We start from the raw sequence: 144,179 nt of genomic DNA, 5'->3' as shown, positions 1-144,179 counted from the left end.
TGTAGTTGTAGCATAATCTTCACTGACATGACAAGACTGATACAAAGAAAAAATTAATACATGTAAAAATGTGTGAATAGCACTTGAGATACAGTAAGCACTCAAAAACTAGTAGCTATTGTGTTAGGGATGAATCTACTGATGATCAGAGAAGAGGAGAGAAAGAACTTAGGTCTTCTGTGTACTCTGATAATGTTCTTACAATGAGCAGTGTGGATACTTTTCCAATCATAAACGACTTTGTGGCTATGGATCAATAGCATTCTGTCAGTTGCTTGAAACTTCACTGTAAATACAAAGAGATTTACTGCTTTCAGGTGAAACAGTAATTCAAAGAAATGGATTGCTGAATACTTTGTGGGTACTTCTTGACACATATCAGAATAACCTCTGTCATGGGAAAAGTACCCACTTTTACCTAAATAAACGTCTCAGGTTCTGAGGATTTTCAGCAAACAATATAAAGTGCCTTTCAAAATTGGGCTGAGAAGAATAGGTGTGGATTTAAGCATCTTTGATTAATACAGTTGGGAAAATATATAAATACATCTAACTTTTCCTATAGAGAAGTAGATTTCAGAATATTTGTCAAGTGCATTTGTCCATTGAAAGACTGTTCTAGGTTTATGAGACAATTTTAAGGACAAAGAACATTATAATATTACTTTTATTTTTTTTTTGCATCTTATTTATTTATTTTGAGAGAGAGAGAGAGAGAGCGAGCGAGAGAGAGAGAGAGCGCATATGAGTAGGGGAGGGGCAGGGAGAGAGAGGGAGAAAGAGAATCCCAAGCAAGCTCTGCATCACCAGCATGGAGCCCAATGCAGGGCTCGAACTCACAAACCACAAGATCATGACCTGAGGCAAAATCAAGAGTCAGATGCTTAACCCCCTAAGCCACCCAGGTGCCCCTGTATGGCATTACTTTTAAATTTTTTACTTGAGTGGTGAGAAAACTTGTAGCTCTTAAAGTTTAATATATATCAACTATAGCTGGTCCTTAACTTATAATGATTTGACTTTATGATCCTGTTAAAGTGATACATATTCAGTAGACACCACACTTTGAATTTTGAATTTGGATCTTTACCTGGGCTAGTTATATGCAGAACAATCATCTCTCATGATTCCAGGCAGTGGCAGCGAGGTGAGGCTCTCAGTCCGCCACGGGATCACCAGGATCAACCAGTGATGGATACACTGACCACCATTCTGTACCCATACAGCCGTCTCATTTTTCACTTTCAACACTTCATTATAAAATAGGCTTTGTGTGAGATGATTTTGCCTAACTGTAAGCTAATGTAAGTGTTCTCAGCACATCGAAGGCAGGCTAGGCTAAGCTATGGTGTTTGGTCGGGTAGGTGTATTAAATGCATTTTTGACTTACAATATTTTCAACTTATGATGGGTTTATGGGGATATAACTCCATCATAAGCCGAGAAAGATCTGTAGTGGAAAATATCGAAGAAAATTTCACATCATTGTTGAATCACTCTCCTAGGGCTGTTGTAACACATTACCACAAACTGGGTGGTTGAAAACAACAGAAATGTTTTTTAAGTTTATTTATTTATTTTGAGAGAGACAGAAACAACATGAATGGGAAAGGGACAGAGAAAGAGGGAGACAGAGAATCTCAAGTAGGCTCCACACTGTCAGTACAGAGCCAGACGTGGGATTTGAAATCACAAACCATGAGATCATGACCTGAGCCTAAATCAAGAGTCGATCACTTAATTAATTGAGCCCCCAGGTGCCCTACCAATTTTCTTGAATTTTAACATTTGCTGGGACAACCACAGCAGCAAATATTTTGTTACCAACTTTGTTATTATAGTATGTGACTAAACTCTTAGGAAATGGCATTTTATACTTGTAAACATTCTGTTGAACCATCCTTTGGGGTATCAGGTACATCCAAACCAGATTCTAGATAATCAAGAATGAGAACATCAGACAGTCAGCCTGGAAGTCTAAGATCAGGGTGCCAACACGGCTGGATTCTTGGTGAGGGTGCTTTTCCTATTTTACAGATGACTGCCTTCTTGCCCTAGCCTCACATGGAGAAAGAGAGAGAGAGCTTTAATCTCTTTATGTTCTTAGAAAGGCAATAATCCCATAAAGAGACCCCACTCTCATGAACTCATTAAACCTGATAAAACTTCCCAAAGGCCAACTTACATATGCCATCGTATGCCATCGTATTGGAGGTTAGGATTTCAACACATGGATTTTGGAGAGACACAAATCTTTAGTCCATAGCAAGTGACAAGCAATTATCCTTAAAATGTCTGGGGGTGCCTGGGTTGCTCAGTCGGTTAAGCATCTGACTCTTGATCTTGGCTCAGGTTGTGATCTCATGGTTCGTAGTTTCGAGACCCATCTAGGACTCTGCACTGACAGCATGGAGCCTTCTTGAAATTCTCTCCCCCTCTGTCTCTGCCATTACCCCTCTCGTCCTCTCTCTTTCTCTCAAAAATAAATAAATAAGCTCAAAAAATTTAGAGTATCTGATTAAAGAGAATGTATTTTACCACAGATCACTTAGAGTATGGTGTTAGCATCAAAGATATTTAAGGTTCATTCTTGAACAATTCAATATCAGCATCCACTTTGCATCATTTCTTGAGTAACAATACAAACGTAGACTGATTTTTTTTTTCAATTTCTCTGGAGAGATTAATGAGTCATAAGGAATTGTCAGATTAATAACAACTGTATTCTTAACATTATGAGAATTAAAATATTCAAAATTTGTTTTTCTATCACAAGAGGGTATGCTTAATAATTATCAAAATGGAAAATTGAAATGGTACTCTTTAGTTCATAAAAATGTAATATTATTCAAGGGATAAAACTTTAATAAGTGTATTTCTCAGTGTAGTACATGAAAATTTGAAAAAAAATTCTCTTTTCCATAATGAGGGGGATTTGATTTAGCCCATGTCAGTAGTTTTTGAGGCTAGTAGCTATGTAATGTAAAATAATTACAGAAGATAACTGAGAGGGTAACTATTATAATTTTTCAAATGAATTTGGTAATTGAATAAGGGTTAAATGTCTAGTTCTTAACAATTATCTTAAAATAGGTAATAACGATGGAGTTCTTCATAATTCTTCACAAACACCCAGCCAACCTTTGCCAATTTATTTAATTTGCTTAGTGGAATTTAGATGACCTTCATAAAATATCCTATAGACTTACCTAGTCATGTTTAAATAAGAAGCTTAATCAGTTGTATTACAAAGGAAAATGAGTTTCCTTGTACAGAATTTCCCTAGATTAGAAGAGGTAAATAGAGGGGCGCCTGGGTGGCGCAGTCGATTAAGCGTCCGACTTCAGCCAGGTCACGATCTCGCGGTCCGGGAGTTCGAGCCCCGCGTCGGGCTCTGGGCTGACAGCTCAGAGCCTGGAGCCTGTTTCTGATTCTGTGTCTCCCTCTCTCTCTGCCCCTCCCCCGTTCATGCTCTGTCTCTCTCTGTCCCAAAAATAAATAAACGTTGAAAAAAAAAATAAGAGGTAAATAGATATTATAAAATGTGCAGAGAACTATTAAAACTCCTTATTCGGGGCGCCTGGGTGGCACAGTCGGTTAAGCGTCCGACTTCAGCCAGGTCACGATCTCACGGTCCGTGAGTTCGAGCCCCGCATCAGGCTCTGGGCTGACGGCTCAGAGCCTGGAGCCTGCTTCCGATTCTGTGTCTCCCTCTCTCTCTGCCCCTCCCCCGTTCATGCTCTGTCTCTCTCTGTCCCAAAAATAAATAAATGTTGAAAAAAAAAATTTAAAACTCCTTATTCATATAGGGCATATTTTCTGCTACTTTGATTCATTTTGAGAAAGAAAGCTATAAATCATTAGATACATAATAAATCACAGAATTTTTGCTTTAGATGATTCTGAAGTTTTAAAGTTACTTAACAAAAAATATCATGCATGTAAATGTGTATATATGTACATAAATATAAACAACATATATAGTGCATATATGTAATGTTAATATATACATTTATGCATACATGTAAAAATCTACGAAATCAAAATAAATTCATTAGTTGTTGCTTTGCAGTTTTTCATGAAGGAATAGATGAAAGACGAGAAGACTGGAAATGTCATTAGAGTCTGTCTCAAACATCTTTCATCTCTAAAACATAAACCATGCTTAGTCATCAAGGACAGAGAACTTCATCAAGGATAGAGAAGTGTAATTATGCTACATTTCCAGGTATTTTAGGATTAACAACATGGTGAGAGTGCCTTCGTGTGATATTCACACATGAAAGGTGAAAAATATCAGGTTGAGTTATTACAATTATAGCAACAGTCTGTCATTGCCTCATAAAATATAACCCAACATCTTACGCTTAAATAAGATTAGTTAAGAATTTGTTTGTGCATGGAACATAAAATTGGCTAAGGTTCTGCTTTAGTTCATAGAATATTAGGTAGTCCAATTCAAACTTTTCACTAAGAAGAACTACAAATTTTGACAAAATAAACAAGGCCTCTTATTGGTGGCTTAAGAGAGAACAAATACTAGGAAAAATTCTAGCACTCAAAGCTGATTGTGCTGAAAGGTCATTTTCTGACAGAAGAACTGCCACAAAAATTGCCTTGTTAGGCTTTGGAAAACCATATCCAAGATAAGGGCACAGCTAAAGGAAGAAATTATGACAAACTATCACTAACTTAAACATTTGTCCCTAAAGACTATACACTAAGATAAAGATGAATGAAAAGTTAAATAGGGGTGCCTGTATGGCTCAGTTGGTTAAGTATCTGTCTCTTGGTTTCCCCTCAGGTTATGATCTCACTGTTCGTAGGTTTGAACCCCACATCAGGCTCTGTGCTGCCAGTGCAGAGCCTGCTTGGGATTCTGTTTCTTTCTGGCCCTCCCCTGATTGCGCGTGCGCGCTCTCTCTCTCTCTCTCTCTCTCTCTCTCTCTCTCTCAAAAATAAATAAATACACATTAAAAAATTTTAAATAGCTCTAAAGTGCAGACCTATTGCCCTGTGATGGATCACCTGAGTGATTTGGATAACTTCAACAATTTTTCAAGTGGAAAAATGTAGTTCTAGACTAATGAACATCCCAGATAACCTCTGGAGGAAGAATTCTTTTCCTTCATAGGTTTAAGTATGTCATTCTATCTTCAAGTAAAGAAAGGTAAATTGGAAAGTGCAATAAACTGTTTCTCTAACATTATTTCTGATGTCTGGAAGCCTGAAGGGGGTAAAAAGGTGAAACCATGTAGGGACATGTGTTACTGTGATTTATATTTTAGGCCTTTGTGAGTCAAGATCTTCTTTTGGTAAGAAATTGCTTTTGCTGCCATGTAGGCAGAACATTGTCAAGGGCCTGAAATTCTGTAAAAATATTCAGGTGATACTGGTTGTTGGCCCAAGTATCCAGTGCTAAGATGACTGCTTGAAGTTTGGCCAAGTGTGTTGACCCTTTGGTCCTGTCCTTTATCGGGGATGTCCTAGTTAAGGGATGGAAAACAGCAACTCTTCACTGAGTTTGTCATGTGTGACAGTGGTGATACCACGTGTAAAGTGTATGAACTTCCATTTCTTTTTAGTCAGTTGATCTCAGATTCTCCCTAGGTGGTCAGGGGTTCTGGGAGAGGGATGAGGTCCTCCAGCCCTGTGGCATATGTAAGACCCTGAGAATAGGTGTGGCCATCCCTTCCTACATATGGGATATGCCAGAGAGCCTAGGTTTGGTCCATCCTCTAACAAAGAGTCTTTAGTGGTTATGCAAGAGCTTGTGAGCTTTTGAGGTGTTGCTTCCATGACCCAAGGTATAATGAACATGTGTGTATGTAAGACACAGGTCCCAGGGCCTGTGAAAACCTCTGTTCCCTGGAGTACCTGGTTTGTGGCAAGCAATTATTGTTCTGATGCCATAAAGATAGGGACAAGAGAGGCAATGTCTTGCAGTACAAGTCTGTAGACAATGTGAGGCCATCATGGTGATCCAGACACTCCAGGAGGTATGAGGACGCTGCTAGAGTTTCTACAGTGAAAAGTCTTGGGGAACACTAATATTTGTGCCTATTGTATTGCAATTTGGACAGATTCTAGAGACTTTTGTTGAAAGGCACTAGTTAGCTGAAGTACAACCTTTAATGGGGAACCTCTGTTGCATCCAGAACCCCCCAAAAGCCTACAAGATGTTGGGATTATTTTAATACCATTGGTGTCGAGAAGGTTGATGGTTGTTTCTTGACAGTATCAGAATGAAGCAGCTCTTGGTTTATCAAATAATTTTCAGAAATTTCACTGAGGTAATAAGTCCTTGAACTATATGAGTGATGACCCTTCCCCTTTTTTGTGAGCTTTTTTCTATTTGTATATCTCAGATAATTATACCAAATGAAACTCTTGAGATGAGGACATCAATACAATGCTATATCTGAGCCCTTGGAGAAAATTGGATGCTATTAAGATCTTGTCTGCAAAGATTATATGTACTTTCAAGGCAGTTAAGATAACCCATGAGTAGCCAAATAAATGTCTCTTTGGAGGTGAAGGCAAATTACAGCTGAGAGGCGGTTGAAATGGCACTGAATAGAATATATTAGTCAAATCTGTAACAGGAAGATATTTGCTTGTGGCTGATTGGATAGTCAGTAATTTCAATAATATTTGGTATAGGGCCCCAGTGGATGGAGCCATAGCATTAAAGCTATGGTAATTGACTGAGATGGCATTCATTTTTTTCCAAGTTTGAAAACAAGCAAAATTGTAATGTTAAATGGAGAAGCAGTGGAGGATAATCACCACTTCTCCAAATAGTTCTTATATAATGGGTTTCAATATTTGAAAGTCCTGTTTTAATTTACATAGTCCATGTTAACTATTTAACAGAGTGGGAGGCACAAGCAAATTGTCAATTTGCAAGTGCCAAAGATTTAATTTAATTTTAATTTATTACACACTGTGTCAAGAGCATCCATGCCCACTATGAGGTATTTTAAGGCAATGGGTGCTATAATCATGAGGAATTTAAGCAATGCAATAATTTCTGTAGTTAAAGTGAAGTATACTTGTTTGTCCTATATTTCATGTTTAAGAACTTCCCTAAGATTATAGGACAAACATTTTCTTTCAATTTAGTGGGATCCCCAAGATATAACTATAATTTGAACTAGCATTAAGGCTAAGGAGTTTTGTCAATTGATGTGTCGGCGTATGAAGTTAATTCAAATCTTTTGTTATAGATGTACAAAATCCTTTCATCTTTTTGTTGTATAAATTCTTGTAGTAAATCATGGGTATCCAGTTGGGTCAAATTTCGGACATCTGTTTTAGTGATTTGTTTACTCCTCCTGTCTCCAAGCTTCACTTTCCTTCCTTTTCTCCCTGGTTACTTGATGCACATTGGTGTGGAGGGTTCTCTTTCTGGGTCCTGTTTCTAGGAGGTTCTGCCTTTCAAAGAGCCTCAGAACAGTATGGCTACAGTTATAGGCCTCACTCATCACAGTGCTTACTTTACAGGGAATAAAGACGTGAGCCATAGAGGCTGTACCACAGAGATGCCATAGGTGTGTTTTCCTATAATCCTGAGACTCAGATCTTGTTTTGACAAAGCAATAAGCAGAAGCAGCAGCACAAGCATTTTACAAGACTGCTTTTCAAATGGTTACTGCTCTTCTTCCACATGTGTGACCAGCCAGCGGTCTATCACATAGGCTATAAGTCTTTCCCCTGACCCTAGTGTCCATTATGACCATACTGGACTCAAGACACCTGATTCATTCCATTATATTTCATTGTTCCGTTATATTCCTCAGCTGAAATATAAGACCTGGGCCACTTTTAGGAGGCTCTAATTCTCTACTCCTGTTTCTAAGGGCTAATTATTGAAACTTCTGACTTAGGTCATTTAAATCTGCAACAGAGGCTTGGTAGAACTTATGAAATGTGCATAAGGCAGTAGGGCTCAAGGTGCAAGTTACCCAGAAAACAGCAGCTCAGTGTGCATGTTCAGCAGCAGACAGCAGATCTGGTTAGCAAGTCAAAGCGACGGAAGAAAGACCCCTGTCGTGGTCATCATCTACACATCCTGCTCACAGTATCAGTCTTTTAGATCATCCTGAACACACAGTACAGCCCCTCCGCCCAACGTTTGTTTCAGATATCAAGGTTGATGATGCCACAAACACACATCAAGTGAATATGAAAGGTGTTATTTACATAATGAGGCTTTCAAAGGACTACGAGACAGTCCTCTCAAGTTGATCTGAAAATGGCTTGATATAAATAAATAAATAAATAAATAAATAAATAAATAAAAGTAGACTGGCTTGGGATTTTTATGGATGTAATGGGATGGGGTAGGGGTGAAGGTGTCCACACATGGACAGGGTCTTGCATGGTGTAAACTCTCATCAGCACCAAACGAGGAAGCATCTGAGACTTCTCATCAGCTTTCCCTGTTGTGGGCAGACAGGGAAGAGGTGGAGGTGAGGTGTGAAATCTGTCGGCAGTTCCAACGTAACCAATGGGGTCAGATCTGGTATGGCACGAGCTCTGTGTCTGCCCAGCAAGTGGGGCCCCCAGGGAGCTGCCAGAGTGGTCAGGGAGTGACAATATTCTGAGGACAGGGCTTTGAAGGAGCTCCAGACCAGCTTTCAAGCTGCCCCTAGGGTGCTGGTTTTTCCAGCTGCTGTGTTTGAGGTGCTGCTGGAGGGGGGACCTCCAGCATGGATGGAAATAAGGGAAACGAACACCACAAACCAGACTGTTCTTACCATTAGTCGATTGTTTTTCTCAGATAAATACTCCTTGGGTGTTTGCAAGTTTGGGGTCATTTCCAGATGCCTGAAAATGTTGATTTTGAAGTTTTTGTCTGGGTTTAACTTTGTTTTTGTGGAAAGGTGGATTTTTGGAGCTTCTTATTTAGCCATTTCAGATTTGTTTTTCTCTTAATCCTTTCTTAACACAGTTGGATGAAAGCATGATTCTTGCTTTAATCTTCTGAACTTTGAAACATTAAGGGTCGGGTTTGATGCAAATTTATGAGACCAAGAATGTTTAGAAATCTTAGAAGACAATAATACATACTATTAGATCCTTCATAAGATATTATCTTTGCTTTTTAAAGATATTTTTTGATGTTTATTTATTTCTGAGAGAGACAGAGTGTGAGCAGGGGAGAGGCAGAGAGAGAGACACAGAATCCGAAGTAGGCTCCAGGCTCTGATCTGTCAGCACAGAGTGGGATGCAGGACCGAACTCACAGACCATGAGATCATGACCTGAGCCAAAGTCAGAAGCTTAACTGACTGAGCCACCCAGGTGCCCCAATTTTTTAAGCTTATTTATTTTTAGAGACACAGAGATAGCACAAGCAGGGTTGGAGCAGAGATTGGGGGGGGGGGGGAGACAATCCCAAGCAGGCTATGCATTGCCAGCACAGAATCCTTTGTGGGTCTCGAATTCACCAACTGCAAGATCATGACCTGAGCTGAAACCAGGAGTCAGATGCTTAACCGACTGAGCCACCCAGGCACACTATTATCTTAGCTTTTTTAAAGTCTGAGGTATTAAAATTAAAATAAGCAATTTAAGATTATTAATGACACCCCAGAAATTAATTGTTACTTTTTCCCCACTGAATATCCATCATTTACCAATAATAAATTCCCCTACTCTTCAGTATTATTTGTGCCTGAGGATGTACTACAAAGACAAAATAAGAACATACACTATTTTATTTATATATGCACATCAGATAGTAGGTTTCCAACAAAAATTCAGCATCATTTTTTTTTTCAGAAAAGCTGTATGTGAAATGAATTGACTTCATTTGGAATTGTTTTATTTTTCTTTTCCCTACAGGTATTTATATTAAATGCATTTTCATTTATTTCTTCTAGTAGAAATAGAAATTCAATACAAATGCAGAAAAATACATGATCTGGTATGCTATTTGACACTTCTGAACTTGTTAAATATTCCTGTTAATACATAGAAAATGATGTATTAGCATTATTAGCATTTTGATCTTCTTTCTTCTAAGCCTTTAGCTTTTATCCACCGGCAAAAAGTACTACTGAGAAAAAATATGCTCCTCTACATATGTTAATACCTTTTTATTTGGAGCCTGGACTTTTTTATAACCAATCCCCAAACTGTTTATATCAGTTCCCATGTGCTCAAAATCAGTGGCTTCCTGACCCTTGATTCTGCATCTTTGTGGGTGTTTATTAACCCTCCCATGAACCTTGACTTCTTAACTTTCAGCTCAAAGTTATGACTGAACTGGCATTTGCCTAGAGTGCCTGACAGATTATTTGTAAAATGAGGTAGATAAAAGGAGGAGGGATTCTACAAAAATCCTCTCGCAGAGATCCAAGTTGTCTCCTCTTCTAGAATCCTCACCATGCACATAAAATGGCAATCATGACATGGACAGATGAGCTTGTTAATACACTTGAATCTTTCTCTGGGCAAGGGCAATGATAGTCTCTTGAACAGTTAGTTTGGGGAACATTATCCCTGAGTAATTTTTCGAAAACACTGAAAGAATTGTTGCAGGCATGATTGAGCAAGTTAAGGACTGTGGTCACCTGGGATCAGAGACACACTGTATTTCATGATGTCAGAGGAGTGTCATTGCCAGTAGAGGGATGTGAGTGATATCTGGAAACACTGGGTTGTGCTACGTTTACTCAGTGTTGCCTTAGTAAACACTAATGTTTACAGTCAAAACTACTATTTTTTTTTTCTTACTGGGCACATTTTTAAAGGAAGGTAAAGAAGAAAATAGTCATTTATTTTCTCTGATTTTTAAATTAATTTTCAACATTAACAAGTTATTTAATAATTAGTATGCAATATCTTGGTTGACATTTGTAAAGCAAAACTCTGAGCCGAACATCTTTTTCCAAATAATTTCCTTAATGGAATATAGGCTAAATTTGTTTAAACCCTCTGATTGATCACATAGGAGAGTTCAATAAATAGTTTTAATTGAATATCATTAGCATACTTGGCACAGACTTGAGCTCTCTTAGAATCATAGCAAATTGGGGCACCTGGGTGGTGCAGTCGGTTAAGCCTCTGACTTTTGATTTCAGCTCAGGTCATGATCTCCTGGTTCAAGAGAGAGCCCCACATTGGGCTCTGCACTGACAACAGGGAGTCAGCTTGGGATTCTGTCTCCCTCTCTCTCTGCCCCTCCCCACCTTGCTCTGTATCAAAATAAATAAAAATAAAGTTAAAAAAGAGAATCACAGCTAATATTTCAGGGAAGGTTAATAGAAATTCATTAACCAAACTTCCTATTTTTTCAGAATATAAAACTTTTCATGACATAGAGCTTTTCCAAAACACTATTAAGGAAGGTGGGAGCTGGGATTCAAGTTTTTGTCTGCTAATATAAGGCTGAATTCTTGTTCTCAGTTCTTTCCAGATGCATGTTTTTGCTACATTGGTTCCATATTAGTAAATGAGATTCTTTAACTTGTTTTGACATAGTTTATGTGCATTAGGATACATTTGTATATATTGTTGGTGATTTTCTTCACTATCAATTTTTAGTTTTTCTTTTTGCTTCTATATATTTAAGTATTCTTTCCTGTTGCTACTCATTTTATAGCAAAGTATGTGGTCCTAGAAAATGGTTTTGGCAACAAGTATTCATAAATTAAGTTTTACTTCAAATGAAATGCACCTATGAGATCTTGATTATGATGTGTATAGAAAATGAACAGTCCATGAATTATATTTGTCCTTCCTGAGCCCCTAAAAGTTAAAACACTTTTAATAAAATCAAATGATATTTTTCCACTCCTTCACAAGACACAATCTCACTTGGAACTTCTCTACGTGGAAGAACTTTGGGGGAGAGGAGTGGAAAAATTCTCCATAGCAGATGCTGTTGGTGATCTGCCTGTGACTTGAGAGTTTTGCTCGATAAATGCACCTCTGGTTTCCTACTGTGGTTTCTCTGACCGTCAAGCATAATGTGCAAAAAGGACAGAGTTTCTGCAGAAATGAAGCCTGCTGCAGTGAATCCTTAACAACAGGAAAAAGGGTTGGTGAATAAATACACCAGCTTCCTGTTCCCTCCGGAGGCAACTCAGGAACAGACTCCACATAGTGTCCCAGCCATCTCAAGTCACATTGAGTCCCAGTTGCCTACCTTGGTGATTTGATTTTTAACATGCCCTGTCTTGTCTTTCTTCCTTCTGTCTCTCCTACTTCCCTATCAATTCTTCCTAAAATCACACCCAAATAAAGCAGTCTGTGGAAGTTCTACAAAAACATTCTCACAATAGTCTGACTTATATTCTTAGTATGTAAAGATATTTCTATTAGAACTCTTGAATATAAGGGGGCGCCTAGGTGGCGCAGTTGGTTAAGCGTCGGACTTCAGCCAGGTCACGATCTCACGGTCCGGGAGTTCGAGCCCCGCGTCGGGCTCTGGGCTGATGGCTCAGAGCCTGGAGCCTGTTTCCGATTCTGTGTCTCCCTCTCTCTCTGCCCCTCCCCCGCTCATGCTCTGTCTCTCTCTGTCCCAAAAATAAATAAAAGTTGAAAAAAAAATTAAAAAAAAAAAAGAACTCTTGAATATAAGGGCAAACCAGTCAGACGTTTTCCCTACCTAAGTCATGAGTCAATGATTAAAATAAGATGGTAGCAATCAGGAGATGAAAACTAAAATACATTGTTATTATTGGTACAGATGATATAAGAGAACATAGGTTATATTTGAGTGCAAGGAAGTTTCTTAAACTCCAAACCCAGTATTATAGAATGTGTTCACCCCATCTCAGGCATATGTTGGCCACCATAGCTAATCTGCCCTCTCCACCCCCAGCTCGCTCCTTTGCCTCTTCCACTCTGAGGGTTAGGAACTCCTGCAGGCCAATTGGAAGCAGGGACTATCCCATGAGGAAGAGAAAGGGACTGAATTGACCATGTCCAGTTTATTCTTCCTCAATTTACCAGCGCAAATTCACCCTTCCCCTTTATGGGCAGGGATGAGTGAAGAGAAGGAGTGAGGCCTCTAGTGTTATTAGGGGAGTTTCTGCTGTACGGAAGGAAAAAATAAATCATGAGTAGAATGGAATCGTTCCTCTGCCCTCCAAAATTGCCCAATCGAGTCTCACAGTGGGTCCTTCTGTAATCATATAGACTCAGGCCAAGGGAATATATTGTCTCAGCTTTTGATTTCCTTTTGCTTTTTAGGTGCAAACAATTACAAATACTTTGCTTTATCAAAGCTGTAATGAACAAACGCTGGCATTTGGTTGTTTGAAAGTTGCTTTTATTTTGCTCGTTTGTTCCTATTTGTTGTCAACTTTTAACTAATTGTGTTGTTGCAAAAAACACAACCATGATGTTAGAAGAGATGCTCATTTCTATCATATAAGTTCTTCTATGCTTTTTTCTTTTTTTTATAAATGACTGGTGACTTCTACATTTCCGATGGAAATTGTATTCATGCTAAAAAATTTACATTAAAGTAGGACCAGAAACATAAAAAAGGCAAAGATAAAAACAGCTATTATTAGCACAGTGTAATTCTGTAATAAAGCAAAAATGCACATGTGGGCATGTGGGATGCAGTTGGAAAATAAAATTCTGAGTGTTACTTTATGACTGAGTCAATGAAAGCACTTTGATGTCTTTATAATTGGTGTAGTCATTTTGTGTATGTGCAAAAGATAAATTAATGAATTATATTCGTCATCTCAAAAATTCAAAATGAAGTCCATCCTACGCCTAACAATGCCTATGTCTGTCTCTATCTCTATATCTCCATGCATGTGTGTATGTGCATTTAGATCCACATCTTTATCCTTGTTGTGATTGTGAATTTATTCAAGAAGACCAACTGATTATAATATAAAATTTCAACACTACCATATGCACCTAAATGAAAAATAAATCTGCAGAAGTTGATAAGCATTTATGTAATTTGATTTGGGAACCAGTCTGCTTCAGTTTTGATACTTGAAAACCCGTTTGATTGTTGAATGATATTGGGTGATTTACTCTATCATTTTGTGCCTTGATTTATTCACCTGAAGGTAAGGACAATAGTAGCTGATTCATATGATTATTGCAAAGAAAAAACTAATTCAGTTTATAAAGTACCTACAGAACGGTTTAATATACATTACATCTTCAACATGTGTTGTCATAATTAACAACTGAAATTCTGAAGCTCTGTGTGTGTGTGTGCGTGTGCGTGTGTGTGATGTGTACAATAATTTATTTAACTTGGGGCTCATTAATAAGGATTCCAAAGATGCTTATAGACAAAATAATGGATGATAAATAATGATATCTCTCCTTTCATGGCTTAAAAAGTAAGACATAGTTCACTGAGAAGCTGTTTTGAAAAATTTCACTTATTCTGATAAAGCTAGAAAAATTCCGAGTCATTAGCAAGTTATTTTACAAAGAACCGACATTTTCAAAATTATTAAAATAGGATTTTAGATGACTGTGTACTCAAGCTATTATTTTTCTCTTACACTTCAGAACTTCATAGAATAAAGTAGTGAAGTAGGTTGGCAAATGGCATAAGTATAAAAGCAGGTAGTGAAGGATAAGAAGGATTAAGTGATGAGTTTTAAATCTGAGTGCTCAGTGAAATAAATCATACAGAGAAAGACAGATACCATATGTTTTCACTCTTATGTGGATCCTGAGAAGGTTAACAGAAACCATGGAGAAGGGGAAGGAAAAAAAAAGTTAGAGAGGGAGGGAGCCAAACCATAAGAGACTCAAAAACTGAGAATAAACTGAGGGTTGATGGGGGGTGGGAGGGAGGGGAAAGTGGGTGATGGGCATTGAGGAGGGCACCTGCTGGGATGAGCACCGGGTGTTGTATGGAAACCAATTTGACAATAAATTTCATAATAAATAAAACAAACAAACAAACAAACAAATCCGAGTGCTCAGGAACCTTTGCTACTGAACTTGGTCATCCTGACAGAATAGCTTTGAGCTATGAGAAAATACCATTTGTAAAATTAATCCTCATTCTAGAGCAAATTTATTCATTTGTTATATCACAAATATTAGAATTTACCATTATCTTTTAATTTATATAACAAACATAGCTTTATTAATTGATATCTTCAACATAGCATGTTGTTTTAACAGAGAATATATATGTGTGCAGCAACTGTGGGAAAAATAATTAGAACCTTTACAGATACCTCTTACATGTCTGTGAATTATGAATTTTCTAAATTATTTTATTTACAAAAACTTTTTCTTAAGTGTGTATCAGAGAACAATAGGCTTAATGTAGAGTCTAAAGGGAAATAAAACATCAGATTTGATATCTCTGAAGTATTCAGTGTTACTCTGTGGTTTCCATAGAGATCATTCTTATCTACTTTAGTTGAAAGCTCTAAGTAAGAAAAAGTAGGAAGTACAATGTCTTAAAGATTAATCAGGAAAAATATTTCTTGTGGTACTATGGTTATGGGAAATCAGAAATGGAATATGAAGTTGATGGGCCAGTCAAAATCTTAGAACCTAATGGCTAAAACAATCCTTGTCTTTAGAACAAGCAATAATGTAGTTCACTCTGTTTCTCTCTTCTGGCTTTCATCTGCTTTGTTTCTCTCAGACTCTGTCTGTCTGTCTGTCTCTCTCTCTCTCTCTCTCACACACACACACACACACACTTTCTCTCTCTTTCCCAAATATTTTTTAACGTACTAAATTTAACTTCTTGTCAAGCCATACAAGAAACTGAAGTAACTTACATGAATGGAAATGCTGTCCAATGATAATTGATTTTTAAAAATTTTATACCTTATTTTTTGTAATATCACTAAAGTCCAAGGCTAATCTTTTCTTATTAGATAAAATAAGACTTTTTTCCAGCCTACAATTTATTTAGTAAAGAGTTAGTTTCAGGGGGCACCTGGGTGGCTCAGCCAGTTAAGGGGCTGACTCTTGATTTCTTGATTTCGGCGCAGGTCATGATCTCAGGGTTGTAAGACCTAGCCCTGTGATGGGCTCTACACCAGGAGTAGAGCCTGCTTGCTCTCTCTCCTTCTCCCTTTGCCCCTCCCACATTTGCACTCTCTCTTTCTCTTTCTTTCTCTCAAATAAAATAGTTTCAGCTCTTCTTTTAAAGAGAAATAAATAATTTGCTATAAATAATATAGTTTATCATAATTTTCATCCATGGAGCGTTTACACACTTCTGAATCCCAGTGCCTAATATATATTTTCAGAAATCATATTTAAAATTAAAGAACTATAAAATATATTCAAGAATGTATACATACTCGTTCAATAACGTTACATGTAATAACTGTGAAAATTGATCTGTAAGATCGGATTGCAGTAACAAAAAAAGCCGACACTGATTTTTGGTGAACTAGATGAAGAGAATTCATAAAAGTGTCCTGATGGCCAATGTTTTTCACCAGATACTATTTTTCAAAGATGTGTGTGAATATGCCTTGATTGCACAGTTCCTCTGGGACAAGGAGTTGAGTATTAAAAAGATCTTGTCAACACTGTTATGCTTTCCTTATATTCGTGTATGCTCTTTTCCAAGCATGTTTATTTTACTTTAGTTTTCTGAATGAGAGAATAACATTTGTATTTTTTCATTAGAATTATAAATTAACATCTTAATTAATTAGCATAATGCATCTTTCTCATTCTCCCTGCCAATGCACATCACCTGCTGTGGACCCCACAACTGATTAAATAACAAATCTCACCCAATTAGTTTGCTTACCTAATTTTCTTTAATTAGCTACAATGTTGTCTTTGGTCCAACTAAGATCACTTTGTCTTAGAATCTGCAAAGCTGAATACGAGCTCATTTATAAATGTCTTTAGTCAGATCACCAAGGCCATTTACACTTTACTGTGCTGTGTTAGAAAATTGTAAAAAGTAAAGAATGTCCTCAATGTTTCAAAAAAAAAGTTATTATATGCCCATGCTCCTAAAAAACATTGGAAACAAGTGTTTTACCATTCCTACCATTGTCTATACATTAGCATGCAAAAACAAAACAAAACAAAACAAAACAACAAACAAAAAAACCACCTCATCACTTGAGAGATCAATGATAGTGTTAATTAATTTTTCTCATAAAGATAAAAGGAAAGAAATGATGGAATAATGGAAGATCTCTGTAGAACCAGCCTTGAACTGTGTGTGTATGTGTGTGCATGTTTGTGTATGAAACATAAAATATCCTATTTACATGCTTATCGATGTATTTATATAAAAACATAAATATATATTCATATACTAATATATAACATTCATATCTATATACAAATTTTATATTTATTACATGTAATCAAACCCATAATTTAACCACTGATAACCACATTAACACACAGGAACCCACATGCACATGATTTCAGTAAAAGAGTAGAAAACAGTAATGCTTCATGGGATGGTTTCACACTGTGTCTAAAGTGTCTAACCTGGAATCAGGTTTTCCACAACTCCTTTCTCTGTATAGGTCTGAGTTAGAGTTGATCTATGAGACATTACCATAAGGTTTGGAACTTTCTGGTGGAGCAGGAGACCACAGTGGCCCCAGATTGACCAGTGGGCACAAGGCAGTAGCTCCCACTTGCTTCCCCTTGTGGAACTTTTGGGGCATCCAGACCATCCAGAAGGCTCCAACTTGTCTGCAAATACAACTTGTCTGCTTTAAGGGGGTTGATGAGTGAGTCCCCCTTGACCTTTAGCTCCCCTTTCCAGACGTCCTCTTCCTGTCTCCTCTCACGAGGGTGTATGATCCACTTCCTGCAATCCCTTATTTGAAGTGTGCGTGATCTAACACCTGAAACCTCTTATGCAGTAATATTCGTAGTAGTTCTGCTTCCCTGATGCATAGAATTTCAGGAAACAATGCTGAAAACTGACATCCAGTAGCTCCTTAATGAAATCTCTTCTTTTGCTTACCAAAGACCCTGCTCTTGTAACATAAAATCTGAAGGAACACACCAGAAGACTCATTCTTTTTTATGCCAAGTAGTAATTCTATGTTCTAGATTTTAAAAATCAATCCAAATTCACAGCAAGAATTACCAAATAATGACCATAATGACGTGATAGTGGAAACCACGGTCTTCATATGAAGAGGCAATACCAAGTCTCATTTATTTTTGTTACTAATTAGTATGCATTGAATAGTCTCTCTGTAATTGCTATGATATTGGATGCTCACAGCAAAGCTAATGGAGAAAACTGCTCACTTCTGGAAAAGTGTGTTTGTAAACCTGTAAGTAATTACTTTGTAAGACAAAAGCAATAGAACTCATGTGTACTTGAATAAATTTCTAGAAAATTATGATAAATAACAGTTAAAAATTAAGAATGATTGAAAGAAGGAAGACTTTTTTTTGCCTCTTTTCTATGTGGTTTATTATTTCCTAAAAGACACCCTCACTTTAATCTGTGTTAATGTGATAATTCAGTAGATGGTTCCTGCCACATCATCACAAGGGTTTTAATTGGTAGGATAATATTTTCCTGCCCCCATAAGTTGATAATAGGTGACATTCTCACTTTTATTAAAAATACAAAAATATAAGCGTTAATCGGTAGTCATAAACAGTTACTTCTCTATTGTTGGCTACAGAAAATGGTAAGCTCAACATCTAATGTGGCCATAATAACCTTGAAAACAATTTTGTGTGTTTGTTTGTGTGTGTGACAGGGGCAGAGGGGGGCAGTTCTCTGCTGGTTATTTTTCTGTGATGGGTTTTGTTTTTAATCCCTTCCATCCTTCAGAGAAATAATGATATCCTTGCAGGTTGATCAAAGATTTTCTTTACTGAAAGACTTTTGTGGGGAAAATGAAGCCAATGTTACTTGAGTCTCACTTGGAGAGACTCTAATTCCAGGTGTGGTCTTACAGTGAGAGGAATAAATAATGTGTAGAAGTAGATTAAGCTTTGCTACAAACTTTAGGTTCATTCTGACATCTTTTTTCTATAGATGGAAATCTTTTTTCTATAGAACAGGATCTGAACACAAGGAGATTAAAACTACCATAAGGCATTTTTGGCAGGTGGTATATCATATATGAAATACATCTCATTTTCAAAACAATAAGAAAAAGAGCTATTTAGTCATCACCTATGAAAGACTGAGAACTGGAAGATGAAGCATCACTTTTATTGAGGACAGTGGTCCCTGGGAGAGCAAGACCATCATACCTGGGAAATTGTTGTAAATGTAAATTTGTGGTCCCGCTCCAGACCTACTGAATCCCATCCTTAGGTGACAGGGCCCATTTTTCTGAACCACAGCTCAACAGGAAGAGATATGAATGAGCCTTAAAATATTTATAGAGTATGTATATATCTGTGTGTGTCTGGGATTAATGTTAGATATTAACTGATTTTTTTCTTTCAAATAATGGTCATCTATTGAGGCATTGAAACTACATTGCAGTCTGCCTGAATCAATTTGTCCAAATGGCACTAGAAAAGAGAGATGGTAAATAAACCTTTGGCTTTTAAACTCAAATGCCTCAGTTCAGTATGTGAGGGAAAAAATACAGCTTATAGATATAGATATAGATATAGATATAGATATAGATATAGATATAGATATAATATATAAATATATATATTATCTGTATAGATATATCTATAGATAGATAAAATATATATATATATATAATACAGATTATATATATAATACAGATTATATGTATATATAAATACGGATTATATATATAAAACACAGATTATATATATAAAATACAGATTATATATATATATATAAAACAGATATATATATATATACGTATACATATATATATTTATATATATATATATATATATATATATATATATATATAAATGTGAGAAAGTAGGATCTTCTTGGCTGTTTGCTTTGAATCTCCTCCCAGTCTCACATCCAATATGAAATAAATGAATCTTTCCAATATGGGGAGGAGGAGAAAGCCAGAAGGCAGAGTATACTGGGTGGGTTCCCCTCATAGACACTCCTAAGGAAAGCATGGAGAAATTACTTCTGAAATATCATAAGATATCATGTTTCTCTCATGAATGTAGGAAATACAGGGCATATTATATTAGAACTGGAATTGAAATTATAAGCATTCTAAATACAAAAAGGAAAAATATTGAACTTTCAATACATTTGAGAAAGTCATGGTGCATTGATTGCACTGGAGAGGTTTTCCCCCAAAATGAAGCATTGTTTTCCCTCACAAGCCAAATTGTTTTATTATATGGCACCAGGGTAGGCCATATAACGGTCTCCAAAGATATCTGTGTCCTAATGCCTGGAGCCTGTGAGTGTCACCTCATTTGGCCAAGAGGATTTTGCAAGTGTGGTTAAATTAAGGATCTTAAAATTTGGAGATTATTTTAGATTATCAGATAGACCTTAAATGTAAGCACAAGTGTACTTAGAAGAAGGAAGCTAAGGAAGATTTCACACAGAAAAAGCAGGCAATCTGATGGTTTAAGCAAGGTGCTACATTGTGGTCTTGGAAGAGGTGAGAGTCCACGAGCTAAGGAAAGCAGGGAATGCCACTCTAGAAAATGGAAAAATTGAGGGAAAGGATTGTCCCCCAGAATCCTCAGAAAGCATAGCCCTGTAGACATATTGACTCTGGCCTAGTCAATCCTATTGCACACTATTGGGTTCCATAAGTGCCAAAAGAGAATAAAACTGCCTTGTTTGAAGTCATCAAAGTTGTTACAGTGACAATTGGAAACTATTATGGACATCCAGCAGGTCTGTCCCATGTAAGCACATGAAGCAGTTAAATCTCTGTTGTGCAATTTTTGAAATTTTTCTTCCCAGTCTGATTTCATTTTTTTAATTCTTTAAGTTTATTTATTTATTGTGAAGGAGAGAGAGAGACAGGAGGGGCAGAGAGACAGAGGGAGGGAGAAAATCCTAAGTAGGCTCCATGCTATCAGCCTAGAGCTGGATGTGGGGCTTGAACTCACAAACCATGAGATCATGACCTGAGCTGAAATCAAGAGTTGGAAGCTCAATGGAATGAGCCACCCAGGTGCCCCTTTCCAGTCCGATTTCTTAATTAAAAAAAAAATTATAATAAACATGTTATTGTTTGCTTTAAAATACACTAAGGTATTATCTTTAGCAAGGAATGTTTATCAGCGAATACACATGGAATTCAGGATTTGCAGAACACTGGAGCTGGATGGTTAGTCTCTGGTCCACATTGGAAGTGAGACTGCTGCGGCCGGAGAATCTCTTAACTAAGTAGCTTCTTCACCTCTTGGGTTCCTTGCTAATCATTTGTCTCTCTGTCTCTTCATGACAGATTATTTTTCTCAGTTTCCCCATGTCCAAAGGCTTCTCATAGTAAAGTCATTTAAAGAAAGCTAAACTTCTAATACAATGGCTGTCCTCCAATGGGCACACAATGAAGCTATAAGGCCAGGTAGGAGATGTGCCTAGAACTCTCATGGTGTCATTACATGTTCTATTTGTCAAAGAAATCACAGGACCCTTTGAGAATTGAGGGTTGGAGAAATAGACTCCACCTTTGATGCAGGAGTGACAAGGTTATGTTGCAGAAGACTGTGTAAAATGGATGACACAGTGTGGTCATTGTTAAAACACACAATTTTCTTTTTTTTTTTTAATATATGAAATTTATTGTCAAATTGGTTTCCATACAACACCCAGTGCTCATTCCAAAAGGTGTCCTCCTCAATACCCATCACCCACCCTCTCCTCCCTCCCACCCCCCATCAACCCTCAGTTTGTTCTCAGTTTTTAAGAGTCTCTTATGCTTTGGCTCTCTCCCACTCTAACCTCTTTTTTTTTTTTTCCTTCCCCTCCCCCATGGGTTCCTGTTAAGTTTCTCAGGATCCACATAAGAGTGAAACCATATGGTATCTGTCTTTCTCTGTATGGCTTATTTCACTTAGCATCACACTCTCCAGTTCCATCCACGTTGCTATGAAAGGCCATATTTCATTTTTTCTCATTGCCACGTAATATTCCATTGTGTATATAAACCACAATTTCTTTATCCATTCATCAGTTGATGGACATTTAGGCTCTTTCCATAATTTGGCTATTGTTGAGAGTGCTGCTATGAACATTGGGGTACAAGTGCCCCTATGCATCAGTACTCCTGTATCCCTTGGATAAATTCCTAGCAGTGCTATTGCTGGGTCATAGGGTAGGTCTATTTTTAATTTTCTGAGGAACCTCCACACTGCTTTCCAGAGCGGCTGCACCAATTTGCATTCCCACCAACAGTGCAAGAGGGTTCCCGTTATTCCACATCCTCACCAGCATCTATAGTCTCCTGATTTGTTCATTTTGGCCACTCTGACTGGCGTGAGGTGATACCTGAGTGTGGTTTTGATTTGTATTTCCCTGGTAAGGAGCGACGCTGAACATCTTTTCATGTGCCTGTTGGCCATCCGGATGTCTTCTTTAGAGAAGTGTCTATTCATGTTTTCTGCCCATTTCTTCACTGGGTTATTTGTTTTTCGGGTGTGGAGTTTGGTGAGCTCTTTATAGATTTTGGATACTAGCCCTTTGTCCGATATGTCATTTGCGAATATCTTTTCCCATTCCGTTGGTTGCCTTTTAGTTTTGTTGGTTGTTTCCTTTGCTGTGCAGAAGCTTTTTATCTTCATCAGGTCCCAGTAATTCACTTTTGCTTTTAATTCCCTTGCCTTTGGGGATGTGTCGAGTAAGAGATTGCTACGGCTGAGGTCAGAGAGGTCTTTTCCTGCTTTCTCCTCTAAGGTTTTGATGGTTTCCTGTCTCACATTTAGGTCCTTTATCCATTTTGAGTTTATTTTTGTGAATGGTGTGAGAAAGTGGTCTAGTTTCAACCTTCTGCATGTAGCTGTCCAGTTCTCCCAGCACCATTTGTTAAAGAGGCTGTCTTTTTTCCATTGGATGTTCTTTCCTGCTTTGTCAAAGATGAGTTGGCCATACGTTTGTGGGTCTAGTTCTGGGGTTTCTATTCTATTCCATTGGTCTGTGTGTCTGTTTTGGTGCCAATACCATGCTGTCTTGATGATGACAGCTTTGTAGTAGAGGCTAAAGTCTGGGATTGTGATGCCTCCTGCTTTGGTCTTCTTCAAAATTCCTTTGGCTATTCGGGGCCTTTTGTGGTTCCATATGAATTTTAGGATTGCTTGTTCTAGTTTCGAAGAATGCTGGTGCAATTTTGATTGGGATTACATTGAATGTGTAGATAGCTTTGGGTAGTATTGACATTTTGACAATATTTATTCTTCCAATCCATGAGCAGGGAATGTCTTTCCATTTCTTTAAATCTTCTTCAATTACCTTCATCAGTTTATATAGTTTTCAGCATACAGATCCTTTACATCTTTGGTTAGATTTATTCCTAGGTATTATATGCTTCTTGGTGCAATTGTGAATGGGATCAGTTTCTTTATTTGTCTTTCTGTTGCTTCATTGTTAGTGTATAAGAATGCAACTGATTTCTGTACATTAATTTTGTATCCTGCAACTTTGCTGAATTCCTGTATCAGTTCTAGCAGACTTTTGGTGGAGTCTATCGGATTTTCCATGTATAATATCATGTCATCTGCAAAAAGCGAAAGCTTGACTTCATCTTTGCCAATTTTGATGCCTTTGATTTCCTTTTGTTGTCTGATTGCTGATGCTAGAACTTCCAGCACTATGTTAAACAGCAGCGGTGAGAGTGGGCATCCCTGTCGTGTTCCTGATCTCAGGGAAAAAGCTCTCAGTTTTTCCCCGTTGAGGATGATGTTAGCTGTGGGCTTTTCATAAATGGCTTTTATGATCTTTAAGTATGTTCCTTCTATCCCGACTTTCTCAAGGGTTTTTATTAAGAAAGGGTGCTGGATTTTGTCAAAGGCCTTTTCTGCATCGATTGACAGGATCATATGTTTCTTCTCTTTTTTTTTGTTAATGTGATGTATCACGTTGATTGATTTGCGAATGTTGAACCAGCCCTGCATCCCAGGAATGAATCCCACTTGATCATGGTGAATAATTCTTTTTATATGCCGTTGAATTCGATTTGCTAGTATCTTATTAAGAATTTTTGCATCCATATTCATCAGGGATATTGGCCTGTAGTTCTCTTTTTTTACTGGGTCTCTGTCTGGTTTAGGAATCAAAGTAATACTGGATTCATAGAATGAGTCTGGAAGTTTCCCTTCCCTTTCTATTTCTTGGAATAGCTTGAGAAGGATAGGTATTATCTCTGATTTAAACGTCTGGTAGAACTCCCCTGGGAAGCCATCTGGTCCTGGACTCTTATTTGTTGGGAGATTTTTGATAACCAATTCAATTTCTTCTCTGGTTATGGGTCTGTTCAAGCTTTCTATTTCCTCCTGATTGAATTTTGGAAGAGTGTGGGTGTTCAGGAATTTGTCCATTTCTTCCAGGTTTTCCAATTTGTTGGCATATAATTTTTCATAGTATTCCCTGATAATTGCTTGTATTTTTGAGGGATTGGTTGTCATAATTCCATTTTCATTCATGATTTTATCTATTTGGGTCATCTCCCTTTTCTTTTTGAGAAGCCTGGCTAGAGGTTTGCCAATTTTGTTTATTTTTTCAAAAAACCAACTCTTGGCTTCGTTGGTCTGCTCTACAGTTTTTTTAGATTCTATATTGTGTATTTCTGCTCTGATCTTTATTATTTCTCTTCTTCTGCTGGGTTTAGGCTGCCTTTGCTGTTCTGCTTCTAGTTCCTTTAGGTGTGCTGTTAGATTTTGTATTTGGGATTTTTCTTGTTTCTTGAGATAGGCCTGGATTGCAATGTATTTTCCTCTCAGGACAGCCTTCGCTGCATCCCAAAGCGTTTGGATTGTTGTATTTTCATTTTCGTTTGTTTCCATATATTTTTTAATTTCTTCTCTAATTGCCTGGTTGACCCACTCATTCGTTAGTAGGGTGTTCTTTAACTTCCATGCTTTTGGAGGTTTTCCAGACTTTTTTCTGTGGTTGATTTCAAGCTTCATAGCATTGTGGTCTGAAAGTATGCATGGTATAATTTCAATTCTTGTAAACTTATGAAGGACTGTTTTGTGACCCAGTATATGATCTATCTTGGAGAATGTTCCATGTGCACTCGAGAAGAAAGTATATTCTGTTGCTTTGGGATGCAGAGTTCTAAATATATCTGTCAAGCCCATCTGATCCAATGTCTCCTTCAGGGCCCTTGTTTCTTTATTGACCGTGTGTCTAGATGATCTCTCCATTTCTGTAAGTGGGGTGTTAAAGTCTTCTGCAATTACCACATTCTTCTCAATAAGGTTGCTTATGTTTATGAGTAATTGTTTTATATATTTGGGGTCTCCGGTATTTGGCGCATAGACATTTATAATTGTTAGCTCTTCCTGATGGATAGACCCTGTAACTATTATATAATGCCCTTCTTCATCTCTTGTTACAGCCTTTAGTTTAAAGTCTAGTTTGTCTGATATAAGTATGGCTACTCCAGCTTTCTTTTGGCTTCCAGTAGCATGATAAATAGTTCTCCATCCCCTCACTCTCAATCTAAAGGTGTCCTCAGGTCTAAAATGAGTCTCTTGCAGACAGCAAATAGATGGGTCTTGTTTTTTTATCCATTCTGATACCCTATGTCTTTTGGTTGGCGCATTTAATCCATTTATATTCAGTGTTATTATAGAAAGATACGGGTTTAGAGTCATTGTGATGTCTGTATGTTTTATGCTTGTAGTGATGTCTCTGGTACTTTGTCTCACAGGGTCCCCCTTAGGATCTCTTGTAGGGCTGGTTTAGTGGTGACAAATTCCTTCAGTTTTTGTTTGTTTGGGAAGACCTTTATCTCTCCTTCTATTCTAAATGACAGACTTGCTGGATAAAGGATTCTCGGCTGCATATTTTTTCTGTCTAGCACCCTGAAAATCTCGTGCCAATTCTTTCTGGCCTGCCAAGTTTCAAAAGAGAGATCAGTCACGAGTCTTATAGGTCTCCCTTTATATGTGAGGGCACGTTTACCCCTTGCTGCTTTCAGAATTTTCTCTTTATCCTTGTATTTTGCCAGTTTCACTATGATATGTCGTGCAGAAGATCGATTCAAGTTACGTCTGAAGGGAGTTCTCTGTGCCTCTTGGATTTCAATGCCTTTTTCCTTCCCCAGTTCAGGGAAGTTCTCAGCTATGATTTCTTCAAGTACCCCTTCAGCACCTTTCCCTCTCTCTTCCTCCTCTGGGATACCAATTATGCGTATATTATTTCTTTTTAGTGTATCACTTACTTCTCTAATTTTCCCCTCATACTCCTGGATTTTTTTATCTCTCTTTTTCTCAGCTTCCTCTTTTTCCATAACTTTATCTTCTAGTTCACCTCTTCTCTCCTCTGCCTCTTCAATCCGAGCCGTGGTGGTTTCCATTTTGTTTTGCATTTCGTTTAAAGCGTTTTTCAGCTCCTCATGATTGTTCCTTAGTCCCTTGATCTCTGTAGCAAGAGATTCTCTGCTGTCCTGTATACTGTTTTCAAGCCCAGCGATTAATTTTATGACTATTATTCTAAATTCACTTTCTGTTATATTATTTAAATCCTTTTTGATCAGCTCATTAGCTGTTGTTATTTCCTGGAGATTCTTCTGAGGGGAGTTCTTCCGCTTGGTCATTTTGGATAGTCCCTGGCGTGGTGAGGACCTGCAGGGCACTTCCCCTGTGCTGTGGTGTATAACTGGAGTTGGTGGGCAGGGCCGCAGTCAGACCTGATGTCTGCCCCCAGCCCACCGCTGGGGCCACAGTCAGACTGGTGTGTGCCATCTCTTCCCCACTCCTAGGGGCGGGATTCACTGTGGGGTGGTGTGGCTCGTCTGGGCTACTTGCACCCTGCCAGGCTTGTGATGCTGGGGATCTGGCGTATTAGCTGGGGTGGGATAGGCAAGGTGCACGGGGGCAGGAGGGGCAGGCTTAGATCGCTTCTCCTTAGGTGATCCACTTCAGGAGGGGCCCTGTGGCAGCGGGAGGGAGTCAGATCCATTGCCGGAGGTTTGGCTCCGCAGAAGCACAGAGTTGGGTGTTTGCACGGAGCGAGCAAGTTCCCTGGCAGGAACCGGTTCTCTTTGGGATTTTGGCTGAGGGATGGGTGGGGGAGATGGCGCTGGTGAGCGCCTTTGTTCCCCACCAAACTGAGCTCTGTCGTCCGGGGGCTCAGCAGCTCTCCCTCCCTTTGTCCTCCAGCCTTCCTGCTTTCGGAGCAGAGCTGTTAACTTATGACCTCCCAGACGCTAAGTCGCGCTTGCTGTCGGAACACAGTCCGTCAGGCCCCTCCGCTTTTGCAAGCCAGACTCGGGGGCTCTGCTTGGCCGGCGAGCCGCCCCTCCGCCCCGGCTCCCTCCCGCCAATCTGTGGAGCGCGCACCGCCTCGCCGCCCTTCCTACCCTCTTCCGTGGGCCTCTCGTCTGCGCTTGGCTCCGGCGACTCTGTTCTGCTAATCCTCTGGCAGTTTTCTGGGTTATTTAGTCAGGTGTAGGTGGAATCTAAGTGATCAGCAGGACGCGCGGTGAACCCAGCATCCTCTTACGCCACCATCTTCCGAAGAGACCCAAAACACACAATTTTCTAAAACAGGAGACTTTTAAAAAACAAGGATCTGGAAATATTTTTCTAGGACAGCCAAGGGAATGATAGCAGTAAGTGTGCCTGTGAGGTAGAATTGTTTCATTAGTCTTTATTTATAGCCTGAAGAGAACATTTCTATGATTATACTTTTCTATTTGATGGGCCCCGCTAAGCAAACTTTTTGTGTAGTTAACTAGAATTTTAACATGCTTGATAAAAGGGAACAGTTATTCTAATTACTACAAAAGGATAGTGTTAAGATGTAAAATAATAAAATAGTATGTTGGTTAATGCAGATATACATTTGTATCTCCATATGTGATGAGATTTTTTTTTTCAACGTTTATTTATTTTTGGGACAGAGAGAGACAGAGCATGAACGGGGGAGGGGCAGAGAGAGAGGGAGACACAGAATCGGAAACAGGCTCCAGGCTCTGAGCCATCAGCCCAGAGCCTGACATGGGGCTCGAACTCACGGACCGCGAGATCGTGACCTGGCTGAAGTCGGACGCTTAACCAACTGCACCACCCAGGCGCCCCATGATGAGATTTTTGATGTGCTAGTTACTATTGAATGAAAGATGGTATAGTTCATTGTGCACCTTCCGGAAACAGTCTATCAGGTGAGGTGGTTCAGAGTTACTTAGTTACAGCCAGACTTTAGCAAGAGGCATTAAAGTGCAAACAGATCATTAGGATATTGTCAATGAGTAGCCATCACCTGGACAAGGGTGTGAGAAAGGGCTTCTAGAAGAAAGTGCATTTGAGAACTTTCGGGACATCTAGAATTTCAAAAGAGTAACAGTGTTGAAGTGTCCCTCAGGAGGAGAAAACAAGAGCAAACGCACAGTTAGCGGGGAGTCTGGGCTCCTCTCTCTTGTTTCTGAACTAATCTCCTTTCTTTCTTACCTTTCCTCGTATTTTTTCAGTTTTAGTCGGGCGCCTTGATTTTTCTCCCTTCTCAGCCATGTACCCAAGGCTCTTCCCCCATGTATCCACATATTTTGGTTTCTCCTATTTTCAAGTCATGGTACAGTAGCTATTTTCCTATTGAGGCCTTCCCTGAATTCCTTATTTTAAAGTACAACCACTCCCCAACCCTTCCCCAACCCTGACATTAACTATCCTCTTTTCTACTCACTTTTTTTTTTTTTTGCAATGCACTTTATCACCAGATAATGTAACTTTCCTTAGTCATTTGTTTATTTTATCTTTTCTTCAACTTAAATATAAAATTCATGGGGCGCCTGGGTCGCTCAGTTGGTTAAGCATCCGACTTCAGCTCAGGTCATGATCTCACCATTCATGGGTTTTAGCCCCGCGTCAGGCTCTGTGCTGACAGCTTGGAGCTTGGAGCCTGGTTCAGATTCTGTGTCTCCCTCTCTCTGCTCCTTCCCTGCTCACTTTCTGTCTCTGTCTCTCAAAAATGAATAACTGTTTAAGAAAAATTTAAATATAAGATTCATGAGAAAGGGAATTTTGACTGACCGGTGGACTATATTTTTTAAATTTATTTATTTATTTTGAGAGGGGAGAGGAGCAGAGAGAGAAGGAAAGAGAATCCCAAGCAGGCTCCACACCCTTAGCATGGAGCCTGACACAGGCCTCAAACTCACAAACTGTGAGATCATAATCTAAACTGAAATCAAGAGTTGGACACTTAACCACATGAACCACCCAGATGCCCCAGACTAGTTGACTCTTATGTCTACTCAGTTTAAATATATTTGCCGCGTAGTAAGCCTTCATTAAACAATAACTGAATTACCAAAGGATAAACTGTGATCTAAAACCAGTGAATAGAATAGTTTTATATATAATATAAATAAAATATATTATAAAATAATATTGTATTATGTAACCATTTTATATATATATATATATATACACACACTTTATACAAATGCTTATGTATAGATATATACTTTATATATACATAACATATATATATATTTACTTTATATAGAGAGCTACATAAATTTGTATATATTTGGATATATAAATATATATATATATCACTATATATGTTAAGAGGGTTACTTGTAAGAGAAATATAATATTACATCAGATATGAAGTAAGGAAATTCAAAGGGGCTTGTTTTTAACTATGAGTAACCGGAAACTCATAATTGTGATGAAGGACATATATCTTCTTTCATGTAAAAATCATGCTCCTCACCTGCTATCTTGACAGTTTCACAACCCCCGGTGCGTTCTGTTTTATTTTTCTTCTATAGGTCTGCATTCTTAAGTCACCAAATGTGGTGCCTCAAGTTCCCATAATAACATAAACACTTCAGCCAACAGAAAAAAGGAAAGGTAAGAAATGTGTATCGTCTCTGCCTAAAGAAACTTCCTAGAAGTTCTCCATACCACTTCTGCTATTACTTCCCTGGTCGGGATGTATTCCCTTTCACATACTTACAGTAGAATGATGGAAACTATCTATATTCCTGTTAAAAATCAATATTTATATTGTTATGGAAGAGGGAAGAACAAATTTTCTTGAGAAATAGTCCCTGTCATACAAAGAGAGAGGAAGAAGTAACATTTATTGAGCATCATTGTCTAACCATTGTGAAAAGAACTCTGTAAATGGCCAGGCTCTATAGAGAACAGATAAATGGTCTTCACTTGATATATAATTAGTGCTTATTAAGTATTTATAAAATTCACCACTGCAATGTGATCCCACATCTTTTTAACACTGAACACCATGCTTTTTCTATTACATAATTGACTATAGGCAATCAGAGTGGGACAAGATCTCACAAGGCCAACAGATTGAAACCCTTTCCATGTTTCAAATAAAAAAAAAACCTATTCTGACACAATGTAATACCACTTCGTAATGAGAAAGAATGAAATATGGCCTTTTGTAGCAACGTGGATGGAACTGGAGGGTCTTATGCTAAGTGAAATAAGTCATACAGAGAAAGACAGATACCATATATTTTCATGTGGATCCTGAGAAACTTAACAGAGACCATGGGGGAGGGGAAGGGGAAAAAAAAGTTAGGGAGGGAGGCAAACCATGAGAGACTCTTAAAAACTGAGAACAAACTGAGGGTTGATGGGGGATGGGAGGGAGAGGAAAGTGAAAGTGAGTGATGGGAATTGAGGAGGGCACCTGTTGGGATGAGCACTGGGTGTTGTATGGAAACCAATTTGACAATAAATTTCATACTAAAAAATACATAAATAAAAAGATAATTAAGGATAACATTTGGTCATTGAAATAATATAGGCTAAAAAACCCTTGATACTAATTCATCAAAAGTGTTCAACAAATGTATATTAACATGATGAAGCCAAATTGAAGAAAATAAAATTTAAAGTAACAATAGAAATGTGAAAGTGTGACCAATTCATGAAAATAATTATGATGGAATAAGCATTTATCACTCCTTAAAGTTACAGAAATTCTAACATGGATATGTCCACAAGATGATGGAGTTTTAGAAGGATTTCAACCACTGTTTGCAGGAATTCTTCAAAATGTGGGCTTGACTTTCTAGTCAGTAGGTAAAATAATTAAACTGAGAAGTAGTGAGAATAAGAACCTTCAGGTGGGTAGTAGAAATAGCAAAGACAGATTTACCTGAAAGATACTTTTGAAATGGAACTCAAAGTATTTTTTTATTGACTCAGATTAGATGGAGATGTAAACCAAAAAGTTAAATTAAATAATAAAACTGGGCCAATGGAAAGAGCTCTAAGACTTTAAGAAAATAGGGAAGTCAGAAGGAGAAACTAATTTAGTACATATGATAATGTGCTTAGTTTAGGTCAGGCTGAATTCAAGGGACTGGAAGAACATTGAAGAATTTTACTTATTGGTTTTGTTCTGGGTTATAGACTTGAGGGTCATTTAATTGCATCTTTAAAGGAGAGTAAATTACCATCGTCGGCTGATTATGATAGAGTAGTAGGTAAGTAGACAGATATCTTTATATACATTTTTCTACTAAAACTAGTTTTGTTCATCTTTGTGCTTAGAGTTATAGTTCAAAAAAAAGTTATTATGTGAATGAATAAAAGTAGCTGCTTTAAGCAAAGAAATTTTGCTAGATATTGTCTCACACAGCGCTTCACAAGCTGGCTGTACATTAAACACTTGGGAAATACTTTCAAAAACTGCTATGAACCAACCCCATCCCAGATGGAGTCCATGATTGTGGGGGTGAGATGCACCATATAGAACTTGAAAATCTAACTCAAAAATCTCTATTTAAGATGAGGCCATCTTTAAAATTTTTTTTTTTTTTTTTCAACGTTTATTTATTTTTGGGACAGAGAGAGACAGAGCATGAACGGGGGAGGGGCAGAGAGAGAGGGAGACACAGAATCGGAAGCAGGCTCCAGGCTCTGAGCCATCAGCCCAGAGCCCGACGCGGGGCTCGAACTCACGGACCGCGAGATCGTGACCTGGCTGAAGTCGGACGCCTAACCGACTGCGCCACCCAGGCGCCCCTAGATGAGGCCATCTTTAAAACAATGTAACAATTTAGGAATATTTTCAGCTTTAGAACATGATGGTGAAGGGTGCTAAAAACCTGTATTTTGTTGCTTTGCAAGAAGACTGAAAATGTTTGGAAAACACGATTAGGTAAAAATCTTGTACTTACAAAACTTATTTTTCATGATGTTTATATTGAGACTAAGCTACAGGTTTAATATTTTTAATGATAAAGGCTTGGGACTTAGAAAACACATTAATGTATTGCATTTTGCCGAGTTGGGCTTTCTTATAAGAAAAGAGGATTATTTATTCAAACATACTTTCCTAATACATATAAAATGACCACCAAGGATCTCTATTAAGGCACAACTTGCTAATTAAATTAGCAACTAGTTTTGAGAATTGAAGCCTAGAAATATTTGCTAATTGCTTTACTTTTTTTTTATGTTATTCCTTGCAAACAGATAAACTCTTATTTAGGATTTTATTTTTACACCTTATTTCAATTCTAATTTTTTATACAATTGAGGCATTTGATATGTTTGGTATATTTGCTATCACTTATTCAGGCTTCTAATTATTATTGTTTTTGTTTTTTAGAAAGAAGGTTTAGAGTTGTAAAATACGAAACTTGATTCAGTACTCAAATAACTTCTTTTTCTGTAATTACATTATTTGGGGAATTGGATGACTCTCTCTGTGTTCACATAAATTGTCAGAAACTGTTGTGACACATTTTATAGACTTCTGTTGGCTTTCTTGTGCTTACTTGGGAATCAGATACATCTGGCAACTCATTTAAGTTGGTGAAGTTTATTAATTACTTCCCATTATTTCTGTTATGATGTATGATGGCTTTCACACTTGTGAGACTTCAAAAATACCTAAAACTGACATTTTCACTTTCCTCATTTAAAGACGATGACAAAGAGTTCTCCCGAGGAAACAACCAACCACCTGTGTTCCATTAGCTGCTTCTGGTCACCCCAAATTTCCCGATTAGACAGTTGAAATGGGTTCCTATCTCCTTTGCTACTCACTGATACTAATGCCTTTCAAGTTATTTGAATCCATTTGATAAGAATACAGTTTATTTTATAATTAACATTTTACAAAAGAAAAGACCACTTTGCACTGCATTTCTATTGATATTTATACAGAATTATACAGAATCAATGTAGTGACTAATATATCGATGTTAATAACAATGGAAATTTCCAAGAACAAAAAAAAAGGTCTTCAGATGCATATATTTATAGTTAATGTGTTTTTGAAAATAAGAGTCTTGTAAGGCAATGTCTTCATTAAGTTTGAATATTATAGTTCAAATTACTTGACTCTGTACACATGAAAGAGAATTCTCATACAGAAAAAATATGGATACATTTCCAAGAATTATTTTGAAGATCACAGACAGAAGGGGAAAGTTGGAAAACTGCAACTTACTATTCTGTCTCAAGAACCTAAAATATTATTTTTGTTAGATTGATGCCTTTTTGATATGATTATAATGGCCACAGAAAACCCAAGTGTAACAAATTTGAATTAAAATGATATTCTTGAGCCCAACACACATTTTAGTTTGTTTCATTATTACATGACAAATTATTTTCAGGGTAGAGAAAAATTTACTTAACAAAGTTGGGTAGACAGGCCCCAAATTCTTGAGGAAAAAACCAAACACGTTTTCAAACAAACAAAACAAACAAACAAACAAACAAACAAACAAAAACTTAAGGGCAAGTGTCTCTTAAAAATATATGAAAACTCCATGTAACAATGATGTCCATAAAATAAACCTCATCAAGACTTTGACAGTGCGCAAATAAAAAATTCAAATGTGTTTACTCATTTTACAAATGTACAAATTCACCAAATTCACAAGTTTAACACTTTTGTTTTTGAACCGTGAGATCATGAATTGAGCCCATGTTAGATGCTCAACTGACTGAACCACCCAGGCACACCCACACGTTTAACTTGTTAAATTCCCTAGTATATTCTCCTTTTTGAGACAGCTTAGTAGACTGCTTAGTTGGATGTAGTAATAGTCACTTTGTGCTTGTTGGGCATGTTTGTGCTTGTGGATGGGTGAATGTGGGTTATACCAGGAAGGATGTATTGTGAATGAATATCTTCCCATAAATCAAATATAGAAAACTAAAACTTTCTTCATTTTCATGAGCAATTTGAATTTAATGGTTGGCTGTTAGATCCAGTCAATTATTTCACCACTCAATATAATGACAGCTAAATTTTATTTTTCTTAAAAAGTGGAATCATGTCCTGATCATATTGTTAAACTTTATTTGTGCCTGAACTAAGTTTCTATTGGCTGAAGTTTATTTTAATAATCTACTTTATATATTTTTATCTAAATATGTAATCTTTATCTGAAAAAGTCACCTAAAAAAATCTTATAGCTCCTTTCTTTTCTCTACATGATCAATTTTCTTTTTCAGAATAGATGCAATAAGTTTATGCTCCCAAGTACTGAAGTTCAAATAAGCAGATTGGACAAAAGCAAATGTTTCTTTTTTTCTTTTTTTTTTAAGTTTATTTATTTTGAGAGAGAGAGAGCAAGCTATGCTATGAGTGTTTTACTACAATTAAAAAAAACTCTTTAAGTGGCTTATAGCATAGTCACAGGGTAGAAAATGTGGTTATATGAGATGTTTGCCCTTTGCTCGAATATTAGAAATATCTTCACATAAGGGTGAATTTGATCTCAGGAAAACTTGACATGCATACCGTAGAATTAGGCGCCAACCATAAACAATAGAATTGATGTTCTACTTCATGTTAAATAATGAATATGAAAAGCTAGCTAGAGCAGTTTATTGTGGTATAATACTTTATGGGTCCATCTTCAGGGTACAAGTACATCCCGTGAGCTCACTAACATTGTTAATGCTGGGATATTTTGGTTTTGTTTGTTTACTGTTATTTTCTTATGCTTTGTTTCCTTATGTGTCAGTATCACTCTTTGATTTTAATTTTTGTTTGTCTGATGACTAATAAAATTGAGCATCTTCTCATATGTGTTCTATTTTTGTATCCTCTTTAGTGAAATCGAAATTCTATGCTTCTATGTTTGGAATAAACAAAAAATAGAAAATAAATAAACAGGAGTAATTTTTCTTGATCTTTTCAAAGAACTAAATTTGGCAAATGGTGTCATAGACTCTAAGTCTAAAGTTCTCTTTTGACCAGCAAAAGAGGGGATGCAGAATTAAAATGAGAGATGGCTAATGTCCTGGGAAAAAGACAAGAGCCCCAAATAAGGGTCCTTGCCCCGTATTTATTCAGATCAGAAGGCTCACAGATGTGATGGGCATGTACAAAGAGAAAAAGAAACTAGGAACATTAACTTGTGGATGTGAGGGGGGAAAGGAGATTTTGAAGATATACAGTGTTTGGGGTTTGGGTCAATATAAAACAAAATCCAGGCGCCGGGCAGATGGATAGATGGTTGTTAACAGCAGACAGGAGGCAACATGCCTGTTTATCTTTGCCAGCCTAAGGCATGAGACAGGTAGGGGGAATAACCTCAGTGTTAATAAGGCACCTTTTCTTTTGTTAACCATCTCTGCTCTATGCTGCTTTGCCTGCAGTGCAGTGGTTCAACGTCCATTTCACCTATTTAACTAACCTGGCCCTATTCTCTTATGAAATAGCTTTCTGCTATACTACTAAATTTGGGCTGCTTTCACCCTGAATATCTAATCTTGTTATTCCTATGTATTGGGAACCTCTGCGCCATTTCTATTTCAGGCCTTTGTCTCTCTCTCTCTATTTTTGGGGGCTCACCACCCTCTCCCTATTTTGGGGTGCCTTTGCACCTCCCTATTCCTGGCAGCTTTGTGCCTCCCTATTCTCGGGGTGTTTTTGCACCCCCCTATTCTTGGAGTGCAAATCTGGGTTACCTAAACTCAGGTGTGAGCGTTTTGTTGACTTTGTATTTCTTTGTGCCTTGTTAACCCATTGGTGTAAGCCCGGGGGATTCCTAAGCTTATCCCCCACAAAATGGAACAAATCTTCCTTTAAAAACAGTATGTGTGTGTCATTCTCCAGTGCAATGATCTCTTCTTCTCCCTTAACCCCCTCCCTCTATCCCATTTTCATATTATTCGTATACTTCACTGACTTATATTAGTCCATTCTATCAAAACTGTGGGTAGTGGTTTAAATCTGTAACTGTTTTTATTGCTCTACTTCTTTTAGTTCTGTCAATTTTTCTTTACATGTGCTGGAGTTGTGATTTCAGGTACATAGAGTTTTAGTATTTTTATATTCTTCCTGATGAATTGACTCTTTTCTCATTATGTATCCTCTTTACAAAATTTACAGCACTATATCACACCTTAAAGTTTTCTTACTATATATTCTTTATCCATCCCAACATTGTATTTTTTTTTACCTTTTTGCATTCATGCACATACAGGCATATGTCCTTTTATTGCACTTCCTAGATATTGTATTTTCTTACAGGTTAAAGGTTTGTGGCAAGGCTGCTCTGAACAAGTCTATCAGCACCATTTTTCCAATAGCATTTGCTTACTTCATTTTTAAAATTTTAAAGAGAAAAGAAAAGAGTTTCATTTAAGCCCAAGTTAGGAAAGCTGCCCAGGATTCACAATCTTTAGAAGGAGAAGCGTTCTCTGGAGAAAAAAAAAAAAAAACATTGGTGAAGGGCTATATATGTTTTTTTACCTAGGGAGTTACAAAATCCTCATGATGAAGGACTTTCCAGAAAGTTACAGACCTTTTCTTATGTTTTCAGTATGTGCGAGGCTGTATGACTTTAATGTTATAGTAACCAGTGAGAGTTTTTGTTTTTCTTATTTTACATTTGGAATGCTCATTTTTGGTTATTAATATTATTATTGTTGTTATTTTAACAAAGCATATGTACAACGTGTGCTTGGAGCCCTTGCTCTGAGGTTCTGGAGAGTCATTTTCACCTTGGTAAATATTAAAGTACAGCTTCCCTGGGAGCAGGGACCAAAAGCAAAAGTTGAAAATTTTCTTTATCAGAGCTTAATCAATAAATGTTGTGTCTGTGTTCTGATTGAAGACGTGGTGGAAATAGCAAAAGAACTAGAAGTGGACCCTGAAGATGTGACAGAATTACTGCCATCCCATAATCAAACTTGAATAGATGAGGAGTTGATTCTTCTGGACCAGCAAAGAGTGGTTTCTTGAGATGGAATCTACTCCAGGTGAAGATGCTCTGGAGAATGTTGAAATGACAACAAAGGATTTAGAATATTACATAAACTTAGTTGATAAAGTAGAGGCAGAGCTTGAGAGCATGGACTCCACTTTTGAAAGAAGTTCTACTGTAGGTAAAATGCTATCAAACAGCATCACAGGCTACAGAGAAATTGTTCATGAAAGGAAGAGTCAATCAGTGTGGCAAACTTCATTGTTGTCTTATTAAGAAGCCACCCTAACCTTCAGCAACCATCACCCTCATCAGTCAGCAACCATCAATATCGAGGCAAGACTTTCTACCAGCATAAAAGGCAATAATTTGCTGAGAACTCAAATGACAGCATTATTAGAAAAACAATATTTTTTCAATTAAGGTATGTACATTTTTTTTAGCCATAATGCTATTGCATATTTAATGGACCATACCACAGTATAAATATAATTTTATATGCACCAGGAAACTAAAAATTTATTTGATTCACTTTAGTGAGATATTCACTTTATTGCAGTGATCTGGCAATATCTCTGAGGCTGTGCCTATAAATTAATTGTTTTCTCCTCTATAGGTTATTAAGGAGTCATTACTTTGTTATACATTCAGTGACGTCCTAGAGATTAAAGTGTGTATATATATGTTACAGTCCCATAACAAAACTTTTACATTTATTATTTCCCCCAAAAATACTAGGACCTAGAATTATCTAATTCCATTTACCTCCTTCCATCTTTTATATCATTATTATCAAGCATGTCAATACTGTATATTTTTAAAAACCAAATGTTGTTAACAACCAATATTCATTCATACATCACGAGATTCTTACCATCTCTTTTGCTTTCTATCACTTCTGACAATTTTGTGGTCATCACTTGTATCATTTCTTTTTCCATGAAGGCTTCCTGTTGGAAAATTAATAAGATATCTTACATTCATAAGATTAAAAATCAGTAAAATGACAACTTAAAATGTTAGTGTGCACACAGATTCAGAAGAAATGCTTTTACACAATCTGTTTTTTTCTTTTTACTTTTAAGTTTATTTATTTTGAGAGAGGCAGAGACAACATGAGTAGGGGAGGGGCAGGGAGAGAGGGAAAGAGACAGAATCCCAAGCAGTCTCTGTACTGCCAGGACAGAGTAGGATGCGGGACTCAAACTCATGAAACCATGAGATCATGACCTGAGACCAAACCGAGAGTTGGACACTTAACCGATTGAGCCACCCAGGGGACCCTACACAGTCTGTTTTAATTTAAATTATTACAACCATTTTGGAAAAGCATTTGAGAGGATACAAAGTTCAAAACATGTGCTCTTAACTAGGCCTGTTTTCATCTGGTCCATTTCTCACCCTCTTTCTGCTCTGTTACAGGAGTTGTGCCGCCTGCAAGCTGAGTGTCTAATGTCCCAATGTCAGTTGCCTTCTTGCTGAGTTCTACCAATGGAATTTGATGGTGGCGGAGTGGGGGGGAGTGGGGGAGGAAAGGGCAAAAATCAAAATAGGTTTCTCTCTCTCACCACTTTTCCTGCTTCTGCAAGGAGAATCCAGAGCCAAAGATCTTGCAGCAACCCATCCCTCCAGTGTCATTCTTGCCTCAGGGTAGCGAGGGTAGTAGACATTTCCTGCTAGAGCAAATCAGCTGGCTTCACTGCCTCCTGGGGCTTCTCACCCAAATAACCTATTTTCTGCTATGTACCCTCCATGGTTTAAGTGCTCCAAATTGTTTCCATTTTCTGTTTTAGACTCTTGAACAAAGCAATCTCTATATTATCATCTTGCACATAGACGTCAAAAAACAAATGCAAAAAGGTTCAGAGTAGCATTATTTCTACCAGCTCCACACTCACACGGGAAACCACGTAAATGCCTATCAGCATTAGCATAGGAAAAACAAATTATCATTTATACATAAAATGGATTTCATCAGTAAAAAATAAGTGGCCTGCAATTAACACAGCCACACGGGTGATTCTCAGGAGCATGAGGTGGGGATTCGAGCAGGTCAAAATTCTCATGCGGTGTAATTCCATTTATATTAAATTGTAAAAGAAGCAAAACTCTGGATGGAAGTTGGAGGTAAAGAAATACAAAAAAAAAATAAATAAATGAATAAAATTTTGGTTACACCTATGTGGGGAAGAGAAGATGATTGAACCAGAAAGTAGTCGTATATTCTTCTAAAGATAGTTGTAATATAATTATTCTAAATGTTGTGGGCGTCTAGGTGTTTTTTAAAATTTTTTCTTTATGCGCCATGATGTGGTTTTGGAGGGGTGGTGGGGGTCCAGAGCTGACAGCCAAGAAAGTATTCTTGAAATGTCTTTGGTGCAAAAAGGTGATTTTATTCAAGCACAAGGGACAGGACCCTTGGGCAGGAAGAGCTGCCCCAGGATTGTGAGAAGAGACTGATTATATACTTGGAGTTGGGGAGGTAAAGGCATGGGAAAGTTTCCAAAGGGATTTTTATATGCTAACGAAGACTCTCAGGATCCTGGAGGCCTAGCTATTGTCAAGATAAGTTTGTTTTTCCCTCTGGTAAAGCATTAGCATTAAGACAGTAGTAAGTTCCTGGAGGAATGTTCCACTCTGTCTGCCTCAACTATTTGTCAGTGGGCTGCAGGCTGTAAGGAAATCTTTTTTTTAAGCTTATTTATTTTGTGAGAGACAGAGAAAGGGTGAGCAGGGGGAAAGGCAGAGAGAGAGAGAGAGAGAGAGAGAGGGAGAGAGAAAGAGTCCCAAGCAGGCTCTAAAGTGCCAGCACAGAGGCCTATGCGGAACTCAAACTCATGAAGCCACAAGATCATGACCTGAACAGAAATCAAGAATTGGACATTTAACCCACTGAGCCACCCTGACACCCCAAGGGAATTTAATTTTATCTGCTCTTTCCTTCTCCTTTTGTTTCCCACATCATGCTATACAAAATTTAAAATTTTTTATCTTTCCAATATGTAATTAAATATATATAAAAGATCTTTTATTGTGAGGAGTTTATAGTTTAGAAAATATGCCATCAATTTCTTTCTACTGCCTATTTCTTTTTCTTGAAAACTTGTGCTGTAATTTAGCACTGTTTTTGTACACCTCTAGGGAAAACCTAATATATTTTACATGAAAAGTAAATATTAAAGTACTCTTCACATAGTAAACGCAATATATGTGTGTGAATGTGTGTGTATGCCTGTGTGTATCTATGTATGTATATATATATACATATGTGTGTATAAATATAACTATACATACATATTTATACTGTGGCATGTATTAAATTATACAAGCTTGGTTTTGCATTATACCTATCCTGCAATGAATTGATTAAAATTTCCAATGTGTCAGTAACTATATTTTCAATGGTAATTGGTTTTATGGAGGACATCCTTTATCAAGTAATAATTTGATGATAGTCTTTAATTCTTACAAACATTTAACTTTCATCTCTATATTTGTTAAAAGAGGGGGATAGTATTTGACTAATAAAATAAAAATAAATAATAGCTTTTCTGTCATTACTCAGAATGACATTATTAAAAATAACTTGTGAGAAATCTTTATTTAGGGGTCATTTATCAACCCATTCATTCATGTGGCAAATAGATAAAGCTTTACTGGATAACTTGATGAGGCAGTATCATGTTAGCAATTTTTTAAAAAAAGAAAAAATCATCTAATGGCATTGAATATACTTTTGCTGTCTCATTACTAGAGGTCTATACTTCAGAAAAGCTCGTTAGCTTGTGAAAAATAATAATTCCACAAGTTATGTACTCTTTTTCCTCCTTTTATTGATTTTTTTCATTTAAATTTACTGCCTATTCATTGATTTTTCAGACTTACATAATCAGTGATATGATATCATAGCCCAAAATTCTTGTTATTGCTAAAGGAAATGCTATTTACTTTTCATTAGCCATTCATGTTTCCTTTATTATTTTCTAGAATTATTTACTATAAACAGTACAACTCAATCATCTTTCCTCAAGAAAAATAATTTGTATTTTTTAGTTCATATCCTCTAATTTTAAAGGCCAAAAGCAGCTGGAGATTACACACAGATACACAGAAACATACACACACACACACACACACACACACACACACACATACACACACACACACCCCTATGGCTGTGAAAATAGAGTAGAATTGTTTTCCAAAAATTTTTTAATTTTATTTATTTTTGAGAGAGAGAGCAGGGGACGGAGAGAAAGAGAGAGGGAGAGATAGAATCCCTCCTCAGTGCAGAGTCCGATGTGGGGCTTGAATCTACGAAACTGTGAGATCATGAGTTGAGTAGAAACTAAGAGACGCTTAACCAACTGAACCACCCTGATGCCCCTAAATACTTTTGTTAAGTTTAGATATAGCATAATTAGAAACCATGAATGTCTCCATGTGAGAAATTGTTCTTGTTCTCACAAGATTCTTTTTTTTTAAGTTGATTTTTCAGTCATCAACCAGGGTTAAATCAAAGTATTTCTGAAACTTATATGCCTATATATTCTTTTCAGTTATAGACAGGTAGTTTTTCATCTGACACTTTTTTGGATTATATATTTTACATAGTTAAGTACATGATAAAAATAGTCATTTCTTTCAAAGAATTATTTTTATATAATATGTCATCCAGATAGCAATCAACACAGTTTTATTTTCGAGAGTTAAACTGCTTTTTTTTTTTTAACTTAAGATTCTAATCTGAACTCCTGAAATACTGCTGGCTTACTTACCTAGTTATGTTTCTTCTTTGCCAGATTTCAGACTTCCTCAGTTAAATGTACCCTAAAACTGTCTATTTCATATGTAAGCCACTGAGAACATGTGGTTGTCGAATGTTTGAAATGTAGCAAGTCTGGATGGAGATGGGTTTATACATAATATACACTGAATTCGAGGACTTATTACCAAAAAGGAATGTAAAATATCTCATTAAAATGTTATATTGAGGGGTGCCTGGGTGGCTCAGTTGGTTGAGCTTCCAAGGTGGGCTCAGGTCATAATCTTGTGGATTGTGAGTTTGAGCCCCACATCGGGATCTGTGCTGACAGCTCGGAGCCTGGAACCTGCTTCACATTCTGTGTCTCTGTCTCTCTGCCCTTCCCTCTCTCACACTCGGTCTCTGTCTCTCAAAAATGAATAAACGTTAAAAAAATTTTTTTAAATGTTATATTGATTATATGTTGATATGATAATACTTTAGACACATTAGGTTAAATAAAATATACTATTATTAAATTTATTTTTACTTTTCAAAAATGTGTCTACTAGAAAACTGAAAGATATGTATATGGCTTACATTATATTTTGTTTGGATAGCACACTTTTTTTTTTTTTTTTGAGTAATACCTATGCCCACATGGGGCTTGAACTCAACCTTGAGATTAAGGGTCACATGCTCTACTGACTGAGCCCGAGCCAGCCAGGGGCCCCTGGGCAATACTTTTCTTGAAGATAAAAGTCACTTCTTCTTAGTCACTGTTAATTTCTTAATTTTATTTCAGTATGTGACATTGGATATGTAATTGTCCATATCCTTACACACTATTTTTCCAAAATATTGATAAAGGACTTTGTCAAAAAATAGAAAATAACTTTGACTAATAATGTGAGCGTAAGCACCATAGAAACCCAGGTTATTTGTTCTTGTTCCTGTCACAATCATCTGAACAGTTCAATTTCTTTTTAAAATGCTGCTTCCTCTGAAGACCCTTCTTGCAACTCTATTCAATATTTCTAGGATCCTCCAACCTTACTCCAGTCTAGCTCTAAACCATAACACTATCATATTTTATCCACAATATTCTTTTTTAATTTTTTTTATTTTTTTAATGTTTTATTTATTCTCAAGAGAGAGAGACAGAGACAGAGACAGAGCATGAGTGGGGGAGGGGCAGAGCGAGAAAGGGACACAGAATCCCAAGGACTCCAGGCTCTGAGCTGTCAGTGCAGAAACTGAGCGGGGCTTGAATTCGCAATCCATGGGATCATGACTCGAGCCAAAGTCAGAAGCTCAACCGACTGAGCCACCCAGGCGTCCCTATCCATAACATTCTTTAATGTCCCTTATTAAATCAACAACTGAAATATTTATATACAAGTTATTCATCAATATTGTAATTACCAAACAACTTGCTAATTACAACTACTTACCTACTTTATTTACTGGCTTACATCTCCCTGAGAAATCAGCTCTAGGAAAGGATAATCCTTATCTGTCTGTCTTTCCTTACCTGTAACTCTTAGAATAATACCTTGCTAAATATTTTTCAAACGAACACATAATCTTTTTGGTAGGTTGAAGATATTAAATATTTCTGTTATATAAAATTTTGCAAAGATCTTTTAAGATCCAGGCACATTGGATTTTACTCTTCATTTTACTTATTTCAAGAGTTTTTATGGCTGTGACATAGCACTTGGTCACCTTCTGTGTTATCTCTTAACAGTATTCTTCTATCCTTGGTAACTACTTCTGATTAAGGACAGATTATTTCTTTCTTCTTCTCTTACTGAAAAAAGAAATAAATGGAGATTGACCAAAAAGCAGGATTTGTCAAGGCAATCAATGCCACAAGACTCTCTAAAGAATTATATTTAGTTAATTCATATTGCATGAGGCAGATAGACAAGGTCTATCTAGAGTTTTTATTAAAAGATTGTTTATCAAAGCAGGAAAGCAAAATTTGCACAAAAATTTTCACTGTGAAGTCAATAGTATTGCAAGGGCAAAAGTCATTTTGCATCTAGATAATTAATATATGAAAATAATTTACATAGATTGTGAAAAATATTAAAATGTGTACCTCACTCAAATTATTTGTCGGCAAATTAATATATTATAGGGGGATCTACCATGATATCAGATTGCTGTCCTTGTTCTGTTGTATATACTTGGAATCTAATAAAAAATTAGCTTTATATGATTAGAAAAAATAATTTATTTTCATATATTCAAAATGGTAGGTAAGTCTTAGCCATTTTTATTTTTTATTTATTTTTTATTTTTTTAAGCTTTAAATACAGTGAGTTAACATAGTGTTATATTAGTTCCAGGTGGACAATACAGTAATTTAAGACTTTTTAAAATTTGGTTCCACATATTTAACCTGAAATATTTTAGTTATCTTTTTTTTTTTTTTTAATGTAGGGATCTGGAATCAGCATTTAAAAATGGATGGGGCACCTGGGTGGCTCAGTCGGTTAAGCGTCTGACTTTGGCTCAGAGCATGATCTCATGGTTTGCGAGTTTGAGCCCTGCGTCAGGCTCTGTGCGGACAGCTCAGAGCCTGGAGCCTGCTTCAGATTCTGTGTTTCCCTCTCTCTCTGCCCCTCCCCCGCTCACACTCTGTCTTTCTGGCTCTCTCTCTCACAAATAAATAAACATTAAAAAAATTAAAAAAAAAATAAAAATGGCAATAACATTAAATTCTGAGCAAGATTAAAGTAAAATTGGTTAGGCAAAGGTATCTATCACCTGTTTTTTAGCATCACACTATTTATGCCTTTTTAAGTATAATTTTACCTGACTTTATTTTAGAAAAGAAATGACACTTTCAAATATGGTAGTATTATTTCCATTCATAATAAACAATTTTCACCAGTTGATGTGGGAACAGATGACCTTTAATCATACTTCAATATTGAACAGATTGTTTATCACATGGTATATTTATAAGAATATTTACTAAAATCTAATTTGTTAGTGCATCAATAAATCAATATTTTATATTTTTACATGTGGTATAATGCCTCCATCTTTTTTTTTTATTTCAGGGTTTCCTTTACTCTTCTGGACATATAACTTGCCCTAAAAGTATTGGAATAATTTTTATTCATGATTGCAAGTGCTAGCTCACTATAAATAATACCAATGAGCTGCCCACATTTGATCAATATAAGTTCTTGATGAAACATCAAAAAATGTTTAAAATTATGTCTAGCATATTTCATCTTATCAGAATTTTTTAAAGTAAATTACTTAAATGTCAAACTGCTTTTGCCAGAAATTATATTATTTGCTTAAATATCACCTCAATCCTTCTGGATGACAATAGAGTTATGACAAAATAAGGAATCTTTTTTCCCTGAAATTCAGTGAATCAAGGATTCTTCCCTTCTATCTCCCATCTGTAACGTGAAATGTGGAGAGAGAGGACATTACAAAACCACTAAGGAAAGAAGCCACTATGCAATCAGAAGTATGAGAACAATATCTAGTGCTCAGGATAGCAGATCAGAATGATGTAAGGAGCCCTGACCTATTGCCGATGTCATGAAAATACTTTACCAGCTTTGTAAAGCTACCTCTTCTCCTGTGAAAAAAAAAATAATAAAATCAACCCTTGTTTGGTTAAACTAATGTATTTAGAGTCATGGTAGTTACTGCCAAATATAATCTTGAGGGCAAGTGATCATGACATTAAATGAATGTATGTTAATATATATAATGCAAAAAAAAAGTTTTTTTTTCTGAAGGATATCTTATCCTGATGACACTGAAACTTTATTCTATAAAATTTACCCACTTTCTAATCTCTCTCTGACTCCTCAGATAAATTTCTTTTGAATGTATACATACATATTCACAAACACGGGCTACAGAACACATAGAAGGAGCTGGGGGTATGGGTCTCCTGAAGTTGGGTCTAGAACCGAATTGAGGTGGCTAAGAACTTGACTCCTGCAGGGTGACTGGACCGAAAGACTGAGTACCAAGAGTGAGAGGGCCCAGAGGCTGGCTTATTTCTTCAAACTGAGCACTGTGGTAAGAGTCATACAAATATACGAGAAGAGGTTAACAGAGACCATACCAAGTGTATCAGTCTACTGCATCTATATAGTGTGAAGGGGAGTGACAACTGGCTTCAGGAAAATAAATTTCCCTAAGAATAAGCTGGGTCTCACCCAATCTTTTTTTTTTTTTAAGTTTACTTATTTATTTTGAGAAAGAGAGAACAAGGGAGAGAGAGACAGAGAGAGAGACAGAGAAGGAGAGAGAGAGAATCCCAAGCAAGATCCTCACTGTCAACACAGAGCCCAATGTGGGGTTCAAACTCAGGGGCCATGAGATTAGAACCTGAGTTTAACTCACTGAGCCCCCAGGTGCCCCTCACTCAACCTTTGTATCTTCATGCTACTGCACATGTGGTGTGGGGGTGAAACGGGGAGCTGTGGAGGAGGCAAACTACTTACCATAGTGGGTTTCTTTGAAAATTGTCACTGAGTGAGTGGCTGTCTTTGGCAGGGCTCCACCTTTCTGTCTTGGGGACAGGATGGGCTTCAAGACATATATCTGACCCCGCTCCAGGCTTGCACCCTTCTGATTTCTTTCTTGGAAATTAGTTGTAATATCCACCTCTCCTCCAGAAGTAATCTTTTCCTGAGCCGCAGAGTGCCTGTACTGCCTGTGTCCAGCCTCATTTGCAACTGGCTGAGAAGTTGTAATTCTGAGATTTAGTTAATTAGCACACTTGGCCAAAACCCCACCTTGCAACCAGGGCTCCGTCAGCAATAAAACTGTAAGTTTGACTTCAAAATTCTTCATATTTGTGTGATTTCTTAAATGTGATAAGAAGGGAAGGAGAACATTGGAACAGACCTCCATCTCTTAGACCATATCTAGGTTGGCAAAATAATTCAGACATTAATAATCTGCACTCGTTGCCTTTGTGATGGTAAACTTCTGGCATTTGTATTTTCTGAATTTTTCTTCTGTTTCTTTCACTCTATAGTCATGAAACTCTTACTCCTTGTAACTTCATACTTAATATATCCACCAGGTCTCTCAATATCTTCCTTGCATATTTCAGCCCATTATTTCTCTATGTTGTATTCTAAGTGGATTTAACAGCAATGGATTATAATACACTAATTCTTTCTGGATCTCTACTCTAGGATTCATCCATGTAAAGAGTTGTTTGTTTTTATGGCTGCAGATTTGCTATTAGGATATATGCTTGGTCATAGTTCATATTCACTCATTGGTTCCATTTACTTGTTATTGTTTTATGGCTTTCAAAAATGGGTGAAATATTTTACATTTTCTATTATTTTAATTTTATTGGGCGGACGTTATCTATAGTATTTTAATTTGATGACTCTCTTTTTATTTTTATTTTTTTTTAACGTTTATTTATTTTGAGACAGAAAGAGACAGAGCATGAACGGGGGAGGGTCAGAGAGAGAGGGAGACACAGAATCTGAAACAGGCTCCAGGCTCTGAGCAGTCAGCCCAGAGCCCGACGCCGGGCTTGAAATCACGGACCGCGAGATCGTGACCCGAGCTGAAGTCGGACACTTAACCGACTGAGCCACCCAGGTGCCCCTATGACTCTCTTTTTAAATATTGGATTCCCTTGTGTGTTTTAGAACAATAATATCATCATGAAAACAGAAGGTGTCTTTCTCCTTTGCCCTGAAATCACTATTTCCTGATTGTCCATCAAATGATGTTTCTAAAGAAATACAGGTCAATCATTAGTGTGATGCAGGAAGAGGATTACAGCTTACACTGAGACACGATGGAAGACTGGACGGAGGTGTATAAAGGGACATTTGTAGATGGTGGTTAAAGTAATTGAGAGAGTTACCATCTGTTGATAGCAGTATTCTCTTCTGCTTCATTGAGATGTCTATCAACAAATATTTATGTGGCCCTATTTTCTACTGTATCCCTTGAAAACAATTTTCCCTTAATCTTCTGCATGGTTTTATTCTCCTTTGTTCACCTTTTTAGATATTGATGACTTCTTGCCTCTTATGATTTCTCCATCTCTCATTTCATACATTCCCCTTAGACAGCCCACCTAAAATTGTAAATGTCTTCACGAATATGATGGCATGATATCATCAGTCAAAATCAAATATTCCTAAGGAATTTATATTTCACAGTACTTATATTCCCTTTGGTAACCCATACTTACATAAAATCCCTTATATCTTTAAATATATATATTTTAATTAGTTGTCAATATCATAAACCAGAGATTATCTTTGACCTTTTCTCCTTTGCTTCTATATTAAAAAAATAATAATTGATGGAGAGGGGGGGCATCTGATTTTAATATTTCAATTTTGTCTCCATTTCTTCTCTTCTCCACGTCCACACTGTTGCTGAGGTTTATTTCTGATTGTTTCTCCCTGGATCACTGCTGCAACCTCAGAGGTCATCATGACTGCACAGGACCACCTTCTATCAGCATCCATCTGACTGCTCAGGTGTTTCTTCTAAATGTACCTGCCAAGAGACTTTTCGTATATTACTCTCTAGATACAGAATGAGAGGCAGGAATTATTCAAATGTATTTAATAATGTAGGAAGAAGATAAAATTTCTCGAGATATGAAATCTCCAAACATAAATTTTAAAAGCTGAGCAATAGAGACTGTGATGTGAGAGTCATACCTAATTGCACTAAGCATGGACTGATGAGAACACAAACAAGGAGAAAGGACTGTTTGTGATGCAGTATAAGTAGCCATGTAGAAATTATTTTATTTTCATAACTATTCTGAGAGGTGTGGAAGGAAGGGTCCAACGTGGTTCTAAGTATTTTATCTTTCTCAAATTAAAAATCGTGATCATTTCTCAGATATTTGTTGACATTTCTACTGGGAGTGGATTTCAACTCTACTTAAATGATACATAACTGATATAAATGACTAGAATGTCATAAGATGTCTGAAGATTATACTGCAATTGTATAAAATCGGTATGTTTAAAAAAATTTGAGTTCTTTAACTTTTTAATTAATATTAACACTATTATTATTATTGTTATTTATTATTATTATTATCATTGTTATACACTAAATATAGTATATTTTTGGCCAAACTTAGTCTTGTGTTACATGAGTTGAATATAATTTATCACAGTTTTTTTTTGCTTTAATATGATGAAGTTTCAGAATAATATTACAAAATATATGACATATTCAAACTGATCCAATTTTATCCTCTTTTCTGATGGCTTTACCTACATTTTAAAATTTCTGTGAAGAAAATGTGTTCTTTCACTTGAGGTGAATTTTCCCTATGCTTTCTTCTTGCTTGCTATTCCACAATAGTTTAATTGAAGCCCACGGGGTAAAGTGCTCACACTTGAGGAGATGTCAAAGGTATTCAGTTATTATAATAAATCTAGATTGTGCAAAAGGAGTGGAGAAGAGGATATAAAAGAGACAAATTCATTTGTTGATAAGGAGTCTGTGTATAGGGAGAACACCTGCACTCAATTTTTTTTTCAACTTCCTTCCTGCCAAATCATTACTTGGTTTCTGTTGTATTTTTCATTCTGGCACACATAGGACACTTGAACAACGGATAAGAGAGCCAGAAAAGACAATAGCAGTATAAGGTGAATCATCCTTATTCTGTACTTCACTTGATTCTGTAGACTTTATTCAGATTTATTTCTTAATGATTTATTATATGAATTGCTGAGATGCTCTTCAGCGCAACTTGTGGTTGTGAATATAAACAGAACGAAAGCAACATAACTATATTTCCTAATACATTTCTGCCAGTGTTGTCTAACAGCCTCATCATGGAAAGTAAATTTAATGCCGTGAACACTGGGCACAAAGAAAAAAAAATAGGAAGACATGGATAAAAACGACAAAAGCTAAGATGAATCAAACATTGGATCATAAAATTAATTCTGCTGGTTTATCATAGAACATCTAGATGTCGTAGGAGCAGCAAGAAATTGGGTCTCTGGATCCTGACCTTTGTGGCTTCACTATGAAAATTAACTCTAATAAAACCACCATCAAGAATTTTTATTAGTCTAATTGCCCTTAGCCACTGGGTTTTTTTTTTTTTTGAAATCCAGTATAACTGATGACAAGCTTTCTATTCATAATACTCTCTATGTCAAAAATTGATTGAGCTCTAGAATATATAATGCCCTGTTGGAGAACGTTGCATGGTGTAAAGCAAAGCAAAAGTAAATTTATAAAAATTGTGTATAGTTTATCACTTGTTTACAGGGCCATGACCTGGTGATTTTTAAATTGTGTAGTATGCTTTAATTAATAATACTATGGCATCATTATTGTCAGAAAAGCAATATGATATTTGTTATGTCAGTGTAAGTATCTCTGTGAGCAACAAAATAAGCTGCACCCTTCGTGATGCTGAGTGTCATTCTCCTTGTCACTTCAGATAGTTATCTTTACCATCTTGCAAATAAAGAGATTTGCTGTCACTGTTAACATTTTACAGATTATACAGCCTAAGTGTGAAATGTCATATCTCGATACACCGATCATGGTGCATTCTTTAATAATGATGTATTATTCACCTATGAGACCAACCCATATTTTTTAAAACTATATTTTAGGCATCATTCCTGTGCTAATAATCTTAACATGTTCATTTTATTTGCTTCTGAGTCATTTAGAGAATTCTAGTTTTCCATTTGAGCATCTATAAAGGATGTAAAAAGGGAAAACAGGCATGAGGAATTGCTAAGTTATTTAGGTTTGGCTAGGTTAATGGGAGAAGTAAATGTCACTGAAATGTTGATACTTGGTGAAGACTTCTAAGAAAGAAAAATCCAATTTAACAGCTTTGTAATTGGGTCAGAATATTTCTATGGTCTGTTGAGTTGGGTCAGAATATTGCTATGGTTAGTTGGTTTAATTTTGAGGAATATGATCATTGAATGTAAAATAATTTTCAGTACACAGGATTTTCATCATCTGTACATAAGTAGATAAATCATTTGTATATTTGTAAAAAAATTGTCAAGTGAATATCATATACATCAGTAGCAACAAGTCACATTTGTGTAACCCAACAGTCTTTTAATTATTATTTGTTATATTAATTTAATCTTTTCAATTCAAAAGTACCTGAAACACTGGATAATGAGTAAGTATACATTTATATTTAAAAAGGGATCACTATCTCAGGATGATGCACTAGTTTTAGTTAAATAATTACATGGGGAAATTAATTAGTCATTTGTAGGATTCAGAATTCACATCATTATCTGAACAGGAGATTAAGAGGAATGTACTTTTAGAATCTCAAGACTCTTCTCTGTGAATTCATCATTTTTGGAGAAGAGGAAACTATGGCGTTCTAATGAAAGTCTTTCTGATTCAGTACCATATGTGAACAAGGACTGTTTATCAGTGTTTGTCCACATTCATGTGCAGAGGTCAGTAATTCTTTTTGACTCCCTTGCAAATGAGGACACTAATAGAAAGGCCAAGAAATCTTTGGGAATGTTCATATGTCCCTATGCCTATAGAGGTTTATAATCATTAGAGCTATGTGGATAATTTAGTAGCCACTAAATTTAGACTGATCATTTAAGTCTAAAAACCTAAGTTTAAAAAAATAGAAAAAAGATATTCTGACATTTTTTAAACTAAAATATTCAGTGACTCGAACTATAATACTTTGGAATAGTGTCTATTTTCTGTAGTATGTGAATGCATGATTGTTGGAGTTATAGTATCTACATTGTTTCTCTAAGAGGTAAAGATGGAAAAGTAACTAAAATGTGTAAAAAAACATATGTCAAAGTAAATGTAAGAAAAGAGACAGCTTTCTTAGCAAATGTGACTTAGTGATTTGAAGTTAACAGGCCTATCTTTTGAAAGTTAGTGTAAAATATAGTAATATTTGTATTGCTCAGAGCCCTGCATTACTAAGATATAGTGAATTTCTCTGTCCTCTCCCTCTCAATTTCTCTCTAAGTCAATTACTTTATTGAGGGAGATATGTACTCAAATGTTAGCTGGTTTTAAGAAAATGGATTTCCTGATACTTTAAAATTTCACAAATAAAAAAAAATAGAATTGTGAGCAAATCCAGACTACACAGGGTATACTTTATTATGCTTTTCTTGGTCACTCAACTCTTCCTTCCTCAGGAACCACATAGCTAAGTAACACATTGACCTGTGTGATTCATGGTTCAGTGGTTTTTGTACCCAAGGGAGTTTAAGCTTCATGAAACTATGAATGTGTCTGCTTTACTCACTATTTGATCTCAGACAGTTAGCTCAGTTTCTATTAAAGGGTAGATACTTAATATACATTAGTGGCATAGATTAATAGCAGAATAAAAATGTGCACTTACTAGGACTAAACAGTGTGGGTGAACTAAGAGAAAGAGGAAATTCACCCAGTGATTAGTCTGCGGACTGAGGTAGCCTTCTGTCTTCCTGCAACTCAGCTTGGCTCTTTCAAGTCACTCTTTCTTAAAACATTAATTTGCTTTCCAGGGTGATCATCTAATCACTGTGAAAACCTGTTTGTTGAGACTGCATTAAGACAGAATTGTAAGGTAAGTGAGGATTATATCCCTATGGTCATTCTAGACATTTTCTTTAGATCTATCAAAAAAAAAAAAAAAGAGGCTACCTTTATTATTATTATTATTATTATTATTATTATTATTATTTATGTGACTAATAGGCCCATGTCTTTTGCATCCAGAGGGATTTTGAACTTAATGAAAGCATGGACTGTGTCTGCTCTGCTTACCACTTTATTGCCACCACTGAGGTGCATTCCTACTAAAGGGTAGACTTTCCAGGGCTGTTCCTTGCCCTCAGGCTAAAGTGCACACCCTTCGGGATTCAGACCAGGCTGTTTATGACACTATCCCTGCCCACCCACTACTCCTCCCATCTCACTAGAGGATCCTAAACCCACTGTTCTAACTCTTGCTGTTCACACACAATCACTGTCTCCCAGACCATCCCACAACCCCAGCTTTTTCTGACCTACATCTAAGCTAATTCTAATTCTGTCACTTCCCCTAGATCAGACAGACATGTGGAATCTTTTCTTTTTTTGTAGCATAGTGTCTTATTATTTTATTTTATTATTATTTTTTTAGTTTATTCGTATTGGAGAATATGCAAAGCATATATCACTCATCTCGCAGGAACAATCTCTATTTCTGCTCCACATTATACTTGACACCAGTCTTAACCCTTCGCGTTCCTGTCTCCCCCACCAATATCGCACCCCCAGTATCCACCAAAAGGGGAAAGAAATCTATAAACTATTAGGAAGAACTCTAGATTTTACTGACGATGTTAGAAAGGAGATTAAAGAGGTATTATCTATAGCTAGCCTCCAAGCATTTTATTCTAATATTTTTAAGTAGACCTCTCTTGTATGCTTGTCTTTTGAGCCATAGTACAGATCTCTTTTTCTTTGAAACTTTTTTCTTAGGTAAGCATTACATTTTGATCTGTGAATTATTACAGCTAAGAAAGCAAAGGAAGCTGGGGCACCTGGTGCCTCAGTCGGTTGAGCATCCAACTTCAGCTCAGGTCATGATCTCATGGTTTGTGAGTTTGAGCTCCACATTGGGGTCTGTGCTGAGGGCTTGGAGCCTGGAGCCTGGTTTGGATTCTGTGTCTGCCTCTCTTTCTGCCCCGCTCCCCCCATTTGGGCTCTGCCTCTTTCTCTCTCAAAAATAAACAAACATTAGGGGTTCCTGGGTGGCTCAGTTGGTTGAGTGTCCGACTTCGGCTCAGGACGTGATCTCACGGTCTGTGGGTTTGAGCCCTGCGTCAGGCTCTGTGCTGACAGTTTGGAGCCTGGAGCCTGCTTCAGATTCTGTTTCTCCCTCTCTCTGACCCTCCCTCGTTCATGCTTTGTCTCTCTCTGTCTCAAAAATAAATAAACATTAAAAAAAATTAAAAAAAAAGAAAACAAAGGAAGCTTATCAATTTCCTTTCTATCCTTATCAAACATTATAATATATTAAAGCAAATAAAAAATAATTCAGTGAAATCTTCCTTCCCCTTTTTTTTCATATATCTAAAGAAAATGTTCAGAATGGTTATGAAGATATAATCTTCATTTACCTCACAATTCAGTCTTTAATGTCAAGAAGCAGGTTCTCAAAGTGTTTCTGAAACTCAAATTATATAAATACAGTGAAGGGGATTTTTATATTTTAAAATAGAAATCTGGAATTAAATAATGAGATAATTTATATAGTTTAGTTATGAAAATACTAAAAAACACCCTCATTTAAATGAATAATCCATATCTTGTGTGTCTTTATGTTTCCCTTTGCCTGAATGTTGAAATCAATATGTATTTTCCAAAGACCAATATGAATGATTTCATGAATGATTAAGTAATATAGGTTAATATGATTTTCTTTTCTGTACAGAGTTCATTTACTTTAGCATTGTCACATAATATACATAGAAAGAGGCGTATTGGCTCCATTTAGTTTTTCTAAATAATGAGACACCAGTGTACAAATCGAAGACCCTGCTACATTAAAAACATTCTTAGAAAACCTTACAAAGTTGTAACAAATAAATGATTTGTGCATCAGGGTTTCTGTTTCCAATCCAGGCCACATCAATAAAACCCAGACTGGCATATGCAAATGGCCATCAAAACACCCATACCTGGAGAGCCACCAGGCATCTTTAGCTTAATTTATCTAAAAATAAACAGTTGCTTTTTCCCAACTACCCTTCCTTCAGTCTTGCCTGTTTGAGTTGGGGGCAACATCATGAATCCAGCTGCTCAATCTAGAAGCTTTGAAATTATTCCTGACCCCTTTCTTCTTTGATACATCATATCCAGTGCATCAGCAAATTGCATTAGCTCAACCTTCAAAATGTATTTAAACTTGAACTACATCTTACTGCCTCTGTGAGTAGTACCACCTTGATCCCAACCACCAATATCAATGGTATAGATTTTTGCAATATTCTTTTACCTCTCCAGCCAACTTCATATCTTTTCTTAACACAACAGCTGGAGAGAATCTTTAAAAAAACTTCATTTCAGTCACGTTACTCTTCTGCTCACAACCCCCAAGGCTATCTCTTTTTTCTCAGTGTAAAACCAAAGACCTGGTTAAAGCAAAGAAGGCCCTCAATAATCTGCCCCAACTCAAATTCCTCCCTGTTTATGACTTTGCACTCATGGCCTGCTACCCAATGCCTGTCTTTCCGAGTTCCAGTCACACACGTTAGCCTCCCAACATCCAACTACACTTCAGCATCGGGATGAATAGACTGGAGCGCTGTCCTTCAGATCTGCACAAGCTTTGCTCTCTGTCATCTCATTCAGTTCTTTAAAAACAAAAAAAAAACAAAAAACAAAAAAAAAACTTCTAAGTTTATTTATTTCTTTTTGAGAGAAAGCAAGAGAGAGAGAGGTACAGAGAAGGAGAGAGAGAATCGCAGGCTCACAAACCGCGAGATCATAACCTGAGCTGAAATCAAGAGTTGGACACTTAACTGACTGAGCCACCCAGATGCCCCTATCACATTCAGGTCTTTACTCAATTAGCCTGTAACTGAGACTTTCCAGAACTATTCTAAACTGTAATCCTCCTTTCCAATGTCTTTTCTATGCTTACTTTTTTCTCTTGAGTGCTGATCATCATCTGACACATAATGCATTCTATTTATTTGTGTTTTATCTACATTCCCACCACTGGAATGTATATTTCATAGGCACAGAGTTTTTTTTTTTTTTTTTTTGTGTGTGTGTGTGTGTGTGTGTGTGTGTGTTTATTTGATGCTTTATCCCCAGCACTAAGGACATATAAATGACACTTGGTAAATACTTGTTGAGTGAATGCATTATGGAAGAAAGCTATTTAAACTACAGAATAAATAATGCATTATTTCAATTATTCATGTTCTATCTACATGTGGGAGGTAGGTAAGAGTGGCACTACAGGGCCCATTTGACAGTTGGGGAAAATTAGTATAAAGATTGATACTAGTTAGGGGCACCTGTGTGGCTCAGTCGGTTGAGCACCCAACTCTTGGTTTCCGCTCAGTCATAATCTCATGGTTTGTGGGTTCGATCCCCATGCTTCAGATTCTCTGTCTCCCTGTCTTTCTGCCCCTCCCTTGCTCACACTGTCTCAAAAATAAACAAACATTTTTAAAGAAAGATTGATAGTATTTCCTAAATTATAATAACCTAAGCTTCTCAAATTCCTTAACCTTGTCAGGTATAATAGATTCTCATCGCTGTTGTAACAAATGATAGCAGGCTTAGTGGCTTCAAACAATGCAAATTTATACTTCTGGTAGCTTGGAGTCTAGAATGGGTCTCATTGGGCTAAAATCAGATATCAGCAGGGCTGTTTTTTCTTTTGTTTTGTTTTTTGAGGCTTCAGGAGAGAGCCTGTGCACTTGCATTTTCCATCACCTGCATGCCGTGGCTCATGGACTTCACATCCGTTTCACTCCAACCTCTGCTTCCGTGGCCACATCTCTGTCTCAGACTTACTGCCTCTCTGTTACACTTATAAAGGCACTTGTGATTGGGGAGCCTGGGTGGCTCAATCAGCGAAGCTTCTGACATCAGCTAAGGTCATGATCTTGCGGTTTGTGAGTTGGAGCCCCACTTCAGGCTCTCTGCAGTCAGCACGGATCTTGCTTTGGATCCTCTGTCTCTGTCTCTCTGCACCTCTCTTGTGCTCTCGCTGTCTCTCAAAAATAAGTAAACATTTAAAAAAATTTTAAAAAGACACTTGTGATTATACTGGGCCTACAGATAATCCAGTATCATCTCCCCAATTCAACATCCTTAATCATATTTCTAGCTTCAGGCTTTAGGAAGTGGACTACTGTGGTGGGCTAGGATTCTGCCTACTACCTCAGAATGGCACCAAATTCTCTAAATCATAGCACAACTGTAATCTTAATGTAAATGACACTAGTGAAAATTACATGACTTTTCTTGGAGAGGTTTTAACTTCTTTAACTTTCATTCATAAATTTATTTCAAAATTTACTAATCTGGCTCTTGCACTTCAAGGTAATTTTCTGTTATTAAATACCTTCCTTTGAAATGAATAATATACTCTATTGCTTGTGTCTTTTCCTCTGGCTCTAATTATTCAAAGTAACTATTCAATTTAGTCATTGATTGAAGTAGCAGTTTGAGTCAGAAGGTCTCTTTCACAGCATCTTTTCCCATACTCATTTAGGCTTATTTATTCATTTTTGAGAGAGAGAGAGCACAAATGGGGGAGGGGCAGAGAGACAGAAAGAGAGAGAATCCCAAGCAGGCTCTGTCCTGTCAGCATGGCGCCCAATGCGGGGCTCAAACTCATGAACCGTGAGATCACAACCTGAACTGAAGTTGGTCACTTAACCAACTGAGCCACTCAGAAGCCCCTAAGTAGGCTTTTTATGTAAGGCTTCTGAACACTTCAATGCAACTTATTTTCTTCAGTAACTAATACAAACAGTATATAATTTTTGTTTAAAGTAAAGAAGATATACTTTATTTGAGACAATATTAGTACCTGGAATTATCATTAAAATGTGGTCAGTAATCAATGAGTGCTTACTGTACATCAAAAAAACAATCATTTCTCTGGAGTGATCATGGTCAGGAGCCTTGGTAAGTGAAACATTTCATATTCCACATTTTACACTTTTTTTCCCCAAACTGGCCACCCCGATAAATAAAATCATAGATATATTAACATGTGTTTGAGTTACATGAGATTTAAATGGAAAAGTAAGTAAATTAGCTCTTCTTTTGAAACTTGTGAACAGCAGTCCTGTCACCTCATTAGTGAGTGACCAACTGAGACAACCAGGCCCCAGAGTGCGTTCTATTAACGATGTGTTACACAGATCCTCACAAATGAAGAAGATCTTTCAACGTTACATTATACATTTTGAATAGGAATAGATCCAAATAAAAAATTACTATTGTAGTTCAATAGCATATAAGGCAGAGTTCAAGAAGTTGAAATAGGGGAAAAACAGTCAAGGAGATTTTACTCCTCCAACTGACTAAATAAGAAATATTTTTGTAAGACAATTTATAAGCTAGTAATTAGAATTGCAATTACAAGCGATTTATGACAAAAAAAAGACAAAATACAGAGTGATACTATCCTTCTATGAGGTTAGAATTATATAAAGGATTCTCTTTATATTCCACATTCATAGAACAAAGTTTATGAGTAAGATACACAGAAAAGCTGACATTTTAAAACGTTTTCTAGGGGCGCCTGGGTGTCTCCGTCGGTTAAGCATCCGACTTTGGCTTAGGTCATGATCTCGTGGTCCATGAGTTCGAGCCCCGCGTCGGGCTCTGTGCTGACAGCTCGGAGCCCGGAGCCTGCTTCAGATTCTGTGTCTCTCTCTCTCTGCCCCTCCCCTGTTCATGCTCTGTCCCTCTCTGTCTCAAAAATAAATAAACGTTAAAAAAATTTTTAAAAAAATAAAAAATAAATAAAACGTTTTCTATGTGTCTAGCACTGTTCTACATCTTCTATAATAACGGCTTTATTTTTGTTAATGTTTATTTATTTTTGAGAGAGCGTGTGTGCGCATGTGTGAGCCCAAGTGGGGGAGGGGCAGAGAGACTGAGATAGAGATCTCTGAATTCAGCTCCACACAGACAACAGAGAGCCTGGTGCAGGGCTCACACTCAGAAACCATGAGACCTGAGCCAAAGTTGGATGCCCAACCATCTGGGCCACCCAGGAGCCTCTCTGTGTTAACTTCCTGAATTCACTTATATAATACTAAAGACTGAAAGCTGAAATTTTTGATCCGAAATTGTGATTAGCAAACAATTATAAAAGAAAGATACTGTTCAATATTTGCAATGAAAATCAATATAGTGTCCTCTCCACTTCAGTCCCAGCCCACACCTGCTTCATGATGTGAACCTCCAGGTAATTTAAGTTGCCCTTGATTCCCACATATTCCTTATTCAGACAGAGAGGAAACTAAACTGCAGTCTCCTGTGAAATATTTTGAGCTGATTTGCTGATTGTAGCAAATAAAAATAATCAGCATCAAGATTTGGTAAGTGCAGACATCTATGATTTGTTTCGGTTTAATCAAGCAGTAGCAGCATTTCTTGGGAGATAAAGTACATGATCTATTATAAGCTTAAGCCCTTAGAAATTCATTTTTGTGAAAAAAATGGAAATAGAAGATTTATTTTTTATTATGAATGCTTTAATATTTTACTAAATATACGTTCAATGATAGCGGAAGATAATTTATTGCTGTTATGTTGAATGTAATTGTGTCAACACACTTTCTTGCCAGCATCCAAATTATTCACAACAACTTTGAATTTATGGGACATTCATCAGAAAATCAGTTGTTTAAGGGAATGTTACAAAAAGGGCCATGATGAAGAAGTGTAAAGAGAAGTTTGCTTGGAGATACTCAATTACAGACGCACCATCTCATTTACTTCAATAAATCTTAGCATAATATTTTGTTGAATCCATGTTATTTTTTGCACACGTATATCCTTACCTGTCAGCTCATCTGACCTTTACTATCTGAATTTGGTTTGGAGATGTTTGAAGAAAGGAATGTCATTAGCCTTTTGTTACATGCTTTATTATCATAATATATGTTGGTGATATAATCTATGTAGCTTAAAAATGAGCTACTATTTACTTCTTCAATCCTGCTCTTAAAATGTCCAGAATAAACATTTAAAACTGTATCTGTGCCTTGAAAGAGGCTGCCGGTGTTTCTGGTGTTTCCACCAACATCAATGCTTCTTTGTTTGTAGCAAGATAATTTTAGTAGGATACACAAATGCCCACCACAGACTATAAGTTCTAGCCTTCTTGCATTAGAGCAGAAGAGACGTGTGCAAGTTCTGGCAAGCGCCTATAGAAAGGGTGTACTTACCTTCTCTGTCCTCTATCTGTGGACTGCAGCTCAGGTACTAGGCTCCGTTAACCTTCACCAAGTGGACCAGCGACCCATTCTACAGGTGGTCTGCTTTCCCGACGTCATCAAACCTCCGTGTCTGTCATCTTCCACTTAGCATGACTGAGAATGTAAGAGTGCATGAAGGACACAAATCTATATAGAGTTCAAGTCGCTGTGTTTTGTTGTCCTTTAGGCAAATAGCCTAGCTCATATTTCAGCAAATAAGGAATTTAGTAGAAAGATGTAGGGAAATTCTAGATGAAAAATGAAAGTGATGTGGTTATGTCCTACTAGACCAGGGAGCAAGGACACAACTCTTGCTGCTGGAGTTGGTAACCTCTGGTAAGTCCTGGTAAGAATGTCACCAGGAATCCTTTAGAAGTTTGACCATATACCAACAGAACTTCTTCACTAAGCAAAAATGGTTGGAAACACACAAAATATTTTGTTTTTTGTTACTTTTAGTCAAGTAGACTGGACTGCTCTTCTATTAGAAAAAAAGTGGCTCTATTTTTTGAAAAAAAGAGGCTCTATTATTATTATTTTGAAAAAAAGTGGCTGTATTTTTTAACTTTCTTTATCTTGAGAGAGAGAGAGAGAGAGAGAGAGAGAGAGAATCCCAAGCAGGCTCCATGTTGTCAGCATAGAGCCAGAAACGGGGCTTGAACTCACAAACCATGAGATCATGATCTGAGTGGAAATCAAGAGTCAGCTGCTTAACCTACTGAGCCATCCAGCAGGTGCTCCCAATTGGCTCTATTCTAAAGCGGAAGTGTAAGCAGGACGCAACACTGTGTCCCTAGGGTATTCTCCATCTTCTCAGCCAGTTAGGCTGCAACTGCAATAAAACCTTGGATTGTGAGTAACATGTTCTGTGAGTTTTCTGCAAGACAAGTAAACATTTCTAATAATTTTAACCTGAGAAATGAACGATGTCTTGCAACGGGAGTAGTATGTAACACAGAATATCACATGATCACAACTGAGCCAATGGTACTTTTCGCTCTCTCTCTCTCTCTCTGTGGGATTGTGAGTGATCTTTTCCATGCTCAGATGCTTGGTCTCAGGCCTCAGTGTTTGGCAGAAATCATTGATTTGTCAGAACGTTGGAAGGTGCCCACAACAGGCACCTGTGTATTTTTTTTTTTTTTTTTGTCATTTCCAAGCACCTGTGGACAGTCCTTTGCTCTTCCATACAAGAATAAGCTTAGGAATGCTTTGCTTCATTCTAGGTCAGGCTGCCTGCAGATAGAGACCCTTTCCTCTGCTGCCTTATTGCCAGTTACATAAAATACAGTCTATGACAAGATTTTATTAGTATTGTACTGTAGTCAGCATCCATGAGAGTGTATACAATGCCCTCCATGCCGAAAAAGAATAGATAGCAGTGATTCTGTTAGTGATAGTGAAACGGGTCCTACCCAATAACCCTCTTCTCTCGTCTCCCTCACACCAGCCACGAAGGTTTCCAAAGGTGAATGCAGGTTAATTTGTTCCTTTTTCTTTATATTTTGCATTTTCTGTATTATTTTGTATTATATTACAGCATTATAATCATTTTTATATGAATACTTGTGGGTTGTGGACTGAATCATCTGAGTTTCCGTTATTTCTTATGGGGAAATTCACTTTGATATACCAGCGCTTTGGATTACAAGCATGTTTGTGGAACAGATTATGCTCGCAAACCAAGGTTTTTCTGTATTGGATTGAACACCTTTTATTTATTTTTTTTTTAGCAGCAATTCTAGCCTCTGGTTCCAGATGACCTTAATGCGAGATCAATGTGTGCAGCTGAATGATGCACTGAAAAAGGCTACCAGGGATGAGGGCAGGAGGGCAGGTTGGGACTGAAATCTAGCTTTGACCTCATTCAACATGCAGGGAAGTTGGCAGCGCTGAGAAAGAGTACCTATTACTCTTTACAAAGGCACAGTCCATGCGCTGTGTCAATGCCTGTGACCATGCTGTGGCACCTAGGGAGATCCTCTTTCCATGCTATTCATCCAGAATAGTGTCTCATCTTGAACTCTCACTTTGAAACTGCTGTCATTATGTTGCGATGTTGACAGAGAAAGTTGGCAGAGTTCTGAGGGTAGTCAAAGTTTGTAAATGCAAAAAACAAACAAACAAAAGAAAACAAAGTTTCAGAGAGCAAAACACAAAACAAAACAAACTAGTTATTTAAAGTTATAGTCTTTGCTGTCTCACTTGCATGTGAAACTTACCGGAAACAAGTAAGCTGACACTCAGTTCGTTGCAGGAATTGTGTTGCAGAAATAAATGAACCAGAAACCATAATACCTGGACTGCAAAAGCCTGTGAAGCATATGCCACAGGCATCAGGTGACAACGTTGGGTATCTCTCAAGGATACCATTTCCCCTTCTCATCAGTATCACAGGTGTGGCCTCAGAGTAAAATGAGCAAAGAAGAATCGGCAAAACAGCAACTCAGAACTGCCATGTAAACCCATTAAGGAGGGTTCCTTGAATCCCAGTGCAGAGACTTTTCATATTCGTTCCTGACAGGTATTGGCGATTGCTGGCAACAGAGGATACATGTCCCCTATGCTTTCATTTTCCAAATGGAGTTACTATGGTAGTTATCATTACTCCGTTCTGATTTATATTTTATGCAGAAGAGGACTTAGTTTAGTATTTGTGTTAAACACCTTCTGGAGATGATTGCTTATCATGAAGACGTGTAATTTCACCATGATATAGTAAATAGATAGGTTCTGCGTTGCCACTTTTAGATTAGAGATCAAGTTATTTTATTTGTGGGAAGAAGGATTTACACGACCACCCAGCTCAACACTATGTGTTCCCCTTCATTAGGTGTGACCTAGTGTCCTGTTTTGATTAATGAGACATAAGTAGAAAATACGTGGTCACATTCTAGATAATTTTCTTCAAATGATATTATGAGCTATTTTCCTTTTTTTCTTTTCTTTTTTCCACTGTGGACAAAAATATGTAATGATGGAAGAGTAGACGATAAAAGGAAGTCTTTTTCCCTAATGATCAAGCAGCTAAGAGAACCTTGGAGTACATGCTCTGTATGTTAGGTGAGAGGTAAATAAATATTTTCAAGTGACTGTATTTTGGTGTCTTATAATCCATAAGATTAGATAAATCCGTATTAAGGTAGTTTGAAATTTGACTAAGTTTGAAATCTTGCATAAAGGTGAAGCAGCCATTTTTTTTAAATTTTTTTTTCAACGTTTTTTATTTATTTTTGGGACAGAGAGAAACAGAGCATGAATGGGGGAGGGGCAGAGAGAGAGGGAGACACAGCATCGGAAACAGGCTCCAGGCTCTGAGCCATCAGCCCAGAGCCTGACACGGGGCTCGAACTCACGAAGCAGCCCTTTTGAATAACAACTGTTTCCTGAAAATTGGTTTTGCACTCTGGCTCACTCACTGTAGCAGAAGATGATTTATACCTAGTGTGTGTCTGGCACACAGCATTCACTCAATAAGTGGTTGTCGAGTGAATCCATTTAAAATTTTTCCCTCATTTATTAGTCATCATTCAGTCTTTCCAAAGTCAAGGAAGTTTCTTAATCTCCATAGAGCTGCTAGAATTCTAATACTATTCTAGTGCCTTTATCAAAACACAGACATATGAGCCAAACTGGCTGCACGAAGCCAAAATGAAATTAGCTTTTGACAGAGCAATTCCAAAATAAATTACCCCAGACAGGCTCTTTTATGCTCTCTAAGTGCAAAGCTCTTCTGTTAAGCAAATGTGCTTCTGTGCTTGATAATGAACTTGATGTGATCTGTCCTTTGTTTAAATTTACCTCTCACTTTACTCAGCATGAGCTTTGGGGCTCAGTTTCCATAACATCTCAGTAACTACACTCATTTTGTAACTTTCTGCATACAGGGCCTCTCAGAAACAGAAATGAAGGTATGCAGGAAGGAGCAAGCAGGTGTTGGTCTAGCAAAGAGGTAAGTTACGTGATGACTAGTTATCAAGGTAGGAACAGATTTCGGACATCAGGCACCCATTGTTTGACTCTTATCATTTTATGCTATTTTAATATATTGTGCGATCACATAGGAACTCTGAATTATATTGCAAGCCATTCCAAATGACATAAGCTTGGTAGAAATAAAATAATTAATAAATACTACTCTAATTTTACCTTTCACATTTATATTTGGATTTGATTAGTTTAAAATAACTTTAAGAGAAATATATTCAGTTAGTCCTACTTACATGTGAACTGTAAAATGTATTGGCAAGAAAGAAGCTGACAGGAGAAAAAAATTAAAGAACAAAAAGAGATTAAATGTGATAAATGTATAAACGCAGACATTCTATCATTTGTACCACCATTATGTTCTGGTTAGTCTTTGTTTGACTGTATCTTTTATGTACCATATACACAGATCTCTTCCTTCTGCTAGTTTTTCTCTTAGTGCTTTACTGAAGATGATTTCTATTGAACTCTCTTTATATTCATTGATTTTTCTCTGTGCTACATCCTTTGTTTATTGCCTAGCAGTATTTATTTGTTCATTCCTCTGGTGACAGATAGAAGGCGTGGGAGGTGCCTTAGATATCCTACTGATACGGCTGTATTGGGGGGTAGTTGTAGCTGTTTTAGTCCATCGTTGCTAAGGTACTGAAAGTGTTATGATGTGTACAGGTTGCAGGTCACTCCTTACAATGGGACTCCGCCTCCTACATAAGCCAGTAGTCTCACATCGCCTTTCAGGTCCAGAGCCACTATCCTCTCCATCCCTTAGAAATAGATCTCTCAATGCTTCGCAGGTATTTGTCAGTTCTTTCTGAAAGTTCTACCTTTTGGAGACTTTGAGCTTAGCTCACCAGATTTTAGGCATATTCAGGTTCATAACCCGGCAAATGTCTGGAGTGGAAGACCTGTTTTATATGTTGAAGTCTTCCTCTCTCTAGTCTGTGTTTCCTATGCATTGCATCACAGCAGGGTAGCATTAGGGCCATGGGGCAGCTGTGCTTCCAGAAGGAGTAAATCTGAGTTCATGTTTTCATGGTGAGAAGCTTGCCACTTGCATCACACAGATCTCCTTCCTTGGTGGGTTTAGAGGATAGTTCCTCCATAGTTGCTGAGGGCTTCTTCCTGATGTAAAATTTTGAACAGGGAATTAATAGAATGAACTGTAGATTGTCAGTTGCAACTGGTACTTCTCCTTCCCTTTGAGGACTATTCATTCTAAATTCACCTTAACCCAGCTATCACTTCAGGTCTCACTTCAGAAGTTTTTTATAACTTGCTCATTAGAATGGCCCAAGCCATTGTTAGAGAGGGATTTGAGTGCTTGGCAGATATATTCTTTTTAGGATAAGGATGCTTTTCATGTCCATTCATAGTTGCAGTGAATCAATGAAGAATTAAAAGGCACCAATGGTCACATGGTTTCCACACATATTCCTCGTTGTTCCATTGCATAAAAACAACCCAACCAATATCTGCTGATTAGGATCAGTTATCCCTGACGGCATAGCATTTCCTAGCCAAGCTGGCTATGCCCTGGTCACAAAAGGTCCAAAGTATCCTGGAAACAATCATACTTTGTAGTTCATTGAGAACTTTCCATATTCCCTGATAAGAATGTGTCTCCCTTTGGTGGCCAAAATCTTCAATCCTGCATGACCCAAAACTTCAGGGACAGGAGGCACAAAATTATGATATATGGGATAACTGGGTGACTCCTGATCTCACTCCTTGGATCCCAGGCACGTATGTTCTCCTGATGCAACATCCCTGATTTAATACATATACTGTATCCTGAAAAAAACATTTCCTTTCTGGAATTTTAATTCATATAGTTCCCTTTGCTTCCACAGCTATCTGATATTTCTAAACTATGTTTTTAAAATATTTTTCATTTTTCCCCTAATTCCTGCAATGGCTTGCAGTTCCCTTCTACATTCTATTTTGAAAATGAAGTTGCTCTCGGCATATCCATGTATATAATGATTAGATTCTGGAAAAAACAAACCAAATTATTAAAATGTAAGCCTTTGGGTAGAGCTAAACTTGGAGGAGTTGATGTGGATGTTGCACGGCACTTTTTTTTTTATTTTTATTTTTGAAAATTTAAAACAAGCACAAAGTTTACCACAAGAACATTTTGCTGCATTATTTATTAACTCACTTATTTAATAAAGAAAGTGACCTCTAGAAACTAAAAAAGTCAAGGAAGCAGATTCTCCCCTAGAGCCTTCAGAAGGAACTTATGTTGGTCATGAGACATATATGCATGTATGTATGTGCAGAAATGGCAGGTGTCCTGAAAGTCTCCCCAACCCACCTTCTATGATGACACACGGTCAGACACATGCAAATAGTTCGAGACCCATCGAAGCATGAAACATTCTATTTAAAAAGTGAGTGTGGTATATCGTTTTAGACACACAGAAAATCTTATGTGAAGTCACTGAGATGAGAAACAGTTAAGTGATTTTCAAGTGCTAAGAAACTTCTGTGAATGAAACAAAGAAAGCAAAAAGGAACACTTTGAGATTAAAAAGGCAGGGAGTAGTTAGTGGAAGTCATTTCATGACATAATAATTATTTTGATAATTTCCTCAGTTATTGGAGAGTTGTGGGAGTGAAAGACAAACTAGAACGTTCAGTGTTCACTCTGTCCAAGGCTATTAAATGTTGTGAGACGTCCACTGGAAGTTACACCCCTCCCACACATTAGCCCAATGACTCAGCTATGCAGTACTTTCATATCTAAAAGTTTTATACTGTACTTCTTAAAATATTTATTTTGAGGAGGGGAAAGGCATTTGTCTGAATATGGGTTCTAAGTCGTATATATTCCTTATCATTCTGACAAACTGAATTCGTGGAGCAAAATTTTGCTAAACATTAAATTTGGGAATTTAACATGCCAGATTATTAAAATACTGCTGACTAACTAGGTCGTGGACTTTAAAAGTAAAATATGTCTTGAAGAAAATTTCATTTTTGTGACATTGTAATTAAAAGAAAATGTTAAAATATTAAAGTAAAAATGAAAGTAATAGTTTCCAATAAAGATCTCAGTCAGTAATACAGCAGGAACAAAATATGTGCTTGTTAGAAATAAGGCAACTATAAGCCAAATTACCAAATAAAGCAATTCCAACGAATTATAAAAAACAGACGAACAAAAAAATGATTGCTAACCCCCACTCCCTGCACAGGTATTCATTCCCTAATCCCAGAACCTGTCACCATGTTACCTTACATGGCAAAGGGGGACTTTATAGTTGACTAAATTAAGGATCTTGGGTTGGGAGATTATCCTAGGTTTTCTGTGTGGGTCCAATGTAGTCATAAGGGTCTTTTTAACAGGGAGGTAAGAGAGTCAAAGAGAAAAGATATGTGACTAAGGAAGCAGAGTGGAGTGATGTATTCTGTTGGCAGAGGGGTCATGAGCTAAGGGAAGGAGGTGGCCTCTAGAAGCTGGAAAAGTCAAAGTAACAGATTCTCTCCAAGAGTGGCTGGAAGGACCTCATGCTTGTCAACACCTTGATGTTCGCCCTGTGACACCCACTTTAGATTTCTGACCTCCAGAACGATCATATAATATGTTTTGTTAGTTTTGTTGTTTTAAGCTACAAAGTAATTTGTTTCAGCAGCAGTAGGGAATTCATACAGCATTGTTTTAGCTTATTCATTCCTAAAGTCATTTTGCCTTGCTTAACCGTGCTGTTTCAGAGAGACAGTAAACTCTGTGGGGAAGGAATGGAAAGTACCGGGAAGAGGTGAAGTAGCCTGGCCGGCATCTTCACAGGAAGGTGAGGGCAGCCTGTGGTTACTTGAGAGAGAGAAAGAGAGAGAGAGAGAGAGAGAGAGAGAGAGAGAGAGAGAGAGAACTCAGGCAGGAAAGCTACAGAGAGAGGGAGACACAGGATCCGAAGCAGGCTCCAGGCTCTGAGCTGTCAGCACAGAGTCCCACGCAGGGCTCAAACTCATGAACCTTGAGATCATGACCTGAGCTGAAGTCAGACACTTAACCGACTGAACCACCCAGGCATCCCATGGAATCACTGATTTCTGAGAGGGAGAAGCACGTGGTGATAGGTCTAGAGGCTTATCTCTTTCACGTATTGTTCCAATCGTTGGTCAGTTTTCCGTATCTTTTGCACCGAAGCAGCACTTCTCTTCTGGGTGTTCTTGACTATGTGGTTAGAAAGCTGTGTAGGTTGTAATCATTCCATTTTCATTCATGTTTTTATCTATTTGGGTCATCTCCCTTTTCTTTTTGAGAAGCCTGGCTAGAGGTTTGCCAATTTTGTTTATTTTTTCAAAAAACCAACTCTTGGCTTCGTTGATCTGCTCTACAGTTTTTTTAGATTCTATATTGTTTATTTCTGCTCTGATCTTTATTATTTCTCTTCTTCTGCTGGGCTTAGGCTGCCTTTGCTGTTCTGCTTCTATTTCCTTTAGGTGTGCTGTTAGACTTTGTATTTGGGATTTTTCTTTTTTCTTGAGATAGGCCTGGATTGCAATGTATTTTCCTCTCAGGACAGCCTTCGCTGCATCCCAAAGCGTTTGGATTGTTGTATTTTCATTTTCGTTTGTTTCCATATATTTTTTAATTTCTTCTCTAATTGCCTGGTTGACCCACTCATTCGTTAGTAGGGTGTTCTTTAACCTCCATGCTTTTGGAGGTTTTCCAGACTTTTTCCTGTGGTTGATTTCAAGCTTCATAGCATTGTGGTCTATGAAGTATGCATGGTATAATTTCAATTCTTGTATTCTTATGAAGGGCTGTTTTGTGACCCAGTATATGATCTATCTTGGAGAATATTCCATGTGCACTCGAGAAGAAAGTATATTCTGTTGCTTTGGGATGCAGAGTTCTAAATATATCTGTCAAGTCCATCTGATCCAATGTATCATTCAGGGCCCTTGTTTCTTTATTGACCATGTGTCTAGATGATCTATCCATTTCTGTAAGTGGAGTGTTAAAGTCCCCTGCAATTACCACATTCTTATCAATAAGGTTGCTTATGTTTATGAGTAATTGATGGGCATTGAGGAGGGCACCTTTTGGGATGAGCACTGGGTGTTGTATGGAAACCAATTTGACAATAAATTTCATATATTGAAAAGAAAAAGAAAGCTGTGTAGGGACACATAAGCAGCCATATCTTTCATAACTCAACACAAAAACTGTCAGATTAATTTCTTTTATGAGTTTAAATAAACTGTAACCAAGTTTAACAACCCCAGAGCAATAGAAACTGACGAAAACCAGAAATCTGAATGCAAGTGACCGTATTGCAAGAAAAAAAAAAATCATGTAAGTGCAAAAGTTATCTTTGGTAAGATCACTGGACGGTGACAAACCTGAGTCTAGTCCACCAGGAAGCAGCAACACAGCCCCAAGCCCACCAACCTGCCCCCTAGACTCAGACTTTTCAAACAAGTCAACCACGGTAAAACGTGCAGTCTAAGTAAAAACAAAATGAAAATAAAATACCAAAATAGCATTACCCCGTGGACAGAAATGTAAGTAATACAATTAAGCTTGAGAATTGTGAACATAGATTTATGCCCAGTGCTTTTGTAATTTATTCTAAATCATAAATGAAACAAAACAAACAAAAAGACTGCTGAATTGAAACATGAAAGGCTGCTCCCTTCCTTCCTTCCTTCCTTCCTTCCTTCCTTCCTTCCTTTCTTTTAGTGTTTGTTTATTTTTAAGAGAGACAGAGACAGAGACAGTGCAACTGGGGGAGGGGCAGAGAGAGAGGGAGACACAGAATCTGAAGCAGGTCCAAGCTCCAAGTTCTGAGTTCCAGCACACAAACCGCAAGATCATGACTTGAGCCAAAGTCGGACGCTTAACCAACTGAGCCAGCAGGGGCCCCTGCGTTATTTCTTTTTTAAAGGGTCTATTATACTGCTTTCCAGCTGCTAAAGGTGGTGAGATTCGATCCCAGCTCTTCAAAACCAGGCCTGAGTAGATGTGGGGGTCCTGGAGAGCAGATTAGTTAATAATGCAGACTCATCACTATGGATTTTGACACGAGGCTGAATTAAGCTCAGGGTAAAAAAACTCGGCAGGTAACTGGCATGGTGACAACCTTCTTGGTGTTTCCCTCTGATGGGAAAAGCATTTTGAAATATTTTTTATTGTTCCTTTGCTTCAAGCAGATCTTCATTAAGGCTGAAGTATGTAGCATGATGGGAGAAATGTCGTACAGATTATGAACATTTAAAGTAGCCTCAATACAGTTATGATCATGCCTTAAACTACAAATTGCTCTTTTTTCAAATTTCATGTCTACCCTAAACTCCGCTTATACTCTTATCCATAGCAGGTTCACCAAGCATGACCCTCCGCTCACACCTTGAATAAATTTAGAAGAAAAAAACCTTAGGAAGCAAAATGCAGTTTGGTGACATTATTATATCTGTTGAATGATAATCATATATGTTATATGACATATGTAGCATCATAAAAGAAATTCTCGTTTATATTCAAATGCTATATATTGTATGATCTGTATCAAATTACTTAAAAGCAGCAGGTAAGTCATGTATTTTTATTTTAAAACATGAAATACACAATTAATATTAAAGAAGGACAAATATTTGCAGCAATAGATGGCAGTATTGTTGCATTTTTTAACGATATTAAGTTTTGTTCACTTTTACCGTTCACCCGACAGCCTTTATTACTTTCTAAAGTTTTATAGGTCAATGCATGAAGATATTAGAAACGTTAATTTGAAGACTTTTTTTTTTTTACACTAGATAACTTTGATTTGCATTTCTTCTCTGTATAAAGGACATCACCTGGGGAATGACAAGAGTGAGGAAGAAAAGTTTGCATTCTTTTACAACTGGTCTGCAAAGCTAACCCATGAGGTCAAGGGGTTGTGAAATTGGCAGTGAGCTGCCGTGACTCACCCCTCATCCTTCTTTAGTTTATTGATTTTGCAAAAGCCTTTCAAGTATATCTCTTATAACGTCTATTTAGTCCTTAAAATCCCTTTGATTTCAACATGTTCTTTGATGCTTGAGTTAAATGAGACTTATCTATCTCACACAACTTGTTGTCTGCTGACCAGCTGGTTTTTTAAAAATTCTTTTTTTAATGTTTATTTATTATTGAGAGACAGACACAGAGTGTGAGCAGGGGAGGGGTAGAGAGAGGGAGGAGACACAGAATCTGAAGTAGGCTCCATCAGGCTCTGAGCTGTCAGCACAGAGCCGGACATGGGGCTCGAACTCACAAACCACAAGATCGTGACCTGAGCCCAAGTCGGAAGCTCAACCGACTGAGCCACCCAGCTGCCCCACCAGCAGGTATTTTTAAAGAACACTTTTCAGTGAATGACTAGATCTTCTAAGGGAGGGGAAGGTAAACTGTTTATCTTTTGAACAGCACGAGGAGATGACAATGGGAATGTATAAGGAAAAGCGGTGATAATGAGGCTCTCATAAAGTCAGCTTTACAGAGAAGGAACAAAAGGGAAAATGAGGACTGAGTCATCCAGTGAAAACTGTTTTCTAAAATTCCAGCCGCTGAAATGAAACTATAGGCCCAGACACAATGAGCTTACGCTTCTGCTGCTGCAGGAGGAGTGTTTGATGCCTAAGTAGGGAAAAAATAATTTTTGCCGCATCCATTGAGTTTAGTTGTGCAGGATTTTTCTTGCGAGAGTGCTAGCTTCCAAAGAAAAAAAAAAAAGAGAAAAGGAAAGAAAAACAGAAAGCACTTAAAAGTTGTACCTTGTTTCCTTTTCTTCATAAAAAGATCAGCTCTCAATTGAAGTTAATAGCTGACGTGAGAAGGTACCAATTTAATCTCATCAAATTTTTGTGAGGGCTTTCAGCTATAAGAATGCAATATTAAAGTGTCACACTTAAGTGATGTGTTATCAATGTTCCCCTTTGTGTCTTCAACGTAATATGGCAGAACTCTGCCATGAACCGCAAATAGCAGCTTATGTGGGAGCGAGCTGATCTTCGTACACTTCATCACATAATCATGACACTGTAAGGGGTCTTTCTTTTGAAGTATCTGTATTTGACCAGATAACGTAAAATGATCAGGACCAAAGTTCTTTTTGTGTTTTGGTGCTGCTTTTATTTTTTGTCTTCAGTTTTATCGCCCAACCTGTGAAAATAACGACAGTTCATTTTCTGAGTGTTAATGTTAAAGCTGTTTGTGATTTTCAATACACCTTTGTATATAATTCTATCTTAGAAACTGCCCTGTAAAGAGAGCTGGTCGAGTTACTCCGATTCACATTGCCATTTGTGAATTAGACACAGTTTGAACAAGTCAAGAGCCTCAGTCAAATAATGAAGTCAGAAGGAAAAATTCTGAAGATCTGATGCAGGAAATGTCTGCTACGTTGGGCAGCTTACACTTAGGAAACTTAGTGTATTGAAATCATTAATTTTATTTTATTTATTTTTTTAAATTTTATTTATTTGTTTTGAGAGACAGAGTATGAGTGGGGGAGGGGCAGAGAGAGAAGGAGAGAGAAAATCCCGATCAGGCTCCCTGCTCAGCACAGAGCCTGAAGGGCGGCTCAATCTCACGACTGCAAGATCACAACCTGAGCTGGTATCAGCAGTCAGTCGCTCAACCAGGACACCCTGGTACTCTGAAATTATTAATTTTAAAGACTCAATGGTTTGCAAAAGCTTTTAACTAAAAGTTTAAAAGTACAGATAAACATGTAAAGAGGTCATTTTATCATTTTTCAAAATGTGGCCATATAAAGTAGAAATAACATTTAGTAAATAGAAGAGTTTATTTGGTAATGTCTTTATATTTGCAAAGTATCCTGTGCATATTGTTTGAAAAAAGACCATGATATGGAAATAATTTATAAAAATTATAGACGATTTTTAAAGTTCATAAAATTAATTTTAATACTATGAAAGCTAATTTATAAAATTATTAAACTCTATCACATAGCTCAATTTTTAACAGGGAAATTGCTGAATCTGTCATGAAATAATGTCAATACAGTATAATCATGAGGGAAAGAAGGCCTTCCTCAGTCACGTTTCTTTCAAAATTGTAGAAACATGAGATATGTATGTAATATGTGAGGTGAGGTTAGCAAAATCCTGCTACACTCATTAGCTAGGCAAGATCACAAAGTTTGTTCCAAGTTTTAAAAAAAATTAAAAAGAATGAAGATTGATGAAGATACAGTAAAACCTTGGATTGTGAGTAACTCGTCCTCTGAGTTTTCCACAAGATGAGACAACATTTCCAAAAAATTTAACTTGATAAGCGAGCGAGGTCTTGCAGTATGAGTAGAACTTGATGCCGAATGTCACGTGACCACAACTGAGCCAATGGTTCTTGAAATTCGCTTTGATAGAGGAGTGCTTTGGATTACAAGCAGGTTTCCAGAACGAATTATGCTCGCAAACCAGTTTTACTGTATTTTGAGATTGGTTTCACTATGGTATATAGCTGTGTTGGCAAAAGAGTATTATAGCAGAGGATATGTGGTAGGCCAGATTTAAGTGAGTTTTTTCCCCTTCTTCCTTACAGAGGCAGGCCCACTCTGAGGGTGGTGAGTTTGGGCAGTGTAGGCTGAACAATCTGCCCTGGGCTGGCTTGGTCAGTTAGCATTAGACTGCAAGGATCATGTCTGTGTTCAAGAGTCCGCTAACTATCATACAGAAATCTAGGAATTTTTGCTACATTCTAAATGCCTAATTCTGCATTCTATTTTTACTGGATCATCATACTAACAGCATTTTTAGCTTTTGAGCATTATAGCTGACATCCTAAATTATATCTAGACAAACTCGTTCAACAATGTTATACGGTACAAACTCATAACTACAATATGAGTAAGTTCTAGAAATCTGCACTGTGTGATGATGATAGTCAACAATACTGTCTTATATACTTCAAAATTACTAACAGACTAGAGCTTAAATGTTCTAGATAGAATAGATAGATATCTATTCTAGACAGAAAGATAGATATGTAGATACATAGTTACTTAGATAACACATTTTACACCTAAACTTACGCAGAAAGCTTACACAATGTAAATTTTAGCTCAATTAAAAAAACTGCTTAGGGGCGCCTGGGTGGCGCAGTCGGTTAAACGTTCGACTTCAGCCAGGTCACGATCTCGCGGTCGGTGAGTTCGAGCCCCGCCTCAGGCTCTGGGCTGATGGCTCAGAGACTGGAACCTGTTTCCGATTCTGTGTCTCCCTCTCTCTCTGCCCCTCCCCCGTTCATGTTCTGTCTCTCTCTGTCCCAAAAATAAATAAACGTTGAAAAAAAAACAACTGCTCACTGTGCTGCTGTTTGCCATGCAAATCTATATAAGGGGGGCTTATTAAAACATCTTAAATATGCAAAAAGTATACATTTAAAGAATATCATAAAAAGTACTAGGGGAAAAACATTTTTAACTGATCAGCTTAAGAAATAAACTTGAAACACATTATGGCTCTCACTGATGCATTCTTAAGTGTTCCCTTCAGAATTAACCAAAACTTGATACTTTAATTTTCTGATCAATATTTTTCTTTTCCATATGTTATTTTATGATGAATACATGTGCAGTTAAAATGTATTTAGTAGTTTGTTTTCTTGGTCTCTGAAATTATCTAATTTACTACACAGTGATTATTATTCTGCAAATTATCTTTCTCACTCAGCATTATATTTGCATGTTTCATACTTAAAGATTTTAATACTATATAGTATTTTAGTATGTATGCATAATAAGTATATTTGCATATATTTACAAGCATGGTATGTGTAAGATAATATAATATATATTATTCTATGTATATATACACATAGACACACAAATAGTCCCATTTTCCTGTCAATTTATTTATTTATTTTGAGAGAGACAGCAAAAGCGGGGAGGGGAAGAGAGAGGGAGAATCTCTCCCACCAAGCCTGCTGTAGGGCTTAAACTCAAGAACCATGAAATCACGAGCTGAGCTGAAGTCGAGAGCCGGATACTTAACTGAGTGGCCACCCAGGAGCCCCATTTCTAAGTTTTTGGACAGCAGACAATGCTGTCCTAAAAATTATCTATGGGATTCTTGGATTCTTGGCACAAAAATGAAGCTTTTAGGACTATACTTAAGAGGGTAATTGCTAGGTCTTAGGATAAATGCATATTTAAGTTTAGTAGATTATTCCAAATTGTTCTTCAACAAATTAAAAAAATTTTTTACTTTGAGCAATGCATGAGGTCTGGTTGCTTCAAATAATCTCCAAAATCATTATTGTCAGATTTTAATTCTTGCTAAACCTACAGGTGAACAAAAAATTTTTAACTTTCAGTGTTTTAATCTGTATCACTTTGCTTCCTGATGACGCTGAGCATCTAGGACTTAGATGTAGTGCCTATTTGTGTTGTTTACTCTGTGAAATGCTTATTGATATTCTGCATCCGTTTTTCTTTTGCATTGTTTATATTTATCTTATTGTTTGATAAATATTTTATATAGATTTGCCTTTACTGTCAGTTCCTAAATTCTCTCCTATTTTCCATGTTTATGACATTGCTGTCTTCTGAAGATCATAGAGACATTTGCTTGTGTTCTATCCTAAAAGATACTTTCATATTTAATATTTAATCCAACTGGACTTGATTTTTTTTCTTTCTTGATGGTGAAAGGAAGGCATTCTTTTTCTTTCAAAAAGTGGGAAACTTGAAAATCATTTTTGATTTTTCCATATTGAGGAAAGTCTCCATTTCCACTGCAATCACACCTGAAGTTTCCATATACAGAAGATCTACCACGGGATTATTTTCAACAATCTCAATGTTTTTCCTTCTTGAAATATTCTTTTTTACACTTTTATAGTAAGGGCACCTTTTTCCCTATAAATCACAATGTTTCTCCCTACCCCCTTCTCTCTAATACCTGAAAAAATGTGTGCAAATTTCCTGCTATTTGTTCCTGAAATTCTTTGAAGTCTTTACTAGTAAACTCAACTGGATCTAAAGTTTCTTTGTTTGCAAGTTCTGGTTTTCATTTTAAATTCGAAGTGTAATTTATTATAATATTCACCACTTTTTAATATATCTGATTGAGTTTCCTTCTCTACCTGGCCTATTGAGTTTTTGTAGTAAGTGGATAGTAAATTTTGTCAAGTGCTCTGTGCATCTGTGGAGATGATTAAACATTGTTTTTATTTTTTGTTATATTTCAGCCTACTGATATGGGATGTTACACTGATTGATTGCCAAAATTTGCAGTAATCTTGTATTCCTGGGATAAATCACAATTGGACATAATGTCCATCCTTTATATAGATTTCTGAATATTATTTGCTAATAGTTTAGTCACAATTCTTGCATTTATTTGCATAAAGGATATTAATCTTTAGTTTTTGCTTGTTTATTTCTTATAAAATATTGGTCTGGTTTGTGGATGATTTTAGCTCCACATGAGTTAGGAAGTGTTTCTGTCTCTTATTTTCTATCAAAGTCTGTATACAACTGATATTATTTTCTCCCCAGATATCTGGAGAAAAAAAAAATGAATGTATTCAAGGCAGATTTTGCTTTCAGGGAAGGTTTTAAATTAGGAATTTAATTTTTTAAGAATAAATACAAGATGATTTATCTACATACATATATTAACATTTAAACAAATATATACACACATATACATATTTATTTATTTATTTTTGAGAGAGACAGACAGACAGAGCATGAGTTGGGGAGGGACAGAGAGAGAGAGAGAGAGAGAGAGAGAGAGAGACAGAATCCTACACAGGCTCCAGCCTCTGAATCGTCAGCACAGAGTCCAATGTGGGGCTCAAACCCACGAGCCCTGAGATCATGACTTGAGCCGAAGTTAGACACTTAACTGACTGAGCCACCCAGGTGCCCCTTGCCTTCTACTTCTTATGGTTTTAAATTGCATCTAAGTTTTCAAACTTCATGATATAAATCTTGAATCATTTATTTTTAGAATTCTTTCCTTTCTAATGCTGTAACTGAAGCTCTATTATTTCTAAAGCACTGCTAATATGCATTCCACAAGTTCTGATTTACCATTTTTAATTATAATTCAAGTGAAAATATATTTTGTAAGTTTCTTTGTAACTTCTTTCTCCACCGACAGATTACTTAGTTTTATTACTAAATTCTTAATTCTATAAATGAATATCTTAATTCTGCTCTTGTCAGAGAACAGAAACAAATAATCACAGCTTTTTTTTTTTTTTTTTTTTTTTAAATTTTTTTTTTTCAACGTTTATTTATTTTTGGGACAGAGAGAGACAGAGCACGAACGGGGGAGGGTCAGAGAGAGAGGGAGACACAGAATCGGAAACAGGCTCCAGGCTCCGAGCCATCAGCCCAGAGCCCGATGCGGGGCTCGAACTCACGGACCGCGAGATCGTGACCTGGCTGAAGTCGGCCGCTTAACCGACTGCGCCACCCAGGCGCCCCTCACAGCTTTTTGAAATTAATTGATCTTGTCCCACTTTATGATCACTTAATTATAATTGACCAATCAATTTTGATAAATATTTCATGTCAGCATGAAATAATGCACAGTTTTTCTTGATGAAGTTTTCCATAAAATTTATTTAAATTGGTTTTGTTAAATATGTCATCAGATTTACCATAACTTTCCTGAGTTTTCTCTGGCCTGGTCATCCATACAAAACACTACAACAAGATGTGCTTTATTTGCTCATAAATAAATCCATGTGTAAATCAACTGCCTAGACCATGTTGTGACAGGAATAATCCATCTTCAAAGTCTTTTTGTCTATATTTATTTTCTTATAAACATGTGGTATTAAGAAAGCATATTACAAAATGTTTTGTTTTGTCTTCTGCTAATTTCAGTTTCCTAGTAATTTGAAGTAAAAAATTTAAATTTATAGTAGTAATTTTCAAACCTACATTTATAACAAAATAAATTCATGAGAAAGAAAAATGTAAAGTACTCATAGATAAAAATCCTGTCAAATAATATATTTCTGATTTAATTTTTCTATGATTATAGTATAAACTGTATCACAACCATGTAACAGCATGACAACCACACTATATATTATTTTGCATGATGATTTATATTGGCTTCTATCCTGAAATCAATATAATTAAAAAATGTCTCTGTATGCATGTCCTACTTATACTGAAAAAACAAGAAAAGAGCATAATTTGGGAATTGGGACTGGCAGAAATTAGTACACAGCATTCACTTCCAATTTCTAGATAATTTTGTTGTCATATCAGTTCTTCAATATGTGACTTTCAAGACATTCCAACTGATAGTAGCTCAAAAGTCTGGGGTAATTTAAAATATGAGTAACACATGAATAAATTGAGTAAATGTGTACATTCTATTTTCTGATGATTCATTATGTTTTAAGTGTTTAAGCAGACCTTCACTGACAGCATTTATTTATGCAATATATTTAATATGGTTGGAGAGGCCAGATGCCAAGATGAGTAAAGAGAATTAAGTACTCTTATTGCAAATCAAATCACCTTGCAGCAAATTATATCACCTTTTTTTTTAATTTTATGGCTTTATAGTTTGAGACTTCCTTGATTTAATGATTATCAAGAATCTCTTTTAGCGCCATTAATGGATTAATCAGCCATTAAAATTGCCCTCGCAGTTCTTTGACCTAATTGAATGATTTTAATTTTTCTTTGGATCATTTCCATTAAAAACGGCATTTGGTTTTTGAGTAACATACTTTTCTTCTTTTTTAGAATGTATATCTTTCATTCATTTTCAAGAATTCTTTCTTATTAATCTTTAATTTCTTTATTCCTTTCTATAAAAAAGTGATACAAGGATCAATCTGTCAATTCTAAGTGAGGCGTGGTTTGAATTGATCCTGAGTGAAAACAAACTCTTATAAATGGATGCGTTCTGCGAGTGAGTATTCCAGATTTCCATCGAAAAGTTCAATTTGGTTACTGGTTGGAGTACAGGGAGAGGGCACACACCTGGAGCACAATGGTCTCATGGAGAAACAGTGATTGGCCTTTGCAAAGGCCAACACAGCTAGAGTACCAGTGCAGACTATCAGAGTAGAATGCTTTATAGTAATCTATATGGGGTCTTCTTCAAGCCTTCTGCTGAGTATTGATCAACATATGTGTATGAGAAAACTACTCAAGCCAAGGAAAGAACTATTCAAAGAACTATCCTTCAAAGGATTGCAGGAGATAATACTTGAGCTATCATGAGGTCGGAGATTACTATCTGTTCTCATATGCTAAAGTGGAAAACCTTCATGGACCATGAAGATGGGTACTCAGCAGTTTTTGCTTTATTGGATTATTAAAATATGGTAATTATTTAAATTAACCAGAGAGTAAATGTTACTCCGACCTTGTTTACCAAAAGTGAAAAGTAACATCTGAATAGTACATCCAAGTGTCTTAACCATATCAGAGAACAAAGCTAAAGAATTTTTATAGAAATACAAAATATTGAGGACCCCAAAAGACTATTTCTCAATATCTGTCATTCAATCCAAAATTGCCAGGCAGGAAATGAAGAAGGAAAAAAAAAATCAATCTTGACCCAGAAATAACACAGATGTTAGAATTATTAACAAGAATATTAAAATAGTTATTATAGTTGTATCAGATATCTCCAAGGAGCCAGAAAAAAGATTGCATATATTAATTAGAGGTGTACTTAACATGTATATATGTGTACAATAGTCCCAAATCAAATTTCCATAAATAAAAACTATAATGTCTGAGATTTTTTTAAAAATGCATTAATTGGTAATAAAAAAAAGTTTAAGCATTGAATGAATAAACATTAGTTAACCTGAAGGCATAGAAATAGGAACTATTAAACACTAAAAGACACAGGGATGCCTGGGTTGTTAACCTCAGTCTGTTAAGCATCTGACTTTTGATTTCGGCTCAGGTCATGATCTAATTGTTCGTGAGTTCAAGCCCTGTGTTGGGTTTTGGGCTGAAGGTGTGGAGCATGCTTGGGATTTTCTCTCTCTCTCCTTCTCTCTCTGCCCCCCTTCAGCTCACTCCCTTTCTCTCAAAATAAATAAATCAACTTAAAAAGAAAATCTAAAAGACACAAAGAAGGGCGATTGAAGTAAGTGTGAAAGGCATCAATGAGACATGGGAAAATTTCAAGTTGTTGGCCTGATGTAGAAGCAATAAAGTTCCCAAAGGAGAGGGGGATAGACTGGAGCACAAAACAATTGAAAAAATAATGGCAAAAAATTTTCCAAATTGAAGAAAGACTAAACCGATAAATTAAGTCACCTATGCTTAATTTAATTAAGGCATATTTAGTAACCTGTGAATAAGTATTGAATAAATAGCGATGTCACCAGTATCAAAGCTGGTGCAAAGAAATATAGTTCAGCATGGGACCTAAACCTTTTGGTCTAATTTAAAAAAAATTTTTTTTTTTCAACGTTTATTTATTTTTGGGACAGAGAGAGACAGAGCATGAACGGGGGAGGGGCAGAGAGAGAGGGAGACACAGAATCGGAAACAGGCTCCAGGCTGTGAGCCATCAGCCCAGAGCCCGACGCGGGGCTCAAACTCACGGACCGCGAGATCGTGACCTGGCTGAAGTCGGACGCTTAACCGACTGCGCCACCCAGGCACCCCTTAATGACTATTATATTTTTGCTGATATGCAATAATTCAAGTGCTTGTATCCTATATGTTAAGCCTAGTTTCGTTTGATTAAAATATATTATTATTATTATCCTGAGCTGTTTCCCTACTGTATCTGTTTTCTTCTTTCCTTACATGGTCCTGTGCCCCTAAAGGTCAACATCCATGCATGCATCATCAGACTCCATTGATGAGGCTTGTTAGGTTTTCCCAATGGGAGATGCTATTGGTATCCCCCTTTGTGATTCTTGCATAGCTATAATCTTCTAAAATTATAATTCTCATAGGAGGGTTCTGCGTTAGTTGCTCCGGTTCCAAATAATTTTATCCTTTGCCACTTAAGGCCTAAGAGTAGTTACAGATTTCCATTGTTCCTAGTATCTACATCCCTGACCCAATTCCTTGTTGATTCCCTTAACCCCAAATATACCCCTGTAAAATTTTTCTTTAATGTTTTCTCTTCTGTTAAATTCATTTGTCAGTGCATTCTGCTTCCTGTCTGATTCAATATAATATATCTTTCTCTATATAAACTGTTGACTTCACATATCAATAACTATCATCTTTCCACACTGCATCATAGCTTATTAGTTTAGCTTCTTCCTTTGGAGTATTGATGTTTGTCTTTCAGAAGGAGAGGCTTGGTACTAAGCTAGGGTGCAAAGTGAAAATTTTTGGTTATGAGATACCATCAAAGTTGGGACAAAGAAGAAGACATACTGGATATTTGCCAATGTAGTTTTATATCATTATAAATACTCCCCCCCCCCCACATACTTAAATAAAAAGACCACTCATAGTAAAATTGCTTCAGGAATTACATGTCTGGAAGTTTATGAGAAGCATGTTCAGAGCAGTTGGCCACTGAAAACATGTCCTTTAAAAAATACATTAATATTTGCATATCTATCAAAACTATGCCATTAGGATTTGCACAAAGTTGGTATGACACAACAGAAAGTTTGTATGCTGTTTTGTTTCAATCAAGCACTCAACCCTTATTTATTGGATATAGACTATATGCAAGGCAATTATTGGCCATATTAAGATTTGCTATTTTGGGGACTCCTGGGTAGCTCAGTCAGTCAAGCATCCAGGTTTGGCTCAGGTCATGATCTCATGATCTGTGGGTTCAAGCCCCACGTCAGGCTCTGTGCTAACAGCTCACAGCCTGCAGCTTGCTTGAATTCTGTGTCTCCCTTTTCCTCTATCCCTCCCCATCTTGCACTCTGCCTCTTTCTCTATCAAAAATAAATAAGCATTAAAAAAATTTTAAAATGATTTGCTATTTTTCATTGAATAACTTAAAATCAACATGAGGCAAAATATAGATACACATTTGGAGTATATAAAACACTTCTATAGTGCCTGTATTCCTTAATGATATACTTACTCTCTTTAATAATGTTAAAATGATAATAAGTGCAACATTTCACATTTAAAAACGAATTTAAATATTCTTAAAAAATCATTGTCACTTGTTACTTTTTCCGTACAGAGCACTTACCGCAGTGATTTCATTATTTAAGGAGCTATCTAAAGTCAAAGAGTAACTAAGATCAAAAACAGCTTTATTCTGAGGTATTTACCTTTTTATTTCCAGCCAGTCAGTCTGTGTGGAAGGTTACAGAATGTGAGAGTTCTGGACCACACTGAAGCTTTCATAAACCAGTGGTTAAAATGACAGCCAGATGTTCCACACAACTAGTCACTCACAAGAGAAAAAATGGCACTGATTGGAGTAGAAGTAGAAAGGCTCATGAATTTTTGTCCTCAAGGGTTAGAAGCCAAATAGATCCTTCATCTCTGAAAGGGAACACAACAAGCGATCCGAAAGCATTATTTGTGCAAGGTAGTTTGTAGAATCTGTTCCATTTGTCACTGAATCTAGTGATTGATGTTAGCAAGACTTGAGTTATAGTTCAAGCCGAAGATCAGCGGCCCCATGTTCAGAGCAATACTTTAGGTTTAAAGGTGATTCACATCCCCAAAATGCTCAGCAGTGACATCTACTCCAATTACCATTTTTTAAGTCACAGTGCGGTTTGGAGGGAGGAGTTAAGCTCAGCTAACCTGAGGAAATGGGGAAAAATATAATTCTAAAAATTATTTTCCCCAGAGCAGATAATAAACTATATTATTACAGACAAATGGTATTAGTCCCCCTGAACTTTGTTTTTAACTATACATTAATCCAAAAGGTGAGGCAAATCTTTGCCTTTGGTACTTTCAGGTTTCAGCAGAGTTTCATAGAAGGTATTTTTGAAACCGTAAAAAGAATAGGAAAAAATTAAAACAAAGGAAGAATGATTGCAACTATAGACTTCTATATTCATCAGCAATTAGAAAAGAAAAATTTGTTAAGAAACAAAACCAATGAACTTAAGGGAAGGAGGAAAAAAAAGCAAGAGAGGGTGGCTAACCATAGAGATTCTTTTTTCTTTCTTACTGTTTATTTATTTTTGAGAATGAGAGACAGAGTGCGGGTGGGGGAGGGGCAGAAAGAGAGGGAGACACAGAATGCAAAGCAGGCTCCAGGCTCTGAGCTGACAGCACAAAGCCCGATGTGGGCCCAAACCCACCAACCCTGAGATCATGACCTGAGCCAAAGTCAGTCGCTCAACAGACTGAGCCACCGAGGTACCCCAACAGACTCTTAACTATAGAGAACAAACTGAAGGTTGCTGCAGGGGAGGTAGGCAGGGGATGGGCTAGATGGGTGTCGAGCATTAAGGAGGGCACTTGTGATGAGCACTGGGTGTTATATGTAAGTGATGAATCACTAAATTCTACCTCTGAAACTAGTATTACACTGTATGTTAACTAACTGGAATTAAAATAAAGACTAAAAAAAAGAAAAATTTGAAAAGCATGGTGTCTGTGACACTGATACAAAATTCAAGATATACACCATATGTATTATTATGCTTTGACAGCATGAAAGCCTGGAGATATAAAGTGCATTTGAGGTTTTCAATTCTTAAATATCTACACTAATTAAAAAGTAACTGGGTGATTTTCGTTGAACCAATATCTATAGCACTAAAATTGACTTTATATGGATCAATCTGAATATGGATTACCCACCAATATTGTAGATATATATATATATATATATATATATATATATATATATACAGCAATATAAATAGATGATAGATAGATAGATAGATAGATGATAGATACCCACATATCTGTATGTCAATGTCTCTATGTGTTTATGTCTATATCTATAGCTATCATGTGGTTATCTATAGAGATATAGATATATATGTAGAACAGCTTCAGCGTTTAAACTATTTCCAAATCAAATCATTTTGTCTCTAAGAGATAAACCAAATAAAGTGAAATTCATCGTCATGTAGCAAATGTATGCTAGCATAATACCATGTGAGGGACACAGTTTTAAGCACCAGGACTATAATATTCCTGATATCCTGCACCTTACATTTAAGTGGGAGAAGCAGAGGATAAATGATATCAGACAGTGCTCAGTGCCATAAGACAGACTTTTAGGTAGCATGTTTCAGAAAGATCTGTCTAAAAAAGCGTGTGTGGATCAGTGATGAGGAGTGTCCCCACAAAGGACTGTTTGAAGGTCATAGCAAGGAGTGTCAAGGCCCTGAAGACAGGAGGATGGAAAAATATGTATTAGAGGGAAAACTAGGGAGATGGTCTGCTTATGAAGCAGAGTGAGCATAGGGAAAACAAACAAAACTAGAGAGGTAGCTATGGGTCAAATGATAAAAGACTGTGACAGCTATCATGAAATGATTTAAACAGAACTTCTTAGAGCATTATAATGTCCCCCAAGGAACCCAATGGAATATAATAGCTATGTAAATGATATTGTACAACCACAATTTCGTGAGTTATTTTAGGTATAATGTACTATCTTCCCAGCATTATTTAATAATAGTAATTGGATTTATGATTTGCACTTGGCTTCACTGGAACTTTGAGGCTTTTTATGTTAAAGACTGTTCAGGCAGCTGGAATGCCCATGTGACAGTTCACTACGACAGACTCCCACCAGCAGACTTTGGGCTTCCTGCCTGACACCTGTTACCCGGGTGCTTTACCCACATGCTAGTGGTCGTTAGAGATCTGGACAGAGTACACATTATAGGACCCAGTAGTGGAAAGACAGACTCATATCCTTTTTCTGCTGTTAGTGTATATGTCTTCTTCCTACATAGTTGTTCCATGAGTATGTGCAGTTTGTGACTTGAGTCTTTTCCACAGTCGGACATTTATGGTAGTAGTTCGATGTAGTTCTTCCCAGTTTTCAAAATAGTCACCAGTAAAATTACTTGTATGTATACTTTGGGAAAGTGATTTGTGATAGCTTATTCAACATTTGATCTTTGTTTATACATTCAGAAACTTTCAATATCATTAATTTATATATAAAGTCCTGGAATGATGAATGTATTACTCCGGTGGTGGTATTAAACCATTACTCTCATCCTTAACTCCTTTCTTCAAACGAATGGTCAGTAAAAAGTAAAGTGAGAAGTGTAAATAGTAAAAAGTGTAGAACACATAAAGCAAAGGATAAATGAGATATCCTTTTGGATAAAGGAGAATAGGAGGAATGGAATCCTGTTCGCTGTCCTTGAATAATAAAATTTAATGATTATTTTCTCCATTAATGTCCATCCCCGCGACTATGGCTTTTAATAGTTTAAAGAAGAAAGTTTAGAAACAAACATAAATCCCATCAATTTTGGGTTAGAGTCATCCTCAGATATTTAATTCCTACCATTACACAATGCATATAAAAAAGTCTTATTTTGTTTTGTTTTGTTTTGTTTTTGTTTAGAACAATGAGTGACTGTTTTGAGCACTAGCAATTTATTTTTGGTAGGATGAGCTTCTTGCAAATACATGACATATTTAATTATGTCACTGCTTTATCATTTAAAATAATCCATAATAATAATATTAAATATACTGCACAGTGGACTATAGCAGATGATGCATTAAGAGACGTCTTTTGCTTCAATCATTCCTGTAGTCTTAGTACATGAGTGATCAACACCATTTATTAGTTTGTTATAGCGGCCATAACAAAATACCAGAGACGTGGTGGTTGCAACAACAGAAATTTATTTTCTCACAGCTCTGGAGCCTGGAAGTCCAAGACCAAGGTGTCTTGACTTCTCACGAAGGCTCTCTCCTTGGCCGCCTTCTCTCTATGTTCGCACATGGCCTTCTCCCTGTGGATATTCTTGGTGTCTCATCCTCTGTTTATGAGGACAAGTCTTGTTGGATTAGGGTCCTATACTTGGAACCTCATTTACCATTAATTATCTCCTTAGAAATTCTCCCTACAAATACAGTCAAATTGGGGTTTAGAGTTTTAATCTATAGTTTTGGGGGGATAGAATTCAGTTTGTGAAAGTCCTATTGCAGAAGTGACAATCACCAGGATATTTTTTGGAGGAATTATTGTTATTCATAGTATGAATTTCTAATGCTAAATTTGCACTTCTTTGTCCAGTATTGGGTGATTGAGAAGATTAGGAGATCATGTGGTGATTATAGTCCAGTGTAATTAGAAATAAACACCTGAAAATTATTCCTATTGTATTATATTTAAAGATTTTAACCACTTTTTCTGAGATGAAGACAATGGCCAAGTCTAAATTTACAAGCTTTAGAATTTCCATTGTCAATATAACAACTCCCTTTACTTTAAATGTTAGTTACACACCTGCTATATTTTTTGAAAGAATGTAAGTTGATATTTGATGACTTTTTATTATTTCAGCCTAACAACTGTCTAATAATTCATTAATTATACAAAGATGAAAATTGTCTTTCCCTGGTGTCTTTGTGATGCCTATCATAAGGTGTTTTTCATAGCTTGACTCATTCCTTCCAAGACGGAGATTGATTTCCAAAACATACCAATGGAAAATAAAAAGTCAGTGTTTTATTTGGTGTGGTTTAAAAACAAATATTCAAGAGATAGGCCTGTGTATTGATTTTGTTTGAATAATGATTCTAAAATCAGGTAGTGTACACACTTAATTTATATTATAGCAAAATACGAACATACAAAAGGAACCATTTAGATATTAACATTCTGTCATGTTAGGAAAGAATTTTGCCTACTTTATAAAATAACGCAACAAAGGAGGCCTGTGTGGCTCAGTCAGTTGAGCATCTGTCTTGATTTTGGCTCAAGTCATGATCTCATGGTTCCAGAGTTTGAACTCTAGGTGGGGCACCTTGTTGATGGCACAGAGCCTTCTTGGGATTCTCTCTCTCCTTCTCTCTCTACCCATCCCCTGCTCTCTCTCTCCCTCACTCTCTCTCAAAGTAAATAAACATTAAAAAAATGATGCAACAAAATATATTCAGTAGTATTTAAGGAAAACCACTCCCGTTTCTCCCGTACTCATTACTCACAGAATATCTCTGTACTCTCAATACTACTTTGTCTCTGATCACTAAATGCATGGGTTTTTCACACATCAAACAATTCTCCAATACCAGCTGGGTGTCCTGCAATTCAGTTCAATTCTGATACTCATCCGAATTAGCAAGGATCCCACAGGTTAAGGACTTTATACCACAAGACTATCTGTCCCACTTAAGATGTTAATTGCAACTGGGGTCTCCAGGTTATCCACAAATTCTGTCTGACTTGGCCCCAAGCTGGAGATTCCCACAAAGTCCTTGTTGGATTTGATCATTTGCTAGAACTACTGACAGAACTTGGTTAACAGTTACTTAGGTTTTCCAGTTTATTATAAAATAAAAGATATGGTAAGTGATACAGATGAACAGTCAGATGCAGAGGTACATAGGGAGAGGTCTGGAAGGGTCCTGAATGCAAGAGCTTTTGTTGCCATGGAGTTGATATGCGCCACCCTCCCAGCATGTAGGTATGTTTGACAGCCTGGATGCTCTCCAAACTCTGTGTTACTAGAATTTTTATGGAGGCTTCATTATACAGGCATGATTGACTATTAACTGCATTTTCAGCTCCTCTCCCTTCTCTGAAGAATGAGGGGTGGGGCTGAAAGTTCTAAGTTCCCAACTTGGTTTGGACTTTCTGGTGAGCATCCCCTATCCAGAAGCATTAACAAGTTGCCTCATTAGAACAGAATATCTTCCTATCACTCAGGAAATTCCAAGGGATTTAGAAACTGCGTCAAGCACTCCCATTGCTCAGAAATTACGAACTTTAGGAACTTGGCATCAGGAAGAGGGGTCAACGACTAAATATCAGAACAAAAGATTTCTTAGCACCTCTGTTTGGAAGGGTGTTAGGATCTCTGTGTCAGGGATGGGGTGGGAGGTAGAGACATTCTATATACATATATATATTTCTTATTATTTCAAATACACATAATTGAATTTTTCTAATTTTATTTACATATAAATATGATGCACCTAAAATTTTAATGCACTCAAAGCAAATCAAATGTGTAATAATTATCATAACCATGAAGCCAGTTTGATAATCTGAATTTTTTGAGGCTGGTTTGAGTCATATTTGTCTGTTTATTTACCATCTATGTATCAGACTTTGTAACTGTAGGGCATGCCAATAGAGTTTGACACAACCAGTCACAGTCATATGGCTGATCTTAGGTACATATGGGACAGTCATTATAGCATCTCTTTTGTAAGGTCTCTTGTTTCTTCCCTGTGTTAGCTTCCTGTTCATGTTATAACAAATTACTCCAAATTTAGTGGTTTAAAGACAAAAAAAAAACGTTGTTTTAGATTTTGTAGGTCAGAAATCCAACATAGTCTAAAGTCACAATGTCAGGAGAACTTCATTCCTTTCTGGACACTCTAGAGAAGGATCATTTCCCTTGCCTTTCCTTATTCTAAAGGCTTTCCTCTGATCCTTGCACATAGCCCCCTGCATTCCAGAACCAGCAATAGGGCGCAACGTTTTTCTCATGCTGCCTTCTGTTTCTGACCACAACTGAGACAGGTCCTTCTCCAATTTGAAAGACTCCTCTGATTAGATTGAGCTTTCCTAGGATAAGCCAGTATGATCTTTTCAACATTCCCATCCAGACTTAATCACACCTGTAATGTTTCTTTTGCCATGGAAAGTGATATACTTACAGGTCTAAGAATTAGAGTAGAGATATCTTTGAGGTCATTATTCTGTTTATCACACTTCCTTTGTCCCATGCACATATTATCATGAGTGTCCTGTTAATTAATTCTCATTTTATTTGTGACAGGTGATAATGATTGGTCCAAATATGAGTACCTGATTTAATCTGAACCAAAGACTAGCTCCATGGGACTTGGCTTTGGGTCTGGTTGCCGGTCATTCTCTCTTAAGGTGCTTGAAGCTGTGAATTTTAAAATTATGGAACTGTCAATGGATGACTTTTTTGTCATGTGGAGCAAAATATGCCAATAGACAGAATCAAGCACACAGAGATTAAGACACAGCAGCCAGAGCTAAAGAGAGCCTGATATTATTTAAGTCTTCATGTGGCCCCTGAGGTCAAGCTCCGTCTGTGCCCTTTCTGCACCTGAGTGGTTTCATTCCACTTCGAATTCTAAGAACTAAAGTTATTTACTTTTTTTTTTAACTAAGTCAATTTGAATTTTGTTCTTGAAGTCAATAGTCCTAATTAGTATACAATTAATCAGATTTACATAGAGATTTAGATTGAAAAATAATTCTTAACCAAATTGTATTCACTTTGATTTTATTTATACATTACTTAAATAATGAGACTGACTTTCTTATTGCTTAAATCAGCATTATTCCTTTATTGCTTTGAAGTTCTTTTGATCAATATTCTCAAAATTATATATATATATATATATATATATATATATATGTATGTATATACATATATATCTTAACCCTAAACCTGTTTTCCCAAGATACATCTTAAAGCTCAGAAATTACTTACTATAAGTATTTACATATTTTATCTTCTTTATTTAAGAATTCCATTGAAATTTACTACATACTCAATTTTTAAAATACCTATCTTATCTTAATTAAAGATCTTTCTTTAGAGCTTTGCAATGGATTGTTAGCTCAAGAAAGCAGATATTTGCACAATGGATGGATGTATAACCTAATAGATTTTGCAAGTCTGGGAAATATGGCTGACTGGAAAAGCAGAAACAATCACTTTGTCTGATGGGGCCATTCTTCGCCCTCATCTTTGCTTCTCTTTCTGTGTGTCTACTCCATGCTCATACTTCTCTCTTCAGAATCACTCTCTTTGTTCCTTTGGTGATTCTCTTTATCCAAATTTTCTGCTTACACATAGATCTGACTGGTCAGTACAACAACTCTAGCACAATCTCTAGGCAGTATTTTGGTTCCAGAGGCCATATCATCTGACTTAGTGTCAGTGCCCCAGTGCATAGCTCCTGGAGAGAATCATTGCCTGGCCTAACTTGGATGGTATGTCTTTCTCTGACCAATTGGTTATATCTCAGATTTAGATAGTAATGAGATTTTCCCTTCCCTGGGTTTTGGGATAGAGTGTCTGCTCCACAAATCCCAGTGTATGCTTCATTTCTACTTTGCAGTATTAATCTATTTTTTAAAAGTAAAATGTGCTGGTTTCATGTTTTAGCTTCTTTCTGGCAGCCACCTTGATTTCCATCTCCATGTGAGCTCACTAGTGTGTAATGTCTCACATGTAGTAGATACTCTGAGATGGATTTTGTTGGTCTTCTAATAGCTTTAGATTAAAGTCTGAATTTAAATCTGCTTCTATATCTGTCTAATATAAACACCTTCTCAACCATTTCTAAAATGTTTTTAAGGTAGCTACCAAAGAACAGACAGAGTATAACTTAACAAAAACACTGGTAAAGTCATAAAAACCAAGAGAACGTGAAACATTGATTAATTTCCTAGGCCCTGAAATCAAATATATCTAAATTGACTTACTATCCATGCCACAGAGAGAAGATTAGTTGCTTTATTTTCTTACCTAAAAAGTGAGGAAAGGAGTAACTTTTTCATAGGGTGCTTTACTGTGTTAATGACATGATAAACACAAAGCTATGCTCTGTGCTTTATATGTAACACACACATAGCTGATTTTGTTATGGTTGTTAATTTCATTGGTTGTTATTATTGTTTTTACATTGTATAGTTACTCCTGATTGATTCATTTATTCAGTAGCTTCTCATTGAATCCCTACTATACACCAAACTGAATAAGCTATAGGGAATTTATAATAAACCAACTATACTCAATCCTTGCCTCTATGCAACTTATATTTTTGTGAAGACATAGTTTTTTTTAAAAAAAATCAATGTAGCAAATGAATAAACTAATTTAAAGTTAAAGTAGGTCCAAAAATAATAAAATAAAATAAAATAAAATAAAATAAAATAAAATAAAATAAGTAGGTCTGATAACGAAACAATGAAAAAGATTGGCAGAGATTTAGGAGTGGGAAAGAAGGCTTCCTGAGGAAGTGCAACACATTGTAAGGCTTCAAGACCTTCAGAAGAATATGGACAAGACCAGAAGATTTGAAAACAGGAGCACTCCTCTCAGAGCAGGCAGAATGGCATGTACAAAGCATTGTAGTGGGGTATGGCTTGTCATATTTGGAGAACTAACAAGTCATTACCATGGTGGTGCATTTGAAATAAAGCAGGGAAAGGTGGAGAAATAGATTGTAAACTGGGCAATTTAAACATGGTATAGTGTAGCATTAAGTTTGGATCAATTTGGGGCACTTTTGAATAGAATTAAGCAGCAGAATGATGAATAATTTCTTTTTAGAAAGATTAAACTTTTATAGAATAGTTTGTATAACATAGTGTGATTTCTTTCTCAACAGGATAGATTATTTTCCTTGAACTTGATTTTAATTCATTTTACCCAGTATCGTGTACAGTTGTTAAAACTTCATACAAAACATCCTCTGAACCACTTACAATAACTCTGTATTGAAATTCAATGACTGAAGGTAGGGTTAAGCACAGACATTAAAACAAATATTTTCTTTTTATTTTTAAGTGTACTTATTTATTTTGAGAGAGACAGAGACAGAGCAAGTGAGGGAGGAGCAGAGAGAGAGGAAGACAGAGAATCCCAAGTGGGCTCCGCATGGTCAGCATGAAGACTTTCTTTTTTTTTTTTTAATGTTTATTTTTGAGAGAGAAAGAGAGAGCACGTTGGGGGAGAGGCAGAGAGAGAGAGACACACACAGAATCTGAAACAGGCTCTAGGCTCTGAACTGTAAGCAGAGTCCAACACGGGGCTCGAACTCATGGACTGCAAATTCATGACCTGAGCCAAAGTCAGATGCTTAACCCACTAAGCCACCCAGGAGTCCCCCAAAAATGTATTTTCTTAAAGTATCAGAGTAGTTTGACTTACATAACTAATATGCATACATGTTAAAATGGTTTATCTATTTTATGTAGGATTGGACCTTTAACGGAAACACCAGTGGTTTAACATAGACATATTTATGTTTTATTACTGAAACACTTCAAAAATCTATCTTTTGAAATATAGCTTTCCATTATTTTATGGACTAAGCGGGATGAGTTGACCTCAATAGTCACCCTGAAATGTTCTCATCACAAGCTATCATTCAGATTGAGGTAATTGACTCTTTTGAGGGTGTGAGCTTACAGATTTTATATCCTTCTGGATTTTCCCCCTATTGTACACCTATGAAATACAAAAACAGAACTATTCTCCAAGATAGTATTATGCCCAGTTAATAGATAAGGACCATAAGGCTGCAATACATCAAACAAATTGGCCATGTTCATATAGTTAATAAGTTTCAAAGCTACTATAATTAGGCAGTAAAAGTATCTAGAGGAGGAGTAGCAAATATGTGTTAAAAAGAAAGAGGGTGAATCTTTGACCAATGGTAATCTATAGGTAGATCTAGCAATAGAATACTATAATATGGAATAAGGAAAGCTATTAGAAATATCAAAGAAATATAACTCTACAGCCCTGCTTTTAAGATATTTATATCATAAAGAAGAAATAAAACACTTAACAGTGTCCGTGGAACCACACATAAATGTTGGGCATTTCTTAGGGGATCCAGATTGGTCTTGAACATTCATTTAGAATTTTCACAAAAATATTTGCAAAAACTCAAATTTATGGTTATAAAGCTAAATCTTTCTACGTTTTTGTTCACATATAACTTTAAATTACATGTATAGAGGGAAATATACCATTTCCTCTTTGCATTTTTAACTCTCCTTCCTGGTACTCCTGCTTAATCTTTCTTTTTTTCTTTTTTCTTTTTGTTTAAATTTAGAAAGCCAACATCATCCTGATACAGCTTTAAGAGAGTTAACTGTGTGACTTCAGTTTCTGACTTTCAGTTTTTTCAACCTCAGATAAACTAGTGACGGCGTAGATGACGTTTCAATTCCACCCTAGTCAAAACCTTTACAATATTTGATCTACATTTAATTAGTTACAAAAATAGAAAGGCTTCAGAGTTTACAATCCATGTATTTCTGAAGTCTAAAATGATAAAGTCCCCAGAAGAAATGTAGCCATGAATTATTGTTCAGACAGTTTGAAATGCAAGCAATCTTTTTCCTTTGTGTTTTAGAGCAATTTCGAATTGCATATAGAACCCCTGTGACTTTCTGTGATCATAAAAATGAATGACTAGAATGAAACAGATGAATGGCCAATGGCTATAATACATATTAATTGAATTATTTCCTAAGTACTTCACAAATATGAATTCATAATGGCCTATCACAGGAAAAGAAATTTCTATCTTTATAAGATCTAAAATTTGCCAGTCCAGGGGCGCCTGGGTGGCGCAGTCGGTTAAGCGTCCGACTTCAACCAGGTCACGATCTCGCGGTCCGTGAGTTTGAGCCCCGCGTTGGGCTCTGGGCTGATGGCCCAGAGCCTGGAGCCTGTTTCCAATTCTGTGTCTCCCTCTCTCTCTGCCCCTCCCCCGTTCATGCTCGGTCTCTCTCTGTCCCAAAAATAAATAAACGTTGAAAAAAAATTAAAAAAAAAAAAAAAAATAAATAAATAAATAAAATTTGCCAGTCCATTGTAAGCACCTAGTGTTCTCTTTTTCCTAGAATCATTGTGTGGGGGATTAAAAGAACAAAAGAAGGGGGGATTTCTAAGAAAAAAGTGGAATATTTTTCATATTTTGTTGTTTACATCAGCTAGGTTTGTAACTTGTAGAAAATATGATGTGAATTTCTGTTCATTATGAAAATGTTGATTTAATCATTACTCTGCTCTAGAGACACCTGATTCTATTAGATCCAGATCTCTGAAAAACAAAATATTTTGAAACATTCAGAACATTAATGAGTCCATTATACAGTATGCCAATAAATAATTAATTTGGTTAAATATGTAATGAAATACCAATAAAAATACAAATATTTTGGGACACCTGGGTGGCTCAGTCTGTTAAAGCATCTGACTCTTGATTTTGGCATAGCTCATGATCTCAGGGTTCGTGAGTTCAAGCCCTGCATCAGGCTCTGCACTGGGAGCAGCTTGGGATTCTCTCTCTCCCTTTGTTTCTGCCCCTCCCATGCTCTTGCATTCTCTCTCTCTCTCTCTCTCTCTCTCTCTCAAAAATAAAGAAACTTTGGAAAAAAAGTATTTTGTATATAATTACCAATCCTCTTAGTTAGCTGTTTGTTACTGTGCTCCCTGACCATCCACTTGGTCCTGAGGCAAACTTCTACCTTTCCTAACTCACCAAAAAATATTAAAAGAATTCCTTGCTCTCTAAATTCCATTTGAATTGGATCTATGATGAGGAAGGAAAATGATTTCAGTGTACACATTTGCCTGGTTTCTTCACCTGCCACCCTAGTGTCCTTTAATCAAGGATTATTGCTTCCTTTTGGGTGTCCTTCACAAGACTCTCTCCTTTGGGTCTGGATAATCACTTGTCCCTCTTGTCTTTCTTAGGGAATATGAGTGGGAACACAGGTCATTCTGCTTCCTTGTTGCTCTCCTGATCCCTGTGGTTCTTCTACACTCTGCTACAGTTTTGCATATAGCACCTACATGGAAGCCTCCAGTAATTGTGTTCTATGTATGTGCCACCTGCTTTTGGGGGTCAGTGATTAGTATCTGCTATATTTTTTAGCAACAGGTAATACAAAATAAAGCTTAGTCCTTTAAAATTTTTATTCAATCTTTCCACAAACATATGGCCAACTAATCTTCAACAAAGCAGGAAAGAATATCCAATGGAATAAAGACGGTCTCTTCAGCAAATGGTGCTGGGAAAACTGGACAGCGACATGAGAAGAATGAACCTGGGCCACATTCTTACACCATACACAAAAAGAAACTCAAAATGGATGAAATACCTCAATGTAAGACAGGAAGCCATCAAAATCCTCGAGGAGAAAGCAGGCAAAAACTTCTTTGATCTTGCCCACAGCAACGTCTTACTCAACACATCTCCAGAGGCAAGGGAAACAAAAGCAAAAATGAACTACTGGGACCTCATCAAAATAAAAAGCTTCTGCACAGGGAAGGAAACAATCAGCAAAACTAAAAGGCAACCAACACAATGGGAGAAGATATTTGCAAATGGCATATCAGATAAAGGGTTAGTATCCAAAATTTATAAAGATCTTATCAAAGTCAACACCCAAAAAACAAATAATCCTGTGAAGAAATGGGCAAAAGACATGAATAGACGCTTCTCCAAAGAAGACATCCAGAAGGCCAACCAACACATGAAAAAATGCTCAATAGCACTCATCATCAGGGAAATACAAATCAAAACCACAATGAGATACCACCTGACACCTGTCAGAATGGCTAACATTAACAACTCAGGCAACAACAGATGTTGGAGAGGATGTGGAGAAAGAGGATCTCTTTTGCATTGTAGGTGGCAATGCAAGCTGGTGCAGACACTCTGGAAAACAGTATGGAGGTTCCTCAAGAAACTAAAAATAGAACTACCCTATGACCCAGCAATTTCACTACTAGGCATTTATCCACAGGATACAGGTGTGCTGTTTCGAAGGGATACATGCACCCCCATGTTTATAGCAGCGCTATCAACAATAGCCAAAGTATGGAAAGAAACCAAAGGTCCATCGATGGATGAATGGATAAAGAAGATGTGGTGTATATATATATACAATGGAGTATTACTCGACAGTCAAAAAGAATGAAATCTTGCCAGTTGCAACTACGTGGGTGGAACTGGAGGGTACTATGCTAAGTGAAATTAGTCAGTCAGAGAAAGACAAAAATCATATGACTTCACTCATATGAGGACTTTAAGAGACAAAACAGGTGAACATAAGGGAAGGGAAAGAAAAATAATATAAAACCAGGGAGGGGGACAAAAGAGAAGAGACTCATAAATATGGAGAACAAACTGAGGTTTGCTGGAGGGGCTGTGGGAGGGGGGATGGGCTAAATGGGTAAGGGGCACTAAGGAATCTACTCCTGAAATCATTGTTTCTCTATATGCTAACTAATTTGGATGTAAATTTTAAAAAAATAAAAAATAAAACAAGTTAATAATAAAAAAAAGTTGAAACAGTTGGGGGCACCTGGGTGGCTCAACCAGTTGAGCATCCGAGTCTTGATTTCGGCTCAGGTCATGATCTCGCAGTCATGAGATAGAGCCCGCACTGGGCTGCTTACTGTGTATGGATCCTACTTGCGATTCTCTCTTCCCCTCTCTCTGTCACTCCCCAACTTGTACTCGTTTGCTCTCTCTCTGTCAAAATAAATAAATAAGATTTAGTTTTTTAAAAAAGTATTCAGTCTTTAAGCAAATAGTATACAAGTGTTCGTGTGAAAGAAACCCTGTTGGATAAGAAAACAATGCTGTATTATTTGGCTCATGGTATTCTGTTGCTAATAGTATCCAAATAACCATGCCTCTAAGGTCTTTTCTGAGTCAATGTACAATTTTTGAAAGGCAGCTTTCTAGAAACATACAAGGCCTTTACCCTACTCCCGCTACAACTTAGAAAGAATTTTTGTCTTCTATAATCTTTTATCTGTTCCGGTTTCATGCAGGGAATCCTATGTTGAGCAGATAGTCCCCAAGCATCATTATTGGTCAGGAGCTAGGCTAGGTGCTAAGTTATAGCAGTGACAAAAATTTATAAACCCCTCTGTCCTTACATCAGAGCTTACACCCTGGTATTGGTTCTTTACTTTATGTTCTACTGGGTGGACACCGTTCTTTAACCTGATCAAGAAAACAGGAATCTTTTTCCCGTCATTCTATTGCAATGCGTACCGTTTCTCTGGGCCATGGGATGTTTCAGTTGTCTTTTTACACTACTTTTAATATGTTGCCTCTATCTTTCAAACTGCTTCTTCCCACAAAGAAAATCCTTCTGTGGCATTTTAGAGTGGGTAACTCTCCTCCATTGTCAGCTTGGGGGTTACATTTCTGTATATTCCTTTCCATCTCCTTGCATGTGAACATGCAACTTACAAGAAGCATTTTTTTCCAATCTGCTTAAAAAGGCTTTCGCTTTTGGTTTCTAAAAATATAAGTATACATTTGAATAGCATCGTTTAAGATTTAAAATAAGTGTGTAATGATTTACTCACATTTGCCAAAAGGCATGTTAAAGATGAAGCTTCCCAAGAAAGGTATGAAATAGGCAGGAATTGTTCATTTATATCAAATCTTTCTAGTTATTTTTGGCTAAATGCCTTTTTCATTATTTTATTTTTATTTATTTTTTTTAAGTTTATTTACTTTTGAGAGAGACAGAGAGAGTGAGAGCAGGGGTGGGGAGAGAGAGAGGATCTTAAGCAGGCTCTGTGAGGTCAGCATAGATCCCCACATGGGGCTCAAATTCACCAACTGGAACTCGCCAGTCATGAGATCATGACTTGAGCCAAAATCAAGAGTCAGAAACTTAACCAAATGAGCCATCCAGGTGCCCTTAAATACCCTTTTTAATGTGCAAGGACGCCTCTTTAGAACTATTTAAGTAAAACAAAACAAAAGACACCTATTTTTCCTGGAACAAGTTCCTATTTTCTATCTGAATGCTAGAATCCTTACAGAGATATAATTTCCGATTGTATTTAAATTATGAGCCAAACTGCAGCTTCAGGCTCTGTAAATATTTTGGAACCACTAAGCTCTCTGGATATAAATGATCTTTTACAACCAACCCTGTCTCCTCGCCAGAAAAATAATTCTCTTGACTGCATGGCAATATCCTGATTTCTTGCCATATATTCAGTTTCTAGTTTCTGTGTACACATCAAACATAATACAAGATCAAAATAAATATGAGTTTAGCATTATTTTGTTTTCAATTTTTCAACCCAGAAGATACACATTTTCCAATTTTCTCACAATAGGGTCCCTTCCTATTTCAAGACACTGATTGTAGACACTTCTTTGAATTAGTAGAAAACAGGAAGTCGTTCCACCAGGGCCACATAGAGATTACTACTCGGCTGAAACCCTTTGAAATGTCTGAACAGGAGACTGTGGATGAACCTCTCTCCGTGTCATATTATCAGTTGATTACATTCTTCAGTGTTCAGCCCAGTTCAAGCAGTGTGTTTGCCTCTGAGTCTTGATTTTAAAACTAATCTGAAAGAGTCATCTATGTATTAGACCAGTATGTTCTGTAATTTCTACTAGAATTACATTCCAATATAATTGTACAAGTAGTATAAATAGAACCACTCTATAACTTTGCATGCCCACACAGAATCAAAACAAATATGTTTTTTAATCTATTGTTTCCTAATTAGTATATACAATTAGATCATGAGGCAAAGCAATACTTTATCCATTCTTAGAATTCCGTCAGCTCGCAGTTTCAACAGGGAACGCTGTGACTGAAGGCAAATCCAGAGTGGATGGCCTTGAGAAACAAAATTATCAGCAATATAAGTATTATTAAATTTTTTTAATGTTTATTTTTGAGAAAGAGACAGTATGAGTGGAGAAGGGGCAGAGAGAGAGGGAGACACAGAATCTGAAGCAGGCTCCAGGCTCTGAGCTGTCAGCACAGAGTCCGATGCGGGGCTCGAACTCATGAACTGTGAGATCATGACCTGAGCTGAAGTCAGTGCTCAACCAACTAAGCCACCCAGGTGCCCCAGCAATATAAGTATTGTTATCCCACATGGTTTCACAGCCCCATCTCTTACAGTTGATTTTCATGAGTGTAGACTAGTTAATAGTGTAGCATTCAGTCAATCCCCACATGTCAATAGCTTGAAACAACCAAGTTTCATTTTTTTATCAAGTTATGTATCAGGTATGAGTTAATCTTTGTTCTGATACTCCGGCTGTTAGAGACATTCTTGTTTGGGAGACAATTCTCCATGGATTACTTGTTCCTGCAGGTCTTATGAAGAGACATTAGCAACTTTATTCTGAAATGTTTCAAGGACATTAGAATAGTAAATGGTTTTGGAACAGAGGATAACAGAAAGATCATGTCTTTCTGTAACAGAGGTTGGACAGATCTGTCAGCAGCCCCTTTGGAGATTTCCTAGACTCTGGGTTCTTCAGTTGTGGCAAAACTCACCTTGCACTTGCTGCATTCACCTGGGTCATTCTCTAAGGAACTGGAGGCAAGGAGAACTAATGTGATCATGAAGCCCCTACTGTTTGCTGTATTATTTGAAAGAAAGTTATTTGACTCTGACTCAGAAGTGCCATATGTGGGGTGCCTGGTTGGCTCAGTCGGTTGAGCTTCCGACTTCTACTCGGACATGATCTCATGGTCTGTGAGTTCGAGCCCCACGTCGGGCTCTGTTCTGACAGCTCAGAGCCTGGAGTCTGCTTCAGATTCTGTGTTTCCCTCTCTCTCTGACCCTCCCCCATTCATGCTCTGCCTCTCTCTGTCTCAAAAATAAACATTAAAAAAATTTAAAAAAAGAAGTGTCATATGTTCAGCTCTCATTGATGATGTTGTCCCAAGTTAATCTGTTAGTTTGCAAATAGGGTAAAATTACAGTTCTTGACCCCCCCCCCCCCGGTTGTATTATCTGGAACACTGGCCTCCATAACAGCTGTCTAGAAAATTCTAGCAAAGTAGAGAACTTGCTTCTGACTTTTTATTCTGGAACCTTGAAGTGATACATTGAAGGCTGGTTGACTAGAGTGTGTCACATGACTTGAACAAGTGGGAGGGGAAATGTGCCCTTCTTGGATTCAGTTCTCCAGGGAAAAGAGAATGGTACATTGGTGAGTGCTGGTAATACATAACTCTACAGACTTTCTCTGTCATGTGGCTTGTGGGCTGACCTCTATCCTCCTTATACATGCTGCATATTGATGATCTGCCATTGAATGAAAGAATTCACAGGAAGAGCGTTCTCTTTTTCTTGCTTGTGTTTATTTCTAGCTTTTGAACTTGGAAACACTAGTCAATTTTTTTTAGGTTTGTATTTAAAAGCTACCCTTTTTCTTCCCTGGAAAGAATATATTGACTTGCTTCTTATTCATTGTTTCACTTTTCTCCTGTGTGCAAGAATCTAATCTTCATAATTTCATATATTTCAATAGTTTCTGGTTGTTGATATCATTATCTCCATGTTAATTAATATTTTCCTATGTGTGTTTACTTTCAATCATTTCATTTAGTTTCTATAATGAGTATTGGGAAGAGAGCTATTAACATGCCATTCTTTCCAGATGTTTCCCAGAAAGAGATTTTTTAAATCCCTACACTGTTCTTAACAACTGTCAGATATTCCAGGGTATTTTAATCACTTTATATAGCTTCAGATTTTGGATGATTATTAGGCTTAATCTCCTAAATCATTTCTTTTTTTTTTAATGTTTATTTATTCATTTTGAGAGAGAGAGAGATAGGGTGTGCATGCATGAGAGCAGGGGAGGGGTAGAGGGAGAGGGAGAGAAAGAATCCCAAGCAGGCTCCACATTCAGCAGGGAGGCCATTGCAGGGCTTGGTCTCAAGACCGTGAGATTATGACCTAAACTGAAATCTATAACCAGAAGCTCCATCAACTGAGCTACCCAGGAGCCCAAGTTCAGCTTTGTTCTAAACTTACTTTATTTTTATTTTTATCTATTTTTATTTATTTAGTTTTATTTTAGAAAAAGAGTGAGCAGGGGAAAGGCAGGGGGAGAAAGAGAGAATCCCAAGAGGGCTCCACGCTCATGCTCAGTGGGGAACCTGTCTCAGGGGTTCGATCTCCTGAGCGTGAGATCATGACCTGAGACAAAATCAAGAGTCGGATGCTTAACTGATTGAGCCACCCAGACATCCCTACTCTCCTAAATTGTTTCTAAGTGACTGGTAGAGGCTGCCTGAATTATTGTGTAGAAAAGCTGTTGTGTACCTGCTGTGACCATACGACGGAGGAGAAAGAGAACATGCATTGAGCACAATTCCAACCCGATGGGAATCTCTCAAAGCATATTACAAAAAAACAGAGCCTGACCTAGAAGACAAGTGTCATCAGATGAGGCTGGAAAAGTCTACATTTGCCAGACCAAGTGGCACTTTGTGGAGAATATTAAAGCTTTTAATCTTTATGCCAAGAAGGATGAAAGTCCACTGGAGTTTAGCTAGGACCCATCTGCTACACAGCCTCACTTCCATCCAACACCCACCATGTGCCTGTTTTCTGTCTGAAATAACAACTGACCTTTTATACTGATATATTGTCTAAAACTAAAACTCAGTCCACTAAAATATCTAATGCAACCTGGAACGATAGGGTAAGGGGAAAGGAAGACAGAGAAAAGTGAGAAGTTTAATGTACATCCTTTTGGGGGCTAGGTGTTTTTTGAATTACAAAGGTCAAGAAATGTCTTGGAGGAAAAGGTCCAGGGAAACCGGGAATTTGTTTCAAGCAATATCCACTTCTCTGAAAGCTGTGACCAGTGCTCTGAGCTTTGAAAATATGGTCTTCTTTTACTTACGACTTCAACATTTTGATATGGTTTTGACAAGTTTTGGTGGCTATTTGATGCTATACATTTAAAACAACAGAAGTTATATTTAGCTAAATATTTATCAATTCTACCATACGGAAAATTTTTCTTCTCTGTATTTGTGTATTTGAAAATTTATGGAAGACAGTTATGCTCTTGTGGAAAATTGCTTTTAATTATTAAATAGACTACATTATTTTGATAACCTTGAAAACAAATATTATTATATATACCCAATATTATGGTAACTTACTCTAAAAAGCCATAGGCTTTTTAGTATATTTGGTACAATCTAGGAAGTAATTAACCAGAATGGTCATTATCAGTAGTGGCCTCATGGGGGGATAAATCAGATAAATCTTCAATCCACAGGTGTATTATATTGGAGACATTAAGATTTTGACTTAAGTATCTCTTTTGTGGACAACATCTTACAATGCATAAAATAATTTCCAGTTGTTTTGTAACTTGGCCTAAAGATAGGAAACTTGTGTTTGGATAAGTTCTATAAGATGTGGATCTGAGTTCATTAGATCTGGGGCCAAGAAGAATGTTATCCACAAGAATGTTATAATTTTATTTATTTATTTTGAGAGAGAGAGACAGAGAACACGAGAAGGAGAGGAGCAGAGAGTGGGGAGAGACAGAGAATCCCAAGCAGGTTCCATGCTGTTAGTGCAGAGCCCAATGCAGGGCTCTAACTCACAAACCCCAAAAGCATAATCTGAGCCAAAACGAAGAGTCAGAAGCTTAACTGGCTGAGCCACTCAGGCGCCCCTAGGCCGTTTAATTTCTAACATTAACTGCCCCCTATCCTATGTTAAACTAATTATTTTATTCTTATGATTCATAAATCAAAATAAGCTTTTGAGATGGTAAAATAGAACTATTATCATCATTATTATTAGTTTGAGTACCATTTCACAAATTATCTACACAAGTAAAACAGGCGAAAAGAAATCTATATAAGACTAAGGAATGTGATTTATGACTGTAAACACAGGGCTGCTATGGAAATCAGGTTCACAGTCTATTTTGTAATATGACAATTTTGTAAATTTTAAATAAAGAATAAAATTAAGTAAATCCTTTTCATCATAGGTATTCAATGAACCTTTCTCAAGTGAGTGAATAAGTAGATGACTAGGGTGTATGCAATAAAATTATTCCTAATTATCTCACTGGTTGAATACGATGAAACATTTTAATAGCAGATGTCAAAACAGATTATTTTGCACTAATAAAAATTCTTATTTAAAAATCACCTTTCTAAAGCATTATGCCAAAGAATTTAATATTTGTTGGATAAAATTACTAATAAACCATACTAAGAAGTACTTCTTAATTATAAAATTTGTAGAATTGGGATTTCAATAATTAGTGTTCTTAAAAAATGAATTTCTGTAGCTCATGTGTTTAATTTACAAATAAAATTTACATTCACCAAAAACAAAAGTAAATTAGAGTTTCAAATATTTTAAATTAAATGCACTATTGGGGCACCTAGGTGGCTTATTCAGTTAAACATCAGACTTCGGCTCAGGTCATGATCCCACAGTTCGTGGGTTCGAACACCACGTCAGTCTCTGTGCTGACAGCTTAGAGCCTAGAGCCTGCTTTGGATTCTGTGTCTCCCTCTTTCTCTTCCCCTCCTCTGCTCTCTCTCTCTCTCAAAAATAAACATTAAAAAAAACTCCTTAAAAAATATTAAAAAATGAATGCACTACATATTGTATTAAAAACTTAACAATGGGTCACCAAATCACTGTAGTTTTGTTTTGTTTCTAAAAGGTAAGCATGGCATGGCACTTACAAGCAGCTCAAAACATTTATTTTTACAACATCAGTAAGGTGAATATCTTTGCTCTTCACCTGTATTTGATTTGATCTATGGAAACTGACTGTATGAGGTCAGGGCTGGCTCCATACAGAATTCTAAACTCTCTTACATTGATAACAAAAACACAGAGGCCAACAGAGTGCAGCCCACATACAAACATGAATTCTGGGATCGTTGGTCCAGAATAGATTTAGGATACCTGGGACTGAATCTCAGACTCAACATTCACTTGTTATGTAGTTTGAACAGGTTATTTAACTTCCTCAAGTTTTCATTTCTTCATCTATAAAATAAAAAGTGTAGAACTCATACTTACCTTAAAGGGTTATTTTGAAAATAAAACAGATAATATACCTGAAGCATATATTGCAGAGTTGGGCACATGATAAATGCTCAACACTGGCTTGGTATTATGATTATGATTTATAGCTAATATTCTTGGATGCTAATGATCTCAGCCACTTCTATCAGGATCTTGGTCCTCTTAGCTGGCTTCTGCTCCTATTTTCCATACCTTTGTGTTGTGTGAGGTCTTCTTCTATCTGGGACATTATCCCTGCCTGACAAACACAAATTGATATAAATATGTTATAAAAATAATATGTAATAAGGGTTTAAGATAATATCTGTCCTAGAATGTTTGTATTGTAAAATAAGAAAAAGAAAGAATATTCTACAATAAACGGGTACCCTACAGGCAGTCTCACCCCCGCTGGTCTCTTCAGAGAAGCTCCATGTGCATGATTTGATGGGGGTCATCACTTCTACCTGGAGAAGTGATTTGTCTCAGGCTCTAAAGGAGGCTCACAAAGTCCCCAGTTAGAGCAGGCACTTTCCCAGTTCTCGAGAAGACCTATCTTCAAAGACGGTGGTTTCCCTTTGTTCTTTCCTGTTTGATGTGTCTTTATGTTTATCTTAGAAGTGATGTTATGTGACTTATCCTGTGTTTTTTGTTTGTTTTCTCACTGACTTATCTTTTATCCCCTAGAAGGGAGGCAGGAATGTGGAGTTAATCACTTTTCTTTGTAGAATTTTTTTTTTTACATTTATTTATTTTTGAGAAACAGAGAGAGACAGAGCACAAGTGGGGGAGGGCAGAGAGAGAATGAGACACAGAATCTGAAGCAGGCTCCAGGCTCTGAGCTGTCAGCACAGAGCCCAGCGAAGAGCTCAAACTCACAAACCATGAGATCATGACCTGAGCCAAAGCCCCACGCTTAACTAACTGAGCCACCCAGGCACCCCAATCACTTTGTTTTCTATAGCACAGTGCTAGCTAGTAGTCAGTGATCAATAAATGACCAATTCTTGGTTCTCAACAAATGCTTAATAGAATTTAATTTAGAAATTTTTCCCCTAACAAAATAATATTAAAAGTTCTCCCATTTTTATAAACATAGTTCTTAAGCTTTTACACTGTGGCAAGACATATAATTAGGTGATGATTTGCTTCAATTCTCTCTGAGGTGGATGCCACACAATTATATTGGCAGAATAAGTTAACCTTTTATTGAGATCATGTAGCCGAGATATTCCATGATTGGAATAAGTGGAACTCTCAGCCTGGAATGTTCTTTTGTAAATTTTGAATATGCAGGTTGTCAGATGCTTACTCTAGTTCATGCAAAGTGTTCATATAAGGTGTCTCCTATTCATGAAATTACTGTGCAACATGACAGTTCTTTCTAGTGAGTATTTATTAAACATTGCTTATTTTAGCAATTTTTAATAATTAGTAAATTAGTAATAATCTAATTATCAGTCAGATATTAACCTAATGTTAATCTAATTAGCGAGATTTCCAGTACATATTTAGGATAGGACTTGCTAAGGTCTTGGTAGCCAGTTTTTACCAAACATCAGAACTTTTAAATAAGATGAACACAATGAGTGTAGTGTATGTGTGTGAGTTTCTGATTAAAGTAGTTCAAATTTTGAAATCTGCCCTTAAATTACAGATTAATTAAACTCATATTTATATTACACTGTTTTAGTGAGCATATTTAATACATATATTTTTATGTGTATATGTATGTGTGTATATATATGCATAGCTTCATATACATATACTTGAAGTATCACATTATTCAGTAAATTTTAATTACGTGTAATCATCAGTCACCTGACCTATAGAGGATGCAAAGGAGAAAAAAAAAAAAAAAGAAAAGATGGTTTCAGAGGAAGCAGATCCGATGGGTGGGCAGAAAAGGGAGATATAGATCTCTTCAAATATTTTCAAAAAGATCTGAAAAGGCAACAGAATCTTGTGAAAATTAAAATATAGCCTCAAAACAAAAGCTTAAAGATAAATTAGAGAAACTCATCTTGAATCTTTGAACAAAATATAAAAATATAAAAGAAATGTAAGACGAAGGAGCCCCCAAAACTGAAGACTTCAATTAGTTTTATTTAAATACTTTCATTAGAAAACAATTTTAATTTTCTAAAATAAACCGTAGATGCTTTAACAACTAATGTTTTAGATTCATTTTTCAAGTATATATGTATGTATATTTTTATGTAACATAACTGCAAATCTATATCTATCATCTATCTATCTATCATCTATCTATCAACTATCTATCTCTCTGCCTGTGTATTTATCTCATCCATCAATCTACAATCCACCCATCTATCCATCCATCTGTCTACCCATGTCAAACATGGATCTTCTCTTTAGGTGACTTTTCAAAAATGTGTATTATTTCAAAAATATAATAGTATGTCAATACCTTAGATTTGTGGTATTTTTTGTTCATATTGTTATTTTTGTTATATTTTTGTTCATATCTGTTTTTGATGCATAACAAACTAATAATTGATGCATAAAATAAAAAGCTTTTTTTTTTTTAGTTCATGATTCTTCAGGTTTCAACTTTAGACTGGTCTCCAGCTACTTCATCTATTTGCGTTCAGCTGAAGGCCTTTGATTTGGCTCTGGCTCTGGCTGCCTGCTGGACAGTCTCACTTTTGCATAAAATGAAGACCAAGCTTGTTCACATGGCAACACCAGAATTTAAAAGAGAAAGCAGAAGCCAGTGAGAATGGTTGATGACTCTAATGAAACCTGGGTCACTATCACTTTATGTCAGACATATATTAGTCAAGCAAGTAGCAAAGCCAGTCAAGTTTCTATTGGCGAGGAAATAGACTAATTTTTAATGGGATGATCTCCAAAGAAAGTCTCATTGCAAAGGATGTGTGTTCGCTATTTTTGCCATCCCAATGATTCCAATTATGGTCTTATCTTTGTTACTTACAAAGATTTAATAGATTTTTTTATAAAAGTGTTAAATTGTATTTTTTATCTTATCGAAGGGCTAATTTTTTTCTCTGTTTTGTTTCTCCTCTGCTTTGAGCACACACTTCAAATTCATCTCAGCAGTGTTTTGTTTCTTGCAATTGCTGCCCAGGGTTTCTTTTTGTATGTATTCTGTGTGTATTATGCATAATCATAGCTGGATTATTTTAAAATTATGAGTACTAGCAAATTTCTTAAAACTAATGATGCTAATATATTCAAAATCTGGTGGAATCCAACCTATTACTTTGTATCTGAATTTTAAACAAAAAATATACAATAAATCACATATAATAAATATTTAATATATATACACTTAAAATCAGGTCCATGTCTCTAGAACACCATACATATATAAATACATATATTTATATGAAATATATAACTTCATGTGAAATATGTAAAATGCATACAACATAATATATATAATATAATAACTCTCATATATTTTACTTGAACTATAAATTCCTGTTCAGTTTGAGAGAGAAATGCAGTCGAGGTACTCTAATTATAAAATGAAAAAAAATAAAAGGTAATTTTAAAAATAATATAAATTAACATTGTTAAATACAAAGGCTAGTTGAGATGATAGATTAAGTAAGCTGTCCACCGAAATAGATTTATTTACTCTATTTCATGGCTCCCAGAAAGTGACATTGATTCTCATTTCCCCAGCCAAGATGAATAATGAAGCTAAATGTTTAAAAATAATTTATCAAGGCATACCTTGGGGGAAATAGTTTAATCATGCATATATTATTTGTTATATAATAAGAAGTTGGTCATGATCAGGGAATTAATATATTTTTATAAAGAAAGAATAAATGCATATTGAATTAAATAGTGATCACATAGAAACTCAGAGTTTAGTGATTAGTATTACACTTCTGTTTTCTGTACCTAGACTTCAGAGATAAAACTATAAAGCAATATATATGAAACTTCCAATTAAAAACCATGAAAGTAACAAAACACCACCAATTCTTCTAATTGGGTTATAAGGGCAATCTTATAGTTCAATAAGAGCTGTTATCTCTATTAAAAACAAACATACATTTTTAATGTAAGGATAATTATGGTAACTCTTTTTAAGACTTTTGAAAACAAAATGTCTATTGAGAGGAATCTATAAACATGTAGAATCTATAAACATGTAGATTATAAAGTTTTTTTTTTAATTTGTGTACTAATTTTTAGAGTTGTAAGTTAAAGATAGACAAGGAGTTACTGTATATCTCCTCAACCTTTCCCTGTTCCCCCTTTAACTTATATCTCATGTTAGTGTGCTACATTCCTTGCAATTAATGAGCAATACTGATAAACTATTATTAAAGTCCATAGTTTACATTAGGATTCACTCTTTGTGTTGTACATTCTATAAGTTTTAAAAATGTACTATGACATGTAACCACCATTATAGTATCACACAGAAGAGTTTCAGGATCCTAAAAATCCTCGGTGCTCCATTTGTCGCTTCCTCTCTCTCCACAAACTTCTAACAAACACTGATGTTTTCACTTTCTCCATAGTTTTGACTTTTCCAATATGTCATATAGTTGGCATCAGACCATAGGTAGCCTGTTGAGATAGACTTCTTTCACTTACCCATATGTTTTCAAGGTTTCACCTTTTCTTTTTTGTGGCTCTATTGGAGCTCATTGATCTTTATTTATAATCAATATTCCTTTTTATGAATGAATCGCAGTTTGTTTATCCACTCACCTATTGATAGACACCTTGGTTGCTTCTGAGATTTGGCAATGATGAATGCATCTGCTCTAAAGATCCATATACAGGTTTTTGGGCGTGTTTCAACTGATTTGTGTGAATACAAAAGCATGAGTACTGGATCATATGAAAGTGTGTGGTTTCCTAAGAAATTGTCCAACTGTCTTCCAGAGTGGCTGGGCTAATTTGCATTCTCACCAGTGATGACACAGAGTTCTTATTGCTCTAGATCCCTTCCAGCATTTGTCAGTGGTTTGGATTTTTGTCATTCTAACAGGTGTTGATTTCTTATGGTTGTTTTCTGTTTTCTTTTTAATTTATTTATTTTGAGAGAGAGAGAGAGAGAGAGAGAGAGAGAGAGGGAGAGGGAGAGAGAGAGAGAGAGAGAAAGAACAAGCAGGGAAGTGGCAGAGAGAGAGAGGGAGAGAGAGATGGAAAGACAGAGGATCCGAAGCAGGTTCTGCACTGTCAGCTCAGAGCCTGATGCAGGATTCAAACACATGAACCATGAGACCATGACCCGAGCCAAAACCAAGAGTCGGAGGATTAACCAACAGAGTCACCCAGGTGTCCTGTCATGGTTGTTTTAATTTGTAATTCTCTAAAGCCATGTGATGTTGAGTGTTGTTTTATTTATTTGCCATCTGTATATCTTCTTTGGTGAGATGTCAGTTGAGATATTTAGCCTATTTTTTTAATTTTTTTAAATTTTTTATTTTATTTTTGAGAGAGAGAGAGAGAGCAGGGGAGGGTCAGACAGAATCCGAAACAGTCTTCAGGCTCTGAGCTGCCAGCACAGAGCTTGATGTGGGGCTCAAACCCACGAACCATGAGATCATGACCTGAGTGGAAGTTGGACACTTAACCAACTGAGCCACCCAGGCACCCCTATTTAGCCTATTTTTTAACTGAGTTATTCATTTTCTTATTGTTGAGTTTTAAGTATACTTTGTATATTTTGGATAACAGCTGTTTATCAGATTAGCCATTCTTAAATACTTGCTTCTAGTCTGGCTTGCCTTCTCATTCTCTTGACAGTGTCTTTTGCAGAGTAGGTATATTTAATTTTAATGAAATCAAATATACCCATTATTTCCTTCATGGATCATGATTTGGTGTTGAATCTGAAAAGTCATCACCAAACTCACCTAGATTTCCTTCTGTGTCTTCTAGGAGTTTTACACCTAGGTCTATTATCATTTCAAGTTAATGTTTTTGTGAAAAGGTATAAAGTCTATGTCTTGGTCCATTTTTTTCTTTATGTGTTTTTACATATGTATGTCCAGGTGCTCCAGCACCATTTGTTGAAAAGCCCATAGTTTGCTCTTTAAATTTTATGTAATCATCAAAAGCTTCCACTGATGAACTTTATATGCTTTCTAGAGCTAATAAATGTCATAAATAATTTCCTTCTAGCTATTGAACTTATTTTACATACAGTCTTCAGTTAATAATTGCCTTAAAATAGAGAATCGGAAATTTGTAATAATAAAACAAGTGAAGGTAAAACTATTTTTGTGGTTACTTATAAATATTGACCTGAACCTCAGAAGCGTATTAGTAATGAATTTGATTTGCTCCATTGCAGAAACCCACTGTATTAACCCTTCAGTGATCCGTTAGGTATTACCTAAAGTGGAGCGGTAAGAGAATCTTAGGCATAGACAAACAAAAAATCAAACTATACCAACTGTAGAGCAGTTTTCTCAGAATTTTTTCTGTGTGCTTATGATGAGCACATATTTTAACAGAAGCCTGAAGAAGAACATCCATTCAAAGCCTATTCAGCAACTTTATGCTCCTACCGCTCTTTTCTGCCAAGTGCATAGGTGTGGCTGTGAGGACTGGATGAGGTCACCCCTCTGTGCTGCATGTAATGTAGATACAATTCACATGACTTATGTGGGCTGAGAAGTCCCAAGACATGTCATTGGCAAGCTGGGGTCCCAAAGGAGTCAGTAGTGTAGTATCCATCTGAGTCCAAAGACCTAAGAACCAGGAGAGTTGGCAGTTTCAGTCTGAAAGCCACAACTTCAAGACCCAAGAAGAGTTGATGCTTCAGTTGAAGCCTGAAGGCAAGAAAAGGACAAGGTGCCAGTTCATGGAAGGCAAGAGGTAAGGCTCTCTTAGCCTTTTTGTTTTATTCGGGTCTTCGTTTGATTGGATGAGGCCCACTCACGTTAAGGAGGACAATACGCTTTAGTCTGTGAACTGATGGATTCGAATTTTAACCTCATCCATAAATACTCTCACAGATGCACCCAGAAGTAATGTTTGACCAAATGTCTGAGAACCCCAAGGCCCTGGCAGGTTGCCATGTGAAATTAATCACCAGAGTGGGTAAAGTAGTGAAGTCACATTGCATAAAGACACAAAGAAGGAATTTCTCATTCCTAAGCAAATTTTCTGGTATCATCAAATAGAGTTGATAAAATCTGCATTAAAGTTTTTATAAGGAGGAGCCTAGGTGGCTCAGCCAGTTGAACGTCCGACTTCGGCTCAGGTTATGATCTCACCGTCTGTGAGTTCCAGCCCCTCGTCGGGCTCTGCGCTCACAGCTCACAGCCTGGAGTCTGCTTCGATCCCGTGTCTCCCTCTCTGTCTGCCCCTCCGCTGCTCACGCTCTCTCACTCTCTCTCTCTCTCTCTCTCTCTCTCTCAAAAATGAATGTTAAATTTTTTGTTAAATCACAATAGACTAGATATATATCAGCATGTTAGCACAGAGTAATAGAAAACATATACACATTTCTAAGAAGTCGAATATTCAAGAAGTTTCTGAGTCTATGAAATGTATGAGGTGTTGGGCTTCTAATAGGACTCATGATAATGAAGGTGGATTATTTCTCTCCATTAAACATGTATAGATACCTCACAGTAATGAGTTCATCGACTTACTCCCATCGTATGTAGAGATAACTGTCTTTGTAAAAAGTAACATTATATTTATTTTATTTTACTTTATTTTATTTACATAAATATATATCTCATCTTATTACCAGAAATTAAAGTAACTATATCCAGGCATATATTCATTTTTATTATCACTAAATAAGGTTTTTATTTGCATATAACTAATAATATGTACTTAAAGTAAAATGACCACTTTAGAGCCATAATCTCACAAGTTGGAATTTTTGAAAGCTACATTGACCTTTCTAAGTACCAAGTGTATTATTCAGTATAACGAGTGCTAATTTCGTATATAATATCCAAGTGGCCTGAAAGAGCTCAAAAATGCTTCTTAGCCTCCCTGGTGTACTTTTACACAGTGGGAAAACATAGTAAATTATGTTACAAATTTGCATTATAGAATAGAACACAATGGTTACAATTATATTTTTGGTGTTTTTAAGCTAAGTAATTTTAAAAGGAATGCATTTCTAATAATCGAATAAAATTTACATGGTGATATGCAATTTTAAAAGAACATTTTTCCATTTCAGTAGTTTTACCAATAATGTTTATGTTCATCACGAACCAATTTTTTAGACTATTTTCAGGGTAAGAACGAGTATCAGGAAGGGAGCGCCATATCAGGGCAAATTTCTTTAGTGCACATGGAATGATGATTTCATGTCTTCTATTGCTCTCGGAGGCCTTTTCCAGATCTGCAAACTGATATTTTGTTGTTTTAAAGCCTGAACAACAAATGCAACATATTATTTAGCCCCACCGAAATTATATGCAGACAAATCCTAATGGTCTTGCCTCACCATCTTCTCCAGTTTTCTTAGAGAAGATATCCTTATACTAATCATTCCCTGCACCATAAAGAAAATTATTTGATTGATCGGTAATCAATAGTTGAATAAATGCCATGTTGTGCACAATACATTCCCATAATATCACACATATTAACCCAGTTTTTCCCCTTGCATTCTTCTTTGGAAAATTTGGAAAATACGTAGGCAGGAAATTCCCTCCTTTTTAAAAAATTTTTAAAATTCCCACAAACACTTTTCTACTCACAAGGTCACTTAGGAAATCCGGGTTGGAAAAATAATTCATGCAAGAATGAACATGTCCACTCTTATACAGTATGGACCAGGGCGTCTCAAACTGTGGTGTGTATATGGTTCACCTGAAGATCTTGTTTAAGATATAGATTCTAACTCAATAGGTCTGGATGGGAATGAAATTCTGCACTTTTGTTTTGTTTTGTTTTGTTTTTGAGAGAGGCAGAGACCAGGAGTAGAGGGAGAGAGAGAGAGAATCTCAGGCAGGTTCCATGGCGAGTGTGGAGCCCAATGTGGGGCTCAATCTCAAGATCATGAGATCATGACCTGAACTGAAATCAAGAGTCAGATGCTTTACTGACTGAGCCCCACAGGTGCCCTGAAATTCTGTATTTTTAACAGGCTTCTGGGTAAGCTGCTGCTGCTATGTGTATATTTAATATACACTAAAATGTATATTATGTATGAAAAAATAAATATATATGTATAAATATATATATATTATATTGCTAAGAATTCCAATTAATTAACTAACAAAATAGATTGGTTATTTTATATTAAGTATATATGTCCCAAATGTTGCTTTGTATATACTGTATGCACTTTGTAGGCCCCTGCTTCACTAGCCTCTGGAGTAGGAAACAGATAGGTTCCCATCCCCCACACTCTGTTATGCATCTGGAGAGTGCAAAGCATGGAATTACTTTTAGAGATTTTTCTAAAGAATTCATCTTAATCTGCCAAGAACCCAGGTGCATTTTATGTATAGTGTCGTGGCAGGCATTGTTTTAAATTGTATTTCAGAGTATCTTGGAATGTTTCTGCTAAATACTCTGGCTGTGGTCTTCCTAGTTAACTTCCTTTTCTCTAAAGCTGTTTTCATATATCTTATCAACCGAGCTTAATGAGCTATGTGGTCAGTATCAGCATGTATGATTAGTATGTGACATTGGCAGGTTGCAGTTCCAAGTCTTGTTATTGATCCTATCTTAATGTGGTAAATTTTGGATGGATGACAATGGTGGTGATAAAATGGCACAAAAAAGAGCCAGATTGCAGTGGGTCTGAATCTTACAGCTTTAGTGCTATCATTAATATCCATACCTATCTCTATGTCATCTGTGTCTATATCTCTATATCTGCTTGATTGAAATCGAACTCAATAGCCTATCTGTAGCACAAAATATACTCTTATCTCAAAAGACTTTGTCGCATTCTTTATTTGGTTTGCTTGTTTTAGAGTTAAATATATTTTCATGAGACGGAGAAGCACTGACTGATTATTTTAAGATCATAATTTCCTGTGAAAATTACATCTCAGTGTTCCATTTCCCTCTTGCTGGTTTGTGACATCAGCCTTATTTTACGTGGTCATCCAAAACATAGCACTGAATCTACAAATTAATTCAGAGCTATTGTCATTTCCTTGTGCAACCGGCTCATTTTTTTGTTATGTAAATGATCCAGATGGCAACAAGATCTTGTGAGATAAATAATACAACATAATTTTCACAAAATCATACATGATTACATCTATGTCTGTTACTGAGAAAATGAAGGTGGTAAGATGTATTGTGATAGCACTTAAAGTTTTGGAAACTTCAGTTATTTTTCCAACTTTGCATTGGTGTTGTGCAAATTACTTCTCTTTTAGTTGTTGAGCAAATTTGTGGATCTCAAGTTTGGATCAAGATTCTCATTGGTAATATAGAAACTATAAGAGCTACCTCTAAAGGGATTTTTTAAGCTTAGAAATGTATGCAAAATGTCTTGCCTTCTAGCTTATATCCAATTAATTCAGGGTTTTTTACTATTATGACCTTAAAGTAAAACCAAGAAAGTTAATCATACTAATAATCATATATGTACACACATATAGGTATATATATGTATGCAATTTTTTTATAATCAAAATGACTTAAGTTCTTCAGGTTTCAAGAAGAAAACAGTTTTTCTCATACATATTTTCTAGAAGGTTGACCTGGTGCTTCATCATGCCCACAAGTAGAACCCTCCTCATAACCTTGCTCTCAAGAGTTTGCCTAGTGTAATGCTACTAAGGCTGTGGATATTTCCTTCCCCCACTAGCCGACGGGTACATTCTTGCTGGCTTTCACCCTTAGCAATCCCAGATGGTGTAACGTCCCATGGTCTGAGTTCTTTCTCACAGAGCACCGCCTTGGTTCTCCTCATCCATGACTCACATCTGCACAGGCTCCCCTACCAAGTATCGCAAAGGTTTGGCAGGCCATCTACAAAGGCCACCTCTACTGAAATCTTAAAATACTTCCTTCAGACTAGTTTGGCTGCTAGTTTATTCTGTAATAAGAGATAACAGGTAGGTTAGCATTTAATTATAATGCAAAAGGAAAATTCCAATCACAGTCCGTAATAGCTTTCTTAAAGTGAGTTCAATTATGGAATATGAAACAGTTGGTCCATAAGAGGCTACCCTAATGTGTTCTTCCATTTATTTTCTGTCTCTGTCCCGTGGGAAGTGGGAAGAATTGACTGGAGCAGTGTATAAGGTACCTCTGTGTCTCCTGTTCACGAATGCTTGCCCACATTTGTGTCATCTGAGATGGTAGCCATTCCCTATTTACATGTCACTGCTTCTTCTTGGCTATTATTGGAAGACACATAACAAGGAAATTTCTTTAAAAAGTGGCAAAAATAGTTCCATGGATAAATGGAAGTGTGCACTTTGGAGCAGAAATAAAACCAAGTCAGGGGTGCCTGGATGGCTCAGTTGGTTAAACATCCGACTTTGGCTCAGGTCATGATCTCACAGTTTGTAAGTTCGAGCCCCGTGTTGGGCTCTGTACTGATGACTCCAGGCCTGGAGCCTGCTTCCAATTCTGTGTCTCCCTCTGTCTTTACCTCTCCCCGTCTCATGTTCTGTCTCTCTCAAACATAAACACTAAAAAAAGAAATAAAACCAAGTCAGTAATTTTTTTGTTTTTTTGGGGGGGGATGCATGTGGGGGAGAGAGGCAGAGAGACAGAGAGAGAGAGAGAGAGAGAGAGAGAATCTTAAGCAGGCTTCATACTCAGTGTGGAGTCCGATGAGGGGCTCAATCCCATGACCCTGGGATCATGACCTGAACTGATATCAAGAGTCAGATGTTCAACCAACTGAGTCACCCAGGCGCCTCCCAAGTCAGTAATTTTTAATGGATAAATTTGGATTTTATTACAGGGTGTTTAAATAACAAAATCCTCAAAACAGTCACATTGTCAGTATTGGTCATCATTTCAATGTTTAGGAGTAGACTTGAATCTTTAGATAATTCAGATGAATGCATGCTAAATGAAAATATGATGTTTATGAACTTTGAGTTAGTTTGACCAAATTTGGTAAAATTACACTTTAGCTACATTGGTGATTTAGGTGCCAGATAATAAGTTAATTAATCTCAAATTTTACCATTAATTCTGAGGAATGGGGCACGTACTCTACAATGTCAGTCAGGAATTCAAAAACTTAAACCTTCTTGCTCCCCAAAACTCTCTCTCTCTTTCTCACATCATATTTTCATTCAGCATGCACTCATCTGAATTATCTAAAGATTCATGTCTACTCCTAAACATTGAAAGGATGACCAATACTGACAATGTGAATGTTTTGAGAATTCACACACACACATATACAAAAGTAAATTTTTCCTACTTCTTGCAGAAAGTGAAATTTACACACAGTCAAGAGCGAAAAAAATCAGTTTTTGAAGATACACACAGATAAATATATTAATGATTAGAGCTCCGGGCAAGACGTCTGTAACAACCTTATATAAAAGTGGTCTGGAACAGGTGATTTCTTGGATTCTTTGCTTTCAGTAATATTTTTCATTCTACTCCAGGCCATAGGGAATCCATGTAAACATTCGTACACACATCTGTTTTGAGTCCTCTTGTGCTGCCTCTCCATCTGAGTACTTAGCAGTGATAACCAACCTCACGGCCAGTTAAAAAAAAAAGGGGTGGGGGAAACACTGTTTTCCAAAGCTTCCCCCTTTGACTCCCATCCTCCCCTTTCCTGGGTACTTTATCCTCTGTAACTTCTCTAAACACAACATTGTGATTGGTCCGTTCATTAAATTTTGCAACCTTCTCAATATGAGTGTAACATTTTTTTAACTATGGGATGCTGAGCGACTTAGGAGGCGATGTGCAATGTTATTGGCTCAGCACTAAAGTCATTCTCATCGACATCCCTTAAAAAAACATTTCTTCTGATCACCTCTCATTTAGTGTAGTAAGCTAGTAAGCTAGAATCTTAGCAACATGTTGTATTGTGTATTTTTCCTCACTCTCAGTCTTTCAGTAATAGCTTCAGAATCCTTGGAATCCCCAGCTATCTATTTCTTATCCTCTACTTTCGATGCATTGCTTTCTTGTTCCCATTGCTCCTGTTTCAAGAAGCGGCCCTCGCCAGAATGAAGACTTTGGCAACTCTTTCCTTAATATCTTCAAACTTGTGCCAACCCCTTTCACAACTCCTATGCAATTTTAGCTCTAGAGATTCTGTTTAGGGAAAGCCATCCCTTACCCATCCTGTGCACACACTATTAATCTGGAGACATAATTCAGCATCTATGCTTTTAAGGGTACACTTTGTTTATGAAATTTTGAGTCTGTTCTGTGAAGGATCATCATGGCCATCTTGATAAACCTGTCCTATATCTCAGTTGTGCTTAATTATTACAAATAGCTGCTTATTGGGGCACCTGGGTGGCTCAGTCAGTTGCGTGTCTGACTTCAGCTCAGGTCATAATGTCGCAGTTCCTGAGTTTGAGCCCCACATAGGGCTGTCTGATGTCAGTGCAGAGCCTACTTCAAATCCTCTGTCCCACTCTGTCTGCTCCTTCCCCGCCTGCACTCTTTCTCTTTCTCAGAGATAAATAAAAATTTTTAAAAAGCAGCTGCTTGTTCTCCCAGTCACCTCAACATTTAGGGACTAAAGCTTCCAGCCCTAATCAGTTCAGACTCAATTAACCTAAGGTGGTTGAAAGATGATTAATGACTTACAACCAATTTCTGAGCTTTCATGGCTATCATTACACCCAAGGATCCAAGATCATCTACCAGCGGTGAGTAATCAACTGTAGTTGAGGTGAATCAATAAAAGCCAAAACTCCACATCTAATGGCAATTCAGGTGCCTTTGCCAGATGCTACTGTTTCAAAAACATTCCTCAGTGATGCAATGGATTCACTGTTTTTTATTTGCAGATGGTCTTCTTACGGAACTTACTAAACTCCAGATTAATAGGGACAATTCGAGGTGTTACTGGGAAAGATGAGGAGAGTGTACATATTGTCTAACCAGTGAAGGGTGGTCTTCAGTCATCTCTGACTCTCTGCTGGCATCTGCTGAATGGAGTCTCATGTTCTCTCCTCTTCATCATGAACAATCATATACCGGAATCAGATTTTGAAATCTGTGTTCATGCCATGGCCTCCATTCTCCAGGACCGTGCACTCTGTAGTCTTTTCCACCTGACTGTGGATCCTCAGGCTTCTTCTCATTGCTGACCTTTGGACTGCCCAGCTGAGGTACACAGGTCTCTGTGAGGCTACTAAAAAGCCTTTTTGGGCACACTTCTGATTTGACTATTACTCATCAAATATTGTTACTTCACATTGGGGTTGGGCATTTGGTTAGATGTTCAGTCACCCCAACTAAGTCTTTTGGATGCAAACACAGTGTTTTCTATTCTCTAACATCCCTCCTTTATTCTGGGACTTTAGTCTAGTCTGGAGTTGGGTCTTTATCACCCTTCTCAGGGACTCAGATTTTATAAAATTACTTCTATGTCTTCTATAAAGTTTCTTGGCCTCTATAGTTGTTCAACCATGCATATCTTTTCCTAGTGGGAGGAAAACCTAGTTTTCACATAATTCTCCATTGCTCCCCACTCTATGGTTTATGGCATACATTCTAGGCTGTAAATATTTCAGGCTTGCAGCACTGTTGTGCTCAAATTAATCTCCAAAACAGCCTAGCTTTCATAATAAAATTGTATCTGCTTTAAGACTAATATTTCTTCCAAGCATGCAAAAAATCTATTTAGAAATCTGCTGTTCTCCCTGAAGCAATGAGTGCCACTGATTGATTCATTTGAGGAACACCAGAAAATATGAGAAATTCAGGATATAGCATTCTCAGATATTACATACAGTGTGGTGTATTTTCCCCTGCCATTCACAGGGATTTTGTCTCAAATTGGTGCGATCGATAATAGAACATATGCTTCTCCATGAAGGAATGTGAACAGGGATAGACTTCAGGGTCATTCACCAGCATCTCAGCAGAATCTTCAAGGACCCAGCTCTTTCTACCTGCTTCCCTTCAGTTAATTCATTCTCAGGCTGGTAGTAAAAAGGCCATATTCATTCCAGTTGTCACATTCCCAGGCGCAAACATATCCTGAAGAAAATGAAAATCCTACCTGTTCTTGTAGTCGCTCTTCAAACTGAGAAAACTTTTCCTGAAGTTTCTGAGTCCACTGCCACTAGTTATGGTGGTAGGATCGTAGTCCACTGCTGTAGCAATCTCTGGCAAGGTTTTGGAGATTACTTCAAAATCGATCAAGCCACTGGATTCAGCTTCCCCCGAGGCATAAAGGAAGTAGAAGAAACAACTATTTATCTGCAATGCATCGAGGGTCTATTAGGAGAATGGCATGAATGCTTACTGAGTAGACAAAGAAAAATGTCAGCAGCAATCTTAAAACAATATTACTCCTCAACATATACATGCAAAACATTTCAAGATGTCCTTGTTTCCCATGCTAAAGATTTTAAATTAACCTTGTAGAAAACAAGGGGCCATTAAGTGTTTTAGAGCAGAGACAGAAGATGACTGTGTTTTCATTAAAATGATAATCTTTGCAAAAATGTGGGGAAGTGGAGTATGGTTCGTGTATGGCATGGTGCATGGGTGGTATGTGTGTGCCTGGTGGAAAAAGCTACATGCAAGAAGAACTTCCAGAAAGCCCAAAAAGTTTTTTGTTTGTTTGTTTAGAAAATGAAGAGAAGTTGCTCAAACACAAAAGTGAAGAGAGAAAAGAGAAGTGTATATATTACTATTTTTTTCTTACTGAACCTTCTTTCAGAGAAAACGGTTTCTGCCTGGAGCTGCCTCTTCCTAGAGAAGCTTCTGTCTGATGGTGGCTTTGGCTGCCCTGTGACTGAGGAATGGAGAAAAGGTGCAAATAACATTTTAAGTCCCAGAAAGCATGGACATGAGAAGCAAAGTATCAAACACGATATCCATACAGATAGGAAGAAAGCGCCAACTGGATTTAAATAGAAGTTTCAGCTATGATAGACAAATTGAATGGAGCCTAAGAGAGATATGTTTGGATGGAATCCAAACTGGTTCACATCACGTACAACTTTAGATCCTTTTTTTTTTTTTTTCCTTTCATTTGAGGATGTTAGTAAAGAGCTTAGACTTTGTGATTAGACGGACCTGGGCTTATATTTTGTCACTGGCCGTTAAAAGCTGGGAAACCCTGTATTACCTTGGAGGATGTTTTCAGCACAGATTTGGGCTTCAACCCTATCTCTCTCTATTTCTGCTGATGTGTCACAGCATAGTGATTCGGACCATGGTTACTGGCGACGCACCGCCAAGGGCCAAGGTTTTATCCCAGTTTCACCACTTAGAGGTTATGACCATGCAGAAGATGCTAGACTTTTCTGTGTGTCTTAATTTTCTTATCTGTAAAATGGGAATAATGATAGTACCTACAACATCGTGTTGTGTGGATTAAATACTGGGTATATTCTTACTTGTGTTTGTTTATACTTCATGAGTTATTGTTCCTTTTTTTTTTTTTAATTTTACACTTGCCTCCTGGTCCGTGTGGAAAGATAATCATATATTTGATGACCTATTCAAAAATTCTGACAGTTACCCAAAAATGAAAAGATTACCATACCTATGATAATTTAGATATTTGGGGGCTTTTGATACCTTTTTTGGGTTCATTTATATTCCCTATTACCACATTAAAATACTGTGGATGTGTGGCCTTGTCATATGAGTTTTTATAAAGTATGACAAGAGACTATTAGCTCATGATATATATACAGTAAATTACACTAGGTGATCTATGAGTGTGACTTGAAATAAATTGAAGTTGCGGACGATATTTAATTTTTTGAGGTCTCTTTATAATCTAGTGGGTTAAAATATATATAACAATACATAAAGACATACATGTATCACTTAAAATGTGCTACATGATAGCTACACTAATCCACCATTAATCTGACAATACTTTTGTATGTATTTACTTACAACTCATTTTACTGTAAGAATGAAAATTCTTTAAGTATGTCCTTTTTATGGTCTATTCAGATTAAAGAATAAAAGATAAATGAAGGCTTATATCCCCCCCTCCCCATTTAGATTAGGAAACATTTCCCGTGTCGCCCCGCATGTGGTCTTCCTGATTTTTTTCATGTGGAATGCCTGATGTACGTGTTCAACTCTCTCGATGTTGCTAGACAATCCAGAGTGTAAAAATCCTAGTTTCCACACATCCTTAGCAATATTTACTGCGAATACATTTATCTTAACTTTTTGCCAATATTTTAAACAGAAAATTTGGGCCTTCATTATTTTCCCAGTTTTAACGCGTTTGAACACGTTTTCATTTGTTTATGCACAATTTGTGTTTCTATTCTGCAAATTGCCCTTTAACATCTGATTATTTGATCTATTCTAATGTTGATAGGACTTCTTTGTATTCAGATTTAAAATTCTTTGGGTGCAATATTGTCCTGACATATGAAGTTTTTCTTTTTAAGGTATACTTCTTTTTGGAATTTAATAGAGTTCATGTTATTAAACATTTCCATTATAGTTTGTTTTTTCCCCTTGCTGGCAATCCTTCCTTATGAACAATAGAAAGGTTTTCTTCTGTACTACTTTCTAAGACCTTCATACCTTTATCTTTTTAATTATTTTATGTAAATGAAAGTGAATTTTGTACATATTGTGAGGTAGTATCTGGTTTCATTTTCTTCCCAACTAATTGTCCCAAAACTTCTTTTCTTTATATTATTTTTTGTACAGTAAACAATATCATTTCCAAATTATATAATTTAATTTCCAAATTCCAAATTATATAACTTCATAGATAATTAAAAAATTCCAAATTCTCAAAAATACCTGTTCTAGAAAAAACTGGTGCCCACACTTTTTTAATCTGATCCTGTGCTCACTCTTTTTTTTTTTTTTAACGTTTATTTATTTTTGAGACAGAGAGAGACAGAGCATGAATGGGCGAGGGTCAGAGAGAGACGGAGACACAGGCTCCAGGGTCTGAGCCGTCAGCACAGAGCCTGATGCGGGGCTCGAACTCACGGACCTCAAGATCATGACCTGAGCTGAAGTTGGACGCTCAACGGACTGAGCCACCCAGGCGCTCCTGGGCTCAGTCTTTAAAACCAATAAGCCATTTGCCTATTCCCGCTCAAATACCAGAGAAATTACTGAAATTCCTAAATAACAATAAAAATTACTATCATTCCTATCATCTATGTGAATAGTCACTAGAGACGGTGTGACTGCCTTGTTCTTTATCATAATCTCAGTTATTCTTGGCCATTTTCTCCTGCATTTTTTGCACACTACAAACATCCTGCTGTGATTTTTCTTTTCATTGTATTGAACCTAATGATCCTTTAGAAATGTCATCTTTCTATGAGGTCTTTACCCTACAAGAATATGCTGTATCTTTCATTCACTTTGCATTTATTTAGGTATTTTTAATGTCTTTTAACGCATATTGTAATTTTCACCACTTAGTATGGTTTTGCCTTAAGCTTTTATTCAAATGTCTCTTATAAGATCATCCAGACTGACAGGTGCTATTACATGTTATACAGCTTTATATATTAATTGCAGTGACAATCCTATTTTCCTATGTAATCTCTTTTATTTTAGGAAATCGTATTAATTGACTGGTTGATACTGACCTAATCCTACATTCATGATTTTCATCCAAATGGATCTTTCTGTGTCGATTCTTTTTCATGCATTACTGAACTCAGTTTACTAATATTTAGATTACGATACTTGAATCAATTGTTATGACTGAGATAAATGTACAATTACCCTTCCACATTTTTGTTTGTTTTTTTTTTTTGGTATCAAGATTATTTTATACTTATGTAACCAATTTTATTACATGATGCATAATAACTTTCAAGAAAAAATGAATTACTGACTCCTTTTTAACTTTTGTTTACTTATATATTATTTATTATTGTTGATTTTAAATGTTTATTTATTTTGAGAGAGAGAGAGCACACTCACATGCATGAAGGAGGGGCAGAGACAGAGAAAATCCCAAGCAGGCTCCGTGCTGTCAGAGCAGAGCTTGATGTGAGGCTCAAACTCACAAACTGAGATCATGGCCTGAGCCGAAATCAAGAGTCAGAAGTTCAGCTGACTGAACCAGGCTTGTGCCCCACTGACTCATTTTTCCGACAAACGTTTTGGTACTAGTTAGATATTCAGTATCTTCTGGAATAAAAATTTCTTCAATATTCATATATCATGTTCTTCTAGGAATTTATCAATTTATCTGGATTTTCAAAGCTATTGATATAAAGTTATTCATCGAATCCATGTTTTAACAGTTCATGTCTGCAGCTCATAAATGAGCGGCAGCTCATTTTATGTCTCCGTTCCATTCCAATCATGTATTTTATTTTTCTGTTTTCTTACCAGTAATTAGAGGTTTGTTTAATTTGTTAGTTCTTTAAAAAGGAATACATTTTCAGCAGGTCAAGTTTTGCTATTAAAATATTCTGCCTACTTCATTAATTTTTGTTCTCACCTTTAGTTTCTTCCTTTTCCTTAATTTGGGTGTATTTGACTGTGTTGTTGTGGCTGTTTGAATTCCCCAATTTGGAAGCTTACCTTAATATTTTGCAGCATTTGGAAGCGCCCCACCATACTATATCACGATCTTAAGTATAATTTGATGACATATATCTGTATCTTTAATATATGCTAAAAATTCTGTAATGTTCATTTCACATTGGGAAACCGCAATCTTAGGTGTTAGTAAGTGTTGTAAATATTGATAATATACCTGATTACCTAAGAAAGCATCATATTTCTGCCCTAAAAATAACCTTGACTTTCTGTTATTTACCTTGTAATGTTAAATACAAGAGGAAAATGGATTGTTATTCTATATCCCAAACAGATATGCATTAGATGTGCACTGAGCAGACTGAGTGAACTCCAAAAACATGTAATCAATGACATCAGAGACCACTGAGACATCTCAGCTACTGCTTTCCAGGAACTCATATACCAGTTCTTCACTGACCTTCCCCTAATATCCACATGATGATAATCCCATCAAATGAAAACATACAGTTCTATCAAGGCATAGCACAAAGTTATTGATTTTATGTTTTATTGTCCACTGCATTGATGACTTACTACTGGAGAGACAGATATTCGAATTAAAATAAAAATAGCTAATTTTTTTGCAGAGGGAAGGTGAGCTATTTTCCCAAATGACGCTATGTTCAAGACTCAACACAAAGGTAGAGAATGAAGGGAAGACTGACTTTATGATGCAGAGACTCAAGAAACTGAAGTCATGAAGCTTCAAGAAGGTTTGAAAAATTGAAGGAATATGTAACTAGTTAAGATTTTTGCTAATTATTTGGGAATCTCTTTCGTTAAAATAAAAATATATTAGAGGACACATCTCACATCTTGGTTAGACAGGTCTGGGAGTTCAATCAGCATTCTCCAACCGTCTTGGTGTAGAAGGGTTGAACAAAGCATCACTGAAGTTTGAAAATTCTGGTCTCTCTTTTTTATTTTTAAAATTCTTTAAGGTTTATTTGTTTTTGATAAAGAGAGAGGCAGAGAGCGAGTCAGGGAGGGGCAGCGACAGAGAGGGGACACAGAATCCAAAGCAGGCTCTAGGTTCTGAGCTGTCGGCACAGAGGGCTCGAATTCGGGAACAGTGAGGTCATGACCTGAGCTAAAGTCAGGTGTTTAACCCAGTGAGGCTCCCAGGCACCCCGAAAGTTTTGGTCTTTAGTTAAATATTTCACTCTTCTTAATGTTAAACATTTTTAAAACAAAATAGTTTGGCCCATTCATTCATATGGCAGGTAAGATGAAATAAATACATTTTGAACTTTCGTTATTGTATAATTATAATAGTTGTTATTTCTCCACAAATATTATAAGAACATGACCCGTGCAGCCCTGTGGACTTTTTGTAGCATGTTAATATTGTTAGGTTATTTAGTATTACTATTAAAAAAGAAAACATTAGGGGCGCCTGGGTGGCGCAGTCGGTTGAGCGTCCGACCTCAGCCAGGTCACGATCTCGCCGTCCGGGAGTTCGAGCCCCGCGTCAGGCTCTGGGCTGATGGCTCAGAGCCTGGAGCCTGTTTCCGATTCTGTGTCTCCCTCTCTCTCTGCCCCTCCCCCGTTCATGCTCTGTCTCTCTCTGTCCCAAAAATAAATAAACTTTGAAAAAAAAAATTAAAAAAAAAAAAAAGAAAACATTGGAACTTATTTATGTTAATGTATAATTCAAAAGCTGTAGTATGTATGTATATGTGTCTATATGTGTCTACACATATATGTGTGTGTGTATATATATATGCATATATGTATAAACACATGTGTAAATGAGTGAGATGGAATATTTCAGACCCCAGATTTTTTTACCTTACATAGAAACTCCTGGATGTCCTCCCAGAAACATAAAATAACTTTCCACTTGTCAAATAACTTTCCAACGATGGAGCTGGAATTAAAACCTCAATCTCCTGCCCCTTAAACTGGTGACATTTCATTACCCCCATGCAGGAGGAAAGGAACCTAAAATTGAAGCCTCAGATTCCAGTACCACTTCTGTTTTTTAATATATGTGTGACTTTGGGCAGGTCTATCACATTTTCAAATTTCACCTTCCTTATCTGCTTAGTGGAGACTATAATAATTTCGTGTCGTCTTGGAGATGCAGTGAGATGATATATATAAAATTCTTTTTAAAATGCTCTGGTGCTGCTCAAGTATCAGTGAATTTCAATGTCGTGAACGGTTTTTTTTTTTATCATAGGTGTTTCTAATATGAAGTTACAAATATTGGGGCGCCTGGGTGGCTCAGTCGGTTAAGCGGCCGACTTTGGCTCAGGTCATGATCTCGCGGTCCGTGAGTTCGAGCCCCGCGTCAGGCTCTGTGCTGACTGCTCAAAGCCTGGAGCCTGTTTCGGATTCTGTGTCTCCCTCTCTCTCTGACCCTCCCCTGTTCATGCTCTGTCTCTCCCTGTCTCAAAAATAAATAACCGTTTAAAAAAAATTAAAAAAAAAAAAAACAAAAAAAAAAAACCAAATACGGAGGTACTGCTATGTGTCACATTAAATAATGATAGATTAATTTTAGACCTATCCGTGTAACAGTACACCATGCAATCTATATTTAGTGTCAAATTTAGTGCTTGAGTGGCTCAGTCGGTTAAGCATCTGACTGCAGCTCAGGTCATGACCTCACAGTTCATGAGTTCCAACCCCGCGTTGGGCTCTGTGCTGATGGCTCAGAGCCTGGAGCCCACTTCGGATTCCATGTCTCCTTCTCTCTTTTCTCCTCCCCCACTGTCTGTCTCTCAAGAATAAATAAACACTAAAAAGAAGTCTTATTAGCCCTCCGGGCTTAAAACTCAACTGTTGGGGTGTCTGGGTGTCTCAGTCAATTAGGCATGGACTCGTGGTTTCCCCTCAGGTCACGATCTCACGGTTTGTGAGTTCGAGCCTTGTGTCCGGCTCTGTGCTGAAAGCACGGAGCCTGCTTGGGATTCTCTCTCTCCCTCTTTCTCTGCCCCTCCCCTGCTAGTTTTCTCTCTTTCTGTCTCTCTCAAAATAAGTAAATAAAGATTAAAATTAACTCAACTATATATTGAGAAGATTGAAACAATGTATCCTAAGCTGGAAGACGCAATACCCAACTCTTACCTCTTTGCTTCTCCTTAAGCACCAGAGTGCCAGCTCAGCGAATTAGAAAACTGTACTTCTAAATATGGAAACGTCTGGGTGGATCTATTTCCCAAGGATTTATTCATATTATTCTATGTTTCAGTGATGGTAACTGGGTAGTGTCAGATACGAATAAGATCGGCTCAATCTTTTTGTGCCCTCAGGTTCAGCCCCTCTGCATTAAAGTTCAGGTAAAAGCCACAGTCAGGGGCACCTGGGTGACTCAGTTGGTTCAGTGTGGGACTCTTGATCTCTGCTCAGGTCATGATCTCACAGTTTGTGAGATCAAGCCACACGTAGGGATCTATGCTGACAGCGCAGAGCCTGCTGGGGATTCTCTCTCTCTCTCCCTCTGCCCCTCCCACCACTCATGTGCTCTCTCTTTTCTCTCTCTCTTTCTCTCAAAATAAATAAACATTAAGGAAAATGCCACAGACAAATTACAAACAGTGGGGGTGCCGATCCAGCATACAAAGCTGTTCTCCCCACAGAGTTCACTCACTGTTGGTTTTTCCCTATGCCTTGCTTCTTCCTTGTAGAACACATAATCAACTATTAGAAAACAAAAATAATGAAGAAAATAGTTGCTGTAATGTGGGGGGGGGGATTTTTTGCATAAAGAAGAAAACGAAATTGAAAAATGAGGCAGGACAAACTTCTGGTAGCAGTCAGTGTAAGAGACAGCTGCTGCGACGATGGCAATAAGAGAGGAAGCATAATGAAACCAGATGTTTTAAAACATGTAATTTTAAATGATCTACAACATTGATTTAAAATATAAGTGTAAATAAAAGTGGATGGATTGGAAGCATAATTAAAGCCGAAAGAAACCAAAATAAACTTGGTGAAAACTGAATTAGAATGATAGACAATAACTGACTTTGCTTAGCCAACAAAATATTAGTGAGTGGGGAAGATTTTTCTTGATTTTAATTTTAGTGCTGCTTAATCAAACATGCATTTCACAGGGTCTCAGCAGACATTTTCAATGAGGATGAACTTCAGAGAAAATGAAAGGAGGCAAATGTGCTTTCTTAACATTTTAATGTTTTTTATGTTTATTTATTTTTGAAAGAGAGAGAGAGACAGAGTGCAAGCAGGGGAGGGGCAGAGAGAGAGGGAGACACAGAATCCGAAGCAGGCTCCAGGCTCCAAGCTGTCAGCACAGGGACCCACCCGAGGTTCAAACTCATGGACCACGAGATCATGACCCAGGCCAAAGTCATACGCTTAGCTCACTGAGCCACCCAGTCACCCCTAATTTTTTTAACGTTTATTTATTTTTGAGAGAGAGAGAGAGCGCGCACATGCACGCTTGAGGGAGGGGCAGAGAGAGAGGGAAACACAGAATCCGAAGCAGGCTCCAAGCTCCGAGCCATCAGCACAGAGCCCGACGCAGGGCTACCCAACCCATGAACTGTGAGATCATAATCTGAGCCGAAGTCAGACGCCTAACCAAATGAGCCACCCAGGCACCCCCACTTTCTTAACATTTCAAAATACAATTTAAGTTGCTGTTTTGAATGCCTGTGAAAAATTCTACTATCCTGGGTGCTAGAGGACTGTCAGTAATGAGCCTAGTTTAACAACATTAGTTTAACCCCCCATGTTCTCCATAGCCCCTGCTTACCAAAATTCTCTTCTCACCTGCACTAGAAATTTCCTTTCGTCCTGCAACTGGATCCAGTCCTATTACCTGGGCAGCCACAGGCTCCTGTCGGTCTCCTCCGGAGATGGTTTCTCCCGCGTTTGTATTTGCTTGCCACTCCCTGCCTGCATTTCATGGCACTACCTGCTGTCAGGTCTGGTGATTGTGGCTCTTCCCTGGCACACTACTGCCTAGGCTGCGTGCTTTAGAGACTGTCATTAAGGCAAGGGACAGCGACTGAACTCACCGGGAGAAGGGTAGGGGTCGGGGGAGCACTGGGAGAAAAGTGGAGGTCAGAAGGCTGGGTTTGCTTCAAAGGAGAAATGACAGTGAGTCTGGAGGGGACCTTCGTTGCTGCAACCTGGGAACAGCCAGGGACCCCTGAAGAAGCAATGGTTTCTTGCACAAATTTTGTTACTAGGCGTACGATGTTTGAGTTAGCCTCAATCTTAGAATATATATACCCTTTGCCAAAACAGCAATCTGTATTAGGCATGAAATGTTAGGGAAAACCAATCCAGTCCCAATCACATCTCCAGGAGAATGTGATACAATATTAGGCAATTCTGATACAGTTATTCTGATACAATTCAGAATAATCCAAGAGAATGCTGAAAACTATATTACATTTCTTTTTTTGTTTGTTTGTTTTTCATTCACTCAAGGAGCAGAGAGAGAGGGAGAGAGAGAATATCAGGCAGGCTCTGCACTGTCTGTACAGAGCCTGATGCGGGCCTTGAGCTCACTAGCCATGAGATCATGACCTGAGCCCAAGTCAGGTGCTTAACTGGCTGAGCCACCCAGGTGCCCCACAAAAGCTACACTATATTTCTAAAACTGAATATATCATACAGAGTGTAGTGACAAAGCCACTTGTAAGCGGTCACTGCAAACATAGGGACAATGGAGCGGCACAATAGAACTGTTCTGAAATCGCACCTAAGGTTTATTTGAGGAAGATATGACTGATTGATGACAAGCAGAGGCCAATGCTATCGAATGAAGGATTCACTGGTGTTGCATCACATATTTGAAAGGTATGAAGTGCATAGATCCTAAGAGTACTTGTGATGACAAGGGAAAATTATTAAAAATTACCTTTTTTTAATCTATGCGAGATAGTGGATGTTAATTTACTGTGGTAATCATTTTGCAATATATGTAAGTGAGATAATTTTGCTGTATACCTCATGCTGATATAACAGTTTTTTTTTGTCAATTATATCCCAATAATACTGTCAATTATATCCCAAAAAATAAAGAAGATATTATTACTTCCATTTCTCGAGAGAAAACATGCCACACCACACAGGGACACAGGGGAAATGTCTGTATGGTCAAAGACAGAAGATATAAGCAAGAGGAAAATCTGAGTCTGAGCCTTTATTGGGGTTTCCATGGGGAAGCCAAAGCAAGTCTTTGGGATGTAGAGCTGTTGTTCCTAGTTGTCTGATACCTGGCCCTCACATGTTGAGGGCAGGGGACATATTGGCTTGGTGTGTGAGGTTGAGACAAAGAGGTTTATATATGAAGGAATTGCTCCTAGGCAAGCCGTAATTATCATCAGGAATTAGATAACCCTGGGAGGACAGTTTTTCCTTGGATCTGTATTCTTCCAAATCCCAGGCCATCAAAAATATAGAAGATAAGAAAATATAGTTGATATAGGTAGCCCTGTGTTGAATGGATGCCAAGCAGACAAATAGAAAAATAGACTGAACAGAGTTAGAGCAAGAGCATTCCTCTGATAGTCCCTACTTTAATAAAACTGCTTTCCTATTTCCTACAAGTGATGATGTGCTAACAAGGCTCAGGTAGCCTGAAATGTCACTAGCAGAGGTCTGATGACGTGAGCATATGAGGAACAAGTGCACACAGCGGACACTGGGACCCAAGGTCCACTCCATAGATATTATAATGAACATGGATGATCATTGACGTAAAGAATCGATGCTGGTACAGGGGGCAGTACGTGTGGCACTGGCTGCCCACTCCTGCCCTGAATCTTTTAGGCTTCTTAGGGAACGAAGAGAAGCCTACATGATCATCCATTCCCAGCTGGGCATTTCACAAAGGGTGAAGCCTTTCCAAGGATTGCCAGAGTTTGCACACCACTATGACTGTGCCAAGAGAGGTGAAGAGAGACCTGAATTGATTTCAGTGACTTCCACAGTATCCACGTATTTTCCACAAGCTGTGGATACTGACCAAACTACAACTTCCTTTAACATTTGAGCACGTACAAAAACATGGGATGGGACAAGCAGAAGGAACCAAAGAGTGATAGATATGTTAATACAAGGAGAACTGTATTCAAGTTGACCTTTGAACAACGCTGTGGTTAAAGGCACGGATCTCACACCATTGAAAATTTGCATGGAACTTTTGACTCCCCCAGAACTTAACTGCTAATAGCCTGCTATTGACTGGAAGCCTTCCTGATGACATAAACAGTCAATTAATACGTATTTTGTATGTTAAATGCATTATGTACTGTATTCTTACAATAATATCTAAAGTTTTCTCATTTTTTAATTTTTTTTAATTTAATTTAATTTAATTTAATTTAATTTAATTTAATTTATTTTATTATTTTGAGAGAGAGAGAGAGCACAAGCAGGGAGGGGCAGAGAGAGAGAAGGAGACACAGAATCCGAATCAGGCCCCAGGCTCTGAGCTATCAGCACAGCGCCCGATACGGGGTTTGAACTCACAAGCTGTGAGATCATGACTTGAGCTGAAGTCGGACACTTAACTGACTGAGTCACCCAGGAACCCCTCTTAATTTTTTTGAGTATTTGTAGGCAACATGGGTTATCTGCGAGTGTCTTCAAATTGTCATAAGTTTCAAACAAATTTTCCATTATATTTATTGAAAAAAATTGCAAGCACATGGACCCATATTGCTCAAGGGCCAACTGTAATTATTTTATAAGTAATATTCCTAAAGTGAATTGAGGTTTGGAAGAAAAATACTTTGCTATAAAAAGGAATAGTGAGAGAAAAAAAATTCCCTTAAATTAAAAAAAATAATAGTAATCACAATAGCACAACAGATTCTGTTGAAATCTGGTTTGGCAATTTGGAAGACCAACTCTTAGAACTAAGAAATTTTTGCCCATTATTTATTAGGGACTGAAAATAAGTCACAAATTGTTCTCACTGATTAGTGTCATGATCAGGACTACCTGAACAACTGCTGTAATAGACACAAATTTTTTAAGTGTCATTACTACAGAAAAGGAAATTCAAACTATTTTGGAAACTTCTTTTAGGTGGACTCTTTCTTGCCCCGAATCTGGGGTAAGCAAATTTGCTTTAGTGTCATTGCACTTAAGCTGACTTGACCCTGTATTAGCTACATGATTTTGGATCAGGTACTTAACTCAATGTGTCTCTGGTTCCTCTATTAAAAATGACAACAACCGTACCTAAAATATGGTGGTTTTGGGGGGGTTATACGAAGTAATATACATAAAACACTTAAAATAGGATCTAGATAATAGTAAGTAACAGTTAATTTTTAACTTGTAGTATTTTTATAGCTATTGTTTTCAAATATTTAATCCATCCAGGATTTATTTGTGTGTTCCTTTTGCAACAAGGACCTAATATTGTCCCCAAATATTTCATTCTATGAGCAGAAATGTTAACTAATTCATATTCTAAATGTGTGTGTATGTATGTGTGTGTGTGTTCTAAAGTTGCATTTTATCCAGTACTTTATTATTTGATTTTGGTATACACACACACACACACACACACACACACACACACAAATGCATACACACACATTGCTGCCACTTATTTTGTTAATCTCTATTCAGTTACATTAATCTATTTTCCTAATCATGACCATTTTTTTATTTTTGATTAAATTAATGTAACAGCATAGTACTTTCAAAATTAGATAAGGTAATTTTTTAAACAGCTATTTTTTGTGCTTTTTTAAATAAAAGGATTTATTGTGCTTCGATTAATTGAATTTAATCTTTAAAATTTTTTTTCTTAATGTTCGTTTATCTTTGAGAGAGAGAGCATGCACATGCAAGTTGGAGAGGGGCAGAGAGAGAAGGCGACGGAAGATCTGAAGCAGGCTCTGTGCTGACCGCAGTGAGCCCGATGTGGGGCTTGAACCCACGAGTGGTGAGATCATGACCTGAGCCGAAGTCAGATGCTCAACAGACTGAGCCACCCAGTCACCCTTAAACTTAAGCTTAAAATCACTCTTCATGTTTGCAAGAAGGAAAAGAAAAGCATGTGGTGTCTTGAATTGTATATTTATATACGCACATGTATATGAAGAATTGGAATCTTTGTGATAAGTATTAACACAACATAAAGCTCATTCTTTATCTCCCTCCTTATGTCTTATATAATATATAGCATTAGATATACTTTATTTTTTGTTTAGCTATTTAGTTCTAGTGATTTCCCAGGGATCTTTTGTTTGATAAGTGGTAGCCCTTTATTTCATAAATCCACAAGTAATGTTCTCAGCGCTTCATGAATAGTAATTTATTTAATCTCCATTACAACCTCGAGAGTCAGGAACTCTTGTCATCCTTACCTCACAGAAGAATGAAAAGGAGCCCAAAGGGATGATAAGTACATCGCCCAAGGTCACAGCCAGTAAGTGGGAGATTTGAAATCTGAGCTCAGGTGGCCACTCAGATTGCTTTTTCGTTTTGTTTTGTTTTTTAACATTGTTAACAATGTAACAAATACCTTTTGTGTATTTGTTTGTTTGTTTGTTTATTTTAATGAAACACCTACATAACATTCATTATGTGGTTGGAGTTCACATGTACCAACTTTTCAGTCCTCATGGCAACCTTAGTCAGGTACCAAATCCTGGGAGGACCTCTCTCTCTTAAATCTCTCTTAAATCTGTCTAGTGACCCTACTGTCCATGTCCTTAGTTCCTTCAGTGACTGGCTGAGAAGTTGGTACAAATGTTCACTACACTTTAAAGAGTCTTTGTTCCTTGAGCTTTGGTGGTGGGGATGTGGGATTAGAGTAAGAAGGGGATTTCATCTTTTGAAATAGGTATAAGTGTATGTACACATTTTTATGTATACATGGGCATATTTAGAATAAGCAATTATTAAATTTATAACAAAAATACCTTTTAAAATGCATACAATCGTGAAAATGATTTATTTAGTGGTGAGACTTTTTGAAATGTTACTGCATTGCATGTCTTTTCCTGTCTCCTTTGGCTGTCAGCAAATCACCTTGGCCAGTAGTCCAATGGTCTCGGTGGGACTTCTGTTATCTTTCATGCTCAGAAGCAGACCATTCGTAAATTGTCTACCAACTGCCAAGAAAGGGTATGAAGTACACTTAACACTCATTTTCAAGGAAAATACAGACTCTAATTTTAAAGTCTCTTCCTGTGTGTAAACAGAAAATAAAACAAGAATTATGACCAGTAAATTGGCAGCACATTTTTCTAATCTCAGAAGAAAGGATTTTATATTTGCTTGTTGCTATTTGCATTTTTTCGTGCTAAGTGGATTTAAGCGTGGTGTTTCACTGGCGATCCAATGGAAAAGGAGAAAGTCATGAAAGGCTATGCTTTCAGAAGCCCTTTGAGGTAGGATCTAAACTGGAGGTTTTAGAGAAAACAAAGGTTGGGATCCTAGCAAGAGACAACACATTTAAATAAAATACGAATGTAAAAAATATTACGTCTTTTATATTAGTGTATCTCTTTAAAATTCATCTAAAATGGTTCAAATGGCAGAATGAGAATTGTCTTAAATTACAACAGCTATAACTGAAAACTCTGGTCTATTATGTAATAATTTGAGAGTAAAACTATGACTGTGTTGGTATGACATCACTAACCAAGCAAAGTCATTTATATGGAAACTGAAAAATTCTAAGAAACTTGACTAATACATTTCAAACAGTAAGTTATACATTCATAGGGTATGCTCTCTCTCCATTTTTCTCTCTCTTTCTCCCTCTCTCCAACCAGTTAAACAAATGACACAATATTTACTAGCTCAAAAAGTTGTTATTTGTTATTTTACCAATAATATAAAAAAGGAGCTAGATGTTAGTGACATAAATACTAATTACTGTCTTAGTGTTTATCCCTTGCCATATTTTTGAATTTTAGAATTCAGAATTGATGCAGTGTTCTGAAGTTTATGTTACAAAATGGACATACATATGTAAAATCTACACATATTGTAGCAAAAGACACAAATCTATGAAACGCCCACACACTGGAACAATCAATCTCTTTCACTACGCTCTGGAAGATGCAAACTATACAAGCATGTTGGTCAGGAATAGATCTTCTCGCAGGGCAATGCAGCTCTATTTGTTTTAATTCCGTGGGAATATATTATGCTGCTTTGGTATTTGTCAGAAAAGAAATTGCATTTCTTCATGAAAAAGATATTCTTATTTTCGGTTAAAGTTAGCAATTTGGCAATACTTCTGATTTTAAGAACCTCCTATTTCCTTTAGCTAAAAAGTCATCTGGTTTATTCTTTCTTTAATCCAGTTGTTAAAGTTCTTTTCATTGTGTTTGATCATTAATCCATATTTTGCGATGTCTCTGTAAGTAGTTCTAATGTGCTAAGTTAATTTGCCTTTTTGTTATTTTCAATGATCTTTAGACTCAATTTGACTTCGCGTCACCCTTGGTGTGAAATTAAGGCAAATACTTTTGCAAGGCGAAGTAGAATAAAAAGATCACTGGATGTTTTTCCTTAAAAATTAATACAAACAAAATACTTAAATAGTTATGTATGTAATATTCTGGATTTTAAGAGTAAAATTATATATTAATCTTGTCATAATTTAAACATTTCATGGAGAAACTAATGATCTGCACATCAAATATGGTCACATTCAATTGCACAGCAGAATATTTTGAGTCATTAAAGATCATGGGGATTTAAATACAATTATAGATTTTCCATGCTTGTATAAGAAAAAGATGCTGAATTTTCATAGGACTCTGACATTTTTCTAAGGATCAAAGAAACAAACATCTAGCTAAGACTACAGCCATACGACCAGGAAGCATCCTAATTTTCCCCCAGTTCCAATCTACTCCATGTGTCTCCTTTAGTTTAGCAGTTTCTGTGCCCTAGAGTAGGAGGTACGAAGGCCTCTAGAGACATTTTCTTCCTTGGACCAGAAGAGAAGCTAGGAAGATGTCTTAAAAAGTTCTGGATGAGACATTGGAGAGAGCCTGAATTTCTGAGTCCTCCAGAATTTGGTCCTGCAGAATTACAGATGGATGCTGACTGCTTGAGTGTGCTCTTGGAGAAAGATCGTCTTTGTTCAGAGAAAGTTAATAAGTCGTAAAAGGAAGAATTCTACAGATGAACTGGGAAGACTCTCAATGTGGAGACTTGAATAAGGGAGACGGAAATCAAGCAGAAGACATGGTTTGGAATAAGCATGCAACGAGAGGCAACCATTTTGGAGAAAAAAAAAATAATCAGAGCAGAGATATCAGAGGTGTGATCTGTGAGTAATGGAAGATGAAGAAAGGCAAGAAGTACCGGATGGAGAGAGGTGATGCATTATTTTTTTTAAAAAAACATTAGAAGAATTACTCTCTGAGTTGAGGAATAGACTTAACCATGCCGATTGAAAGGATTTCCTGAGGTTCAGGCAGAATTGATTAGAAAAAAATCATAATTCATCTTATTTAACAAATTCCTAAACAACAAAGATGAAATTTAAAATTATCAGGCAAGTCAATGGAGGGAACTGGTTAAAACTGATTCTAGTAATTGTGTGTTCCTCTTAGAGGTGTCTAAGGATTAGATCCTTGACAGAATACTTCTTACAACTCTTTCTTAAAGAATTCAAGACAAGTGAGAATTTGGCCTACACCCTATGAACACGTGCCCATTCTTGAGGTTTTTTTAAATCAAGAAATGCATTACGAGTAATAATAAGATACAGCTGTTCCAAAAAAAAAAGGGGGGATCTAATCAGTATTTCAGAGTGTCTTCATAACTGGCAGGGTTTGGAATTCAAAAATTTCCCTGCGTTTATGGCTTGCTTCTCTATTTTGGCGTTCTTGGTTTGCACTCAAGTTTTTTCTTGTGACCATGTCTGTCCCGACTATAGTAATCTGGGGATATGTGGAAGCTCTCTTTGGAAATTACAAGAATTACAATATACTGTTGCTGTGAATGCCACATTTTCCCATTTTCTATGTTTTCATGTAATTAAAAAAAAGCACAGTACGAGGCCTGTTTTGTCTAGACAATTTGATTGTCATTTTGATCTAAAGACTGTGGCTGCTTATGGAGCTGAGAGCATGTTGCAGAGTGGGGGCAGAAGCAGGAATGATGACCGCATCCTCCTATCAACGCATCAAGGGCAGCGCTGAATAAGAGACGGTTTGGACGGGAAAGTTCTGACACGACTCTGAGGCAAGGATATTTGATAAACTATTCTTGGCTTGATGTGGTGAAAGTTTTGTCAGTGATTCCTGGGGCTAAATATTAAAAGTGGAATTTGGATAAGACAACTGCTGGTCCTTAGGAGAGCAACCGAGTTGCCTCTATAATAAACAAAATTGAATGGCTGGCGGTAGAGAAGCAGAATCATTAGGGAATATTAGAAACTAGTGCACAGTGAGCTATTATCCCTACAGAAGGATAAAAAAACAGTAATAGGAGGTTGGAAATAAAATTTGAAGGTACGATGATTGTGTAATGGAAGGTAATATAATTATGATAAAAGGAACATTGGTAAAATTACAAAAAATACTTATATGTGAGTGCATAATTGAAATAGATGTAAGAGTAGAGAGGGGGAATTTACATCTTTTGCCAATTTTAATCGAACACCTTAATTAGCAAGCTTTAGAATTGTCCCATATATTCTCTATAGTGAATATCAAACATTAGAAATAAAATAAATGCTTGAAAGAGAGGATTTAATTGTCAACAGCACACTGCAAAACAATCCTGCTTGACTTATGATGAGAAAAGCCGATGGTTCTCGGAAACTTTTTATGACTTGAATAATCTGGTTCCACCCACAGCCTCTGCTTCACCACATATGATGAAAGTGTTCATGATGCCCAATATTTTATGTTGACCAATATGTGATGTGAGGTCTCAAAGGAAGACTCAGTATTATGTACTGTCTCAAATGGCCTAATGGCAAGTTTCCCTCCGCCCTCTGCTTCTTCAGGTAAGATCCCCTAACAGAACAAGCCCCCTGTCAAAAGAGTCAGGCAGAGTTTCAACTGATCCCTGAGTAGCATTTATCGGTTTCTGCACATTAATGTGGAATATCTGCTCTGCGAGGATGTGTAGACTGGAGTCGATGGCAGAAGAGTACTGTCACACAGCTTCCAGAGGGATTTTGGATTGACAAATTTCCTTTGCCATGGCTAGCTAGAATCATCCTGAGAGTCCATTGCTGGCCCGCTACATAGCTTTGGTAAAGACAGCTCAATTAATGAGAGATTGATATGAAATACTTCTGAGATTCATGGGTGTGCTATCTGCGCTGTTGCATAAAGCACCATATTCAGAAGAGCCCCATGTTTGGTTTATGTTCTGTTGTGATTGTCTTGAAATTCTTAATGTGTTTTGATCAAAGGGCCCCATATTTTTATTTTGCCCTGGGGCTCACAAATGATGTAGCCAAGCCTGGATCCAAAATTTTTATTGTATCAAGGGTCGTGTCAATGCTATATTCCATTGAGGATGGAACAGCTTGGCAAAGCTGAAAGATAAAATCAAAATGGTATAAATGGAAGTGAGTCATTACCAGTTGGTCTGGTTGAGAACATCATGGCTATGATCGGATCTGTATTTGGGACTTACACTAAAACCCTCAGAAGAACTGAGAGCTTCTATTGCTTAATTACCTGAAACTGGACAATTTTCTCCACCAGTGAAACAAAGCTTGTCACCTTCTTTACGAAGGATGTTCACAAAGGGAAAGATCGGAGGTCATTTGTATTTCTGCTGGTATTCACTCCGTAGATGGTAAAGTGGAGTAGGCAAGAATAACTGCATATGTTAGGACAGAACTGGCAATATAACTGACATTACAGGAAGAATTGGGCTCTCACTTCCAAAGTGATGTTTAGGAATTTATGGCTTCATTATACTGTCAGACATACGAGCCCTAGGTGATGATGTAGCAGGATATTTATGTACAGGGAATAAAATTATGAATATTTCATGAGAATTCCAAGAAAGAGTTAAAATGTACCATACTGATGCTTACTAGACAGAGCTAATTATTTACTCAGAAAATTAAAAAAAAAACTGGAATGCGAAAGCAGACTCCTTATTCTGGTCCTGGAATTAGTTAGCTAAATGGAAAGGTGTTGGGATTGGTCCTTAAGAGTCTGAGTTATGTATCTTTATACTGAAAAGTGACGTATTTCTCTTTTGCTCACTGAAACAGTTAATTTGGTTAGACATGTTTACAGACTTCTAACAGGAAATAAATCAGTTAAAGCTGGCATTGGAGAAAGAGTATTCAAGAATGAGTCAGCTCTCCTCTCAAGAGCAGTGAATTACATAAGAGCTTTAAAAGTAGTTCTTGCTGACTTTAAATGGATCCTGATTTGAACAGACACATATTCTTTGAGTTTCCATTGTGACTAAGACCCTGCTGAGAACTCTGTTAAATGTAACAGCACAATGTGTCTTAATTGTGTCCTCTAGGCTACATTTCATCAGATCATTTCATTTCAAAGCTGACGGTGTACAAAAACAAACTTAAAAACACAAAATAATGTGGGTTTATTATATGTTTACCACCCATGAAGAGCTGGCTTGATTGAGAATTTATGAAAGAGCTGGCCAGGTACCCGTGACAGCTAAGTTATTAACCATAAGCAAGAGCAAGAAAAACTTAGAAGAGATGGTTTCTCTAACTACATGACTCGCGCTCACTCAATTTGTGTGTATGTGTGTGTGTGTGTGTGTGTGTGTGACCACCTAGATCCCAAATATGGAGTTCCTAGGACATCTGAAACTATGCCTTTAAATCCTAAGATCTTACTCTGCTGTGTATTTACCTGGCCCATATTCTTTTAGAAATCTAAGTAAATATTGTGGGTGAGGTACACTGTGTCTATGTATTTGGTTGGATAGTTAGCCTGAATCCAAGTCTGTTGGTATTAGTTGAATGGAGTAGATGATGCAATATGTCATGTATTATTTTGTGACTGATGAGATACAATATGCGAAATATCCTGGTACGATGACTAACATATTTAATCCTACAAATTCTACATAAATTATTTTGTTTGTTGTTGGTACATATACTTTCCACTTACTCTTGGAGTTATCACATTTGTCAAATTCCAAGTTACAAACTCATTGAGCACATGCAAGTATTGATTAAATGGATGTGTTACCTTCAAAATATTGAAATCATGTGTATAGGTTAAGAAGAAACATGTGTTCAATATTGAATTGACATACAGATTCAAAATATGTAACCTCAAGTATACAAAAAACAATTTATATTATTTTCATCACGTGACAATGTAGGAAATGCAGAATGTGTCCAAAGTAAATGACATTTCCTATGACTTTTCCTATGATTGTTCTGTTTTAAGATATAAACTTGTTTTAATTTGAGAATGAAGAGGTTGGAGAGTCTATTTCTGTGATTTTTCTTAGAATGTATTTGATAAACAGGAAACCTGATGTTTACATTCTATTTTTAATTTAGAGAGAAGTTAACTTGGAATTTAACATGGAGATATATTTATTTTTGGAATTGGGAATATTAATCCTCAAATATTCTGACACTCATTGGATAAACATCCAGCAAAAAACACTAATTTAATAATCTATTATAATTTGATTCATTGGGGGGGAAAACCAAAATGTGTGCTTGCTTGAATTTGTTTCAATAGTTTATTAATTTATCAATTCTTTCATATTGCAAATAGTTGCAGTAGAAACATGGCTGAAATATTTTGAATCATATTCATGCATAATCATAAATATTTTCCCTAATTTTACTTAATTTCTCAGCAATTATTTCATAATATTTTCTGTAATTAAGAAAATAGCAAAATAGTACTTTGAGAAAGTTTTTAATAAGCTGGTAAATATTAGTCAGTCAAGAATTATTGTCTTTATTCTACTTTTTTCTCAAATAATTGAAATTAATTTTGTCTGTCTTCTGGAAGGATACAGATAAAAGTTGAAACAGTGGTATTTTAGGCTGTTTCTTATAACCTAGGCAAATTGGTAAAACACAATATTAAAAATAATTTTTTTAATAATCATACAGTGTAATTTTCAGAATAGAAAGGAAAAATGATATATTTGTCAAATGACAAATGAGTAATTTGTCAAAATAGCCCCTAAAAAATGCTATAGTACATTAACATTTTCCAGCCTGATTTAAGAAGAAAAGCTGCTAACATTTTTTATAACTTACACATCACTAGAAATAAGGTCCTCTGAAATTTATATAACCCTATATTTAATGTAACAATAGGCAATTCAAACTCTCACATCAGAGCACACATACATTTATTCGCTCTCTGTAGTCTGACTGCTTTCAATGATAAGGATGAGGTTTAGTATCACTTTTAAAAAATGTTATTTTCTGCCATTCACAGTTTGGAAGTAAAAAGATATATTTTACTTGCTGAAATATAAACCTATGTCTAAACAAACAAGTACACAGGCAATATATACATAGATATATATCAATATTTCTCTACACCCATCATTTTTCTTCTATTGGCATTATTATACTATAACAAGAGAATGAGGTTCTTTCTGATTACATTTTTAAAGAATTAATTTTATATCCACATCAAGGTCAAATTGAAACATTTTTCTAATGTTATTTATTTATTTATTTATTTATTTATTTAGAGACAGAGCGCGAGTGGGGGAGGGGCACAGAGGAGGAAGACACAGAATCTGAAGCAGGCTCCAGGCTCTGAACTGTCAGCTCAGAGTCCGACTTCTGAACCCATGAACCGTGAAATCGACCTGAGCTGAAGTTGAACGCTCAACCACTGAGCCACCCAGGCGCCCCTCAAAGTCAAGTTTACAATGTGATTTGTTATAAAATTTTTATTTGAAAAATGTGAAATAGTCTTTTAAATTTTCTTTAAAGATACATTACAATGGCAAAAAATGAAAAAAAAAATCTGTCACTCTGGCATTTAATACTCCTGCTGTTAGAAGACTATGAAATATCTCTGCTAACGTCCTTACACTGACCTTGCAATTTTCCTTAGCCTTTATGATATACTTGGGCAAGTATTCATCACTTTAGTTTCTAAGAATCTGCACAATTTGCTATGATACGAGCCCATAAAAATTAAACAACGTTAGGGCCTCTGTAATGTGTATTTTGTTATTCTTCATAGTTTAGTAGCCCAGAATACTTATATACTATTATAGCTTCTAAAGATTCATCGTGGTGTCAAGAACACAGATAGGTATGTATAATACATATAAACACATATGTGTATATATAATGATGTACATATACATATATGCATTGTGTTTTATTATGCATTGTATAGTACATATACTTAATACATATTATATTTAGGGGCATCTAGGTGGCTCCATCACTTAAGTGTCTGACTTTTGCTCAGGTCATGATCTTGTAGGTCATGGGTCCGAGCCCCGCGTTGGGCTCTGTGCTGACATTTGGGAGCCTGGTGGCTGCTTTGGTTTCTGTGTCTCCCTCTCCCTCTGTCACTCCCCTGCTCGTGCTCTGTCTCTCTCTGTCTCTCAAAAATAAATGATAAAAAAATTTTTAAAAATATTTTGTTTATAATATAATGCACATTATTTTGTACATATTATATTACATATAATATATAATGTGTATTATATTGTACATATTGTATGTTATATATATAAAATATGTATAAATATATGTATACTTATACACAAAAATTTTTTAAGTAGCCAGGGAGTAGTCACCTTTATTATCCTCATTTCCATTCCCTACTGTACATGTCTTGTAGAATTTAAGTGATTTATCCCTATGATTTTTTCAGCAGTAACAGTATTTAGAAATACTGTGCTAGAACCTATTCATAGAAATATTTTAGTTAAAAATGTCATGATGAAAATATATCTTCATATTGAATATGGTCAAAATTACATTTAACTACATAATTAGAAATGCATTACACACACGCATGCAATTACCAGATCTGAATGACCCAAATCTCTTCATGTGCAAGCCTATTTCTGATACCTGAAATAATATGATTAGAACTTATTTAGGATGAGTCTTTGTCCCTTAACTATTGCAAACTCCCATTTAAGAGATGACCCAGTAATCACATATTAATCACAACCATCTTATAGTGAACGAGTCATCATGTCATTTCCAATAACGTCACTGTTAGCTGAAATTTAAAATGAGGATGAGGAGTATTTAATTAATAAAATCTAACAGATTGACACAGTTCAGCTACCTGTATGATTTTTTAAGTTGGACAAAAATGGAAAACCAATACCTGACACTCTTTTTTCCAAGAAAGTGGGGTAAACTCTACTTATGGTTCTAAAATGAGATGAAGTAGTCAAGAGAAATTTGAAAGCATTGAGTGTTTTCTTTTAGATATTTGCCAAGGCACAGTTTTAATATCAAAGCTGTGCTCCAATATATATTTCAATTACTTGTTATTGATACTCCAAGAAAGCTATAAGATGGGAATCCCTTTTCATTTATTGTTAGAGAGTTAAAATGTTATTTCCAGGTACCATTTTATATAGTTAGTTTAAAAGGATTCAAGATTCCTTTAGGGGCCTGATAATTGATTACTTTACCTTAAACTGTTTAAATGCAGCTTTCAAAATTTATTAGATTAAGTTTCCCATAAACTTGAATTAAAAGAATGGGCAAAAACATTTCAAAGTTCTGTATTTATGATTAAATCTTACAGAGTGCTGTGAACTTCTTCAAACAGAAAGAATCATACCTCCAGGTGGTTTCTCTCAAAACAAATTGATAAAATGAGAAATGTCAATGGTCCATCAGAGACTAAGTTAGCAAGGCCATCTCAAAAAAGCTGACACAGTAATTTTCATGTACCCACAGCCACTGTTGTTCAAGTGGGAAACATCTACCTGGTTGTCTTATGGTTATTTGTTCCATTACTTCCTTAGTATGTATTTTGGTGCTTCTCAGAACACAGTATGTGAAACAACTTCATTACAAATTACCCAAGGGAAGAAAAAGCCAAGTTTCATATTTCTAATGAGATCTCACAAATCAGCAGCTCTGGATAGTTAGACTATATCATCCAAAGTTGATTCTATGAAACTTTAGTCTAATATTTGCTAATGGTTGTGTGTCAGTGAAAAAAAAATGCTATCACACTTGCTTATTTTTGCCTTCTTGATATAACATTGGTGAAATCATATTGTCACAAGGAAACCTGATATTTGGGATACTAAAATGTACTTTTCCCATGGTAAGCAAAAATGTCAGACAGAAGACAAATGACCTAAAACTCAGCATTCTTGCAACGGGAGCTAGTTTCTACTCTTAAATAAAGGAAAATTACCCAATGGTAGCACAGATAGAAAAGAGCAGCAAAAACATGTATGTTCTTAAAACATTTTTTTAATGTTTATTTATTTTTGAGAGACGGAGAGACACGGTGTGAGTGGGGAAGGGGCAGAGAGAGAGGGTGACACAGAATCCCAAGCAGGCTCCAGACTCTGAGCTGTTAGCACAGAGCTCGACGCGGGGCTCGAACTCACAAACTGTGAGTTCATGACCTGAGGCGAAGTCGGCCACTTATCTGACTGAGCCACCCAGGCGCCCCCAAAACACGTATGTTCTTAATGAATGTTTCGATAAAATCTTGTTGCCCATTGCTGGTGGTAGGTTTTTACACTGACAAGCTCCCCATCTCACCCTAATACCGAGTAAGAGTACTCAGCTTGACTTACTTCTTTCTCTTCCTCATCAGGTTTAGCTGCAGGAAACATCAAACCAAAAATCGTTTTATATCGTTGCCATAAAGCTTTAGAGAAGGACCACTTTTGTTTTCATTTTAAAATTTACTCTGTAATACTTAGAAATGTAGGTTTCAGGGGGGTAAACTCTTTGAGGAAAAACAGCAACAATATATTCCTTTGACTTCACTCTCTTTAACTCTCTCTGACTTTACTTACTTGTTTATTACAATAGTAACTCCAACCTTAGGCCTCAGGTCATATTTAACATGAGTATGGCATTAATC

The 144,179-nt window shown here is 36.7% G+C and overlaps 1 long non-coding RNA gene across 1 annotated transcript; it reads left to right on the top strand.

Annotated features, from left to right (window-relative positions):
• The first annotated feature begins 29,802 nt into the window (after window positions 1-29,802).
• On the top strand, window positions 29,803-124,656 carry LOC125175481 (uncharacterized). The gene is made up of 5 exons (XR_007155826.1): window positions 29,803-29,886; window positions 37,107-37,620; window positions 52,485-52,546; window positions 63,818-63,882; window positions 123,801-124,656. It is a non-coding gene; the product is annotated as an uncharacterized LOC125175481 (long non-coding RNA).
• The last annotated feature ends 19,523 nt before the right edge of the window (window positions 124,657-144,179 follow it).

This window comes from Prionailurus viverrinus, chromosome C2 (genome assembly GCF_022837055.1).
Source record: "Prionailurus viverrinus isolate Anna chromosome C2, UM_Priviv_1.0, whole genome shotgun sequence".
NCBI classification, from domain to species: domain Eukaryota; kingdom Metazoa; phylum Chordata; class Mammalia; order Carnivora; family Felidae; genus Prionailurus; species Prionailurus viverrinus.
Note: the sequence above shows the minus strand (reverse complement) of the source record. Positions and strands in the feature narration are given on the sequence as shown.